The sequence below is a fragment of the Idiotropiscis lumnitzeri genome, chromosome 2 (assembly GCF_059441095.1).
Source record: "Idiotropiscis lumnitzeri isolate Australia: NSW breed Sydney's pygmy pipehorse chromosome 2, RoL_Ilum_1.0, whole genome shotgun sequence".
Classification (NCBI taxonomy): Eukaryota; Metazoa; Chordata; class Actinopteri; order Syngnathiformes; family Syngnathidae; genus Idiotropiscis; species Idiotropiscis lumnitzeri.
The window spans coordinates 31,327,638-31,471,816 of NC_142392.1; the positions used below are offsets into that span (position 1 = coordinate 31,327,638).

Sequence of the window (144,179 nt, forward strand, 5' to 3'; positions counted from 1 at the left end):
GGCAGGAATGTGTCGTGAGGGGCAGTGTGGATCTAGGCGCAGCCACCTTCGGGAACCTGATGCTCAGTCCCACGAAAGGATTTGTCGAAAAGCATAAGGTGCTCGTTGCTAGAGTGCTGATTGATGCCCAGTCTTCCAAAGCGGTCCCCCTTCGACTTTTCAACCCGTGCAACAAAGCTGTGACTGTTAAAAAAGAATCCATTGCTGGGCTCCTCCAGCCAGCCGAAGCCATGCAGCCGTCCAGCGTACCCTCGGTGAAGGACACACTTGCTGGCCCGCCAGTGGTTCCTCTGCACCTGCAAGAGCTCTATGCCCAGAGTTCCCAAGACCTTAATGACCATGAGCAGCTCCAACTTAAGCGTTTGCTGTGCACTTATGGCCACACATTTTCCACAGGGGCTACAGACCTGGGCCGAACCAGCCTTGTCCAGCACGACATTATGACCCGTCCTGGCGCTCCAGTCAAACAACCGCCAAGGAGAATGGCAGGAGAAAAGCAGCAGCATGCAGACCAGCAGATCCACGACAGCCTGCAAAGCGGTGTTGCTCAGCGTAGTCACAGTAGCTGGGCCTCACCCTTTGTTATGGTGCGTAAAAAGGATGGGACGTACCGTCTATGCATCGACGACAGAGCCCTCAACGACCGTACCATCACCGATGCATATCCCCTACCGCGTATCCAGGATACGCTGGACACGCTCTCCACTGCTAAATGGTTCAGCACGTTTGATCTTGCTTCGGGCTACTGGCAAGTGGAGTTGACCCCAAGAGCACGCAAAGCCGCCGCTTTTTGTACCAGAAAGGGCCTCTTCGAATGGAATGTCATGCCATTCGACCTTTGCAACGCTCCAGCGACGTTCCAACGGCTGATGGACCGCGTCTTGGCTGGCCTGCAGTGGGCGACCTGCTTGGTCTATTTGGACGACATCATTGTGCTGGCCAGGGACGTGACGGAGATGCTGCAACGTTTGGGCAAGGTGTTTGACCGACTTCAGCACGCGAACCTGAAGCTGAAACCTTCTAAATGCTGCCTCTTTCGACGCAAGGTTGCATACCTTGGCCACATAGTATCTGAGCACGGTGTGGCCACCGACCCGAGCAAGGTCCAGAAGGTCCAGACGTGGCCCACTCCCACATCAATCCAGGAGGTGAGACGATTCATCGGTCTAGCCTCGTACTATCGTTGGTTTGTAAAAGACTTTGCATCAATAGCCGAGCCCTTGCACAACCTGACTAAGAAGAACACTCACTTCCAGTGGCATGCAGAGCACCAAGCGGCTTTTGACGAGCTTAAGTGCCGCCTCACTTCAGCCCCAGTCCTTGGATATCCACTTGACTGCGGTGAAATGATACTGGACACCGATGCGAGTGACACGGGCGTCGGTGCTGTACTGTCGCAGATTCAACAAGGTGTGGAGCGAGTGCTGGCTTATGGCAGTCACAAACTGACGAGAACCGAACAGAACTACTGCACGACGAGACGTGAACTCCTAGCCATTGTGGACTTCACTTCACATTTTCGCCAGTACCTCCTTGGACGACGCTTCAAGGTGCGCACCGACCACAGCAGCCTGCGCTGGCTGACCAGAATGAAAGAGCCGGAAGGGCAGTTGGCTCGGTGCCTCGAAAAACTTGCTGAATACGACTTTGAGATTGTTCACCGCCCAGGGCGTGTGCACGCCAATGCTGATGGCCTCTCCAGAAGGCCCTGTCGCCAGTCCTGTGTCTGCAAAGTGCCAAGTCCTTCCTCGCATCCGACGGGCGTCACACATCAGGCGGTCCAGTGCGAATTGGACTCTGTCCCCGGTTCCCTGTCGCTGAGTCCAGTGGGGGTAGAGGGACGACCGTCCACCATGGTGTCGGGTCTAGTGGGGGTAAGTCAAAGCGCCCCTGCACCCGACACACATACTGTAGACCAAGACAGTCAGACCAATGTACACATTGTCAATATGACCGAGAAGGTACATGTGACGAGAACCCTTGATACTGCTTTGTTGTTTCATGGCTGGACAATGGGGGAGCTGAGCCAAGCCCAGGACGCAGATGCTGACATTGCACCAATACGCGCCTGGATGTCAGCCAGCAGTGAGCGCCCCACTTGGACTACAGTTTCATCATGCAGTCCAGCCGCGAAGACGTACTGGTCCCAATGGAAACGACTCTACTTCAGAGATGATGTTTTGGTCCGTCGTTTCTACTGCCTTGACGACACCCAATTCTACCCGCAAATTCTGCTGCCTCGCAACTTACGGCCGGAAGTGATGAAACAGATGCATGACGGTGCCGTGGGTGGACATTTTGGTGTTGAACGGACCGTGGCCAGATTACAAACCCGATACTACTGGTACCACATGAGAGAGGATGTCACCCTCTGGAGCCGGACCTGTACCAGCTGTGCGTCCAGGGTTCGCCCCGTCAAGAGACCACAAGCCCCAATGGGAACTGTCCGGGTTGGGGCCCCGATGGAGCGCATTGCCTTGGACATTATGGGACCACTCAATGAGACTGAGCGCAGAAACCGGTATGTGCTTGTCATACAAGATTACTTCACGAAATGGACAGAGGCGTTTCCCATTCCTGATGAGCGAGCTGTGACCGTTGCCGAAGTTGTTGCTTCTGAGTGGGTGTGCCGCTACGGCATACCTCATGCACTGCACAGCGATCAGGGACGCAATTTTGAATCTGAAGTATTCCAAAGCATGTGCCGCTTGTTTGGCATTGACAAGACTCACACTACACCATTGAGACCCCAGTCAGATGGCCAGGTTGAACGCTTCAACGCTACTCTCCAGAAGGTTCTGGCCTCTACCGCGGAACGTTGCCCTTGGGACTGGGACCTTATGGTTCCTTATACTGTCATGGCCTACAGGGCAACTAAACACAGTTCCACTGGGTTCACACCAAACTTCATGATGTTCGGCAGAGAAGTGAGCGAACCAGTGGACCTCGTTGCTGGGTTGCCACCCGACCCGGACATTCAACCGTTAGTTCCAGAGTACGTCAAACAGCTGCGTGAACGCCTGGAGCTGGCCCATCTGATCACCAGAGAAGCTCTGGGTGAGTCTGTTACGCGTGCAAAAAGACAGTACAACAAAAACTGTTGCCATTCGCAGTACAAGATTGGAGATCCTGTGTGGTACCTTGTAAAAGGTACGCACCACGTCAAGAACAAAGTGAGGAAGTTCCTTCCGTCATATGAAGGGCCATTCTTTGTCCTTGGACAATTGGACGACCTGGTCTACCGTATTCAGAAGAACCCGAGATCCAAGGTGAAAGTTGTCCACCACGATCAACTTAAGCATTATCGCAGCCGTGAGCCCCTGGACAACACCTGGGCTTTGGACCGAGCTCAGAGGTGGGCACCTACCGAGGTTCCTCCGCCAGCTGTGGAGGATGGCCCAGCACACCATGATCTAGGCCTGCGTGATTTGTTCTCAAGCGTGACTGACGATCCTGGCACCATTTCACCATCTGCATCTGACCCCACACCGGTTGTGCTCATTCCATCCTCCCCTTCCCATGGAGACCATGAAAATGGTGGGGGCGCGGTCGGTGAGTCACTCCAGCTGGGCCTGCCAGTCCAACGACCAGGACGTCCCCGCAGGGCAGCTGACCGTTATGGTGCCTGGGTGACTTAAATGGTGTGAGGAGCACTTGAATGTTCAAGGCAGTTCTCAGGGCCTTACCTAAATTTTATACAGTTTTTCTACTTCGTCCATGTTTGAATGGAAGTTGTTTACATATGCGATTTTTCAATGTGTTTCGCTGTTTAAAAAAAAAAAAAAAACCCTGCCAGTGCTACGCTTCTGACCTGTCACTGTAAATTGCTTTATCTCAGGAATTCCGCCGGTCGCCTTAAACTGATTACTTAGGAGTGGATTTTCAGCTCCTTCCTCGTGGCGCTTATTTTCACCGTGGTTAATATGCATTTCCTTATATGAACCTATTATTGTTACCAAGCTGTCATTTACCATACCTCGCTTGTATAAGAGAATGATAATCACAACTGTCTTTTGGGCTCCAAGCCTCTTATAGATGTTGTAGGTCAGCTCGTGTTTCTGTGCTGGAGTGGAATTGTATAAATACCATCCAGAGTGGGGGTAGTGTTGTAAGTATGGTGACAAGCTTGCGTGACGTGTGGGGTGCGCATGCGTGGAGGAGGGAGGGGGCGGATGTGGTTGGAGTGTTGAATGAATGAAAGGAGGAAGTGAAAAATGGAAGAGGGAAGAGCATGAAAACAATAAAGCGAGGCTACAGGTACACCACTGTCTCGCTGCTGGCGTGTTATTATTGATTGGGAGGACTCCGCATTTCAACGACGTGCGCCGATCACGATCCCCGGGCAACTCCGGCCGCGAAGACGGACTCCGCATTCCGACGACGTGCGCCGATCACGATCCCCGGGCAACTCCGGCCTTGGAGACGAATCTCCCCTGCGCCCCCCCCGACCACGGTCAGGAGGAAACCGAGCAGGAACAGATAACACTGGTCTACCTAACAGTGGCTGGACTTTACCTGAAACTAGGTAGACGTCTTGAGATGTGCAGCGACCTTTTGCTGCCAACTGTGCCCTAAAGCAGCCCTTCGCTTCAAGTGGGTAACGAGCTGGCCCAAGAAGTTTCTTTTTAGATGGGAGTAGTTTACCATCCCTTTCACGTTTGTACAGTCTCACTGGCATGGTAGTAACATCTGCCCCTGTGTCAAGTTTAAACTGAATATTTTCCCCATTTAAATTGACCTTTTCAACCCAGGGCTTTGACTTCACTGCATCAATCTCGCCCAAGAACACACATTCCTCGCTGTCTGCATAATCTTGGTTTTCTGTGACTTCCCTGAGCCCTACAGCTTCACTACTGCGACAAACTACAGCAAAATGTCCTTTTTTCTGACATTTTCTGCACTGTACTTCTCGGGCTGGACAATCTTTCCAAGAGTGTTTGTTCTTGCGACCACACCTGCTGCACTCCTTTGGAACTTGCTTCGTTTGAATTTTTCCTTTCTTTGTGTTTATCTTTATAGCGTCCACGTTCAGTCTATTGTCCTCTGCAGAGCTGCTGTGTAAAATCGTTTGCTGCATCTTCACAGTTTCACTCTGCCTGACTTTTTGTTTAGCTTTGGACAGTGTTAACTCTGAGTCCATTTGTAGCTGTTCTGACAGTCTTTTGTCCTTAATTCCAACTACAATCCGGTCCCGTATAAATTCCTCTTTAAGCACTCCAAATCCACAATTCTCTGCTAGTTTATGTACTGCTGTGATAAATGACTCAGCCTGCTCGCCATCTTGTTGACGTCTGGAGTTGAATTGTGCTCGTTCAAAAATGACGTTGTGTTTTCCCACGTAGTGGTTTTCAAATGCTGCTTTAACAGCTTCATAGTGCTTCTTATCTTCAGTATTTAACGGCAAAACCGCTAAAACGTCATCAGCTGCGTCTCCTATCGCATACAGGAGTGAGTTTACTTGATATTCATCAGTTTTTCCATCCAACGCAGTTGCAATACGAAACCTTTCAAATCTTCTGATCCACTTTGGCCAACTTGACGGACAGGAAAAGTCAAATGGCTCCGGGGGGGATAACTGCACTGTTGTCGCCATCCCAGCTGATGAATCCCTGGTTTCTTAACGTCCAGGACATCCGCTTGAAGTTCCTCTCTTTACTTTTTCTTTTCGCGCCGTGCCGAGCCGTATCCTAGCAACGCGGCAAAAATAGCAGCTAACGCCGAAGCTACCTGCCGTCGTCTTCCACGCCGGTCATTTACGTTGCAACTGCCCGAAAAACGTCTTCCGGCAGCCAACTACACTTTACTGACCCGACAATAATTGTGAAGACTTGCAGTTCGCCACTTCTGACACCATGTATAATAATCACACGAGACACGGCGAGTACTTGTTAACACACTGTTTAGTCATTCCCCCGGAAGTCCCTTCCACCCCACACTTCAATACAAAGCATTATGGGACATGTAGTCCTAAATACCTATTACTACAATCTCAACAAATCCGCACTTGGTCTTTGCTTGGCGATAACTCGTGAGCTTCTCTTTGTTCGACGAGACGAATGAAAGTTGGCGTCGTTTTTCAAAGTCTCACTGAAAGGATTTCCTTCGAGAAAACCGCTCTCTGTTCGGCACTAAAGCGGAAGAACAGGACACACCCCGCTGTGATTTGATTGGCTGCTGGCTGTGTAGCACTGTCACCAACTCACCGACAGATGTCACCATTTGCGATGCAAATCATTGTCATCTTCTTCTAAACATAGAGAAAAACCTAAGATGCACATAAACAAACATTTTAGTTCCCAAATATGAACTTGAGAGATGTATTGAATTTTACTTTTGTTGCTGGTTTTGTTAAAACATCTGCCCCCATGTCGTCGGTTGGACAGTATTCAAAATGTATTTCCCTATTAATAATAATAATAATAATAATATTCCCTTTATTAGTCCCACAATGGGGAAATTCGAGATTCGAACCCAGGCCTCCTGGGGAGACTGGGTCCTGAACGCGGCGCCTTAGACCACTCGGCCATCCTGGCATGATTAAGTGATACTGTATGTCAACATGTTTGCACTTTGCCTTTTTACAGGGTTACAGCGTCGTTGCGAATTTTAAATTAAAATACGTCACTGTTTTATTATCTAAATGTTAGAGTGTTAAAAATGATTTCAGTGCTGATATAAGTCCTGAAATATTTCATAATTCGTTTCAGTATTCAATAAACTACGTTGATTCATTAATTATTTCAAGATTCATTGAACTGTTTTAGTAATAATTTAGTATTCAATGTTTAATTGTTACTGCAGTTATTTTTTAAATATTTGTGTCACTATTTTGTTCAATCTTAATGTGATGGAAAATTATTTAGCAAGTAAGGTTTTTGTTATTTATTGTGGCCACCTGCTTTTGAAGAAAGTGCCTTTCGCTTCTTGTACTAGAGAATTCTTTGTGAAGCCAAAACAACACGGCCTTGACTGATAAGTAAGCTCAACGCAGAAAAAGTATCTTTTTGTTTTAAGATTACACAGTTCCTGCCAAATAAATCTTCATCTTCCTGTGTGCATCAGTATCTTCCCACACACCCATTGAGATCACTCAGCAGACTGACCCAAAAGACAATTTATTTTCCAGACTATCTCATTGATCTTCCCTTACTGCTAAAAATTCCACAACAATCTGGGGCCAGACGTGGGATAGCTGAAGATCCGCCGGTGAAATTCAGGGACACTGGCGTGTGGCCACCCGGGTCCAATTCAGACAGCAGCAGAATCATCATCTCCGTGGTGACAAATGCTGACTCCAGTCGCCATCAGATTGCTGAGTCCTGACTTACCAAAACCTTTGAGAGAAACGGAGACTACTTGCGTTTCTCTTTCTGGTTCTTTTTATAGTTCAACTTCTAGTTCAGTTTTTCACCTTTTCACGCAGCGTAATGAAGGCCAGTTGAGCAAGTGGAACAAGTGATTTTATTGATGATTGTGGAAGGCACCGATTTCATGAGCACCATTTCTTCTCACACCTGTACCATTAAGTACGATTAAAAAGACAACTGAAAAGCATAATGTTAAAAAATGTTGTTCTAGGCAAAGGGAATTCATTTTATTGACATGTTTGATGTAAACAAAAAAAATCATCATGACTCAGACACGTTGGTTCTTCTGGCAATGATCACATTGGCTTAGTGTCAATAAAAGAACTTTGCAAAATTCAATTAATCATATTTCATTCAAAATCAAAATTTACATCTTACCACAAAGAGTCGGTTCCTTCAGTTTTTTTAAGCTTCAAGCATCGCTGCTTTTATCACCAACACAATTGTGTCTCTCAGCAATATGTTTAGTGGAGAATTTTTTTGCACAAACGCTGCAACTGAATGGCTTGTCTCGACTGTGTGTTCTTGTATGGCGTCGTAAATACGACTTTTGAGAGAACCTCTTGCCACAAACTGAGCATGAAAAAGGTTTTTCTCCACTGTGTGTTCTTGTGTGTTCTGTTAAATGTGCCTTTTGAGAGAAGCATTTTCCACAAACTGAGCAAGAAAAAGGTTTTTCTCCACTGTGTGTTCTTGTGTGTTCTGTTAAACTGGACTTTTGAGAGAAGCATTTTCCACAAACTGAGCAAGAAAAACGTTTTTCTCCACTGTGTGTTCTTGTGTGTTCTCTTAAATGTCCCTTTTCAGAGAATCCTTTGCCACAAACTGAGCATGAAAAAGGCTTCTCTCCACTATGTGTTCTTCTATGTTTTGTTAAAGTTGATTTTAGAGAGAAGCATTTTCCACAAACTGAGCAGGAAAAAGGTTTTCCTCCACTGTGCATTCTTGTGTGGATTGTTAAATCAAACTTTTGATAGAAGCTTTTGCCACAAACTGAGCAAGAAAAAGATTTTTCTCCACTGTGCGTTCCTGTGTGCCTGACTAAATGAGACTTTCGCGAGAAGCTTTTGCCACAAACTGAGCATGAAAAAGGCTTCTCTCCACTGTGTGTTCTTGCGTGCCTTGTTAATTGTGCCTTTTGACAGAAGCTTTTGCCACAAACTGAGCAAGAAAAAGGTTTATCTCCACTGTGCATTCTTGTGTGCCTTACTAAATGAGACTTTCGAGAGAAGCTTTTGCCACAAACCGAGCAGGAAAAAGGTTTTTCACCACTGTGTGTTTTTCTGTGCCCTTTTAAAGACAGCTTTGAAGTGAATGAGTCAGTGTGACATGCCCTTTCACCTTTGGCTTGCCCATCATCATCATCATCATCATCATCATCATCATCATCATCATCGTCATGAGCGTCTGATAATGTGTCCTCATTATGTACTTGTGATGGTCCCCAGTGGTCTTCATCACCTTCTGTTGTCACGTGATGACTTGATCTGCTGCTTGTAGGCTCCGCCCATCTGTTGTCCTCACTCTCATCCTTGTTTTCATCTTCAGTCTTTATAGGGAGAACGTTCACTGGTGACTTGTTGATCTCCTCCTCCTCCTCCTCCTCCTTTTTGATGTGAGTCAAGTCTGGCTCCTCTTTCACAGAACGGAGATCGTTTTCACAGACATCTGCAGGACAGAAAAAGACAAATTTGGTTTGGTCAAGTCAAAGGTCAGGCGGTGACTTTGTCTTATATTGTTTCTACCGTGCTACCTTGACTTGTGCCTGCTGCACACGGAGCAATGCGTGCGACCCCAACTTGGACCGGACCATGGGGGCATTTCACAAAATTACGTCCTACGATGTAAACCTACTTTTAGCAGCACAACAGTGATAAACGAGCATTTAAAAAGGAAACACGTTGCGGCTGATGCCCGATTTCATTCCTGACATCGTCACAGACGTTTCTGGAATATGAATTCAAATTCAACTAAGATACACCATAATATTTTTTTAGAGTTCACTGAATTATTTTGGAACTGCAATGATGCTTAACAGCCATAGGGTGTCAGTAATGAGTAACAAAGTAACACAAGACCTCCCACTGATACATCATCATTGTCATTTGGATAAATTACCAGGAACTATGAGTTGTGGGGGTGATGCAAACCACCTGAGCCACAGGAACTTTATTACCAGGAACTAAATGTTCCTGGACTTGTAGGTAGAAAAGGGGGTTGTGAGTTTCAGCCTTTTTGAGACCATAGTAAGACAAAGATGCAGCTGCATTACTTGCAGCATGCGCTTGTTCACTGATGAGAACCGTGCAACCCTGGATGGATGCATTCAATGTATTTTAAATGTTTGGACGGGGTGAAACTATGCACAAAACAGTGCAGGGCCACCCGAGGTTCATTGACTCACCCGACCAAGCCAGTAAAAAGTTCATAAATAAATAAGACCAATCCGTACTTGATTTAAAAAAAAAAAACTTAATATTTTGTGTTTTATTCACTAAAATTGATCAACCGCCATGGACGTTTTCGCGGCAATGTGCACATTTTTAGAGTCAGGCGGAATTCCTTCCGTAAGGAATTGCTTGAACAAAATATAAAAACCAGAAAATTTTATTTTGTTATTTTAAATGTAAATTTTATACTGGGAAAAACATGGAGTTCACCCCCCACTATTGGTTATTCTTTGCCATATATTTTCTGCACTGATTACATTTGACATAAACAATTGCTCAGCAGACCTGCAAGTAAAAGGCAATATTTAAAAATAAAACGGCAATAACCTTGAACGATTTCCCCAAACAACTTAATGTTGTGATGCATATTTCTAACGATAGAAAGTCGTTCTATACAAAGCAAATGAGAGTTAGACGTGTACAAACCTGCTTTGAGTGGCACAACACGAGGCTGGTTGCAAACTTCGTCCAGCAGTTGATGATGTTGCTCGTTCTCTTCTTTTATTCCACAAAGTTCCTCTTTGTACTTGGGTGTCGTTATTTCACACATTTTCAAATGATAATTCCAAAAAATCCGCACTCGATCTCTGCTTGGCGATGAGTCATGTGCCTCTTTTCGTTAGCGGCTAGCTAGCTAACAAGCTAAGCTAACTACGCCGAAAAGCATCAACGCGCGAAGATGAGGTTATCGGGACACAAAGACTTAATGAATTATGTAGTGGTACTTTAGAGTAGCACTGGACATTCTGTGAGAAAATTACAGTCAGTTCCACACTAAATCAGAAGAATTTAGCGGTGGGTGTTTTTGTTCCGGTGTGGACGGGTCGGTGGATGTGGTCGAGGTCCTTCGGAAGCTGCGCGCTTGCTAATGACGTCATGCTTTAAGCACGTATTTTTCAAATATATTTCTTTGCCTCTGTGTTTGTTTTTACACCTGGCTGTTCTCTTTTAATATATATTCTATGTAATATTTTAATTCGGTTGATAAAAAAAATGTAACAAAATAATTAAAATAATGCCACAAAAGCGAGTCAGCTCCGACGTCACTTCCCCCCTATGCCCGGAGAAGCCGCTGCTGGAACAGCAGTGGGAAGGTTACGTTTCTCCTACCGAACTTGCAACAATGCTGCTGTTCAATCGGGCTGCAAGATTGTATGGATATAATGTCTGCATATACTCGCAGTGCCTCTCAATTATTTCACGCCCGCCCCTACCAAGAAGAAAAAGATTCGCCCCCCCCCACCGCCAATTTTTTTTCTGTCTTTGTATATTGAGATTAGATTGTCAATAAAATATCACTTAACTAACCTACATTGATAAGAAATATAATTTCGAGAACTATTATAGAGAGGATCTCGAAGCTCAGTACTCTGTTGTGCAAATATTGATGAGATGACAAATATTTGTCATGTCATGTCATTATCCACACCACTTATCCTGAACAGGGTCGCGGGAGAGTGCTGGAGCCGATCCCAGCTGACTACGGGCGAAAGGCGCACTACACCCTGAACTGGTCGCCAGCCAGTCACAGGGCAGACATAGACACCGTCACTGAGAGGGAACTGAACCCACGTTGCCTGCACACAACTCAGGTGAGTGTACCACTACACCATCAGTGACATGATAAGTATTTACTAGTACGTTTTTTGGAAAAAAAACTTTATAAACATGAACAAACCAAACACAGTTATTAATACGTACATAATATAGAAAAGACAAAAAGAAGAGCCAGGGGGATTTTAAACAAAAAATCTATATGAATAACATAAAACAACAGCTTTAGTATTGTTGGAGTTGAGTCACCGTGGAAATGAGAAGTATTTAGTAAATCAACTTTTAAAAGCCAAACTTACGCCAATGCGTGTTCGGTTTTTGTACTCAAGAAGAAAAGGGTCAAATAAAGACTCAACAACTGATTAGAGTTCCGATATTTAGTTTCTTCCATTTCTGGAGTTCAGGAAATAGTACAAAGACAGATATCTGGGTGGCTTTTTCTTAATCTCACGAGAAACTGCACTCGGGCGAGCACAGTCAAAAAATGCGCGCCATCTTTCAGCCCAGCTTCAGTTTTTATAGGAGTTTTTTATGTCAAGAGTAATGTAGGTTGAATCGGTCGTTCTCGCTCCCTCCCACGGCACGGGTCCACGTCCAAGGGAAGGTCCTCCCCAGGTTAGTCATCGTCTGGATAGTTGATTCCCGTCTGGTCCCCAAGACTGGCACGCCAAGGCTGGCCTTCTCCGGCGGGCAGTCTCTCCGTCTCTCCAGCTGTCATTGCTCTGTAATCTTGTCGGTGTGCACGTGTGCGTGTGTATGTAAGTGTCTGTGTGTGTCTGTGTCTGTGCGTGTGCTCCGATCTCCAATTGTTCTGTCTTTCGGAATGTGTTTTTTGCGATAGCGTCTATGTGACACCTCCAGTGCCCAATTTGGTATGTTTGCATCTCTACAGCCAATGTGGAGAATGTGCTTCGTCGTCTTTGTCCATGAAGTGCTGTGAATGTGAATGCAAGTCATGGAAATGCTATGTGTGCAAATTTGTTCTCACTACTGAGAATTTCAATAAAGTTCACACATTTAAACTGAGTACTATAAATTTAGCATGAGAATGATCTAATAAATCAGAAAACAGGACTACAATCCCAGTCATTCTTGTGACCCGTGCTTCTAGTTCCATTTGATAAATGCTTCTTGTTTCATCAATGTTTAAAATATTCAGTGAATATGAACCTGCTAACTTTAATAATCGACATTCTGTCCCGTATGTGTTTAAAATAATGCCAGTAATCGTAATACAATCCTTCAATCCCCGCCGAAAAAATATCTTACCATGAAAATGAAAACGCAACCTGTGGCCACAAAAAATGCATGCGGCAAGAAATATACTATGACCCCACCCCCTAGTGGGGTCGATCCCAATCAAAGTTATACTAGACAACAAAAAGTAACAAATTAACTAGTGCCGTCCCGCAATTAAATTTCTTAATTTAATAATCGCAACACTACCGTCATTAATTGCACTCAATCACCTTTTTAAACTTGTTTGTGAAGCTTGTATCTGTCACTTGAATAAGATATTGTAATTAACGTAGACCCACCAAATTTTATATCTATATCTATTTCAATTCCCAGACTGTTGTAAAAGCTTTTTTTGAATATAATTTAGACAGTGGCATCCTCACAGGAATTGCCCCCAGAAACAATTTTCCAACGTATACATTTAGTTTTGCCGATAATCACCACAATCCAGCAGTGTTGGTTCGCATTAATGTCCGAATGATATCCAGCTAATATGGCACAATGTTAGAATTTGGCTTTGCAAGATGGGCAAATTATTCCTGAATTAAAGAAAATGTAGTTCACTGAGTTCAAATATCTAACTGTCTAGAGATTATAAATAAAGCCATGAGCTAATGCTCCAATTTTGACCGTTTTTTGGCAAATCTTCAAAGCAAACCAAATGAAATAGTAACCATTTATGATAAAAAATAAATAAATAAAAATCCCAAACTAGAATTACGCAGATACCAAATTAAACCATTTTTTACGGGAAGAATAGGTGCTCTCCAAGACGTAGACAGCTCCAAGAACCGCTGCAGTCTTCACCTCCTATTGTCTCCCGAATGCCTCCCTCCACCTCCAGGCTGTGCCAACTCTGATTCTGTCAACTGGGGGAGGGTGTAGAGACAGTAAAACAATTGGGGGAGCTGTGGAGCAGAGCCCAAAATCAGTCGGGCCCCGTGTCCACAACCCCTCCGGCAGAGACGCACACAAAGCTACCTCTCCCGAGTGACCCGTCTCGTGAAATTTTGAAATTTAGTCACGTTCCCAAAACCGAAGAATTTGTAGTGGGTGCTGAAGTATGATACCCTGTTTGTGACGCGGAGTATTCAACATGTAATAGACGTCTGAACCCAGCCAACCGCCTCTACACACCGCTTTACCATGGGGCCTAGATCTTTAGTATGAAGACGCGCATCAATAGTCAATGTGATTTGTGGCTTGGCGAAAGTAAACAATTCATACCATTTCTGCTGCTCAGGGACAAGGCACGCATGCGAGGCAACGCCGGTAGACATAACACATATATAATCCTAATGCAAGATGAACTCCTGACTAAATTTGGATGAATGCATTTTGATAAACCAAATCATGTGTGCGATCATATGTACAGTGTACAATGTACTGGGTCAATTGGTGAATGGGTGGAGGTTGGATCAGGAACAGGGCATACCCACCGCGGGAGGATGGAGAACCAGGTTTCAGAGCTGCCATCAGATGTTTCAGTTCAGCCACTGGAATGGAGGAGAGCACCACATATGCTCCCCCCAACGGATGTGCACAGTCAAGTTCAGTCCCATCCGGAAATGCCACTCGAATTCCAGTGTTCGTTCAGCCAATGGCAGTGACTCAGGCAATCTCGAGAGTCCACGAGGAGGATCGTGTTGTTACTCACTGGGAGATGCGGAAAGAGCTCACAGCGCGTGGAATATTTCACCCCAGTATCAAGCACCATCGAAAACTTGTCCATCCACCGTCCCCTGAATGCAGGGACCTGCCAGTCCTCGAACGCTAAAGCTCCGCGGCCCCCTGTCATAGAATGGGGTACCAGCGGGTTGGTGTCAAGAGTGCGTAACGGTGGCGCCCCCTGCGCTGGTTGAGCTCTGGGCGACAGGAATGGCACCGGACCAGAGGATGGCACATTCCAGAAAGTGGCTCGGTATGGACTGCTCATCACCCAGTGACCCCACACTCCGGTGCAAGAGCACACCCCACTCACAACCCCCGTCTATAACCACCCCTACCTCTGTTACTGCAATCCCGACCTCGTTGACCGGCCGGGTACGGACAGCCAATCTGCTGTGGTGCCGCGTCACCCGAACCTTGCCTAGGAGCAGCAGAAGCGGAAGGCGCAGGTGCAATGGGAGCTGCATGCATTAGCTGCCCCACCCCTTTTTTTTCTTTTATAATTTTTAGCCCTCTTGGCCACCAGAACTTGCAAGTACAACAATTTTTAGTAACGCTCCTTAATCCAATCACACATTTTCCTTTTCTGATGTCGTGCAAAATGATGTAAAAAAAATGTGTTCTCCTGAGACTGATTAGCATTTTTTCATTGATGGACTGTTTCACATGATGTCCGTAACCGGAAGGACACGCCCTAAGGACGGCCAACTGGAACAGCTGCGGAATGACAACATTATTGGATGGGATGCCGGAAGTCTCACTCCATTCACATCTCGCCCTGGCCACATAGACCAGGCCTGTCTCCTCCGCTCCCCACCTGAAAGACACAGAAATATCTGATGCACGGCACGGCCAATCTCACCTGAGGTGTCCCCATTCAGCCGGTGACCGTCATGCTGGTCTGTAGGTCTGGCCTCGGCCTCAAGTAAGGACAGTTCCTGACAAGTAAATTTTGTCCCGCATGTAACTCTGTAATCCCCTCTACGAAGAACCTACCCTTGCGTTAAGTGAGTAATTTTCATAAAAACAGCGCCACCGCCAACTTAACTGAAATTAACCTCAAGTATCACCGCTGTAATGCCGTATATTCTGGAAAAGTCTTAACAATACAACAAAATTCTGCTCTATCCTGGACTGGGTGTGTGTTATCTAGTCGCGCACCCAATGTGAATATTAATAAAACCTGCGGAGCACATGAGCAGGCTAAAGCAACAACTATATCTTAATCTGTTTTCATGGAACCTAACTTAGAATATCTTATATCTCCCTCCTTGTTGAGGAGAAACTCCGGGATGGGCGTGATGCGGCGCTATTTGAAGCGTTCTCCGACCTTCTGGTCACACACGTCATATGTCACCTCAAACCTGTGGAGAGAACTGGAGGAGTGGCACTTGCCAGTGAGAAGGGGTAAATTACCTCCATTCTGAAACTTTCAGTTTTGCATAAATTTTGTGTAATAACGTCAATCAATCATTCCCTTGATGCTTGAATTTGATTAGTCCAATCTGTCTCCAATAACAATTTGAAAATCAGTACTTGGGAGTGCAATAGGGATTCAGGTTGATCAGACCTGTCCGCCCATTGCATCCTACGTGCTGTTCGGGCTTACCGGTGCCCTCAATCAGGTTTCTTTCCTGAGGCCCGTCCCTTAAACATTCACTCAAACCACTTAGACATACAAACACTTTTTCTGTCAGACTTTCATTTACCAAAAAGATACTTTCCAATTCCACACAGAGACCCCTCCCTCGGCGCTAATTTAGCCTCAATTTAGCCAGCATATGCCAAAGTTTACCACTGTGCGTTTGTGGATTTTCCCATTCAGTCTCCGTGAAATCGTTTCTCCTGTTCCTCCTGGACTCAGCTGACGATCCTGCACCTGTGACGTCAAACAGCTCATAGATGCGGATGTTCGTCTGGTATTTCTGGAATGCTGTCTTGTCCCTTAAAAGTTGTCATGTCAGGGCTGGTGTCGCATAGTCATAAAACATCTGTCGTCCACCTTTGTTACATTTGATACACATCAGTTAATAAATCAGCTGCCGAACTATTTAATCACACTTTATACTTGGCAAACCTCTCATCAATTGCTAGACATCTCCTGTTCTAAAGATTTTCTTTAAACATGATCATAAAATGTTTCAATTCAAACCTATCCCAAAAACCTAATCCTTTTGTGTCATGGTCCGTCTTATCCTGTCATGTTTTTGTTTTGTGTTTGCCCAGCTGGAGTGGGGGCGTTTCCTTCCAGCGCTTGTTCCTGTTCATGTCGTCATGGCTGGAGAGACGCGCCCACCAGCCACACACCTGTCACTCGTCAAGTCATTGATTACTGCACTATTTAAACACTCCACGCTGACTACTCAGCGTCGGAATATTCATCTTGCTCATGCTCATGTCCCAAGTTGTGAATTCTAGACACCTTGTTATTGTATTCCGTGTACCTTGTTCCCGTTCATTGTTTGTGTTTCCGTTTTCATTTATTGATCTTCTCGGTTGAGCTCAATTGGTTTTCCTTGCCCTTCTGCGGTAAGCGATTTTTGTTCATTTTGTTCCTTCCCTTTTGCAAGCGTTTTTCGTTCCCGTCGTTATTCCCCTGGTGTCAGTTTTTCCACCAGCGTCTTTCGTTGCACTTTGTCGGTATTGGGTATGATTATATATCTGATATATCTTGTCCGCACCCCAGCCACGCCTCCCCATCTCCAACCCTCACAAACAGCTACCGTCCATCGGCCACTCGACCCCCATCTTTCCAACCTCATATCTGCAACTCCCCCTGCTCATCCAACTGCTCCCACCACTTTCCCCACGTATCTCTCCCCACACTCTTCACCCTGCTCGCTTTGACTTTTTTCTTTCAATTTCCTCATCAACTCAGAGTTCCCAATAGTCACATTTCGTACATCCGCGAGACACATGCTCAATGAAGCCTTTGTGTTTCGGTTTCATATACTTTTTATCTCAAGTAATTTCATCGCCAATCCTCTCCTTAATTGCTAATCATCCCCTGAAATTTTTATACCAATCATAATTTTACACTCCCACCATTTCCCCATTTTTAATCAACTACGACTCAAGCAGTGTGGAACTCTCACCGGAGCAAGGTCCATCCTATCACAGATTTTTCCGTGTTTTGGATTCTCCTCTCTGTACTACCAAAATATCCACAACTTCATTATTTATTCACTCAAACCAATCAGGCAGTTTTATTTTATCGCCGTTAGGTTTCCCCCTGTTCTGCTTCAGGGTTGCATTCACTCACACTTGAACTTTCACACGATATATTGTAAGCACCACACGTTACTTTAAGCATGTTTTGTTGTGGGTGTGGGACGCAAACCCCACTCTCTCCTTTTTATCATCACTCACCAGACATTAACACTCTACTTTCTCACACACCCCCTAACATTAAACCAATTGAGCATCATAAGACATAGACCCGGGAGTCATAAACATGAGACACAACAACCCAGTAGAACACAGCACAGCAAGGGCCACAAATTGCCACGGGACACACACGACGTATAGGCAGTTAGACAATTACACAACAACGTCACAATTAACACACAGACAACAGCACAAACACAAAACAGAGCAAGTGAACCACATTGGAACACCGCGAAAGCAAGAAACTGTCAACAATATCAGAACACCTTAAAATCTATTCTATATTCCAGCAACCGGAACGCTCCACGCCTCGGTCAACCACGTATACCGTGACTGCGCGCTCTTTTACCGTGACTGCACACTCTTTATTGAGGTTGCAGTGCGACCATCAGATCGTCAGCTGTGCACTTCCCTCCACCGTATGCCTCTGCAGCGACAGATAATGGCGGTCCGAAAGTTTAAATCTTTCCCAGCCTCAGGCCACTTATATACTATACTATACTAACTATACTGAGCGTCACTTTATTGGGATCGCCGTGCACACGTTCTGCTAGTCAGCTGTGCATCCCCTTCTTCGACTGCCAGAGCAGGAGTCCCCCTTTTTGACTCCGGGTGCTAATTTCTGTTGCCGGCCGACAACAGTAGCCCCCTACTTATTTCACCTGCGTACGCTTCCAATATTACTAGTAATCCATGCGCAATCTACATTCTATACAAAGCATTCCTGAAGTCCAGAAACAATATATCCAGAAACACTGACAAAATTTAACGGTCTAATAATCGGCCACGTCTTTCCACTCTACAATATAACAAATCAGGAGACTTTGAATAAACAGGCTCTCCCCTACCTTTGTTCTGATTGTCCAGGCCTGGAATATTGTAGAGTGTGAAGTACAAGCCACAAGGACTCCCTTTTTGAGAAAATCACGTCGGGGTCACCAAAAATGTTGGAGTTGAGCCACAGAGAAAACGAGAAATATTTCGAAAATGAACCTGAAAATCCAAACTTACTCCAATGCGTGTTCGTTTTTTTTGTACTCAAGAAGAAAAGGGTCAAATAAAGACTCAACAACAACTGATTAGAGTTCCGATATTTAAGTTTCTTCGATTTCTGGAGTTCAGGAAATAGTACAAATACAGATATCTGGGCGGCTTTTTCTTAATCTGACGAGAAACTGTACTCAGACGAGCACAATCGAAAAATGTCGCGCTGATCTCAGCCCAGCCTGACATTTTATAGGAGGTTTCCTATGTCAAGGGTCATGTAGGTTGAATCGGTCGTCCTTGCTCCTTCCCCCGGTCCACGTCCAAGGCTGACCTTCTCAGGCAGGCGGCAGTCTCTCGGTCTCTCCTTCCCCTGTAATCTCGTCAGTGTACAGATTGTGTGGTGTAAGTTTTCACAGTTCAAATTATGTATTTTTGGTGTTCTTGATAGCGTCCCTGTGACGTCCTCCCCGGCCCAACTTTATATGTTTGTATCTTCTATGGTCTATGTGGAGAATGTGTTTTGTCGTATTTGTCCATGAAGTGCGATCTGGTTTGTCATCAGTTTGACCTGAGCAGACTGAATCTGTTTGTTCTGAATGAGAGTGTGGGTCATGAAAATACTGTGTGTGCAAGTTTGAGGTCTTACATTTAAACGAAGTCATATAAATTTAGCATATGAATACATCAGTAAACACCATGACTACAATCCCAGTCAATCTTATCTATGCACTGCACTTCTACTTTCATTTGAAAAATGCTTTTTGTTTATCAACGTTGAATATATTCAGTAAATCTGAACCTGCTAAATTAAATAATTGAACTTTTGTCCCGTAAGTGTTTAAAATAATGCCAGCAATCGTAATATAATCCTTCACTATTAATTACATAACGCCTACAATAAAGCATAACTTTAACTCTATTGATGAAAGTAAAGTTTAATTTAGGCTAGGAAGTAACTCAGTGTTGGGTCCTCTGCTGGCCAAACATAATCAACAAAAAAAAAAAATCATAATCGTCGCATTGGTGTCATATTATAGCTGAGCGTTGTATTTTTAGGTGAGGGTTTTGAATCCAATCGGAATTCCGCTAGCTCGTGTTGCTGGGCAGGTTTCACAAAACCAGGAGCGCGCATTATGCGTTCCGAGGCCTTAAGATGCAATTGTGCGAGCATCTCTTCTGTCAAAGTCAATGAGCTTTCATATTTGTTAGACGGTTGCGATAGCCAATCAGATCACGAGTTGGTTACAGTGAGCCTTTTCGCTGGCCTTATGCTGAGGGTGATGAACGCGTTTTGTGATTGGATACTCACTCGTGAGGGGGCGGCGCTATGCTGAATCAACACACTCGAAAGTAGTAATTGGCGGCCGTTCGAAAATCTAAAATATATTCTTGCTTTTTTTTAAACCACAATGGCCGAAGGAGGGAAAAGTGTGGATTTAATTTCAGATCCACTTGCAAGGACATTTTCAAGTCGGACCTTTCAAGAGAACCTATATCGTCCAACACTCACTCAGTGGTGCGGGAGTGTGTTTCTGGATATTATTTGTCCAGCCGTGGTGTCATAAATTATGGTATTTTGATGTGGATTCATTCAAGTAGGACGAAGCAGGACTTCTTTGAAGGCACAGGTGTGAAATGCACTGAAGTAACTTCAAAAGTAAAAGTAAAAAAAATTAAAAAATACGATTAAGAATGTGCAAGAAAGAAAAATTTTGACAAATGTTGAAAATAATGATATTTTCCAGGAGGTATTTATTTCTTTGTTGTTTATTCATTCAATTCTACTTATTTCAATATTTGAGTATTATTTTTCTTTCAATATGTCGTATATTTTGTCTTTGAAGTGTGGGTCCTTGCTGCCTTCCGGAGAGGCAGCCGAGCCAGGCTGGATTGGTGATGGAAAAGAACTGGTTCGAAAAAGATTTTATTCTCGTCACATGCTGATGTCAAAAGAAGTCTCCCCAAAAACGTGCGAGCCCCCTCTCAGACATTCCCTTCTTATAGGGAATGCCCAAATCGGACATGAATATCTAATTTTCCCTTGTTGCATATGCATTCCCATCCCGCTAGTCTTCGGGATTTCCCTCCAAAAGTCCCCCAGAGGGAGAGCAGATGCGTCTCCCCGTTGATCCGACCAGTCTACTCGTGACCACCTTAAATTACTCTCATACCCTGGAAGGTCACTGACCTGGCGAGAGAATTGCCCCCACCATAAACAATGCTCAGGCCTATTTTCTCTCAGGGCAGTATCTGGTTACATCGGAACTTCAGAACCAAGACTTGTCACTTCTGTGAGCTCCAGTCCCTTCATAGTTTCATAAAGAGAATTATTTCCTATATCTATATTAGGCCATTTAAAAATACACTACTTTTTAAAAAATATATATTTCAATGTATATTTAAGCTTGCTTATGTAATACTACAATATTTATTCAATTATTTTAGTATGTAAAATTCTCAACAATTTAAACCTTTTTATTTCACACTTGAATATTTCTTAACATATTTGTTCTTTTGAATATGTGTGCAATTTAAATTATTCCATCCATCCAGCCATTTTCTGCCGCTCATCCCGGGTCGGGTTATTGAATTAATTTTTTAAGTATTTTTTATAATTCAATATTTATTTCAAGATCAGGACTCTTCTCAATTAGTTCAATATTTATGAAATGTTTCTATATTTATTATTAATTGAATTAAGTCTGTATGTGGTTTCCAATTTAAAATTTTAATATTTTCCTATTTCAATATATAAATAATCCAATGTATAAAAAATATAATACAGCATGAAAAAAAAAAATTGGTATATTTGACAAAATGATAGTTTTTTTCCGAAGTGAGATTCTGCTTCGCAACAAACCCCAAACGATTGATAGAGCTCAACCTAGAAAGTGTATTTTGCCAGTCAAAAATTTATTCAGAAAGCGAAATATTGAATGTATGTGAGGGGATATTTGAAGAGTTTGAGTTTTGTTCAATGGACCATACATATACGAGCCAGCCAAACACAGCGAGAAAACCAGCGCTGACTCCAGTCGCCATCAAGTTGCCAACTCCTGACATTCCAAAACCTTTGAGAGAAACTGAGACTGCTTGCGTTTCTCTTACTGGTTCTTTTTATAGTTCAACTTCAAGTTCAGTTTTTCACCTTTTCACACAGCGTAATGAAGGCCAGTTGAGCAAGTGGAACAAGTGATTTTATTTATGATTGTGGAAGGCACCGATATCATCAGCACCGTTTCTTCTCACACCTTTTCCATTAGGTACGATTAAAAAGACAACTGAAAAACATAATGTTAAAAAATGTTGTTCCAGGCAATGGCAATTTATTTTATTTACATGTTTGATGTAAACACCAAAACAAATCATCGTCACTCAGACACAATGGTTCTTCTGGCAATGATCACATTGGCTTAGTGTCAATAAAAGGGCTTTGCAAAATTTAATTTATCATATTTCATTCAAAATCACATTTACATCTTACCACAAAGAGTCAGTTCCTTCAGTTTTTTGTTGTATTTTTTTTAAGCTTCAAGGATCGCTGCTTTTCTCACCAGCACAATTGTGACTCTCCGCACCATGTTTAGTGAAGAATTCTTTAGCACAAACGCTGCAACTGAATGGCTTGTCTCCACTGTGTGTTCTTGTGTGGCTTCGTAAATGAGACCTTCGAGAGAAACTCTTGCCACAAACTGAGCAGGAAAAAGGTTTTTCACCACTGTGTGTTCTTGTGTGGATTTGTAAATTTGACTTTGTTGAGAAGTATCTTCCACAAACTGAGCAGGAAAAAGGTTTTTCTCCAGTGTGTGTTCTTCCATGTTTTGTTAAATTTGACTTTTGAGAGAAACTCTTGCCACAAACTGAGCAGGAAAAAGGTTTTTCACCACTGTGTGCTGTTGTGTGTTTTGTGAAACTTGCCTTATGAAAGAAACTTTTGCCACAAACTGAGCAGGAAAAAGGTTTTTCTCCACTGTGCGTTCTTGTGTGTTCTGTTAAACTCTTCTTATGAGAGAAGCATTTTCCACAAATTGAGCAGGAAAAAGTTTTTTCTCCACTGTGTGTTCTTGTGTGTTCTGTTAAATGTGACTTTTGAGAGAAGCATTTTCCACAAATTGAGCAGGAAAATGGTTTTTCTCCACTGTGTGTTCTTGTGTGGCTGGTTAAATGCGACTTTTGAGAGAAACGCTTGCCACAAACTGAGCATGAAAAAGGCTCCTCTCCACTGTGTGTTCTTGTGTGAATTGTGAACGTTGACTTATGCAGGAAGCTTTTGCCACAAACCGAGCAAGAAAATGTTTTTTCTCCACTGTGTGTTCTTGTGTGGATTTGTAAATTTGACTTTGTTGAGAAGTATCTTCCACAAACTGAGCAGGAAAAAGGGTTTTCTCCAGTGTGTGTTCTTCTATGTTTTGTTAAATTTGACTTTTGAGAGAAACTCTTGCCACAAACTGAGCAGGAAAAAGGTTTTTCACCACTGTGTGCTGTTGTGTGTTTTGTGAAACTTGCCTTATGAAAGAAACTTTTGCCACAAACTGAGCAGGAAAAAGGTTTTTCTCCACTGTGCGTTCTTGTGTGTTCTGTTAAACTCTTCTTATGAGAGAAGCATTTTCCACAAATTGAGCAGGAAAAAGGTTTTTCTCCACTGTGTGTTCTTGTGTGTTCTGTTAAATGTGACTTTTGAGAGAAGCATTTTCCACAAATTGAGCAGGAAAATGGTTTTTCTCCACTGTGTGTTCTTGTGTGGCTGGTTAAATGCGACTTTTGAGAGAAACGCTTGCCACAAACTGAGCATGAAAAAGGCTCCTCTCCACTGTGTGTTCTTGTGTGAATTGTGAACGTTGACTTATGCAGGAAGCTTTTGCCACAAACCGAGCAAGAAAATGTTTTTTCTCCACTGTGTGTTTTTGTGTGCGGTTTTAAAGACAACTTTGAAGTTAATGAGTCAGTGTGACATGCCCTTTCACCTTTGGCTTGCCCATCATCATCATCATCAGGAGAGCGTGATAATGTGTCCTCATTATGTGCTTGTGATGGTCCCCAGTGGTCTTCATCACCTTCTGTTGTCACGTGATGACTTGAGCTGCTGCTTGGAGGCTCCGCCCCTCTGTTGTCCTCACTGTCATCCTTGTTTTCATCTTCAGTCTTTATCGGGACAAAGTTCAGTGGTGACTTGTTAATCTCCTCCTCCTCCTCCTTTTTGATGTGAGTCCAGTCTGGCTCCTCTTTCACAGAACAGAGATAGTTTTCACAGACGTCTGCAGGACACAAAAAGACAAATTTGGTTTGGTCAAGTCAAAGCTCATGCGGCGACTTTGTCTTATATTGTTTCTACCATGCTACCTTGACTTGTACCCGCTGCACACGGAGCAATGCGTGCGACCCCAACTTGGACCGGACCATGGAGGCATTTCACAAAATTACGTCCGACGATGTAAACCTCCTTTTAGCAGCACAACAGTGATAAACGAGCATTTAAAAAGGAAGCACGTTGCGGCTAATGCCGATTACATTCCTGACATAGTCACAGACGTTTCTGGAAGCGAGCTGAAGTTAGCACACACAGGCTATTGTGTGCGTCTGATGGAACACCTGTTGTGGGACCCTAACATATTGATGCAGACCACTGGGGGCCATCGCAACATCATGTCATTGATAAGAGGAATCCTTCAAGCGAAATATGTTTTCAAGTATTTCATTTTGCATTTATAGATAGTTTCATCGTGGGTACTTTTTGCTTCCATTATAATCTGGATCCCTAAAAGAATTAAAGGGGCCCTGGAATCAGAGTCCCTATTTATTGTATGATTTACGTTTGGGGGGTTTTTTACCCAAAATGACATTTATCCTGCGAGTAAGTTCCGACATTACCCTTTTATTTTTATAAAATTTCTGTTTCTAAATAAATTTTAAAACAAAATTACGTTTGAAGAGTAAAAGTTCTTACACATAAATTAAGCAACAACGCTTTCACTCTGACTTTCATGTTGACATATTTGAATAATGACTGTATATTTTAAAGTTATCCAATATGTATTAAAATTAGACACACCATAATATTTTAAGAGTTCACTGAATTATTTTGTACCTGCAATGATGCATAACAGCCAAAGGGTGTCAGTAATGAGTAACAAAGTAACACAAGACCTCCCTCTGATACATCATAATTGCCATTTGCATAAATTATCAAGAACTTTGAGTTGCGGGGGAGATGCAAACCACCTGGGCCACAGGAACTTTATTACCAGGAACTAAATGTTCCTCGGCTTGTAGTTGGAAAAGGGGGTTGTGACGTTCTCCCTTTTTAAGCCCATAGTAAGCCAAAGAGCAGGTCAGTGACTTCCAGCTTGAAACAGGGATCCATATTGCGACAAGACCACAAGTCGGATGTGGATGCAAAATGCTTGTCTCCGCTCCCGTCCCGATGTTGTCCATATCGGAAGTGCTGTTTGCGGCAAATATTTTCGTACCTCTTGTCGGCTACTTTCATGAGGCGTTTAAATCCTGTCCGCTCCACTGTAACTAGAGGAGCTCTATCTTTAGCTATGTGCTCGGCTATCGCGTCCACCTCTGAGACGTTCTCTCGTATGGTGTCGCCTCCGTTATGGGCTGTTGTTACTTGTCCAACCTTGCTCCTCACTTTGAACTTTTAGCACAAGCTCCAAGTCAACAGCATGGTTGTGTTGTGGGTGGTGAAAAAGAAAAGGTTGGACGCGCTGTTTCAGGTGCTTACGATGCACTTTGTAGTTCATGTTTTTTTGCTTAAACATCGTCTTCATGGAACCCAAAACATTTCCAAATGACAGATGTCCACTTTATTTTCGGGACAACCGCGACAGGAACAATTTCAACTAACGTTACTTCGTCCGCAGCCGTTGTCAGCCGCTTCAGGATTTGAATCGCCAGCTACGAACGCGTCTTGTTTACATTCTTGTTCAGAAGGGAGGAGTCACGTGACTACACGCGCTGGAGCCGTCTTAAAGGGGTATGAGCATCGCCGCAGACAGAAAAGACTTCTTTTTCTTTTTTTTTTTAGACACCGAATTTACCGACATGGGCAAAATGATGCCGGTCATTCTAATAAATTTCGGTAACGGTAAATTTTCGGTTTATCGCACAGCCCTAACACAGTATTTTCATGACCCACACTCTCATTCAGAACAAACAGATTCAGTCTGCTCAGGTCAAACTGATGACACCCCAGATAGCACTTCATGGACAAATACAATAAAACACATTCTCCACATAGGCCATAGAAGATACAAACATATCAAGTTGGGGGAGGACGTCACAGGGATGCTATCTCTAATCTCGTTGCACACTTGAGTACAATGACAATAAAGGGATTTCTAATTTCTAATTTCTAATCAAGAAGACCCAAAAATATAATCTGATCTGGGAAAACATACACCACACAATCTGTACACTGACGAGATTACAGGGGAATGTGAGCAGGAGAGACGGAGAGACTGCCTTCTGCCTGAGAAGGTCAGCCTTGGACCTGGAACGTGGGCCGGGCCGGGGGAAGGAGCAAGGACGACCGATTCAACCTACATGACCCTTGACATAAAAAGCCTCCTATAAAATGTGAGGCTGGGCTGAGATCAGCGCGCCATTTTTCGATAGTACTCGTCTTGAGTACAGTTTCTCGTCAGATTAAGACAAAGCCGCCCAGATACTATTTCCTGAACGCCAGAAATTGAAGAAACTCTATTCAGTTGTTGTTGAGTCTTTATTTGACCCTTTTCTTCTTGAGTACAAAAAACGATCACGCATTGGAGTAACTTTGGCATTTAAGATTCATTTACAAAATGTTTCTCATTTTCTCGGTGGCTCAACTCCAACAGTGGATATAAAAGTACACTACATCTGTCAGCATAGTTTTGAAACATGATGACGTGACAAACTTAATTTCTTTAACAACATTTAAAAACCTGAATAAGTAAAATGTTAAATAATCAGTTCAAATTTTAAACTGGGAAAAAAAACACGGAGTTGACCCCCCACTAATGGTTATTCTTTGGCATTTATTTTCTGCACTGATTTCATTTGGCATAAACAATTGTTCAGCAAACCGGCAAGTAAAAGGCAATATTTAAAAATAAAACGGCAATAACCGTGAACGATTTCCCCCAAAAACTTAATGTTGTTATGTATATTTTTAACGATAGAAAGTCGTTCTTTCCAAAGCAAATGAGAGTAAGACGGGTACAAACCTGCTTTGTGTAGCACAACAGGAGGCTGCTTGTTAACTTCGCCCAGCAGTTGAAAATGTTGCTCGTTCTCTTCTTTTATTCCACAAAGTTCCTCTTTGTACTTGGGTGTCGTTCTAGCACACATTTTCAAATGATAATTCCAAAAAATCCGCACTTGATCTCTGCTTGGCGATGAGTCATGTGCCTCTTTTCGTTAGCGGCTAGCAAGCTAACAAGCTAAGGTAACTACGCCGAAAAGCATCAACGCGCGAAGATGAGTTATCGGGACACAAAGACTTAATTAATTATGTCGTAGTCCTTTAGAGTAGCACTGGACATTCTGTGAGAAATTTACAGTCAGTTCCACACTAAATCAGAAGAATTTAGCGGTGGACGGTTTTTGTTCCGGTGTGGACGGGTCGGTGGATGTGGTCGAGGTCCTTCGGAAGCTGCGCGCTTGCTTATGACGTCATGCTTTCAGCACGTATTTTTCAAATATATTTCTTTGCCTCTGTGTATGTTTTTACCCCTGGCTGTTATATTTCAATATATATTCTATATAATATTTTATTTCGGTTGATAAAAAAAAAAAAAAACTAAAATAACGCCACATTGACGCGTAAGATCTGACGTCACTTCCGCCTTTGCCTCGAGAAGCCGCTGCTGCTCCAGCAGTGAGACGTTTAAGTTTCTCCTCCCGAACTTGCAACAATGCTGTGTTTCACTCGTACGGAGCCCCTCTGGTGCCACAGTATGAGAAAAAAATATTTTTTGCTAATCTGTACCCACAGTTTACTAAACTGTACCCACAGTTTACTAATCTGTACCCACAGTTTACTAATCTGTACCCACAGTTTACTAAACTGTACCCACAGTTTAGCTAATCTGTACCCACAGTTTACTAAACTGTACCCACAGTTTAGCTAATCTGTACCCACAGTTTAGCTAATGAGCTAGCGTTCACGCCCATGCCATGACGTCAAACGTTTGTGGGTGTTGCTTGATAGAGCAGTACCCACAATTCAGCAAATGAGCTCACGGTCCGTCGTATACACGTCGAGGTAAATTCAATTTGTTTTTTTATTGATAGTATTAGAGTGTAGTGTAGTGTTCTGTCGAATCGGCATGGTGTGATTTACTTTCACTTTCGTTCCCTCATATTATATGATGGTAATATTGCTCTAGTTCCTAGTTCATATAGCAGTTTTAGCAGCGAACGGCTACAATTAGCCAGCGCGTTTCTTTTCATTTTTCGTGCGTCATGTTTTGAACATTCGCTGCGTTTTTAAGCAATCGCCCGGCGCAAGCAATCATCCAGTCCTCGCTGGAGAAGGAGACACTCACTCGGTCGCATTACAAGAGGATACAATTACGTCTTTGGGGTTTCAAACACTGTAAGTACCTTTTCTGCGGTTATTTTTGTGTAATGATAATAGTTTGTGGTTACTGCCGTTTTCTCCCGTGTTTTTCCTAGCTAAAAGTATTGCTTTAATAGCTGCCACGCCATGAGGTTTATGTTAATATGATATTACAACTATTGTTTTTAACGTATGTAAACATATTTAAATGTAATTAATATTTTAATTAATAATTTGATCACATATTCTATCTATTCCACGATGTAATCAGAAATCAAAACATAATTCTATTTTGCTCCACCTACAGAATGCACGCATGAGATCATGGACCAACTTCAGCTCATAGAGTTCTATTTTCATTTGGGCCTGAGCTACAAACACATACTATGTGTGCTGGGCTCCAAACACAGGATTGTTCTGAGTTTGAGGTCCCTCAAACGAATTCTTAAGAAGCATGGATTGTTCCGCCGAATCCATTATGACCACCCAGAGACAGTTGTGGAATTCATCAGAGAGGAGCTACAGGGCTCTGGAGCGTTGCATGGCTACCGGTGGATGTACACCAAATGTAAAGACAGAGGACTGCATGTACGAAAGGAAGATGTACGGCTGCTCCTTTCCGCAATGGACCCGGAGGGCACGACATTTAGAAGGAGAAGAAGACTGCACAGGCGAGCATACTTTGCCAAGGGTCCAAATTTTGTATGGCATGTCGACTCATACGACAAATTAAAGCCATTTGGCATTTGCATCAATGGAGCCATCGATGGATTTTCAAGGCGAATTCTGTGGCTGAATGCTTACCACACAAGCAGTAATCCAAAAGTCATCAGTGGCTACTTTCTTGAAACTATTAATGAATTAGGTGGATGTGCGCGCATCGTGAGAACAGACATGGGGACAGAAAACAGTTCCATCCGTGATATGCAGCGATTACTTCGTCGGACCCACACTGATGTGCATGCTGGTGGCAAAAGCTTTGTTGTTGGAAGAAGCACATCAAATCAAAGAATAGAGAGTTGGTGGGGCTTTCTCCGTCGAGAGTGTGTGGAATTCTGGCTGGACCTCTTCCACAGACTTAAAGATGAAGGACATTTTGATGGTGACTTCTTGGACAAGAACCTCATGTTATTTTGCTTTCTTGGTTTAATACAGGCAAGTAGTAACACTTCACAAGCACTTTATTGAATAATTTTTGCCATATCATGGTCAAGTTATAAATGCATTTTTATATTTTCTTCTCATGAATACAACTTTGCTTTTAAAGTTTTCAGAACCTTACAAAAAAAAAAAAATCCAGACATTTTCCGTGACATTGTAGATGATTTATGTCCACCTTGCTTTCACACTGCAGTGCATTCGTTTTGCCTACCTTGGTAAAAAGTTGAGGACCCAATGGTCAGTGGTAACTGCAAACATACCAAACCTTACTGTAACATGCATTTTTTCAGTTATGGTTACCATACTTTGTTTTAATTCTACCTCCATATAGACACAGACACAGAAGTACGCTACAGATAAATTTGACCTCAGTGAATGGATGGATGATCAGATAATATTTGAACTACTTAATGCCAGTATTTTCCTTCACTTTCACCATGCCACTTTCATATTTTGGTGACTTCCACGTGAATGCATCTGTGTTTGCACAATGAGCTGAGATTAGTCTTCGAAAAAGTTTATATTTCCAGTTAATATGTTTCTTAAAACATTTATGTAAATTGTTTTTGTATCACCTGCAGGATGAGTTGGATGCAGTCAAGGAGGTGTGGAACAGCCATCTGATTCGTCCATCCAAGAATGAGCGTGTCCCTCATGGTCGGCCTGATGTCATGTTCTTGGTCCCGGAGCTGTATGGCACAGAGGACTTTTTGTGCCAAGTGACTGAGGAGGATTTTTTGAGGTGTGAAGGTGACTGCATCCACCGCAATGATGTTGCTTGTGATGCTGATGTGTTCACTCTGTGTACACACATAATGTCACAGAACAACCTCCAAGTCCCAGTGGATGGATATATCGCTACGGACAACTACGTCAACTTGAGAGAGGAGCTAATAACACTCTTAGGTCTTTAATGGATGCAGTCCAGGTGTAAAAGGCTTCAAAGTTCTTTTACAATCCATAACGTATCACACCATTAATCAATGTGCCCTGTCTTACCCCCTAATGGTGTGTGTGCCCCCTCGCCACACCTCAACTGCTGTTTATATGGAGCCCTCACATAACTAAATGACAAATTGTTTTAAGTTTGAAGCATTCTGCTCATTATGGATTTTATCAAGTGTTTTACAACATGTGTAATTTTACTTAGAATTTTTTTTTGTACACTTATTGTGACTGTGTGTGCACCCATTCTTGTACATACATGGGAAATGTACAGAGAATTGTTGAAATTCATTTGATATATACTGTACATATATTTTGTAATTTGCTTGATGGTTCTACCCAAATTAACTGTTGCTGATTTATGGTTTTGTAAAATAAATAAATTGCTGCAAACTCCTCCGCATATTGACATGCATTGAGCCAACATGTAAAGATCTTTGATTGGTATTTAAAAAGCCACATTGAAGCTCGCTAAAATACATGTGTGTGATTCAAATAAATTCTAAAAGTAAAATTGATTGTCTTCTACATTTTCAGGTCGCCAAAGTATCTTGAGTTGAAACTGCTATTCAATCCTTAAATGTATTTGTGGAAACTATTTATGTGAAGCGAAGTGGTCAAATTCACACAAATGCACACTGTCAAATCAGACAGCAACAAGGTGACAACTTGATAACTGTAGACTTGAGATTTGGGTACTCAATTCAGCAAATAATGTTTCCTACATACAGTCTGTCTGAGAGCTGAGTGAATGTCACTGTCTTAACTGAGAAAAAAATTCAGATAGGAGCAGTTCCACATTTAATTTTTATAAAATTTCTGTAAAACAAGACATCGTAGTCGACCCCAGCGACACAACTATCTGCTTGCAATACAAGCAGTGGAGCAATTTTATAAAAACCAAAAAAAAAAACACACGTCTTAAAGCTGTTGCATAACAACCATAGTCAACAAAATTGTGTCTTACCACAACAAAATTGCTTCCTAATTTAGCAAAGAATCAACTATGCAAACAATGACTCACTCAATAGTCAGTAAATATAAACAACTCGACTTGCAGTCCAAGAGTATGAAATACCGGCATAAAACAGTAAATCTGGCCCCCATGAATCAGACCATGCAACTACATTATAAAATACCATTCTGAACAAATTCCAGACAAAACAGCCGCCAAACCCTCTAAGAGTATATGGGAATAGATTTTGCAGAACAGACACTAAATTATGTCCATCACCCACATGTTGGCATCAAGTACATTCCCAAATTCCTCAGACAACTCAGGGTACGACCCATAGTTGTTGGCCACCTCCAGAACACAGCCACATGTATGGGACATTGGTCTTCGTGTAAATAGGTTCTCAGCCTCAAAGAATCGCACATGGATCTTCTCAGCCACTAAAAGATCTGCACCTTTGGAAAACAAAAATAAAATATTAGTTTAGAACCACATACCACCACCAACTCTATACTAGAACACTCGTGTCTGTCACCTCAAATGAAGGCTCTCTAATCATTGCCTTCAATAGCTGTGTATTTATTAAACGTTTACATCAGGCCCGCCGAAGTTGAAAAAATTAAATAAATAAACCTTGTTCATGTTTTATTTTCCCCGTAATTCTGATAAGTGTCCCCACTAGGAGACACACCCTAAGACAGATATTTTGTTGCAATGTTTTCGTTCATTTTCATTTAAAATTAGAGCATATATTTTCTCTATATACGATATGTATTTTCTTTCTTAGATAAAGTGAGGTTACCAAAACACTCCATCCAAGTGTTGCTGGTCCGGCCCCTCTGTCAAGAGAACCCATTGTGGCCCACAAATCAAAAATTTTGCCCCCCCGTGTTTCAAAGTCAGCTGAGGGCACATTTCTTTTGGCATATATACACACACACACACACACATACATATATATATCCATATACATACATACATATATACATATATATATCCATATACATACATGCATATATATATCCATATACATACATACATATATATATCCATATACATACATACATATATACATATATATATCCATATACATACATATATATATCCATATATATATATATACATACATACATACATACATATATATATCCATATATATATTTATACATACACACATACATACACACATACATGTATATACATGTATATACATGTATATACATGGGAAATGTACAGAGAATTGTTGAAATTCATTTGATATATACTGTACATATATTTTGTAATTTGCTTGATGGTTCTACCCAAATTAACTGTTGCTGATTTATGGTTTTGTAAAATAAATAAATTGCTGCAAACTCCTCCGCATATTGACATGCATTGAGCCAACATGTAAAGATCTTTGATTGGTATTTAAAAAGCCACATTCAAGCTCGCTAAAATACATGTGTGTGATTCAAATAAATTCTAAAAGTAAAATTGATTGTCTTCTACATTTTCAGGTAGCCAAAGTATCTTGAGTTGAAACTGCTATTCAATCCTTAAATGTATTTGTGTATATACATGTATACACATGTATATACATGTATACACATGTATATACATGTATATACATATGTATATACGTATATACATATGTATATACATATGTATATACATATGTATATACGTATATACACACACACACACGCCCCCACACCCACACACACACACACACCCACCCCCACACACCTACACACACACACACCTACACCCCCCCACCCTACACACACACACACACCCCTACCTTGCAGAACAGCATTGTGATGTGTTTTTATATACCCTATTCAGTACTAAATTCCATTGCACTCTCTTATTTATTTATCTAATTTATATATTTGTCTGTGTTATTGTTGTATTGCACTGGAGAGGGGAACCCTCTAATCTCGTTGCACACTTGAGTACAATGACAATAAAGGGATTTCTAATTTCTAATCTAATTCTAATTAAGGGAGCCCACAAACCCATTGTGAACACTTTCAGGACCAGTATCCTGGAGAATGGTCGAGCCAGCTTCTTTACACCCTGCGTAAACAGCATCTGTGCCAAAGAGAGGTTCGCAGCTGAACATCCCAAACAGCTTCACAGAAGCTCAGCCCAAGACAAGCTCGGCAAGCAGATTTTTTGCCATTCGGTAGATGACAATAAACTGGCACTATCAGTTGAGGATGAAATCTTCCTTCGCATCATGAGTGAACATTTCTCTAAGGATGAATCAAACAGTTGGGTGGCACCACTTCCGTTCCGGGTTCCAAGACAGCGCTTACCAAACAACAGGGAACAAGCACTCAAACGTCTTCTGTCACTTCGGTGTACCTTGAAGAAGAAACCAGAAATGAAGGGCCACTATGTGGACTTCATGAAACAGATGTTCTGTAATGGACATGCAGAAGTAGCCCCTCCTCTGAAATATGATGAAGAATGCTGGTATCTGCCAAGCTTTGGTATCTACCATCCCCAGAAGCCAGGCCAAATCAGAGTAGTCTTCGACTCGAGTGCTCAGCACAACAACACATCCCTTAATGATGTGCTGCTTAGGGGCCCAGATCTGAACAACAGTTTGGTTGGTGTGCTTGTACGCTTCAGATCGGAACCTATAGCGATAATGGCTGATATACAACAAATGTTCCACAGCTTTTTAGTTCAAGATACGCATCGTAATTACTTGCGCTTCCTGTGGTTTCACAACCATCAAATCGACGGGGACATTGTGGAGTACCGCATGAAAGTCCACGTGTTTGGAAATTGCCCGTCACCAGCCGTTGCCATATATGGGCTGAAGAAGACAGCCGTGGAAGGAGAAGAGGAGTATGGAGCCGATGTGAGACTCTTCGTTGAACGCCACTTTTATGTCGATGATGGACTCAAGTCATTCTCCAGTGTGATGGAAGCAGTTGACGTGTTGGAGAGAGCGCAACACATGCTAGCTCAATCCAATCTACGATTGCACAAAATCACATCTAACAGCCCTGATGTCATGAGAGCGTTTCCAAATAAAGACCTTGCCAAGGAGCTGCAAGGGATTGAACTTGGGCAGGATTTCACACCCATGCAACGCAGCCTGGGCCTTGGCTGGGACCTGTCCACGGACACATTCCAGTTTCGAGTGGACACCTGTGAGAGACCATTCCCAAAACGTGGCGTACTGTCTACTGTGAACAGTTTATACGACCCTCTGGAATTTGCTGCACCCGTCAGCATTCAGGGTCGATCTATACTCAGAGACATTACTCGCAATGGTAGTGACTGGGATGCACCACTCCCAAAAGAGAGTCAAGAAGAGTGGCAAAAATGGAAAGATGCATTGAAGGACTTACAAGAGCTGAAAATTCCAAGAATGTACACGTCACTCCCTCTGTCTGCAGCTCAGAGAAAAGTAATGTGTGTTTTTTGTGACGCTTCCACAAAAGCTATAGGTGCAGTCGCTTATCTGAAAGTGACAGATGTCAAGTGTCACAGCGAAGTAGGGTTCATCTTCGGGAAAGCAAAGCTTTCCCCCAATCCTGAGATCACAGTTCCACGACTCGAGCTCTGTGCCACTGTATTGGCTGTGGAGATAGCAGATCTGCTCCAAGAGGAGTTGGACGTGGCTTTGGATGATGTCAAGTTCTTCACCGATAGCAAGGTGGTGCTTGGCTACATCTACAATGAGGCAAGTCGCTTCTACGTTTATGTCCACAATCGTGTGCAGCGCATCAGACGTTCCACTAAGGCAAATCAGTGGTGCTATGTGCACACCACCGACAACCCAGCTGATCATGCCATTCTTTCATTGCCGGCAGAGAAGCTGGCCTTTTCTACATGGCTAACGGGACCTGCTTTCCTCACGACCAGAACAAAGAATCGATCCCCAGAAAAGACTTTTAGTCTTGTTAATCCTGGGTCAGATGTAGATTTATGGACAGAAGCCACCATGGTCCATTGGCCTTATCGGGGGAGGGGGGGGGCAATGGGCGAGCGCTACGGGGATCAGTTCGTTCAGTGAATGTCGAGTTAAAGTGAACGTCAATAAATCCCGCAGTATTGGAACTTGCTGTAGTTGCATCCTCATTTGAAGTTTGAAAAACACAAAAACCTACGATATTTCGGCCGAAAATTGACAGCCGGAAGTTTTCTTACCTTCTGCGCATGTTTACAAGTGGAGACGAGTTTGTTCAAATCGGAACATTTCAGCTCGAATATTTTGAAGTAGACAATTCAGTTGTGAGTAAGGAAGGGAGTACAGTGAACCCCCGGTTATCGCGGTTAATGGGGACCGAGACCACCCGCGAAAACTGAAAATCCGCGAAGTAGCGTCACACCTTCAAAAAAAAAAAAAACCACTGTGTATATATATATATACTTCGCACCTATATATATATATATATATATATATATAGGTGCAAAGTAGCGGCACACCTTCAAAAATGCTTAAAAAAAATCATATATATATATATATATATATATATTCTGGTAGAGAGAGAGAGAGTGAAATTCATGTTATAACAAAAAAACAAATATTATTAAAACTTATTATTTTTTTATTCCCCAGCCATTATTTTTGTATTTATTCAATTACTTCTTTTTGTATTTATTTAATTACTTCGACTTTTACCTGCTGGTATGCCGTCCGGTGTGCCCTGTGAATGTTATGATCCTCCAGCAGAACTGGAGGATTGAACAGGACTCTCCAAACGCAGACATGGGAAAAAAAGGTGGTGATACAAAGATAGTGTAGCGACTATGTAAATAGTTCAAGGGTTCTGTGTTTTCCTCTTTTCTGTGGAGGCTGTGAAGGCAGCTTTATGTTGTTGTCGTTGTGTTGCTCTCTCTCTGATCGGCATGGTTGCGGCCAACAGCAGCCGTTTTTGGCTTAATAATAAAGGCGTTCGCTGATGGACAAATTGGCCTGATTTATTATACAACGTTACAATATTTATTATAATCACAATATAGTCAGTGTAATCAGCGCATCTCGCAGCAGCTGATGGCATGGCGCGAGACGATCGCTGGAGGAACGCCCACACAGCTGAAAAAACAAAAACACACGCAGCATGACAGACACGGATCATGACAGTGAAATGAAAGGTGGCATTCTTCATTTATTTATTTATTCATTCATAACTGACAGCCTCGCTCTCCGCCGTTGCCCGGGCGGAAGGTGCTCCTATTCGGCTTACCACACACGCCGGCCGGTCTCCTTCGGAGCTCACGTACGGTCCCGAACGAAGCCAAATGTCGCCGCGCGAGTGCCCGGGCGGAAGTTGTTTATCTTCGGCTTGACAGCCACACACGCCGGCCGGTCTCCTTCGGAGCTCACGCACGGTGTCCGATCGTGTCCGTCGCCACCAATCGTGTCCGGGGGAACCTGCTCTTCTTCGGCCACTCTCCTCTTCGGCGCACGCCGGCCGTCTAACCGCTTCAGCGCCCCCTTGTGCCGCTCGGCGAAACTACAATGTTCCCGAATATTTTTTAGACCCGCGAAGCACTGAACCCGCAAAAGGTGAACCGCGAAGTAGCGGGGGTTCACTGTATTAAATTTATGTGAGGGAATATTTGAAGAGTTTGAGTTTTGTTCAATGGACCATACATATACGAGCCAGCCAAACACAGCAAGAAAACCAGCGCTGACTCCAGTCGCCATCAAGTTGCCAACTCCTGACATACCAAAACCTTGAAGAGAAACTGAGACGATTTGCGTTTCTCTTTCTTGTTCTTTTTATAGTTCTACTTCTAGATCTGTTTTTCACCTTTTCACAACGTAATGAAGGCCAGTTGAGCAAGTGGAACAAGTGATTTTATTGATGATTGTGGAAGGCACCGATTTCATAAGCACAGTTTCTTCTCACACCTTTTCCATTAGGTACGATTAAAAAGACAGCTGAAAAGTATAATATTAACAAATGTTGTTACAGGCAAAGTTTCCTTTACATGTTTGATGTAAACACACAAAACAAATCATGATCACTCAGACACATTGCTTCTTCTGGCACAGATCACATTGGCTTAATGTCAATAAAAAAGCTTTGCAAAATTCAATATATCATATTTTATTCAAAATCAAAATTTACATCTTACCACAAAGAGTCAGTTCCTTCAGTTATTTGTTTTCTTTTTTTTAATATTCAAGGATTGCTGCTTTTCTCACCAGCACAATTGTGACTCTCCGCATATTGTTTAGTGGAGAATTTTTTAGCACAAACGCTGCAACTGAATGGCTTGTCTCCAGTGTGTGTTCTTGTGTGGTTTCGTAAATACGACTTTTGAGAGAACCTCTTGGCACAAACTGAGCAGGAAAAATGTTTTTCTCCACTATGTGTTCTTGTGTGTTTTGTGAAATTTGACTTATCAGAGAAACTTTTGCCACAAACTAAGCAGGAAAAAGGTTTTTCTCCACTGTGTGTTCTTGTGTGGATTGTTAAATCAAACTTTTGAGAGAAGCTTTTACCACAAACCAAGCAGGAAAATGTTTTTTCTCCAGTGTGTGTTCTTGTGTGGATTGTTAAATTTGCCTTATGAGAGAAGCATTTTCCACAAACTGAGCAGGAAAGAGGTTTTTCTCCAGTGTGCGTTCTTGTGTGGATTGTTAAACTTGAATTTTGAGAGAAGCTTTTACCACAAACTGAGCAGGAAAAAGGTTTTTCTCCAGTGTGCGTTCTTGTGTGGATTGTTAAACTTGAATTTTGAGAGAAGCATTTTCCACAAACTGAGCAGGAAAAAGGTTTTTCTCCACTGTGCATTCTTGTGTGGATTGTTAAACATGAATTTTGAGAGAATCTTTTACCACAAACCAAGCAGGAAAATGTTTTTTCTCCAGTGTGTGTTCTTGTGTGAATTATTAAATATGACTTTCGAGAGTAACTTTTGCCACAAACTGAGCAGGAAAAAGGTTTTTCTCCAGTGTGCGTTCTTGTGTGGATTGTTAAACTTGAATTTTGAGAGAAGCATTTTCCACAAACTGAGCAGGAAAAAGGTTTTTCTCCAGTGTGCGTTCTTGTGTGGATTGTTAAACTTGAATTTTGAGGGAAGCTTTTACCACAAACTGAGCAGGAAAAAGGTTTTTCTCCACAGTGCGTTCTTACGTGCCCTTTTAAAGACAGCTTTGAAGTGAATGAGTCAGTGTGACATGCCCTTTCACCTTTGGCTTGCCCATCATCATCATCATCATCATCATCGTCATGATCGTCTGATAATGTGTCCTCATTATGTACTTGTGATGGCCCCCAGTGGTCTTCATCACCTTCTGTTGTCACATGATGACTTGAGCTGATGCTTGTAGGCTCCGCCCCTCTCTTGTCCTCACTCTCATCCTTGTTTTCATCTTCAGTCTTTATAGAGACAATGTTCACTGGTGACTTGTTGATCTCCTCCTCCTCCTTCTCCTTTTTAATGTGAGTCAAGTCTGGCTCCTCTTTCACAGAATGGAGATCGTTTTCACTGACGTCTGTAGGACACAAAAAGACAAATTTGGTTTGGTCAAATCAAAGGTCAGGCGGCGACTTTGTTTTATATTGTTTCTACCGTGCTACCTTGACTTGTGCCTGCCGCACACGGAGCAATGCGTGCAACCCCAACTTGGACCGGACCATGGGGGCATTTCACAAAATTACGTCCTACGATGTAAACCTCCCTTTAGCAGCACAACAGTGATAAACGAGCATTTAAAAAGGAAGCACGTTGCGGCTGATGCCCGATTTCATTCCGGACAAAGTCACAGACGTTTCTGGAAGCGAGCTGAAGTTAGCACACACAGGCTATTGTGTGCGTCTGATGGAACACCTGTTGTGGGACCCTAACTTATTGATGGGGACCACTGGGGGCGAAATATGTTTACAAGTATTTCTTTTTGCATTAAGAGATAGAACTAAATATTCCTGGGTTTGTTGGTAGAAAAGGAGGTTGTGACATTCTCCCTTTTTAAGCCCATCGTAAGCCAAAGAGATATATATTCAGTGGAACCTCGGTTCTCGACCATAATCTGTTCGAGAACCCTGTTCGAGAACCGATTTGTTCGAACACCGAATCAAATGCAATAGTTGTACGCACTACTTTTCTTTTTTCGCTAGTAGCAGCTTTGTTGCTTGCACTGACCTTCTTAGGAGGCATGATGAGGGGCTAAAACACTTCCCAGCACGTAGCACGTCCGCACGCGACAACAATTGGTCAATTGGCTGCTCAGCATCCCACCCTCGCGTGCGCACTCATGCGTCATACCGGCGTTCGAACTCCGATGTTTGTTCGAACTGCGAAGCAACAATTTCTCTATTTTTTTTGTTCGAACTCCAATTAGTTCGACCTCAGAGTCGTTCGAGAACCGAGGTTCCACTGTATATATATACACAGTGGAACCTCGGTTCTCGACCATAATCCGTTCCTGAACCCTGTTCGAAAAGCAAATTGTTCGAACACCGAAACATTCCTTTGCTGCTTGCACTGACTTTCTTTGGAGGCATGATTAGGGGCTAAAACACTTCGTACACCTCTATAAAACGCGAGAGCAAAACGCAGCACGTCCGCACGCGACAACAGTTGGTCATAAAGAGAGCAAGAGAGTGATCTACACCCGTACGCCGCTCAGTCCCACCCTCGCGTACGCACTCACGCGTCATACGGGCGTTCGAACTCCGATGTTTGTTCGAACTCCGATTAGTTCGACCTCAGAGTCGTTCGAGAACCGAGGTTCCACTGTATATATATATTTTTTTAAGCATTTTTGAAGGTGTGCCGCTACTTCGCGGATTTTCAGTTTTCACGGGTGTCAGGTTTAAAAAGGTCCTGACGCCTTCTTAGACTGAATTAAAATACAGAGAACCAGAGGAATAACCAGGGAAGGTTTTGTCTTTTCTCCATCGCGGATGGGAGGAGAAGCCAGGAGGTGAAGTATACGTCTTGCCAGTTCAATCTCCCGCACTCTCACTGACTTCTTCGCCCAACCCTTTGGACTTTTATTCAGAGGAAAACGAAACTTATGGAAAGTAAAACTCAGGAAAACGAAACTTAACTTAGGCAAGTGTGTGTGTGCCAAAACAATGAGTGGCTGAGTGTGCGTGTGCTGAAGCAATAATGTGAGTGTCTGTGTGTGTGTGCAATTATTACTGATACAAATAGTGCATAAAAACATGATTATGAATACACAAAATTGGTGACATATCCTAACAGCGGGTGGTCTCGGTCCCCATTAACCGCGATAACCGGGTTTTTACTGTCCTTCCAACTGACTCCTTCCGCGACTCGCACACTCCCCTTCTCTTCTGGTCAAGTGCGCAATCTCCCTTCTTCAAGTGCACACTCTCTCACGTCATCAATCGGGATTGCGCGAGACATCCCGCGACCGACAAAATAAGCACATTGTCCATTACATGCGCCACACCAATCAAAGGTAAGCAGTATTAACAATACAGCAGAATGTCAAACGATGCACAATTATTAACCATATAACTGTGTATATCATAAAGCCATCACAATTAACATTAGTTCGGAAAATATCCCCTTCTTAATCACAACTCAAAGGGATGATTCTATAAACATGCGAACCTTCAGAACAACCATGAACACGTCAACTATAATTTAGCTCTTCTTTTTTAACTAACTAATACAGTGATTCTCAAATAGTGGGGCGCGGTGCGATGCTAAGGGGGGCGCATGAATTGATGACAGTGCTCCACACAGCCAGCAGCTAATCATATCACAGCGGGGCGTGTCCTATTTTTCCACTTTTGTGCTGAACAGACTGCAGTTTTCACCCAGGAAATCCATTCAGCACGACATTAAAAAACGACAACGCCATTCATTCTTCTCGTCTAACAAAAAGAAGCACACGAGTTATCGCTAAGCAGAGATCAAGTGCGGATTTGTTGAGATTGGCGTTTGAAAATGTGTGAAAGAACGACACCCAAGTACAAAGATAAGATAAGATGTCCTTTATTAGTCCCACAATGGGGAAATTGGAGGTGTTACAGCAGCAAAGATATAGATCACACAGAGTCGGCGGCGTAATGTAGCTGTTAATGTATAACATTCGCAGCAGACATTCATAATAAGCATGCAAATATACACAGTATAAACGTATCTAGTGTAAGGAAACACTCCTAATGCCTGTTCATTATACAGAGGGGGAAACACTGTAATGATTAAAACTATTGAATGATTGGAAATACTGCAATGATAAAAATATTGCAATGATAAAAGTAGTGTAATGGTAAAAGTACTGCAATGATAGGAATACTGCAATTATAAAAGTACTGCAATAGTGAACATCCTGCAATGGTAGAAATACTGCAGAGATAGAAGTACAGTAATAAGAATACTGTAATATAAACAAAATACATCATTGGTCAATATTAAAGTACCCTTTGGGTGAAAGTGCAGTAGCGGTTTATATTGCATCCTAGGACTGCACAATTGCACTAATGCCCTCCCGTTTGTAGGCCTGACCCAATGTTCTTGTTAAAAAGTCTGACAGCAGTCGGCAGGAAGGAGCGGCGAAATCTCTCTTTGGTACAGCGAGGGTGTAAAAGTCTATCACTGAAGGAGCTGTGGAGTGTTCTCAGAGTGTCATTGAGTGGGTGGGCTGGGTTGTCCAGCATTGATGACAGTTTTGCCGTCATCCTCCTGCCCGCCACTGAGTCCACAGAGTCCAGGGAGCAGCCCAGGACAGAGCTGGCCCTCCTCACTAGTTTGTCCAGTCTCTTTTTGTCCCGGCCCGAGATGCCTCCTGCCCAGGAGACCACTCCATAGAAGATGACTGAGGAAACCACCGAGTCATAGAAGTTCCTGAGGAGTGTTCCCCGAACGCCAAAGGACCTCAACCTCCTGAGTAGGAAGAGTCTGCTCTGACCCTTCCTCCAGCTTGTCTCCCAATAAGGCGGGCTGTATGGTGTTGAAAGCACTTGAGAAATCAAAGAACATGATCCTCACCGTGCCCCCCGCCTTCTCCAGGTGGGAGAATGAAGTGTGGAGCAGGTAGATGATGGCATCATCCACACTGATGCCAGGCTGGTATGCGAACTGGAGTGGGTCCATTAAGGAGCTGACCAGGGGGCGCAGGAACTTTATTACCGGGAACAAAATGTTCCTGGCCTTGTTGGTAGAAAAGGGGGTTGTGGCGTACTCCCTTTTAAGCCCATAGTAAGCCAAAGATGCAGATGCATTCCTTGCAGCATGCGCTTGTTCACTGATGAGATCCGTGCAACCCTGGATGGATGCATTAAATGTATTTTAAATGTTTGGATGAAGTGAAACTATGCACACGTGCACAAAACAGTGCAGAGCCACCCGAGGTTCATTGACTCTCATACGACCAAGCCAGTACAAAGTTCATAAATGAAAAAGACCGAAACGTACTTAACTTTAAAAAAAAAAAAACTTAATATTTTGTGTTTTATTCACCAAAATTGATCGACCGTCATTGATGTTTTCGCCACAGTGTGCACATTTTGTAGAGTCAGGCAGAATTCCTTCCGGAAGGAATTGCTTGAACAAGATATAAAAACCAGAAAATGTAAAATGTTAAATAATCAGTTCAAATTTTATACTGGGAAAAAACACGGAGTTTACCCCCCACTGATGGTTATTCTTTGGCATACATTTTCTGCACTGATTTTATTTGGCATAAACAAATGTTTAGCAAACCGACAAGTAAAAGGCAATAATTAAAAATAAAACGGCAATAACCTTGAACGCATTTCCCCAAACAACTTAATGTTGTGATGCATATTTTTAACGATAGAAAGTCGTTCTTTACAAAGCAAATGAGAGTAAAACGTGTACAAACCTGCTTTGAGTGGCACAACACGAGGCTGGTTGCTAACTTCGCCCAGCAGTTGAAGATGTTGCTCGTTCTCTTCTTTTATTCCACAAAGTTCCTCTTTGTACTTGGGTGTCGTTCTTTCACACATTTTCAAATGATAATTCCAAAAAATCCGCCCTTGATCTCTGCTTGGCGATGAGTCATGTGCCTCTTTTCGTTAGCGGCTAGCTAGCTTACAAGCTAAGCTAACAAGCTAAGCTAACTGCACCGAAAAGTATCAACACGCGAAGATGAGTTTATCGACAAAGACTTAATGAATTATGTCGACGTCCTTTAGAGGAGCACTAAGGATCGAGAGACCTCATTGTTGGGACAGAAAAGCGACTGTCCTCAGCGAAGCCGGACCGAGATCTTACATTGTGGAAACAAAGCATGGACAAAGAGTGAGGAGGAACAGGAGGAGTCTTCTGAAGGTTCCCGAGGACTGTAAGAAATCTTCTGATACGGCTGAGGCTGCAAAGCAGGTGGATACATCGAAGGAGCACAGACCAAAACCACCAGCAATTTCTGGGATTACTGAACCTCTTCGAAGATCAACAAGAGTTAGACGACAACCGATTTCTGGGATTACTGAACCTCTTCGAAGATCAACAAGAGTTAGACGACAACCGGACAGGCTGATTGAAAATGTTTAATGTTATGTGATTGTTGCTAAAATTGTTGTAGAGCTGCTTGTTGTCATAAAAAATGGATAGATATTGTTAAGAAGTGAAAATAATTGATAACAAAACAAAATTATTATAATAATAATAAAAAATAATAAGAATGAAAAAAAAAGCTTAGTGTTATCCGTTCCTGCTCGGTTTCCTCCTGACCGTGGTCGGGGGGGCGCAGGGGAGATTCGTCTCCAAGGCCGGAGTTGCCCGGGGATCGTGATCGGCGCAAGTCGTCGAAATGCGGAGTCCTCCCAATCAATAATAACACGCCAGCAGGGAGACAGTGGTGTACCTGTAGCCTCGCTTTATTGTTTTCATGCTCTTTTCTCTTCCCTTTTTCACTTCCTCCTTTCATTCATTCAACACCCCAACAACATCCGCCCCCTCCCTCCTCCACGCATGCGCACCCCACACGTCACGCAAGCTTGTCACCATACTTGCAACATTAGGCATTGTTTAACGTTTGAAAGGGAGATGTAATGATAGCAGTTATATCATTGGCCACTAGTTGGCAGTATTGCCCGATGTGTGTTTTGGTTACCAGACGAACAAGTGTGTCTGCACATAGACGAGAATGCAAGTCAGTAAATTAAGAGACACAAGCTTGCAGCATCACGTTGCCTGCGTGACTTCTTAAGATAGAAGACGGAACATTACAGTAACCATTAAAAAAAACGTATAGTAACCATAAAATTATTTTTAAAAAACGTATCGTAAACATACTAAAGCTGTTGCTTTTTGTTATTTACAAAGAATTTTTGTTTAAAATTCCCCTGGCTCTTCTTTTTGTGTTTTCTATATTATGTACGTATTAGTAGCTGACCTTCCCACAACTCCCTGGCAGAAGGTAGGCACTGATTTTTTTCATATAAGAGAACATTATCAGATTCCCAAGCGTGAAAAAATCCTGAGTGACATGGCAGGTGCTAAGTACTTCAAATTAGATGCATCGCATGGATTTCGGTATTCATAAATGTGTTTGGTTTGCTTCTGTGAATAAAGATTTTTTTAAAAAACGTATTAGTAAATATTTATCATCTCATCAATATTTGCACAACAGAGTACTGAGTTTCGAGATCCTCACAAAAAATAATTCTCAAAATTATATTTCTTAGCAATTTAGCTTAGTTAAGGGATATTTTATTGACAATCTAACATCAATCTACAAAGACAGAAAAAAAATTGGTGGTGGGGGGGGGGCGCGAATCTTTTTCTTCTTGGGAGGGGCGGGCGTGAAATAATTGAGAAGCACTGCTAGTATTTGCAGACATTATATTCATACAATCTTCCAGCCCGAGTGAAACACAGCATTGTTGCAAGTTCGGGAGGAGAAACTTAAACGTCTCACTGCTGGAGCAGCAGCGACTTCTCGAGGCAAAGGCGGAAGTGACGTCAGATCTTACGCGCCAATGTGGCGTTATTTTAGTTTTTTTTTTTTTTTTATCAACCGAAATAAATTATATAGAATATGTATTGAAATATAACAGCCAGGGGTAAAAACATACACAGAGGCAAAGAAATATATTTGAAAAACACGTGCTGAAAGCATGACGTCATAAGCAAGCGCGCAGCTTCCGAAGGACCTCGACCACATCCACCGACCCGTCCACACCGGAACAAAAACCGTCCACCGCTAAATTCTTCTGATTTAGTGTGGAACTGACTGTAAATTTCTCACAGAATGTCCAGTGCTACTCTAAAGGACTACGACATAATTAATTAAGTCTTTGTGTCCCGATAACTCATCTTCGCGCGTTGATGCTTTTCGGCGTAGTTAGCTTAGCTTGTTAGCTTGCTAGCCGCTAACGAAAAGAGGCACATGACTCATCGCCAAGCAGAGATCAAGTGCGGATTTTTTGGAATTATCATTTGAAAATGTGTGAAAGAACGACACCCAAGTACAAAGAGGAACTTTTTGGAATAAAAGAAGAGAACGAGCAACATTTTCAACTGCTGGGCGAAGTTAACAAGCAGCCTCCTGTTGTGCTACACAAAGCAGGTTTGTACCCGTCTTACTCTCATTTGCTTTGGAAAGAACGACTTTCTATCGTTAAAAATATACATAACAACATTAAGTTTTTGGGGGAAATCGTTCACGGTTATTGCCGTTTTATTTTTAAATATTGCCTTTTACTTGCCGGTTTGCTGAACAATTGTTTATGCCAAATGAAATCAGTGCAGAAAATAAATGCCAAAGAATAACCATTAGTGGGGGGTCAACTCCGTGTTTTTTTCCCAGTTTAAAATTTGAACTGATTATTTAACATTTTACTTATTCAGGTTTTTAAATGTTGTTAAAGAAATTAAGTTTGTCACGTCATCATGTTTCAAAACTATGCTGACAGATGTAGTGTACTTTTATATCCACTGTTGGAGTTGAGCCACCGAGAAAATGAGAAACATTTAGTAAATGAATCTTAAAAGCCAAACTTCCTCCAATGCGTGTTCGTTTTTTGTACTCAAGAAGAATAGGGCCAAATAAAGACTCAACAACAACTGAAAAGAGTTCCAATATTTAGTTTCTTCAATTTCTGGAGTTCAGGAAATAGTACAAAGACAGATATCTGGGTGGCTTTTTCTTAATCTGACGAGAAACTGTACTCAGACGAGTACTATCGAAAAATGGCGCGCTGATCTCAGCCCAGCCTCACATTTTATAGGAGGTTTTTTTATGTCAAGGGTCATGTAGGTTGAATCGGTCGTCCTTGCTCCTTCCCCCGGCCCGGCCCACGTTCCAGGTCCAAGGCTGACCTTCTCAGGCAGTCTCTCCGTCTCTCCTGCTCACATTCCCCTGTAATCTCGTCAGTGTACAGATTGTGTGGTGTATGTTTTCCCAGATCAGATTATATTTTTGGGTCTTCTTGATTAGAAATTAGAAATCCCTTTATTGTCATTGTACTCAAGTGTGCAACGAGATTAGAGATAGCATCCCTGTGACGTCCTCCCCCAACTTGATATGTTTGTATCTTCTATGGCCTATGTGGAGAATGTGTTTTATTGTATTTGTCCATGAAGTGCTATCTGGGGTGTCATCAGTTTGACCTGAGCAGACTGAATCTGTTCTGAATGAGAGTGTGGGTCATGAAAATACTATGTGTTAGGGCTGGGAGATAAACCGAAAATTTACCGTTACCGAAATTTATTAGAATGACCGGCATCATTTTGCCCATGTCGGTAAATTCGGTGTCTAAAAAGAAAAAGAAGTCTTTTCTGTCTGCGGCGATGCTCATGCCCCTTTAAGACGGCTACAGCGCGTGTAGTCACGTGACTCCTCCCTTCTGAACAAGAATGTAAACAAGACGCGTTCGTAGCTGGCGATTCAAATCCTGAAGCGGCTGACACGGCTGCGGACGAAGTAACGTTAGTTGAAATTGTTCCTGTCGCGGTTGTCCCGAAAATAAAGTGGACATCTGTCGTTTGGAAATGTTTTGGGTTCCATGAAGACGATGTTTAAGCAAAAAAACTTAAACTACAAAGTGCATCGTAAGCACCTGAAACAGCGCGTCCAACCTTTTCTTTTTCACCACCCACAACACAACCATGCTGTTGACTTGGAGCTTGTGCTAAAAGTTCAAAGTGAGGAGCAAGGTTGGACAAGTAACAACAGCCCATAACGGAGGCGACACCATACGAGAGAACGTCTCAGAGGTGGACGCGATAGCCGAGCATATAGCTAAAGATAGAGCTCCTCTAGTTACAGTGGAGCGGACAGGATTTAAACGCCTCATGAAAGCAGCCGACAAGAGGTACGAAAATATTTGTCACAAACTGTACTTCCCAATATGGACAACATCGGGACGGGAGCGGAGACATGTCAAGCATTTTGCATCCACATCCGACTTGTGGTCGAGTCGCAACATGGATCCCGGTCAAGCTGGAAGTCACTGACCTGCTCTTTGGCTTACTATGGGCTTAAAAAGGGAGAGCGTCACAACCCCCTTTTCCAACTACAAGCCGAGGAACATTTAGTTCCTGGTAATAAAGTTCCTGTGGCCCAGGTGGTTTGCATCTCGACAGCATCTCATAGTTCCTGGTGATTTTTGCAAATGACAATGATGACGGAATCATGAGAGGTGTTGTGTTACTTTGTTACTCATTACTGACACGCTATGGCTGTTATGCATCATTGCAGGTACAAAATAATTCAGTGAACTCTTAAAATATTATGGTGTGTCTAATTTTAATACATATTGGATAACTTTAAAATATACAGTCATTATTCAAATATGTCAACATGAAAGTCAGAGTGAAAGCGTTGTTGCTTAATTTATGTGTAAGAACTTTTACTCTTCAAACGTAATTTTGTTTTAAAATTTATTTAGAAACAGAAATTTTATAAAAATAAAAGGGTAATGTCGGAACTTACTCGCAGGATAAATGTCATTTTGGGTAAATCATACAATAAATAGGGACTCTGATTCCAGGGCCCCTTTAATTCTTTTAGGGATGCAGGTTATCATGAAAGCAAAAAGTACCCACGATGAAACTATCTATAAATGCAAAATGAAATACTTGTAAACATATTTCACTTGAACGATTCCTATTTTATCAATGACATTATGTTGCAATGTCCCCCAGTGGTCTGCATCAATATGTTAGGGTCCCACGACAGGTGTTCCATCAGACACACACAATAGCCGGTGTGTGCTGACTTCAGCTCGCTTCCAGAAACGTCTGTGACTATGTCAGAAATGAAATTGGGCATCAGCCGCAACGTGCTTCCGTTTTAAATGCTCGTTTATCACAGTTGTGCTGCTAAAGGGAGGTTTACATTGTAGGACGTAATTTTGTGAAATGCCCCCATGGTCCGGTCCAAGTTGGGGTCGCACGCATTGCTCCGTGTGCGGCAGGCACAAGTCAAGGTAGCACGGTAGAAACAATATAAGACAAAGTCGCCGCATGAGCTTTGACTTGACCAAACCAAATGTGTTTGTCTTTTTGTGTCCTGCAGACGTCTGTGAAAACGATCTCTGTTCTGTGAAAGAGGAGCCAGACTTGACTCACATCAAAAAGGAGGAGGAGGAGGAGATCAACAAGTCACCAGTGAACGTTGTCCCTATAAAGACTGACGATGAAAACAAGGATGAGCGTGAGGACAACAGAGGGGCGGAGCCTACAAGCAGCAACTCAAGTCATCACGTGACAACAGAAGGTGATGAAGACCACTGTGGGCCATCACAAGCACATAATGAGGACACATTATCACACTCTCCTGATGATGATGATGATGATGATGATGGGCAAGGCAAATGTGAAAAGGCATGTCACACTGACTCATTAACTTCAAAGCTGTCTTTAAAACCGCACACAAGAACACACAGTGGAGAAAAAACATTTTCATGCTCTTTTTGTCGCAAAAGCTTCTCTCGAAAGTCACATTTAACAATTCACACAAGAACACACAGTGGAGAAAAACCTTTTTTCTGCTTAGTTTGTGGCAAGAGATTTTCTGGTAAGTCACATTTAATAAAACACACAACAATACTTAGTGGAGAAAAACCTTTTTCTTGCTCAGTTTGTGGAAAATGCTTCTCTCAAAAGGAAGGTTTAACAAGCCACACAAGAACACACACTGGAGAAAAACCATTTTCCTGCTTGGTTTGTGGGAAAAGCTTTTCTCTAAAGTCACGATTAACAGAACATACAAGAACACACACTGCAGAAAAACCTTTTTCTTGCTCAGTTTGTGGTAAAAGCTTCTCCCATAATTCTCATTTCACAAGGCACGCAAGAACACACAGTGGAGAAAAACCTTTTTCCTGCTCAGTTTGTGGCAAAGGATTCTCTGAAAAGGGAGCTTTAACACAACACACAAGAACACACAGTGGAGAAAAACCTTTTTCATGCTCAGTTTGTGGCAAGAGTTTCTCTGCCAAGTCTAATTTAACAATCCACACAAGTACACACACTGGAGAAAAACCTTTTTCTTGCTCGGTTTGTGGCAAAAGCTTCTCCCATGATTCTCATTTCACAAGGCACGCAAGAACACACAGTGGAGAAAAACCTTTTTCCTGTTCTGTTTGTGGAAAATGCTTCTCGAAAAAGACATATTTAACAGAACACACAAGAACACACAGTGGAGAAAAACCTTTTTTCCTGCTCTGTTTGTGGAAAATGCTTCTCGAAAAAGACATATTTAACAGAACACACAAGAACACACACTGGAGAAAAACCTTTTTCATGCTCAGTTTGTGGCAAGGGTTTCTCTGACAAGTCAAATTTACGACGCCACACAAGAACACACAGTGGAGAAAAACCTTTTTCCTGCTCGGTTTGCGGCAAGAGTTTCTCTCTAAAGGCAAATTTAACAAGCCACACAATAACACACAGTGCTGAAAAGCCATTCAGTTGCAGTGTTTGTGCTAAAAAATTCTTCACTAAACGTAGTGCTGAGAGACACGATTGTGCTGGCGAGAATTGCAGCGATCCTTGAAGATTAAAAAAAGAAAAAAAAATGAAAGAACCGACTCTTTGTGGTAAGATGTAAATGTGATTTTGAATAAAATATGATGAAATTGAATTTTGCAAAGCTCTTTTATTGACACAAAGTCAATGTGATTAGTGTCAGAATAAGCATCATGTCTGAGTGATGATTTGTTTTGGTGTTTACATCAAACATGTAAATAAAATTAATTGCCTTTGCCTGAATAACATTTGTTAACATTATGCCTTTCAGTTGTCTTTTTAATCGTACTTAATGGAAAAGGTGTGAGAAGAAACCGTGCTTATGTAATCCTTCCACAATCATCAATGAAATCACTTGTTCCACTTGCTCAACTGGCTTTCATTACGCTGTGAAAAGGTGAAAAACTGAACTAGAAGTTGAACTCTAAAAAGAACCAGAAAGAGAAACGCAAATAGTCTCGGTTTCTCTTTCTAGGTTGAGCTCTATCAAGCGTTTGGGGTTTGTTGCGAAGCAGAATCTCACTTCGGAAAAACTATAATTTTGTCAAATATACAAAATACTTATATTTTTTATACTTTACGATTGCTTATATAATGAAATCTGGAAATATTGAAATGTAAAATTAGCAACGACATTCAGACTTAATGCAATTAATAAGAAATATAGAAACATTTTATAAATATTGAACACATTGAGAAGAGTTAATCTTGAAATAAATATTGAAATATAAAAAATACTTAAGTATTAAATTAATTCAATAACCCGACCCTGGATGAGCGGCAGAAAATGGCTGGAGGGATGGAATGATTTAAATTGCACACATATTCAAATGAACAAATAAGTTAAGAAATATTCAAGTGTGAAATAAAAAGGTTTAAATTAATATTGATATAATTTAACATTAAAATAATTGAATAAATATTGTAGTATTACATAAGCAAGCTTAAATATTAATTGAAATAAATGAAAAAAAAAGTTGTGTATTTTTAAATGGCCTAATTTAGATATAGGAAGTAATTCTCTTTATGAAACTATGAAGGGACTGGAGCTCACAGAAGTGACCAGTCTTAGTTCTGAAGTTCCAATGTAACCAGATACTGCCCTGAAAGAAAATAGGCCTGAGTATTGTTTATGGTGGGGGGAATTCTCTCGCCAGGTCAGTGACCTTCCAGGGTATGGAAGTAATTTAAGGTGGTCACGAGTAGACTGGTCGTATCAACGGGGAGACGCATCTGTTCTCCCTCTGGGGGACTTTTGGAGGGAAATCCCAAAGACTAGCGGGATGGGAATGCATATGCAACAAGGGAAAATTAGATATTCATGTCCTTTTTGGGCATTCCCTATAAGAAGGGAATGTCTGAGAGGGGGCTCGCACACGCGCGGAGTGCACACACGCACATGTTTTTGGGGAGACTTCTTTTGACATCAGCATATGACGAGAAAAAATCTTTTTTGAACCAGTTCTTTTCCATCACCAATCCAGCCTTGCTCGGCTGCCTCTCCGGAAGGCAGCAAGGACCCACACTTCAAAGACAAAATATACTACATATTGAAAGAAAAATAATACTCAAATATTGAAATAAGTATAGAATTGAATGTATAAACAACAAAGAAATAAATACCTCCTGGAAAATATCATTATTTTCAACATTTGTCAACATTTTTCTTTCTTGCACATTCTTAAGCAATCTTAAGTTTTTTACTTTTAATTTTTAAGTTACTTCAGTGCATTTCACACCTGTGCCTTCAGGGAATTCCTACTTTGTCCTACTTGAATGAATCCACATCAAAATACCATCATTTATGACACCACGGCTGGACAAATAATATCCAGAAACACACTTACGCACCACTGAGTGAGTGTTGGACGATATAGCTTCTCTTGAAAGGTCCGACTTGAAAATGTCCTTGCAAGTGGATCTGAAATTAAATCCACACTTTTCCCTCCTTCGGCCATTGTGGTTTAAAAAAAGAAAGAATATGGCCGTGTCCAAATTAACAGGCTGCGACCTCCGAAGGCTGCTTTTTCGGCCGCATGACGTCACTTTCGGCGCGACACGACCGCGCGTGGTGTCCAAATTCACGGCTGTCACGTGCGACCTTCGAATCCAGCCTTGGAATTGGTCTTCGTTTCCATGGAGCCAAGGCCGCTTGGCGCAACATTTACGTTACGCCCCCATGTACTTTGCTCCTCTGTTCGACACAGGTGATACGTATTTGTGGTGGATTTATGAACGGCTTGGATAATCAATGGATAATCAGCGACGAGCGCCAGACCGAAGGCATCGGCTTAGCAAAACATTTGTATTATTTCATTTTAAACGATGGAACCCGAACTTTTCTTCATTTTATTTCACTTTTTGGTTTATTTCCATTTTGTTCTTGAGGAGAGGAGGATCACGCTTTCCCATCGCAGAGTTGTCCTTTATCGAAGGAATGAAGTAAATTCCAAAAACGTCTATCAGCATTTTCACACTATTACCAACATTGACAGGTCAATAGGGTTATAACGTGATGGTTACAGATGAGCTAAAAACATCAGTAGTACAACTTCAGTAGTACATGTGTTAGCTTCATAATGGAACGAATATTGAATGGAAATGATATAATTATATACATTCTGAAACAGTTTTTATGAATTCAGATACTTGTGACGGCTTTATTGTCCCCATGATTAGTTTGTAACCAAACACATACTTTTACATATGGCAAAACACCAGAATACCACTAGAGAGTTTAGGGCCAGAGTTATTAAAATTAAGTTGGTGATACTGTAGGAATGATGCAAGCAAACGAAACAAGTACAATAATTAATGCGTTCATGTTTTTTTTTTTTTTATTCAAAACATTAACAGCCAAGAAGTCCATACTGCAGGATAAACCTGGGTGTGCCAGTGTTGGATCGTTTTTTCAATGGAGAGGATCTCCAAACAGACTTTCGCCTGAGCAGGGACTCTTTCAGAGTGTTGCTGAACCTCCTGGACCAAGACCGACGACATGGATGGGGTGTCGAGATAGAGGTCCTTGTCTTTCTCTTCTGGCTGGCGAGTGGGGCATCATATCGGGTGGTGGCACGAGCATTTGGGATGCCGCGGTTCACTGCCCACTACATCATCCGCCGGGTCACTGGGGAAGTGGTGGCTCTTCGCCACAGAGTCATCCACTTCCCCAACACTGCAGGAGACCTTCAGGCAGTGACCCAGGGATTTGCAGGACTGGCGAGGCACCATGCATTTGCAAGAGCTGCTGGAGCAATAGATGGTTGTCATGTCCGAATCAAGCCTCCAAGTGGCCCTGATGGTCATGACTACAAGAACCGCAAGCTTTTCAGCAGCATAATCATGCAAGCTGTGTGTGACCATCAGGGTCGCTTTCTGGACATATTCTTGGGTTGGCCTGGATCAGTCCACGACTCCAGGGTCCTCCGGCACAGCCCTCTTTACCAAAGAGGGCTGTATCCTCCTCCAGGGCACTTCATCTTGGCAGATGGAGGGTATCCGTGCCTCCAGCGACCACTCCCCCTCATCACTCCTTACAAGCGGCCGGTGCAGGGCGTGGGGGCCCGGCGCTTCAACGTTCATCATTCCAAGGCACGCTCAATAATTGACAGCACAATTATTGAGCACAGCCACACAAACATGGCAAAATATCAGAAGATGGAAAAATAGATTCAAATACAATGTAATGAATGGTTAATAAATCTATCCCATCTTTTGTAGTGACATTCACTTTGGAATGATGAAGGTGAGATTCCGGGCCATCTTTTTCCACGCCCTGGAGGTGCACCACACCTTTGCACCACATGTAAGTAAATAAAAAAAAAAAGTATAATTGATACTTATACTTTCAATATGTTGCTCTTTTTTCAGGATCAAATCATGTCCTGTTCAGTGCAATAACTATCAAATATAGCTAATATAGAGCATTTCCTTTTTATTTCTTTTAGGTCATCGCTGCCTGTGCCGTCCTCCACAACATCTGCCTTGGGGTGGGAGACCTCATGGCCTCGGAGGACGAAGGGGAAGAGGAGGCTGCTGTGGAAGAGGTGGCTGACACAGTCGCTGGAGTGCAGTGGAGGGACCACCTGTCTGCTCAGGTGTCTGCCCTGGAGGAGGTACCAGAGGACCACGAGTATATTTAGGTATTTAAATACTTTTAACTGCACAATGGTATTTGAGCAATCATCCCATCAAATATGCCACAAAATAATCTTTAACTGAATCATCAAACAGCACAGCCACACAAACATGGCAAAATATCAGAAGATGGAAAAATAGATTCAAATACAATGTAATGAATGGTTAATAAATCTCCCATCTTTTGTAGTGACATGGCAGCCATCTATTGCCCCAACCATCCCTGCAAACCCCCACGTAATGGATGATGTAGTGGACACTGCAACCGGTATGATGCCCCACTTCAAGTCACGAGAGGAAAATCAGGACTCTTGCTCGTGCCCCATCCATGTCATGGGTCTTGGAACAAAGGTTCCATCCATGCTCCAAATGAGTCCCTGCTCAGGCGAAAATTGGCAAAACAGCACTGACACACTCAGGTTTATCCTGCAACAGTTATGAACTGGGGAATGCTTTTTATTTACTGTGAATAGTTACTGTGAGTTATGATGTACTTAATTTATGCCTTGTTTGTCCACCAGTTTTTCAATGAATTAATAGTTTGTAAGCAAAACAGACATGGTGGAGTCTTCATATTATTGTAAAGGTTTTGGTCTTTCACAAACCTGGGCTTTTTCACTTTTGTCTGAAGAAGCTGATCTCAAGATGTGACTGGGATACGAACTAGTTCATCTGTTTTGAAAGTACCCCGGTTTTTGTTTAATTTTAAATGAATGTTATCTAAATTTTAGTCTTGAACACCAAGCATTGATTTTTATTTTGATCAATCATTTTTTCCATTAAACTGAAAAACCTTCGTCTCCCTCCTCTCAGTTGCCCTTCCCTCCTCTGCCAACCTCTGTCTCTCCAATTCCTGTCTCCGCATTGCTAAATCGAGTCTGTATAGTTCAATCAATTCATCCTCTCTCCTTCGCTTTCTCCCTCTCTGTCGTTGCTCCGGCTGTTGGCCTCGCTCTTCTTCTTCTTCTTCTACTTCTTCTTCTTCTTCCTCCTCCTCCTCCTCTTGCATCACCCTGGCCCGACTTGGCCCTGGTATTTCTTCAGGGATGGCCTGACTTGGCCCTGGTCTTTCCTCAGGGATGGAGGCAATTAGGACAGGGGGGGTGATGGACGGTCTCTGTCCGAGCACTCCATCCATAAGTTCGAACCAGGGCCAAGTATCAGCAGTAGCTCTCGCTGCCACCCCTTCGCCGGTCCCTGGGTTTTTGCAATCCTTTATATGAAAAGAAGCAAAAAGATAAAACATTTATATCTTCATTTTCACACACAAGAAAAAAAAATGTGGACTTCCATACTTTATACTTCATTTTTAAATTATCCCATTTTTTTTTGCCTGCAGGGGCGTCACTTTGCCCTGCAGCTCAAGTTTTTTCACGATGGTCCTGTATTAAATAAATAAAAATGCATGCAAAAATAAAGGATGAAAAAAAGGGTAAAAAGATGCAAACATTAGTCAGAAATCCTGGTGTTATGGGTAACATGCAGATTTATGTACTTCAGTACATTAGTTCATGACCGTTTCAGTGCGTTTTATCATGTTAATGTGGAGGGTGATTCGCATATTATTCATTAATATCAGTAATTGGGGAGCACATTGCAGGAGGTACATGGAATTTATACAGGGCACATTCTGTGCTAGGATAAATAAACAGCTGCGTGTTAGCGCAATTCAAACACAAATGGCTGATGAATGGAAACTAAAATTGCTATAGTGGGTCTCGCCATTCTTATGCGTTTTCCTTTTGATATTTTGAGTTTAAATGGATGTTAATAAGACAATAACCCGTCAAATATTTTTCCCGATAGTAATTGTATTTTTACCTCCATGCTGTGGCTGCGGAGAACTTGGCCCCCGTAAAGAGGCTGTCGTACTCCCCGCGCAGCTTGATCAGCCGCGCGGTCATCTCCTTGCTCCCTAAAACATAAGGAAAAGATTAAATAAAATAATGCTAACATGCAGAAATAAGACAATTCAAATGTTTCAGCCGTACCTCCTATGCAATAGTTCTTAGAGCTACCTTAGTTATATTTGGCCGATTTCGCAACTAACAAAATTATCTTAAGCTGGAGCTAAATATCCAAACATTGCTGCCCAATATTTCTCATGAGTGATGTTTTAATATTGCATATAAAGAACTTATACTTACATCTGAAAGTGCACTCGGGTGAGGCGGAAGACGTGGCTTCGGTAGTTTGCATCTTGCGAGTGTAGAACGGCGTAGAAGAAGAGCGAGGCTTTTAAGGCTGCGAAGGTTGCATGCTCGTAGCCTTCACTCAGGGCCCGTTTCCATGGAGTTTCCACGGAAACGAGGACAGATTATAAGGCCAGTACTCGGAGGCCGCGTGAATTTGGACACCGGCGTAAGCGTCCTTGTCGCACCGGAAATGACGTCTTCTGTCCGCCATATTAGACATCGAAGGACGCAGCCTAGTTATTTGTACGTAGCTATCGAGCCTGTCCAAATTCACCACGGGTTATGCGGTCCATATAAGGCTACATGAGGAGGAGCCTTCTTAGGCTTCGAGGACCCAGCCTGGGAACTGGCCTTCGGAGGTCGCAGCCTGTTAATTTGGACACGGCCATTGTGTCACTGTGTCGAAACGATACAGGATGCCTCATCTACCCATCACTAGGCAATAGCGAGGGCAAAGGCAATAGCGAGGGCAAAGGCAATAGCGAGGGCAAAGGCAATAGCGAGGGCTGTTTCACTCTGTCCTGTTTCTCATACAGAGTGGACGATTAAAGCATTGACTTGCTTACTTCACTTTTATTAACTTCTTAACTTTTGCAGTACAGTACGTTACTTCAGTCTGTTGACATAGGGAAAACGTCACTTCCTCTTTCTCTCGTCCGTCACTGTAATCGGCCCCTAAGCAACATAACATAACTAACAATAATATTGTTACATCTTTTCTTTTTTCAATTTGAAGCACTTCCTTGCGATGTAAACGTTGCACACACATTTTCATGCAGATTATGTATTCATACTAGAAAATTATGCCTAACATAACTTTGTCAACATAAAGCGTCACTTTCAGTGCATTATTTGTAAATTAACCCAAAATATATTAACAAATTCCAATCCTTCAAATAAATATAACATCTTCTTTCTATTATGTTGGCTCCAAAACATTATGTAAAACATCTTGTCAGTATTATCCAACCCCCCAACCAGCAAACAAATTATACCTTGACATTTACAGTTTTTTTTTTTTTTCCTAAAATAAATATCGAAAACCTCTTTTCCTTTTTTTTTTTTTCCAACATAAATATCCCAAATCTTCTGTCTTCACTGCGTGTAGTCCTCCAAATATCTAGGCTTAAACACCTGACGACCTGATCTGGTGACAACTTTGGTTTGGTCCCTGGTGCCACACTGCTGGGTTGCATCCACACAGTCTGAAGTCCCCTGAGTCCCACTCCTCGTTGACGTGACAGATCCTGTATCATGGTCTCGTCTAAGATGTCGTCGATTCCTCCTCACAACTCCTCCAGAGTCCAGCTTCACCTCATAAGATCTGTGATCCACCGGTCCTACTACTCGTGCAGGTCTCCAGACGCCACGAAGATCGAAAGGCTGGACCCTCACCTTGTCTCCATTTTTCAGGGCATCCAAATTTTTAGCGGTGCGGTTGTAATATTTTCCTTGACGGTGTTGGTTGTGTCTAATTCCTTGCACATTGTTATGCAGCTCCGGTTCTAGCAGAGTATCTCTTGTAGGGAGCAGTGTCCTCGTCCTCCTGTTTAGCAGTCTCTGCGCAGGGCTCGTTGCAAGACCTTGGCTCGGTGTGTTGCGATGGTCCAATATTGCCAGATAAGGGTCCCGTCTAGCCATTGCAGCTTTCTTCATGAGACATTTGGCAGTTTTTACTGCAGACTCTGCCTTTCCATTGCTCTGGGCGTAACCAGGTGATGATGTTCTGTGTGTGAATTCCCATGCCTGGCTAAATCGTCTAAACTCTTGGGAGGTATATTGTGGGCCATTATCTGATACCACAATATCCGGAATCCCTTGTCGTGCGAAATGTGCTTTGAGTTTTCGTATAACGGTGGCGCTTGTAGTGTCTGGAAGATAATCTACTTCCCAGAAGTTGGAATAATAATCCACAGTTATTAAGTAGTCCTTGCCATGGAATGAGAACAAGTCCGTTCCTACTTTTGCCCAGGGCCTGTATTCCATCTCATGCGAGTGTAGCATCTCCTTCTGCTGTCTGGAGTCCACTGACCGGCATTCATCACATTTTAATATAAAGTTCTTTATTTGTTGATTCATTCCCGGCCAGTATACACAGTCTCTCGCACGTCTGAGACATCCTTCAATCCCGAGATGAGAAGAGTGGATGCGACAAGTCATATCCCTCCAGAGTGCATCAGGAATCACTGCTCTCTCTCCTTTGAAAACAATTCCATCCTGATGACTTAACTCATCCTGAGATGAGTAGAAATGTTGGAGATCCGCTGGGATGTCTTTTTTGTTCTTTGGCCACCCTTTTTGGATCAGATTTATCAGCTGTTGTAATTTTTTATCTTCTTTTGTCGCTAATCGAATTGAGGTGAGTCTTTTAGTCGAGATGGGCAGGTGCTCAATCATATTAACAGTTTCCACCCCAGACTCCATGTCCACTTCCTGACAGTCCGGTAAATATGCTCTGCTCAAAATATCGGCTACCAACATGTCCCGGCCTGGTTTATAAGTCACATGTATATTGTACTTCTGTAGCCTGAGCAACATTCGTTGAAGCCTCTTTGGTGCACTGAGCAAAGGTTTTTTGTGGATGTTTTCCAAGGGCTTGTGATCACTTTGGACGGCCACCTCTCTTCCATAGGTGTACTGGTGAAATTTCTCCATTCCAAATACAATTGCGAGGCATTCTTTCTCTATTTGAGCGTAGCCCCTCTCAGTTGGTGTCATGGCTCTGCTACCATATGCCACTGGCTTTCCATCCTGCATGAGGGCAGCTCCCAGTCCTGTCTCGGAAGCATCACACTGCAGCGTCAGAGCTTCTCGCTGGTCGTAGTCTTTCAGGACTGGAGCGTTGGCTATCTTTTCTTTCAGTCGCTCAAATGCCCCTTCCTGGACTTCTGTCCATTCCCACATGTTTTCTTTATGTGTCAGTTGTCTCAAAACTTCACAGTCATCTGACAAGTGTTCATAGAATTTTGATAGGTAATTTACCATACCCACTAGTCGCTGTACTCCTTTCACATCAAAAGGTCTCGGCATCTCCCTGATGGCTCGCACTTTCTCTGGGTCTACACACAGTCCCTCAGCTGTCAGTAGGTGTCCTATATAAGGTACTTTTGTTTGTCGCAGCTTGAATTTGTCCTTGTTTAGTTTTATGTTTTTCTCTGTGCACCTCTGTAAGAAGCGTCTCAGTTTCACATCATGGTCTCGGATAGCTTCCTCCTGGGTTGTTCCTTCTCCTGTGATTAATATATCATCAGCAATGATGTATGTTCCAGGTAGGTTTTCCAGTGCATGTGTGAGTTTCCTTTGAAAGATCTCTGGCGCTGGGCTTATGCCCATTGGCATCCTGAGCCACCTAAAGCGTCCAACTGGGGTTGAGAAGGTTGTGAGATAACTTGACTCCTCCTCAAGTTTAATTTGCCAAAATCCATGTTTTACATCACAAACGGTGAATACTTTTGCATTTGCAAGTTCGGGTAAGATGTCATCTATTGTTGGGAGTGGAAAATGGCTCCGTTTAAGTGCTCGATTCAACGGTTTGGGGTCAATGCAGATCCTCAACTTCCCACTCGGTTTTCTCAATGACACCATGCTACTAATCCAGTCTGTACTTCGTTCCACGGGTGCAATGATTTCTCTTTTTACCAGTTCCTTTAGTTCCTCCTTGAGGGGTACCATCATTGAAACTGGCACTCTGCGCTTTGGCAATTTTACTGGTGGTATACTATTATCTATTTCAATTTTGTATACAGCCATCACCAGTAAAAACAGTACAAAATTCTGTCTCTATCATTTCCATCGTCAATATTTTGTTGCAAAGTTCATCTTTTGCGACAGACATCACTTCTTTTGTTACTATGCTGTCCACTGTCATGATGTTCTCATATTGAACCTTTATCAGCTTCATGTCTTCACTTGCCTTTCTGCCCAAAATTGGAACACCTCCTTCCATGTCCACAACTTGAAACAGCACTCGGTAGAGTTTGTTATTCCTCGGGTCCCTTATTTTGACTCGACACTGGCCCAATGGACTCATTTTTGTTTTATTGTACATTACCAGTACCTTGTCAGAATGTTCCAGCTTAACATCTGGTTTAGGTGATGCACAGGAATGACATTACAGCTCGCTCCACAGTCTATTTGAAATTTAACTTGTGTAGTGTCAATTAGCATACCAGCAAAGAGTTGTTTTTCTGGAGTATGTCTGTCTCCAATTTGGTTCACGTTCTCTTTTGTCTCAACGATGTGGGTTATCATCATAATATCTTCATATTCTTTTTTATCTTGCTCTTGAATTGCATTCACAGCTCTATCATTTTTACCATGTGCATTTTTTGTCTTACACATAGCAGCAAAATGATTAGCCTTCCCACATTTTTTACACTTTTTTCCAAAAGCAGGGCACTTCTTTTTATTCCACTCATGCTTCTTGCCACAAAACTTACAGCAAACATCACCTCTGCTTGCTTTTTCTTGTTTGAGTAGATGCACTTCCTCCTCTGACTGCCCTTGCAGTGTTTTGCAGTTTTCTCGTGACAACTCTGTTGCTCGACAAATCTTCATGCGTTTTTCTAATGTCAGATTGTCTTCTCTCAGCAGTCTTTCCCTCAGCGCATTGTCGTTTGTGCCACACACGATTCTATCTTTTATCAATGAGTCTCTCAGCTGCTCAAAATTGCAGGTGCTGGCCAAAACTCTCAATTCAGTAACGTACTTGTCCACATTTTCGCCCGGTGTCTGATCTCTCATGAAGAATCTGTATCTCCCCACAGTCTCCTTTAACTTAGGGTTACAATGTTCGTCGAATTTTCTCATCATCTCCCTCACGGTAGTTCTTGCCGACACAACATCCATCAACAACGTGTTCAACAGTTCTCTACCTTCTTCGCCTATGAGGTAATAAAACAGCTTGCATTTCGTGGATTCCTCCGAGTCCGGTATTGTCAGGTCCACATACAATATGAATTCCTCTTTCCACGCTTTCCACGTCTTCGTCAAATTGTTTGAATCCAAAGCCAGAATCGGCGGCGGTCGCAGTCCTTCCATCGTAGCGACTGTCCGTAGTTAGCTTCCGTGCTAACAAGCTAGCGATCCTTTCAACACTCTCTTCCCGTCGCCAGTTATGACTCACGCGCTGCCACCATGTTTCACTCTGTCCTTTTTCTCATACAGAGTGGACGGTTAAAGCATTGACTTGCTTACTTCACTTTTATTAACTTCTTAACTTTTGCAGTACAGTACGTTACTTCAGTCTGTTGACATAGAGAAAACGTCACTTCCTCCTTCTCTCGTCCGTCACTGTAATCGGCCCCTAAGCAACATAACATAACTAACAATAATATTGTTACAGTAACCATTAAAAAAACGTATAGTCACCATAAAATTATTTTTTTAAAAAACGTATCGTAAACATACTAAAGCTGTTGCTTTATGTTATTTACAAATATTTTTTGTTTAAAATCCCCCTGGCTCTTCTTTTTGTCTTTTCTATATTATGTACGTATTAATAACTGTGTTTGGTTTGCTGATGTTCATAAGGTTTTTTACAAAAACCGTATGAGTAAATATTTATCATCTCATCAATATTTGCAGAACAGAGTACTGAGTTTCGAGATCCTCACAATAATAGTTCTCAAAATCATATTTCTTAGGAATTTAGCTTCGTTAAGGGATATTTTATTGACAAGCTAACATCACTATACAAAGACAAAAAAAATTTGGTGGTGGGGGGGAGCGAATCTTTTTCCTCTTGGTAGGGGTGGGCGTGAAATAATTGAGAAGCACTGCTAGTATATGCAGAAATTATATTCATACAATCTTGCAGCCCGAGTGAACCACAGCATTGTTGCAAGTTCGGTCGGAGAAATGGAAACGTCCCACTGCTGTAGCAGCAGCGGCTTCTCGGGGCATAGGCAGAAGTGACGTATGAGCTGACTGGCCAATGTGGCGTTAATTTAGTTATTTTGCAAAAAAAAATATCGACCCAATTAAAATATTATATAAAATATATATTAAAATAGAACAGCCAGGGGTAAAACAAACACAGAGTCAAAGAAATATATTTGAAAAATACGTGCTTAAGGCATGACGTCATTACCTAGCGCGCAGCTTCCGAAGGACCTCGACCAGATCCACCGACTCCTCCACACCGGAACAAAAACAGCCACCGCTAAATTCTTCTGATTTAGTGTGGAACTGACTGTAATTTTCTCATAGGATGTCCAGTGCTACTCTAAAGGACTACGACATAATTAATTAAGTCTTTGTGTCCCGATAACCTCATCTTCGCGCGTTGATGCTTTTCGGCGTAGTTAGCTTAGCTTGTTAGCTAGCTAGCCGCTAACAAAAGAGGCACATGACTCTACGTCAAGCAGAGATCGGAATTATTGGAATTATCATTTGAAAATGTGTCAAAGAACGACACCAAAGTACAAAGAGGAACTTTGTGGAATAAAAGAAGAGAACGAGCAACATCTTCAACTGCTGGGCGAAGTTAGGAAGCAGCTTCGTGTTGTGCCACTCGAAGCAGGTTTGTACACGTCTTACTCTCATTTGCTTTGTATAGAACGACTTTCTATCGTTAGAAATATGCACCACAACATTAAGTTGTTTGGGGAAGTCGTTCACGGTTATTGCCATTTTATTTTTAAATGTAGCCTTTTACTTGTCGGTTTGCTGAACATTTGTTTATGCCAAATGAAATCAGTGCAGAAAATAAATGTCAAAGAATAACCAATAGTGGGGGGTGAACCCCATGTTTTTCCCAGTATAAAATTTGAGCTCGTTAAAACATTTTACATTTTCTGGGTTTTATATCTTGTTCAAGCAAGTCCTTACGGAAGGAATTCTGCCTGACTCTAAAAAATGTGCACACTGCGGCGAAAACATCAATGGCGGATGATCAATTTTAGTGGATAAAACACAAAATATTAAGTTATTTTAAAAAATCAAGTACGTATTGGTCTTATTTATTTATTATCTTTGTACTGCCTCGGTCAATAAACCTCGGGTGGCCCAGCACTGTTTTATGCACGTGTGCGTAGTTTCACCCCATCCAAACATTTAAAATACATTTAATGCATCCATCCAGGGTTGCACGGATCTCATCAGTGAACAAGCGCATGCTGCAAGGAATGCATCTGCATCTTTGGCTTACTATGGTGTTAGAATAATATTAAGAGGTTCTTATACATTTGCCGTGACGCAGCTTATTTTAATATGTAGTGCATAAAACATGTTGCAGTTTAATAGAGTGAACTATGCTTGAGTGTTTACAGTTTGAGTGTGGCAGGGCGGTGGCACTTCTTCAGAAGTGCCGATGAAGTAAACAACACCGTGATGAGCCCTGATAAGAAGAAGTTGGCCCCAAAGTCTGACGCAAACAGCATCGTGCTGGGTCCTGATAGAAGATGTTGACGACAAAGTCCGCTGCGACCCATGGCGGCACGCCAATGATAAACCGGACTAAACCAGCTTTTGAGAAGACGAACTGTACCACCCTTGAGTGTAATCTGATTTCTTAAAGTGTAATCTGATTACCCGATGTTATAAAAGGGAATGTGTGAAAAGCATCGGGGAACAGAGGGGAGATAAAGTTGTCAAATAAACTTTGTTAACCTTTCTGTAGCCACTTGGGCTGCATCTCTCTCTCCTTCCAGCTATGAACCCTATATGTCAAATTGGCGAACCTGACATATGGGCTTAAAAAGGGAGACCGCCACAACCCCCTTTTCGACCAACAAGCCCAGGAACATTTAAAGATAAAGATGAAGATGTCCTTTATTAGTCCCACAATGGGGAAATTTGAAGTGTTACAGCAGCAAAGCTATAGATCACACAGAGTCGGCGGCGTAATGTAGCCGTTAATGTATAACATTAGCAGCAGACATTCATAAAAAGCATGCAAATATACACAGTATAAACGTATCTAGTGTAAGGAAACACTCCTAATGCCTGTCCATTATACAGAGGGGGAAACGCTGTAATAATAAAAACTACTGAATGATTGAAAATACTGCAATGATAAAAATATTACAATGATAAAAGTACCTTAATGGTGAGAGTACTGAAATGATAGAAAAGTACTGCATGATAGAAAATACTGCAATGATAAAAGTACTGTAATGTTAAAAAGTACTGCAATGATAAAATGTACTGCAATGGTAAAAGTACTGTAATAGTAAAAGTACTGCAACGATAGAAAAATACTGCAATGATAAAAGTACTGCAATGATAAAAGTACTGTGATAGTGAACGTCCTGCAATGGTAGAAATGCTGCAGTGATAGAAGTACTGTTATAAGAATACTGTAATGGTAAACAAAATACATCATTGGTCAATATTTAAGTACACCATTGGCTGAAAGTACAGTCGTAGTTAATATTGCATCCTAGGACTGCACAATTGCACAAATGCCCTCCCGTTTGTAGGCCTGACCCAATGTTCTTGTTAAAAAGTCTGACAGCAGTCGGCAGGAAGGAGCGGCGAAATCTCTCTTTGGTACAGCGAGGGTGTAAAAGTCTGTCACTGAAGGAGCTGTAAAGTGTTCTCAGAGTGTCATTGAATGGGTGGGCTGGTTTGTCCAGCATTGATGACAGTTTTGCCATCATCCTCCTGCCCCCCACAGAGTCCAGGGAGCAGCCCAGGACAGAGCTGGCCCTCCTCACCAGTTTGTCCAGTCTCTTTTTGTCTCGGCCCGAGATGCCTCCTGCCCAGGAGACCACTCCATAGAAGATGACTGATGAAACCACCGAGTCATAGAAGTTCCTGAGGAGTGTTCCCCGAACGCCAAAGGACCTCAGCCTCCTGAGTAGGAAGAGTCTGCTCTGACCCTTCCTATGGAGAGCGTCTGTGTTGTCGCTCCAGTCCAGTTTATTGTTCAGATGAACACCCAGGTACTTGTAAGTTGAGACCCTCTCAACGTCTGTTCCCTGGATATTCACTGGTCCAGGTGGAGAGTGCCAACGCTTGCAGAAATCCACCACCAGCTCTTTGGATTTCCCAGCGTTGATTTGGAGGCGGTTCTGCTGACACCAGTCCACGAACCCCTGCGTAACCCCTCTGTACTCCCGATCGTCATCGTCAGTGATGAGGCCGACAATCGCAGAGTCATCAGAGAACTTCTGCAGGTGACAGGTTGTGGAATTGTATTTGTAGTCCGAGGTGTAGAGGGTGAACAGGAAGGGAGCCAGCACAGTTCCCTGCGGCGCTCCCGTGCTGCAGAGGAGCACGTCAGACACACAGTCCTGTGTCCTCACGTACTGTGGCCGGTTTGTGAGGTAGTTGTGAATCCATGTGACGAGGTGGTGGGCCACTCCCGCCTGCTCCAGCTTGTCTCCCAATAAGGCGGGCTGGATGGTGTTGAAAGCACTTGAGAAATCAAAGAACATGATCCTCACTGTGCCCTCCGCCTTCTCCAGGTGGAAGAGTGACGTGTGGAGCAGGTAGATGATGGCATCATCCACACTGATGCCAGGCTGGTATGCGAACTGGAGTGGGTCCATTGAGGAGCTGACCAGGGGGCGCAGATGGACGAGGACCAGTCTCTCCAGGGTCTTCATCAGATGAGACGTCAGCGCCACTGGTCTGAAGTTGTTGAGCTCCTTCAGATGGGGTGTCTTTGGAACCGGAACCAGGCAGGATGTTTTCCACAGCTGGGGGACTCTGCCCAGCTTCAAGCTCAGGTTGAACATGTGCTGGACGATTCCACACAGCTGGTCTGCGCAGGATTTGAGGAGCTGGGAGCTGATCCCATCTGGGCCTGCCGCCTTCCTCGCCTTCATCTTCCTCAGCTGGTTCTTCACCTGAGATGTTGTGAGGAACAAGGCTGAGCAGGAGGAAGTGGTGGTTGTCTGATGCCAAATGAAATCAGTGCAGAACATGGATGCCAAAGAATAACCAATAGTGGGGGGTAAACTCCGTGTTTTTTCCCAGTTTAAAATTTGAACTGATTATTTAACATTTCACATTTTCCAGTTTTTATATGTTGTTAAAGAAATTAAGTTTGTCATGTCATCATGTTTCAAAACTATGCTTACGGGTTAATAGAAGGTCACAAAAACATGGACCTCTTAAACAGGAAAACGTGAGTTCAGTGGTAACAGAGTTGTGTCTATGCTGGCAGTTGAGCAGGAAGCCACAAAAACATGCACGTCTTGAACCGTGTTTGACAGGAAACCGTTTAGCTCGCATTTAGCAGATGTGTGACCCAAACATGTCTTGTAAGCTGGAACCGTTCGAACAACAGGAAGAGTGTGGACGGGTGTGATGAAGTCAAAGTGTTCATGTTTTTCCATTATTTATGAGTTTTCATATTCAAATTGCTTTGCTGTGCTTCAATAAAAGGCCGCACAGGAGCGGGAACGCTTTTCTCTTTGCCGGACTGCTCCTCGCAAGTGACAAAGATAATCTTGGCTGGGTGATTCATTTATGAAGGCTTGTCTCGTTTTTGACAAAAACTTTGACATATCTTGTTCAAGCAATTCCTTATGGAATGATTCGACCTGACTCTAAAAACTGTGCACACTGCGGCAATAATATCAATGGAGGTTGCTCAATGTTTGTGAATAAAACACAAATTATTACGTTTTTTAAAAAATCAAGTACGTATTGGTCTTATTTATTTATGAACTTTTTACTGTCTTGGTCGGGTGAGAGTCAAAGAACCTCGGGTAGCCCTGCTCTGTTTTGTGCACGTGCGTAGTTTCACCTCATCCAAACATTTAAAATACGTTTAATGCATCCATCCAAGTTTGCACGGATCTCATCAGTGAACAAGCGCATGCTGCAAGGAATGCATCTGCATCTTTGGCTTACTATGGGCTTAAAAAGGGAGAACGTCACAACCCCCTTTTCCACCAACAAGCCCAGGAACATTTAGTTCTATCTCTAAATGCAAAAAGAAATACTTGTAAACATATTTCACTTGAAGGATTCCTATTCTATCAATGACATTATGATGCGATGGCCCCCAGTGGTCTGCATCAATAGGTTAGGGTACCACAACAGGTGTTCCATCAGACGCACACAATAGCCTGTGTGTGCTAACTTCAGCTCGCTTCCAGAAACGTCTGTGACCATGTCAGGAATTAAATCGGGCATCAGCCGCAACGTGCTTCCTTTTTAAATGCTCGTTTATCACTGTTGTGCTGCGATAGGGAGGTTTACATCTTAGGACGTAATTTTGTGAAATGCCCCCATGGTCCGGTCCAAATCGAGGTCGCACCACGAATTGCTCCGTGTTCGGCAGGCACAAGTCAATTTAGCACGGTAGAAAATAAGACAAAGTTGCCGCATGAGCTTTGACTTGACTGAACCAAATTTGTCTTTTTGTGTCCTGCAGACGTCAGTGAAAACGATCTCTGTTCTGTGAAAGAGGAGCCAGACTTGACTCACATAAAAAAGGAGGAGGAGGAGGAGGAGGAGATCAACAAGTCACCACTGAACGTTGTCCCTATAAAGACTGAAGATGAAAAAAAGGATGTGAGTGAGGACAACAGAGGGGCAGAGCCTCCAAGCAGCAGCTCAAGTCATCACGTGACAACAGAAGGTGATGAAGACCACTGGGGGCCATCACAAGCACATCATGAGGACACATTATCAGATGCTCATGATGATGATGATAATGAGCAAACTAAAGGTGAAAGGGCATGTCACACTGACTCATTATCTTCAAAGTTGTCTTTAAAAGGGCACAGAAAAACACACAGTGGTGAAAAACCTTTTTCCTGCTCAGTTTGTGGCAAGAGTTTCTCTCAAAAGTTTCAATTAAAAATCCACACAAGAACACACAGTGGAGAAAAACATTTTTCCTGCTCGGTTTGTGGAAAATGCTTCTCTCGAAAGACTCATTTAGTAAGGCACACAAGAGCACACAGTGGAGATAAACCTTTTTCCTGCTCAGTTTGTGGCAAGCGTTTCTCTCGAAAGTCGCATTTAACATGCCACACAAGAACACACAGTGGAGAAAAACCTTTTTCCTGCTCGGTTTGTGGAAAATGCTTCTCTCAAAAGGCAGGTTTAACAATCCACACAAGAAAGCACAGTGGAGAAAAACCTTTTTCCTGCTCAGTTTGTGCCAAGAGCTTCTCTCAAAAGTCACATTTAACAACTCACACAAGAACACACACTGGAGAAAAACCTTTTTCCTGCTCGGTTTGTGGCAAAAGCTTTTCTCTAAAATCAAATTTTACAAGTCACACAAGAAAGCACAGTGGAGAAAACCCTTTTTCATGCTCAGTTTGTGGAAAATGCTTCTCTCAAAAGGGAGGTTTAACAAGCCACACAAGAAAGCACAGTGGAGAAAAACCTTTTTCCTGCTCAGTTTGTGCCAAGAGCTTCTCTCGAAAGTCACATTTAACAACTCACACAAGAACACACACTGGAGAAAAACCTTTTTCATGCTCAGTTTGTGGCAAGAGTTTTTCTCAAAAGGCAAATTTAACAAGTCACACAAGAAAGCACAGTGGAGAAAACCCTTTTTCATGCTCAGTTTGTGGAAAATGCTTCTCTCAAAAGGGAGGTTTAACAAGCCACACAAGAAAGCACAGTGGAGAAAAACCTTTTTCCTGCTCAGTTTGTGCCAAGAGCTTCTCTCAAAAGTCACATTTAACAACTCACACAAGAACACACACTGGAGAAAAACCTTTTTCCTGCTCGGTTTGTGGCAAAAGCTTTTCTCTAAAATCAAATTTTACAAGTCACACAAGAAAGCACAGTGGAGAAAACCCTTTTTCATGCTCAGTTTGTGGAAAATGCTTCTCTCAAAAGGGAGGTTTAACAAGCCACACAAGAAAGCACAGTGGAGAAAAACCTTTTTCCTGCTCAGTTTGTGCCAAGAGCTTCTCTCGAAAGTCACATTTAACAACTCACACAAGAACACACACTGGAGAAAAACCTTTTTCATGCTCAGTTTGTGGCAAGAGTTTTTCTCAAAAGGCAAATTTAACAAGTCACACAAGAAAGCACAGTGGAGAAAACCCTTTTTCATGCTCAGTTTGTGGAAAATGCTTCTCTCAAAAGGGAGGTTTAACAAGCCACACAAGAAAGCACAGTGGAGAAAAACCTTTTTCCTGCTCAGTTTGTGCCAAGAGCTTCTCTCAAAAGTCACATTTAACAACTCACACAAGAACACACACTGGAGAAAAACCTTTTTCCTGCTCGGTTTGTGGCAAAAGCTTTTCTCTAAAATCAAATTTTACAAGTCACACAAGAAAGCACAGTGGAGAAAACCCTTTTTCATGCTCAGTTTGTGGAAAATGCTTCTCTCAAAAGGGAGGTTTAACAAGCCACACAAGAAAGCACAGTGGAGAAAAACCTTTTTCCTGCTCAGTTTGTGCCAAGAGCTTCTCTCGAAAGTCACATTTAACAACTCACACAAGAACACACACTGGAGAAAAACCTTTTTCATGCTCAGTTTGTGGCAAGAGTTTTTCTCAAAAGGCAAATTTAACAAGTCACACAAGAAAGCACAGTGGAGAAAACCCTTTTTCATGCTCAGTTTGTGGAAAATGCTTCTCTCAAAAGGGAGGTTTAACAAGCCACACAAGAAAGCACAGTGGAGAAAAACCTTTTTCCTGCTCAGTTTGTGCCAAGAGCTTCTCTCGAAAGTCACATTTAACAACTCACACAAGAACACACACTGGAGAAAAACCTTTTTCCTGCTCGGTTTGTGGCAAAAGCTTTTCTCTAAAATCAAATTTTACAAGTCACACAAGAAAGCACAGTGGAGAAAAACCTTTTTCCTGCTCAGTTTGTGCCAAGAGCTTCTCTCGAAAGTCACATTTAACAACTCACACAAGAACACACACTGGAGAAAAACCTTTTTCCTGCTCAGTTTGTGCCAAGAGCTTCTCTCAAAAGTCGCATTTAACAAACCACACAAGAAAGCACAGTGGAGATAAACCTTTTTCATGCTCAGTTTGTGGCAAGAGTTTTTCTCAAAAGGCAAATTTAACAAGTCACACAAGAAAGCACAGTGGAGAAAACCCTTTTTCATGCTCAGTTTGTGGAAAATGCTTCTCTCAAAAGGGAGGTTTAACAAGCCACACAAGAAAGCACAGTGGAGAAAAACCTTTTTCCTGCTCAGTTTGTGCCAAGAGCTTCTCTCGAAAGTCACATTTAACAACTCACACAAGAACACACACTGGAGAAAAACCTTTTTCCTGCTCGGTTTGTGGCAAAAGCTTTTCTCTAAAATCAAATTTTACAAGTCACACAAGAAAGCACAGTGGAGAAAACCCTTTTTCATGCTCAGTTTGTGGAAAATGCTTCTCTCAAAAGGGAGGTTTAACAAGCCACACAAGAAAGCACAGTGGAGAAAAACCTTTTTCCTGCTCAGTTTGTGCCAAGAGCTTCTCTCGAAAGTCACATTTAACAACTCACACAAGAACACACACTGGAGAAAAACCTTTTTCCTGCTCAGTTTGTGCCAAGAGCTTCTCTCAAAAGTCGCATTTAACAAACCACACAAGAAAGCACAGTGGAGATAAACCTTTTTCATGCTCAGTTTGTGGCAAGAGTTTTTCTCAAAAGGCAAATTTAACAAGTCACACAAGAATACATAGTGGAGAAAAGCCTTTTTCCTGCTCAATTTGTGGCAAAAGCTTCTCTGGAAAGTCACATTTACGAATCCACACAAGAACGCACAGTGGAGACAAGCCATTCAGTTGCAGCGTTTGTGCTAAAAGATTCCCCACTAAACAGCATGCGGAGAGTCACAATTGTGCTGGTGAGAATCCTTGAAGATTAAAAAAAGAAAAAAAAATGAAAGACCCGTCTCTTTGTGGTAAGATGTAAATGTGATTTTCTATAAAATATGATATATTGAATTTTGCAAAGCTTTTTTATTGACACAAAGCCAATGTGATCAGTGCCAGAAGAACCATTGTGTCTGAGTGATGATGATTTGTTTTGGTGTTTACATCAAACATGTAAATAAAAATAATTGCCTTTGCCTGGAACATTTGTTAACATTATGCTTTTCAATTGTCTTTTTAAACGTACTTAATGGAAAAGGTGTGAGAAGAAACGGTGCTTATGAAATCGTTGCCTTCCACAATCATCAATAAAATCACTTGTTCCACTTGCTCAACTGGCCTTCATTACGCTGTGTGAAAAGGTGAAAAACCGAACTAGAAGTTGAACTATAAAAAGAACAAGAAAGAGAAACGCAAATCGTCTCAGTTTCTCTCAAAGCTTTTGGTATGTCAGGAGTTGGCAACTTGATGGCGACTGGAGTCAGCGCTGGTTTTCTCGCTGTGTTAGGCTGGCTCGTATATGAATGGTCCATTGAACAAAACTCAAACTCTTCAAATATCCCCTCAGATACATTTGATATTTCGCTTTCTGAATAAATTTCTGACTGGCTAAATACACTTTCTAGGTTGAGCTCTATCAAGTGTTTGGGGTCTGTTGCGAAGCAGAATCTCACTTCGGAAAAACTATAATATTGTCAAATCTACCAAATATTTTTGTTCATGCTATATTATATTTTTTATACTTTGGATTGCTTATATGATGAAATCGGGAAATATTAAAATGTAAAATTAACAACGACATACAGACATTTCTCTCGTTTTAGTTTTAGTCCATTCATTTTAACTCTTTGTAGCAGTTCAAGTCTTTCATTGTGTTCTTGTTCCGTGTTTCCCCAAACAACCAAATCATCAATGAACACACGGGTTCCTTCCAGACCTTCTATGATTGACTCCATAGCTCTGTGAAAGATCTCAGGCGCAGACTTTAAGCCAAATGGCAGTCTCAGAAAACAGAAACGCCCAAATGGTGTGTTGAAGGTGGTGTACCTGCTGCTTTCGGTGTCCAGCTTCAGCTGCCAAAATCCATGCGATGCATCTAATTTGCTAAAGTGCTTCGCACCTGCCATGTCACTCAGGATTTCTTCCCGCTTGGGAATCTGATAATGTTCGTTTTTAATGTTCTCATTCAGATCTTTGGGGTCGAGGCAAACTCGTAACTCTGGGAAGTTCCTCTTTTTAACACAGGTGATGGAATTTACCCAGTCGGTGGGTTCTTCCACTTTCTCTATGACTCCGATCGGTGTCATTCTGCTCAGTTCCTTTTTTAATCTCTCTTTGAGAGGGGCTGGAACTCTTCTGGGGGCATGTACTACAGGTTTAGCATCTTCCTTGAGCTGTATTTTATAAGTGTAAGGTAGCGTCCCTTGTCCTTTGAAGACAGAAAAGTATTTGTTCACTATACTCTTACTACCTTCACTCTGCAACACTTTGTTGTTCTTATTGACATCCTTTTTGTTAATTTGGTAAATTATTTTTATCAATCCAAGATCTTCAGCTGCCTTGTCTCCAAGGATATACTACAGTCGACTTGGCACAATTTTGAACGTTAACTTGTGTTGTCTTCCCTTTGCTGTCACTTTTAGCCTACAACATCCCTTTGTTTTTTTTGGCTGATTGTTGTAAGTTTTCAATTTCACGGCCTTGTCTGTGACTCTTTCCGGTTTCTCTTCAAGTGATTTCAAGTCTTTTTCATTAATTATGTTTGCTTTTGCTCCTGTGTCAATTTTAAAAGTAACGAGTGAACCATTGACAAGCAGTGGTGCAATCCATTTATCTTCTTTTACTGCATTAACAGCTTGCTCTGGGTCTCCTCTAGTTTGTTGTTGCACATCGCTTTCGTCATATGACACGATTTTGATGAAAAAAGTGTCACTTAGGTCATCACTACCATCTGTGTCTTCCTGCACGGTGTGCACTTTCTTCCTGGTGTTGCACATCTTAGCATAGTGATTTTGCTTTTTACACTTAGCACATGTTCTCCCAAATGCAGGACACCGTTTTGGCTCGTGCATTTCTCCACACTTTTTACAGCTGTAATGAGCTTGATCATTTTCATTGTTTTTGGTCTTTTTCTTGAATCGCAGTTTACCTTTCCTCGTCACTGCCTTCACGGACTCTGTTATTTCATAAGATGCCGCTGCTTGGAAAGTTAGCACGTGCTGCTTTGCTAGCTTGTTAGCTTGGCAAGTCTTTATTGCACTTTCCAATGTTGGGTCGGCTTCCCTCAACAGCGTCTCTCTTCGTTTCTTTTCGTTCGTCCCGAACACAATCTGATCCCTTATCATTGAGTTCTTCAGATCACCAAAGTTACAAGACTTGGCTTGAATTTTGAGATCGGTGAGGAAATTGTCAAAGGACCAACCGGGCTGTTTGAGTCTTGAACGAAACACGTATCTCTCATAAGTTCCGTTTTTCTTAGCTAGACAAGTGTTCATCAAATTTTTGTAGGACCTTTTCAAACTTGTCTTTATCTTCGGGTTCATTGAATACCTCGATGGTCGGCTCCGGCATTGGTTCGCAAAAGGGCTAGTTTTCTTTCGTCCGTTCTGTTTCCGACTCCCACGGCAGCAAGGGAGAGCTGCAATTGTTGCTTGAAAGCCGTACATAATTTCAACAGGAGGTTCTACTGTCAGACCCAAAGTGTATCCTCAACCTGAGCTTCATTCTGTCTTAACTGGGGCCGGTCTGTCATCACTACCAGCAGGTGTACAACGTGAAACTATTCCAACAATACAGAGTGACCAAGCTTCACCAACAACCTGATCGTTTGCTTACAGCACTGGAGAAGCAAAATGAAATTACATCTTCACTTTTCAAACAACAATCACTTTTGCTGTTACCCAAACGAGATTTGCAAATATTTGATGGAGATCCATTACAATACCTAAGTTTCATAAGAGCCTTTGAACACAACATCGAAGAAAACTCCTAATCACAAGGACTGTTTGTACTACCTCGAGCAATATATCAGAGGCCAGTCCCTGGATCTGGTCCGAAGCTGTCAGCATCTGCCACCTTCTCGTGGATTCATTAAAGCGAAGGCTTTGCTACAAGAACATTTTGGAGATCCGTTTAAAGTAGCTTCTGCATACATGGACAAGGTACTTTCATGGCCTTTGATAAAGGGAGAAAATCTCAAGGCGATGCAGGCCTACAGTTTATTGCTTCGTGAATGCTGTAATTCAACGGGAGATTCTGTAGGTGACCTAAACGTGCCCACCAATATGCAAATTATGGTTAAAAAACTGCCTTACAAGCTTAGAGATAAGTGGAGAAGTGTGGTCTGCCATCTGCAAGAAACGTACCATCGCAGAGCCACATTTCATGACATTGTGGAGTTTGTGGAGAAGCAAGTTAAGATTGCATGTGACCCTCTCTTTGGAGATATACAAGATTTGCCTGCAACAGTAAAAAGAGAGTTTAATCCTGTGACTTTTCGGACTGGTACGAAAGCTAAAGGGAGTAGCTTTGCCACTACAATAGCACCTGTGGAAAAGAAAATGGAGCCTGTAAATAAAATGGAGAAGAACTTACCTGTAAAGGCATGCTTGTTTTGTGGAGCTGGACATTCTTTGGATGTTTGCCTTCTATTGGATAAAAAGACGCAAGTCGAAAAGATGTCTTTTTTGAAGGAAAAAGGAATGTGCTTTGGTTGTTTGTGCTTTGGGCACAGAAGCAGAGAATGCAAAGGACGTTTGGTGTGTAGAGTATGCAATAAGAAGCACCCTACCTTGTTGCATATTTATTCCCAAACGAAGCAAATAAGTTCAACACTGGCCGATGTTGATTTAGAAAGTGTCAGAGACGGTGCTGTGGTGTCAATTCAATCCACAGTGGCTTGACTGGGATCGGTAAACAGGACTATGTGTTATCAATACTACCTGTCCAGGTGAAATCCAAAAGAGGTAACAAAACTTTGTCTTCTGTTGGGTACAGAGGCGCGCAGAACTGTGTTGAGAGGGCTTTTGTACTAGATCTCCTGTGAGGAATAAATCGGCTCCTGTGTGAAGTTGCCGGCTTCCTGCTCATCTTTCTCTCAAAACGAGTGCGCATAATTGTTGGATGAATGTCGGTCATGTTTGGTTAATCATTAATGGAATCAGATAATTAATTCGAATAATTTGGTAAAAGTTATTCTACAGTCTTAGAGTTAAATTCCAACGGCACCAAGAGAACAAAAATAATATACTTGCTTAGGAGGAAAGGTGAACAAATTCAAAATCTTTGACTTAAACAAACTTGTGAAACATTAATGTCTATTCAAGACATGAGAGAGGCAATTAACCTTGAACGCTTTCCCCAAACAACTTAATGTTGTGATGCATATTTTTAACGATAGAAAGTCGTTCTTTACAAAGCAAATGAGAGTAAAACGTGTACAAACCTGCTTCGTGTAGCACAACACGAGGCTGCTTGTAAACCTTTGCCCAGCAGTTGAAGATGTTGCTCGTTCTCTTCTTTTATTCCACAAAGTTCCTCTTTGTACTTGGGTGTCGTTCTTGCACACATTTTCAAACGCCAATCCCAACAAATCCGCACTTGATCTCTGCTTGGCGATAACTCGTGAGCTTCTCTTTGTTCGACGAGACGAATTAAAGATGGCGTCGATTTTTAAAGTAGCGCTGAATGGATTTCCTGCGTGAAAACTGCAGTCTGTTCCGCACGAAATCCGAAGAACAGGACACACCCCGCTGTGATATGATTGGCTGCTGGCCATATGGAGCACTGTCACCGCTCACCGACAGATGTCGCCATTTGCGATGCAAATCATTGTTATCTTTTTCCAAACATTGGAAAAACGTACGATTTGAAAAAAGAAAAAACGAAAGATTTAAACCGTATGCATTTGACCAAACATTTTAGTTCCCAAATATGAACTTTACAGATGTATTGAATTTTACTTTTGTTGCTGGCTTTGTTAAAACATCTGACACCATGTCGTCGGTTGAAGAGTATTCCAAATGTATTTCCCTATTATTAAGAGTTGACATGATAAAGTGATACTTTATGTCAACATGTTTGCACCTTTGCCTCTTTACAGGGTTTTTTGCCAGCGACGTTGTTGCGAATTTTAAATTAAAATACGTCACTGTTTCATTATCTAAATATTAGAGTGTTAAAAATGATTTCAGTGTTGATATAAGCACTGAAATATTTCATTATTCGTCTCAGTATTCATTAAACTACGCCTATTCACTATTATTTCAAAATTCATTCAACTGTTTTAGTAATAATTTAGTATTCAACGTTTAATCGTTTCTTTTTAAATATTCATGTCAATATTTTGTTCAATCTTAATGTTATGGAAAACTATTTAGCAAGTAAGGTTTTTGTTATTTATTGTGGCCACCTGCTTTTGAGAAAGTGCCTTTCGCTTCTTGTACAACACGACTTTGACTGAAAAGTATGCTCAATGCAGAAAAAATATCTCTGTTTTAAGATTCCACTGTCAAATAAATCTTCATCTTCCTGTGTGCATCAGTATCTTCCCACGCACTTCTCCCACTGAGATCACTCTACAGACTGACCCAAAAGACAATTTATTTTCCAGACTATCTCATTGATCTTCCCTTACTGCTGAAAATTCCACAACAATTTGGGGTCAGACGTGGGATAGCTGAAGATCTGCCGGTGAAATTCAGGACGCAAATTCAGACAGCAGCAGCAACGAACTGCGTGATGCGGATCATCTCCTCCGTGGTGACAAATAAACGTTGACTCCAGTCACCATCAAGTTGCCAACTCCTGACATTCCAAATCCTTTGAGAGAAACTGAGACTACTTGCGTTTCTCTTTCTGGTTCTTTTTATAGTTCAACTTCTTGTTCAGGTTTTCACCTTTTCACACAGCGTAATGAAGGCCAGTTGAGCAAGTGGAACAAGTGATTTTATTGATGATTGTGGAAGATACCGATTTCATAAGCACCGTTTCATCTCACACCTTTTCCATTAGGATTAAAAAGACAATTGAAAAGCATAACGTTAACAAATGTTGTTCCAGGCAAAGGCAATTAATTTCATTGATAATGTTTGATATAAAAACAAAACAACTCATCATCACTCAGAGACAATGGTTATTCTGGCACTGATCACATTGGCTTAATGTCAATAAAAAAAGCTTTTCAAAATTAAATTTATCATATTTTATTCAAAATCACATTTACATCGTTTTTTTTTTAAGCTTCAAGGATTGCTGCAATTCTCACCAGCACAATTGTGACTCTCAGCACCCTGTTTAGTGAAGAATTTTTTAGCACAAACACTGCAACTGAATGGCTTTTCGCCACCGTGTGTTCTTCTATGATTTGTTAAAGTTGATTTTTGAGTGAAACCTTTCCTACAAACTGAGCAGGAAAAAGGTTTTTCACCACTGTGTATTCTTTTATGTTTTGTTAAAGTTGACTTTCCAGAGAAGCTTTTGCCACAAACTGAGCATGAAAAGGGTTTTTCTCCACTGTGTGTTGTTGTGTGTTCTATTAAATTAAACTTTCCAGAGAAGCTTTTGCCACAAACTGAGCAGGAAAAAGGCTTTTCTCCACTGTGTCTTCTTAAGTGGCTTGTTAAATTATACTTTTGAGAGAAGCATTTTCCACAAACTGAGCAGGAAAAAGGTTTTTCTCCACTATGTATTGTTGTGTGTTTTATTAAATGCGACTTACGATAGAAATTATTTCCACAAATTGAGCAGGAATAAGGTTTTTCACCACTGTGTGTTCTTGTATGTTCTGTTAATCGTGACTTTTGAGAGAAACTTTTCCTACAAACTGAGCAGGAAAAAGGTTTTTCTCCACTGTGTATTGTTGTGTGTTTTCTTAAATATGACTTTAAAGAAAAGCTTTTGCCACAAACTGAGCAGGAAAAAGGCTTCTCTCCACTGTGTGTTCTTGTGTGTTCTGTTAAATGTGACTTTTGAGAGAAACTTTTTCCGCAAACTGAGCAGGAAAAATGTTTTTCTCCACTGTGTATTGTTGTGTGTTTTATTAAATATGACTTTAAAGAAAAGCTTTTGCCACAAACTGAGCAGGAAAAAGGCTTCTCTCCACTGTGTATTCTTGTGTGTTCTGTTAAATATGCCTTTTGAGAGAATCCTTTGCCACAAACCGAGCATGAAAAAGGCTTCTCTCCACTGTGTGTTCTTGTGTGCCTTGTAAATTGTGCCTTTTGTGAGAAGCTTTTGCGACAAAATGAGCATGAAAATGTTTTTTCTCCACTGTGTGTTCTTGTGTGTGGTTTTAAAGACAACTTTGAAGTTAATGAATCAGTGTGACGTGCCCTTTCACCTTTGGCTTGCCCATCATCGTCATCATCATCATCATCATCGTCATGAGCGTCTGATAATGTGTCCTCATTATGTGCTTGTGATGGCCCCCAGTGGTCTTCATCACCTTCTGTTGTCACGTGATGTCTTGAACTGCTGCTTGTAGGCTCCGCCCCTCTGTTGTCCTCACTCACATCCTTGTTTTCATCTTCAGTCTTTATAGGGAGAACGTTCACTGGTGACTTGTTGATCTCCTCCTCCTCCTCCTCTTTGATGCGAGTCAAGTCTGGCTCCTCTTTCACAGAACACAGATCGTTTTCACTGACGTCTGCAGGACACAAAAAGACTAATTTGGTTTGGCCAAGTCAAAGGTCAGGCGGCGACTTTGTCTTATATTGTTTCTACCATGCTACCTTGACTTGTGCCCGCCGCACACGGAGCAATGCGTGCGACCCCAACTTGGACCGGACCATGGGGGCATTTCACAAAATTCCGTCCTACGATGTAAACCTCCTTTCGCAGCACAACGGTGATAAACGAGCATTTAAAAAGGAAGCATGTTGCGGCTGATGCCCGATTTCATTCCTGACATAGTCACAGACGTTACTGGAAGCGAGCTGAAGTTAGCACACACAGGCTTTTGTGTGCGTCTGATGGAACACCTGTTGTGGGACCCTAACTTATTGATGGGGACCACTGGGGGCCATCGCAACATAATGTCATTGATAGAATAGGAATCCTTCAAGTGAAATATCTTGACAAGTTTTTCATTTTGCATTTAGAGATAGTTTCATCGTGGGTACTTTTTGCTTCCATTCTAATCTGTATGCCTAAAAGAATTAAAGGGGCCCTGGCATCATAGTCGCTATTTATTGCATGATTTATGTTTGTTTTTTTGTTTTTTCCCAAAATGACATTTAGCCTGCTAGTACGTTCCAACATTCCCCTTTTGATTTTTTGTTAAATTTCTGTTTCTAAATACATTTTTAAACAAAATTACGTGTGAAGAATCAAAATCCCTACACATAAATTAAGCAACAACACTTTCCCTCTGACTTTCATGTTGACATATTTGAATAATGTATATTTAAAAGTTATCCAATATGAATTAAAATTAGACTAAGATACACCATAATATTATTAGAGTTCACTGAATTATTTTGTAACTGCAATGATGCTGAACAGCCATAGAATGTCAATAATGAGTAACAAAGTAACACAAGACCTCGCACTGATACATCATCATTGTCATTTGCATAAATTATCAAGAACTATGAGTTGTGGGGGAGATGCAAACCACCTGGGCCACAGGAACTTTATTACCAGGAACTAAATGTTCCTGGACTTGTTGGTGGAAAAGGGGTTTGTGACGTTCTCCCTTTTAAGCCCATAGTAAGCCAAAGATGCAGATGCATTCCTTGCAGCATGCGTTTGTTCATTGATGAGATCCTTGCAACCCTGGATGGATGCATTCAATGTATTTTAAATGTTTGGATGGGGTGAAACTACACACCCGAGGTCCATTGACTGTCACCCGACCAATCCAGTAAAAAGTTAATAAATAAATAAGACCAATACGTACTAGTTTTTTTTTTAACGTAATATTTTGCGTTTTATCCACTAAAATTGATCAACCGCCATTGATGTTTTCGCCGCAGTGTGCACATTTTTTAGAGTCAGGCAGAATTCCTTCCCTAAGTCATTGCTTGAACAAGATATAAAAACCAGAAAATGTAAAATCTTCCGGTTCCGGCGCCGCGCGAGTGGCTGCCTGTTTACAGCAGCGTGGCTCACTATTGAGCCTTTTTCGTGTGTTTTTTCCCTTTACCCTTTTTTATTTTATTTTTACCTCACCTCAGCAATGGACATCCAACTTGCGGTGGTTTTACTACTGTTGGGGGCTGTTTTTTGCGCGATCGTGTCCGGAGACGAAACTCGGAGCTACGGATCGATCGTGTACACAAGAGATCAGCTGTTAGCACTCCGTGCTAACCCCGCGTGGGCTCCCGGAGCGAGACCCGATATTCCCCGCGAGCTGAGGAGGAAGAGACGGGGATGTCGTGCGGGGGCTAAACGCCAGGCAAGGAGGAGACGATATCACCCCGTCCTCCCGTCCGTTATTATGGGGAATGTTCGATCCCTCTCCAACAAAATGGACGAGCTAACAGCGCTAACCCGGCACGAGAGGATTGTCCGGGAGGCTAGCTTGCTGGTGTTCACGGAGTCGTGGCTAACAGAGCTAACGCCGGACGCCGTCGTGGAATTGGACGGCTTTCAAATACTACGCGCGGACAGGACACTGGAGAGCGGTAAGAGAAAGGGGGGAGGGCTGGCTGTGTTTGTTAATGATAGATGGTGTAACCCTGGGCACATAACTGTTAAGGATCAACTTTGCAGTCGGGACATTGAGATGATAGCTGTTAGCATGCGTCCGGTCTATTTACCGCGAGAGTTCAGTCATGTGATCGCGGTGGCGGCGTACGTGCCTCCCTCTGCTAACGGTGAGACAGCCTGTGATGTACTGAATGCAGCTGTGAGCAGGCTACAAACACAGCACCCAAATGCCTTGTTCCTTATCTCTGGTGACTTCAATCATGCTTCTCCTTCCTCCTCTCTGCCTTCATTCACACAATATGTAACATGCCAAACCAGAGACAATAAAATATTGGACCTCTTCTATGCCAACACCAAGGAGGCGTACACGTCACTGCCCCTCCCCCCGCTGGGCAAAGCTGACCACAACTTGGTTGCTCTCCTGCCTGTGTACAAACCTCTCGTCCGCAGGCAGCCAGCTGTGACACGCACAGTTCAGCGATGGTCCAGAGAAGCCGAGGAGGCCTTGAACTGTGTGGGAGGTATTCAGCGAAGCTCACGGTGAGGACATTAATGGTCTAACAGACACAGTTACAGACTATATTAACTTCTGCATGGAGAACACCATTCCCACCAGGACTGTAAGATGAACAAACCCTGGATCACACCGGACATTAAAGCTCTCCTGAAGGAGAAAAAGAGGGCTTTTGTTTCAGGCGACAAGGACGAGCTGAAGAGAGTGCAGCGTCAGCTGAGAAGGAGGATCCGTGAGGGGAAAAAGTCCTACAGGATGCGGATGGAAGAACAACTGCAGCGGAACAATGCCAGGGATGTCTGGAGGGGCCTGAAGACCATCTCAGGCCACGGACAAGCAGGTAAGACCCAGAAGGGGGGGGGGCTTCAGTGGGCAAATGAGTTGAACCTATTTTTCAATAGGTTTGATCAAATGTCTGACCCCGCTCAGGCTTCCCTGATGCAGCCCCCACCCACCCCTCCTGCCACTGCGAACAAGACCCTCTCTCCCCCTCTCTCGCCCCTCTCTCTCTCCACAGGCTCCAGTTCCCAGCCTCATCAGACAACCACCACTTCCTCCTGCTCAGCCTTGTTCCTCACAACATCTCAGGTGAAGAACCAGCTGAGGAAGATGAAGGCGAGGAAGGCGGCAGGCCCAGATGGGATCAGCTCCCAGCTCCTCAAATCCTGCGCAGACCAGCTGTGTGGAATCGTCCAGCACATGTTCAACCTGAGCTTGAAGCTGGGCAGAGTCCCCCAGCTGTGGAAAACATCCTGCCTGGTTCCGGTTCCAAAGACACTCCATCCGAAGGAGCTCAACAACTTCAGACCAGTGGCGCTGACGTCTCATCTGATGAAGACCCTGGAGAGACTGGTCCTCGTCCATCTGCGCCCCCTGGTCAGCTCCTCAATGGACCCACTCCAGTTTGCATACCAGCCTGGCATCAGTGTGGATGATGCTATCATCTACCTGCTCCACACTTCATTCTCCCACCTGGAGAAGGCGGGGGGCACGGTGAGGATCATGTTCTTTGATTTCTCAAGTGCTTTCAACACCATCCAGCCCGCCTTATTGGGAGACAAGCTGGAGCAGGCGGGAGTGGCCCACCACCTCATCACATGGATCCACGACTACCTCACAAACCGGCCACAGTACGTGAGGACACAGGGCTGTGTGTCTGACGTGCTCCTCTGCAGCACGGGAGCGCCGCAGGGAACTGTTCTGGCTCCCTTCCTGTTCACCCTCTACACCTCGGACTACAAATACAATTCCACAACCTGTCACCTGCAGAAGTTCTCTGATGACTCTGCGATTGTCGGCCTCATCACTGACGATGACGATCGGGAGTACAGAGGGGTTACGCAGGGGTTCGTGGACTGGTGTCAGCAGAACCGCCTCCAAATCAACGCTGGGAAATCCAAAGAGCTGGTGGTGGATTTCCGCAAGCGTCGGCACTCTCCACCTGCACCAGTGAATATCCAGGGAACAGACGTTGAGAGGGTCTCAACTTACAAGTACCTGGGTGTTCATCTGAACAATAAACTGGACTGGAGCGACAACACAGACGCTCTCTATAGGAAGGGTCAGAGCAGACTCTTCCTACTCAGGCGGCTGAGGTCCTTTGGCGTTCGGGGAACACTCCTCAGGAACTTCTATGACTCGGTGGTTTCATCAGTCATCTTCTATGGAGTGGTCTCCTGGGCAGGAGGCATCTCGGGCCGAGACAAAAAGAGACTGGACAAACTGGTGAGGAGGGCCAGCTCTGTCCTGGGCTGCTCCCTGGACTCTGTGGACTCAGTGGGGGGCAGAAGGATGACGGCAAAACTGTCATCAATGCTGGACAAACCAGCCCACCCATTCAATGACACTCTGAGAACACTTTACAGCTCCTTCAGTGACAGACTTTTACACCCTCGCTGTACCAAAGAGAGATTTCGCCGCTCCTTCCTGCCAACTGCTGTCAGACTTTTTAACAAGAACATTGGGTCAGGCCTACAAACGGGAGGGCATTAGTGCAATTGTGCAGTCCTAGGATGCAATATTAACTACTACTGTACTTTCAGCCAAGGGTGTACTTAAATATTGACCAATGATGTATTTTGTTTACCATTACAGTATTCTTATTACAATACTTCTATCACTGTAGTATTTCTACCACTGCAGGATGTTCACTATTACAGTACTTTTATCATTGCAGTACTTTTATCATTGCAGTACTTTTATCATTGCAGTACTTTTATCATTGCAGTATTTTTCTATCATTGCGGTACTTTTACTATTACAGTACTTTTACCATTGCAGTACTTTTACCATTGCAGTACTTTCATCATTGCAGTATTTTTCTATCGTTGCAGTACTTTTACGATTACAGTACTTTTACCATTGCAGTATTTTCTATCATGCAGTACTTTTCTATCATTTCAGTACTCTTACCATTACAGTACTCTTATCATTGCAATATTTTTATGATTGCAGTATTTTCAATCATTCAGTAGTTTTTATCATTACAGCGTTTCCCCCTCCGTATAATGGACAAACATTAGGAGTGTTTCCTTACACTTAGATACGTTTATACTGTGTATATTTGCATGCTTTTTCTGAATGTCTGCTGCTAATGTTATACATTAACGGCTACATTACGCCGCCGACTCTGTGTGATCTATATCTTTGCTGCTGTAACACTTCAAATTTCCCCATTGTGGGACTAATAAAGGACATCTTCATCTTTATCTTTAAATGTTCCTGGGCTTGTTGGTCGAAAAGGGGGTTGTGGCGGTCTCCCTTTTTAAGCCCATATGTCAGGTTCGCCAATTTGACATATAGGGTTCATAGCTGGAAGGAGAGAGAGATGCAGCCCAAGTGGCTACAGAAAGGTTAACAAAGTTTATTTGACAACTTTATCTCCCCTCTGTTCCCCGATGCTTTTCACACATTCCCTTTTATAACATCGGGAAATAAGATTACACTTTAAGAAATCAGATTACACTCAAGGGTGGTACAGTTCGTCTTCTCAAAAGCTGGTTTAGTCCGGTTTATCATTGGCGTGCCGCCATGGGTCGCAGCGGACTTTGTCGTTAACATCTTCTATCAGGACCCAGCACGATGCTGTTTGCGTCAGACTTTGGGGCCAACTTCTTCTTATCAGGGCTCATCACGGTGTTGTTTACTTCATCGGCACTTCTGAAGAAGTGCCACCGCCCTGCCACACTCAAACTGTAAACACTCAAGCATAGTTCACTCTATTAAACTGCAACATGTTTTATGCACTACATATTAAAATAAGCTGCATCACGGCAAATGTATAATAACCTCTTAATATTATTCTAACACCATAGTAAGCCAAAGATGCAGATGCATTCCTTGCAGCATGCGCTTGTTCACTGATGAGATCCGTGCAACCCTGGATGGATGCATTAAATGTAATTTAAATGTTTGGATGGGGTGAAACAACGCACATGTGCATAAAACAGTGCTGGGCCACCCGAGGTTTATTGACCGAGGCAGTACAAAGATAATAAATAAATAAGACCAATACGTACTTGATTTTTTAAAATAACTTAATATTTTGTGTTTTATCCACTAAAATTGATCATCCGCCATTGATGTTTTTGCCGCAGTGTGCACATTTTTTAGAGTCAGGCAGAATTCCTTCCGTAAGGAATTGCTTTAACAAGATATAAAAACCAGAAAATGTAAAATGTTAAATAATCAGTTCAAATTTTATACTGGAAAAAACATGGAGTTCAGCCCCCACTATTGTTTTTTCTTTGGCATTTATTTCCTGCACTGATTTTATTTGGCATCAACAAATGTTCAGCAGACCTGCAAATAAAAGGCAAGATTAAAAAATAAAACGCCAATAACCTTGAACGATTTCCCCAAACAACTTAATGTTGTGATGCACATTTTTAACGATAGAAAGTCGTTCTTTACAAAGCAAATGAGAGTAAGACGTGTACAAACCTGCTTTGTGTAGCACAACACGAGGCTGCTTGCAAACTTCGTCCAGCAGTTGAAGATGTTGCTCGTTCTCTTCTTTTATTCCCCAAAGTTCCTCTTTGTACTTGGGTGTCGTTCTTGCACACATTTTCAAATGATAATTCCAAAAAATCCGCACTTGATCTTTGCTTGGCGATAACTCGTGTGCTTCTCTTTGTTTGACGAGACGAATGAAAGAGCGACGTTCTTCAAAGTCGCACAGAAAGGATTTCCTGTTCGTCACGAAAGCGGAAGAACAGGACACACCCCGCTGTGATATGATTGGCTGCTGGCTGTGTGGCGCACTGTCACCAATTCACCGACAGATGTCGCCATTTGCGATGCAAATCATTGTTATCTTCTTCTAAACATAGAGAAAAACCTAAGATGCACATGAACAAACATTTTTGTTCCCAAATATGAACTTGAGAGATGTATTGAATTTTACTTTTGTTGCTGGTTTTGTTTATATATCTGACACCATGTTGTTGGTTGGATAGTATTCCAAATGCATTTCCCTTTTATTAACAGTTGACATGATAAAGTGATACTTTATGTCAACATATTTGCCTTTTTACAGGGTTTTTCACCAGGTTGTGATTGCGAATTTTAAATTAAAATATGTCACTGTTCTATGACTTAACTGTTATTGTGTTCGAAAATGATTTCGGTATTTAAGTACTTTAATGTTTCATTATTCGTTTTAGTATTCATTAAACTACAATAATTCACTATTAATTATAAGATTTAGTGAACTGTTTTAGGAATAATTTAGTATTCAATGTTTAATTGTTACAAAATTTACTTTTTAAATTTTTGTTTCACCATTTTGTTCAATCTTACTCGTGTGGAAAATTATTTAAGAAGCACCAACACAAGGTTTTTAAAGATAAAGATGTCCTTTCATATTCCCACAATGGGGAAATTTGCAGTGTTACAGCAGCAAAGGTATAGATCACACAGAGGCGGCGGCGTAATGTAGCCGTTAATGTATAACAGCAGCAGACATTCAGAAAAAGCAAACCTATGCGAATATACACTGTATATACGTATAGGGATTCTGTGTGGTGGTCGAAGGCTTAACAACATACGTTACGCTGACGACACCGTCCTCATGGCAGATTCGGAAGAGGGGCTCCAGAAGCTCCTTGACGCACTACGTGAGGAAAGCCTACGTTTTGGACTCGAAACCAACGAGAAAAAGACCAAGTGCATGACCATCTCCAAGAGTGAACCAGAGCCCATTTGCAGACTCCAATGTCAGGCCTCAGAGATCGAACAGGTGCGAAGCTTCAACTACTTAGGCTCCGTCATCAACCATGATGGCCGTTGTGAAAAAGAAATTAGACGTAGAATTTCGCTGGCGAAGGACGGTTTCAACCGAATGAGAAGCTTGTTCACAGACCGCAAACTCACACTTGATCTTAAGAACCGACTTCTACGATGTTTCATCTGGTCAATCCTGCTCTACGGGTGCGAGTCTTGGACATTAAACGCCAAGACAACAAAGAATCTAGAAGCTGCTGAAATGTGGATGTACCGTCGGATGCTACGTGTGTCATACACCACTCATGAAACCAACGAGTCAGTCTTACAACGGGTCGGACGAAATCGTGAGCTCATCCGGGTAATCCAAAACAGACAGACAAAGTTCCTTGGCCATTCAATTAGGAAAGGTGAAGTCGAGAACCTAAGTCTGAGCGGACGGATTCAAGGGAAAAAAGCACCAGGGGGTCAGCGGATCATCTTTAAGCTACCCCACAACAGTGCTCGTGAAATCTGGGACGCAGCCCGTCAACGCGTATTTTGATTTCCTCTATTCGAAACCTCATGGATTCTAAGGCCGAATCGGCTACGGAACTACAAGAGAGAGAGAGAGCTGGCTTTGTGGAGCACTGTCACCAACTCACAGACAGATGTCACCATTTGCGATGCAAATCATCGTTATCTTCTTCTAAACATTGGAAAAACGTGCGATTTGAACCGTATGCACATGAACAAACATTTTAGTTCCCAAATATGAACTTGAGAGATGTATTGAATTTTACTTTTGTTGCTGGTTTTGTTTTCACATCTGACACCATGTTGTTGGTTGGACAGTATTCCAAATGTATTTCTCTATTATTAACAGTTGACATGATAAAGTGAAACTTTATGTCAACATATTTGCCTTTTTACAGGGTTTGTCGCCAGCGACGTGGTTGCGAATTTTAAATTAAAATACATCACTGTTTTATTCTCTAAATGTTAGAGTCTTAAAAAATGATTTCAGTGTTTATAACTTAACTAACTTAAATATTTCATTATTCGTTTCAGTATTCATTAAACTACGGTGATTCATTATTTATTTCAAGATTCATTGAACTGTTTTAGTAATAATTTAGTATTCAATGTTTAATCGTGACATTGTTTACTTTTTCAATATTTGTGTCACTATTTTGTTCAATCTTAATATTATGGACAATTATTTTGCAAGTAAGGTTTTTGTTATTTATTGTGGCCACTTGCTTTTGAAGAAAGTGCCTTTCGCTTCTTGTACGAGAGGATTCTTTGTGAAGCCAAAACAACACGACCTTGACTGATAAGTGGGCTCAACGCAGAAAAAATATATTTTTGTTTTAAGATTACACAGTTCCTGTCAAATAAATCTTCATCTTCCTGTGTGCATCAGTATCTTCCCACGCACCCATTGAGATCACTCAGCAGACTGACCCAAAAGACAATTTATTTTCCAGACTATCTCATTGATCTTCCCTAACTGCTGAAAATTCCACAACAATCTGGGGTCAGACGTGGGATAGCTGAAGATCCGCCGGTGAAATTCAGGGATGCTGGCAGGTAACCTCCGGGGTTCAATTAAGACAGCAGCAGCAATGAACTGCGTGATGCGGATCATCTCCTCCGTGGTGACAAATAAACGCTGACTCCAGTCGCCATCAAGTTGCCAACTCCTGACATTCCAAAACCTTTGAGAGAAACTGAGACGATTTGCGTTTCTCTTTCTGGTTCTTTTTAGAGTTCAACTTCTTGTTCAGTTTTTCACCTTTTCACACAGCGTAATGAAGGCCAGTTGAGCAAGTGGAACAAGTGATTTTATTGATGATTGTGGAAGGCAACGATTTCATAAGCACAGTTTCTTCTCACACCTTTTCCATTAAGTACGATTAAAAAGACAACTGAAAAGCATAACGTTAACAAATGTTGTTCCAGGAAAAGGTAATTAATTTCATTGATAATGTTTGATATAAAAACAAAACAACTCATCATCACTCAGAGACAATGGTTATTCTGGCACTGATCACATTGGCTTAATGTCAATAAAAAAAGCTTTTCAAAATTAAATTTATCATATTTTATTCAAAATCACATTTACATCTTACCACAAAGAGTCAATTCCTTCCGTTTTTTTTTTTTTTTTTTTTTTTAAGCTTCAAGGATTGCTGCAATTCTCACCAGCACAATTGTGACTCTCAGCACCCTGTTTAGTGAAGAATTTTTTAGCACAAACGCTGCAACTGAATGGCTTTTCTCCACTGTGTGTTCTTGTGTGGTTCGTTAAAAGCGACTTACGATAGAAACTCTTTCCACAAACTGAGCAGGAAAAAGGCTTTTCTCCACTGTGTGTTCTTAAGTGGATTGTTAAATTAGACTTTTGAGAGAAGCTTTTGCCACAAACTGAGCAAGAAAAAGGTTTTTCTCCACTGTGTTTTCTTGTGTGGATTGTTAAATTAGACTTTTGAGAGAAGATTTTGCCACAAACTGAGCAAGAAAAAGGTTTTTCTCCACTATGGATGGTTGTGTGTTTTATTAAATGCGACTTACGATAGAAATTCTTTCCACAAATTGAGCAGGAAAAAGGTTTTTCACCACTGTGTGTTCTTGTATGTTCTGTTAATCGTGACTTTTGAGAGAAACTTTTCCTACAAATTGAGCAGAAAAAAGGTTTTTCTCCACTGTGTGTTCTTGAGTGTTCTGTTAAACTTGAGTTTATGGAGAAGTGTTTTCCACAAACTGAGCAGGAAAAAGGGTTTTCTCCACTGTGTATTGTTGTGTGTTTTCTTAAATATGACTTAAAAGAAAAGCTTTTGCCACAAACTGAGCAGGAAAAAGGCTTCTCTCCACTGTGTGTTCTTGTGTGTTCTGTTAAATGTGACTTTTGAGAGAAACTTTTTCCGCAAACTGAGCAGGAAAAATGTTTTTCTCCACTGTGTATTGTTGTGTGTTTTATTAAATATGACTTTAAAGAAAAGCTTTTGCCACAAACCGAGCATGAAAAAGGCTTCTCTCCACTGTGTGTTCTTGTGTGCCTTATAAATTGTGCCTTTTGTGAGAAGCTTTTGCGACAAAATGAGCATGAAAATGTTTTTTCTCCACTGTGTGTTCTTGTGTGCGGTTTTAAAGACAACTTTGAAGTTAATGAGTCAGTGTGACGTGCCCTTTCACCTATGGCTTGCCCATCATCGTCATCATCATCATCATCGTCATGAGCGTCTGATAATGTGTCCTCATTATGGGCTTGTGATGGCCCCCAGTGGTCTTCATCACCTTCTGTTGTCACGTGATGACTTGAGCTGCTGCTTGTAGGCTCCGCCCCTCTGTTGTCCTCACTCACATCCTTGTTTTCATCTTCAGTCTTTATAGGGAGAACGTTCACTGGTGACTTGTTGATCTCCTCCTCCTCCTCCTCCTTTTTGATGTGAGTCAAGTCTGGCTCCTCTTTCACAGAACGGAGATCGTTTTCACTGACGTCTGTAGGACACAAATAGACAAATTTGGTTTGGTCAAGTCAAACCTCAAGCGGTGACTTTGTCTAATATTGTTTCTACCGTACTACCTTGCCTTGTGCCTGCCGCACACGGAGCAATGCATGCGACCCCAACTTGGACCAGACCATGGGGACACTTCACAAAATTCCGTCCTACGATGTAAACCTCCCTTTCGCAGCACAACGGTGATAAACGCGCATTTAAAAAGGAAGCACGTTGCGGCTGATGCCCAATTTCATTCCGGACATCGTCACAGACGTTTCTGGAAGCGAGCTGAAGTTAGCACACACAGGCTATTGTGTGCGTCTGATGGAACACCTGTTGTGGGACCCTAACTTATTGATGGGGGCCACTGGGGGCCATCGCAACATAATGTCATTGATAGAATAGGAATCCTTCAAGTTTTTCATTTTGCATTCAGAGATACAGTGGAACCTCGGTTCTCGAACGACTCTGAGGTCCAACAAAAAAAAGAGAAATTCTTGCTTCGCAGTTCGAACAAACCTCGGAGTTCGAACGCCGGTACGACGCGTGAGTGCGCACGCGAGGGTGGGATGCTGAACGGCGTACGGGTGTAGATCGCTCTCTCTCTCTCTTCGTGACCAACTGTTGTCGCGTGCGGACGTGCTGCGTTTTGCTCTCGCGTTTTATATAGGTGTACGAAGTGTTTTAGCCCCTAATCATGCCTCCAAAGAAAGTCAGTGCAAGCAGCAAAGGAATGGTTTCGGTGTTCGAACAATTCGCTTTTCGAACAGGGTTCTGGAACGGATTATGGTCGAGAACCGAGGTTCCACTGTAGTTTCATCGTGGGTACTTTTTGGTTCCATTATAATTTGGATACCTGAAAGAATTAAAGGGGCCCTGGTAGAACAGGGGGTTGTGACATTCTCCCTTTTTAAACCCATAGTAAGCCAAAGATGCAGATGCATTCCTTGCAGCATGCGCTTGTTCACTGATGAGATCCGTGCAACCCTGGATGGATGCATTAAATGTATTTTAAATGTTTGGATGAGGTGAAACTATGCACATGTGCACAAAACTGTGCAGGGCCACCCGAGGTTCATTGACCGAGCCAGTAAAATTTTCATAAATAAGACCAACACGTACTTGATTTTTTAAAAAACGTAATCCTTTGTGTTATATCCACGAAAATTCATCAACCGCCATTGATCATTTTGCCCCAGTGTGTACAGTTTTTAGAGTCAGATTGAATCATTCCAGAAGGAACAAGATTTGTCAAAGAAGTTTTCAAAAACGAGACACGCCTGCACAAATAAATCACCCAACCAAGATTGTCTTTGTCACTTGCGAGGAGCAGTCCGGCAAAGAGAAAAGCTTTCCCGCTCCTGTGCGGCGTTTTATTGAAGCACAGCAAAGCAAATTTGTATATGACAACCCATAAAGAATGGAAAAACATGAACACTGACTTTATCACACCCGTCCACACGCTTCCTGTTGTTCGAACGGTTTCAGCTTACAACACAATGTTTGGGTCACACTTCTGTTAAATGCGAGCTAAACGGTTTCCTGTCAAACACGGTTCAAGACGTGCATCTGTTTTCGTGACTTCCTGCTAAACTGCCAGCATAGACACAACCCTGTTACCACTGAACTCACGTTTTCCTGTTTAAGAAGTCCATGTTTTTGTGACCTTCTATTAACCTGTGTGGTTGATGTGTGGGTCTGGCTCAGCTTCCCTCCGCACAGGTCGCTGGGCATGACAGAATTGGTGATGGTAAGAACCTCTCTGACACAGCCATTTTGGTTTGAAAGAGATTTTATTCTCGTCACATGCTGATGTCAAAAGAAGTCTCCCCAAAAAAGAGAAAAGGGAAAGGGTGTCCCCTCACTTTCCTTCTTATCGGGAATGGCCAAACTGGACATGAATGTCTAACTTTACCTTGTTGCATATGCATTCTCATTGTACTAGTCTTTGATTTTTCCCCCAAAGCTCCCTACGGCGAGAGCAGATGTGGTTGCTCTTTGAAGTGGCCTTCCGGTGCCATCTTGACTGCTTCTATCACCTCGAGTGCTCCACACCTAGAGCTGGTCAAGCCTTTTGTCCTCCTGGACACTATCTCATTCACATTGGAATTTCAAAACCAAAACTGGTCACTTCTTTAGTCTCCAATCCCCTCATAGTTAAAGAGAATTACTAAAATGTTCATAAGAGTGAATAAAAAAATACACTACATATTTCCCCCCCCTCGAGGCAATCTTGTCCTGATAAAGCAAAAACGACACCAGCATGTCACCAAAAATCCCATTCCAACCTTTTATATGAATCCATTGCCTAAAATTTGGGAAACCTAATTGACTAAAACCTAAATCATGTTCAAGGCATGCTACATAAGGGTAGTTTAACTAGGAAAACTAAGTGTATGGCCAAATTGCTCCCTGGTGTCACTCACACCTCCTGCAGGACCACACATAAATCCAGCAATAATTCCAAAAAATCCCAAATCAACCACCTCGGTCACGAAGGAGTTCCCCCCGCAATGTTAGATCTTTAAGCAAACCGGCAGTAAGTCAAGTCAAGTCAATTTTATTTGTATAGCCCTTAATCACAGACAGTCTCAAAGGGCTTTACATAGCCACAATCGACATCCCCGATCTTAACCCCCAGGAGGGCAAGGAAAAACTCACAAAACCTCATTAGGGGAAAAGTGAGAAACCTTGAGAAGGGACCACAGATGGGGGAATCCCCCTTCCAGGATGACCAGGCTGCAATGGATGCCAACTGGGCAACATTTGGCACATACAATGATGCTATGCAATAATAGATGAGATAATATAAGAGTCAATTGAATGAAGTGCTGCAGGAAGATGACTTCAGTGGAGTGGGTCCTCATCCAGGGCCGTAATATCCATGGCAGCATATCCGAAGATGAGCCTTCGATCTTGTACCGGTCAGTTGGTGTAAATTCAGTACAGCCACTTCCAAGTGAATCGCCATCACCTAATTCGGGGAATTGGGAACAGAAAAGAAAGAACAGAAATAGCAAACAGGCCAACAAGTAGTTCAATGAAGTGCTGAAATATAAGGAAATCAGAAAAGGCGCTGCATGAAGACGACTTCGGCAGAGCAGGTCCCTTCCCGGTTCGTCAGTGCCGTAATCTTCAAAGCATGTCCCCATCACCTAATTCCCAAGCAGGGGAAGGAGGGGGCAGAAAAGAGAAGAAGCGGCAGTAAACAGGCCAACAAATAATTAAATTAGATGCTAAAGTATATAAATAAATTGATCAAATGTCGCGCTGCAGGAAGACGACATCACTGGAACAGGTGCATGCCCAGTTGGTCAATGCCTTAAACTTCCTAGTGGGTCACCGTCACCTAATCCCCCAGCCGGGGGAAAAGGGGGCAGAAAAGAAAACAAAAGAAAAAAAAAAGCGGCAGTAAACAGGCCAACAAATATTTCAGCTAAATGCACAAGAGTATAAATGCGTCTTTAATAGTGTTTTGAACATTTCTACTGAGGTGGCGCCTCTAATATCTGAGGGAAGTGCATTCCAAAGCATTGGTGCCCGAATAGAGAACGCTCTAGAACCTGCGGACTTCTTTTTGGCTCGCGGGATCACTAAAAGACCAGCATTTTGTGAGCGAAGGTTTCGGGACGGAACATATGGTACCACGAGGTCAACGAGATAAGAAGGTGCTAAGCCGTAACACTTTCCAGTTTAGTCCATATGGAGGAATCAAAGCTTCGCTGAACTTTTCTCGTGAACCTGCTTCCACAAGGCAAGTAGGATGATGGAACACCGTTACAGAACAGAATAAATCCACAGCGTGATAAAGGCATGATAGGACAAGAAACAAACACACAAAATACAAATACGAGTCAAATGATATGCAAAAACATAGTTGAGGCCACGCTCCAGCAAGAGAATCCGATGACATCGTGTCACTCGAGAGCTGCCAAGCCCTCGTCACCGACGAGCTCTTGCTAACAGTATTGTTTCAGATGATCACGTCCACATCTTATGACCCTCATAGGAGTCCTCCTCGTCGCTTGCTCCAAGTGAGATTCCAGTCTGCATCCAACTCCATCTACACTTCACCTGAAATACAACAAGCAGACACACTCCACACAAATATTGAGCACCAGAGAGGCCAATGAAATCCATTTTCCACAGGAAAGAGTCCATTCCAGGATGTGGAGGGCACCAAGACTGGTGCAGTCCTCATCCCAGCCATCATCGCCAGAATGCCCTCCTTCGCCCCCAAGCTGTGCCGGCATTAACTCTGTCAAATGGGGAAGGCGCAGATATAGCAAAAACAAATTGGAGACGCGGTGGAGCAGAGCACAACGTCAGTGAGACCCCGGGTCCACGACCCCTCTGGCAGAGACGGAAACAGAGCTTTCGCTTCAGAGTGGCCCATTCATTGTCTACCACAGTGCCGAGAAATTCTGAAAATGTTCCATAACAGAGGAATTCGTAATGGGTGCTGAAGCACCACCCTGGTCTCAGAGCTGCCCAGTCGACTGGAACGGAGGACAACATATGCTTCCCCCGGCGGATGTGCACAGTCAAATTCAGTCCAACTGGAAATTCAGTCCCACTCGAATTCCAGTGTTTGTTTCACAGGTGCGGGTTCGGTCCATGGCAGTGACTCAGCCAATCTCAAGAGTCCCACAAGCGTGACAGTGTTGTTGCTCACTGGGATATGCAGAAGAAGCTTGCAAAGTGTGGAATATCTTGTTCCACCATCAAAAACTGTTGTCCATCAGTCGTCAACGGAATGCCAAGACCTGCGAGTCCTTGAATGCGGAGGCTCCGCGGGCACCCCTATCGTGGAATGGGTTCCCAATCGGGTTGAGGCGTCAAGTGTGCATTTGGAAGCCATAGAAGCGTTGTCGGAGGAGGGGGTAGCGATGGCGCCCCGTGCTAGAGGAGCTCTTTGTGACAGGCATGGCGCTGGACCACAGAATGGCACATTTCAGGAAGTGGCTCGGTTTGGACCGCTCATCACCCAGTGACCCCACAGCAAGAGCACGTCCCACTCACAACCCATGTCTATAACCACCCCTACTTCTGTTACGTGACCTTGTTGACCGGCAGGTGCGGACAACAAGCCTGCTGTGGGCACTGCGTCACCAGAACCTGGCCTAGGAGCAGCGGAAATGGAAAGAGCAGACGCAATGGGAGCTGCATGCGTCGGCTGCTGGATTAACTGCTTCCCCCAGTTGTCGTGACCCGTGCCGGTCACGCCTGTTTTGTTGTTGTTTTCGTCACCTCCCTGCCATGTGCACTTTTGTTTATGTTTCTCAGCTGAGCAGAGGCATCTCCTCCGACAACCGACTCCGCCCGCGTCATCACGAGTGGGAGACCAGCCCACCGGCGCCGCACCTGACATCCATCCACTGACTAATTACACACACTATTTAAGCCACCTACACTGACTGCCCGGCGTCGGATAATTTTCCTGCACTGCTCACGTTCATGACCCTGGTATCGATTGTTCTCATGTTCATGCATTTTTGCTCTTGCGATCTCTGTGTTCCACGTTTTGCCAGCTATTGCTCGGTCTCTTTTTGTTCCTCGTTTTCTCCAATTGGTTTTCCCTCTTGCCCTTTTGGCAAGCTATTTATGTTGATCGTTTTTCCTTTTCCTTGCCGGTGCAAGCGCTTTTCGTTCCGTCGTTTATCTCCTTCCTGGTGTTAGCTTTTCTCCGCCAGCGCTTTGTGTTTTCTCCTGATTTATCGACGGATGTAATGCTAAGATAGATATATTTGCCTTAATTGATGATTGGACTTCCACTATTGTGAATCAATAAACACTCTTTGTTAAACTGATTTTCCTGTGTCCGCGTTTGGAGAGTCCTGCCACCTTCTTCCCAGCGTTTCGCTGGCAAGACCCTGACAGAATTATCCGACCAGAACACGAGTAATCATAGGGTACGTATCTGAACAGCGTATCTCTTGCTACGTACCAGCGAAACTGTCGGCTCAGCCCCAGGCCCTCCACACAACGGTACGCCTCGATCCTTACTGTGTTCCATGCCACAAAGTGCCCAGTACGATACGTGGAAGTGTGCTTCTCTTCATTATTTCTGTTATCAGCTCATAATTTTCCTGCTAAAATTTACACCATGGCCAGGGTCTGTGCTCAAACTGAGCTTATTCACGACTATGTTGTCTATAGCTATAGTTTTACACTTCTTATTTCTCATCTCTTTAACCACTAGACCTTTCTTTTCTTTATCCTCTGCACATTTCTCCCGCGCTAGTCCCCATTTACATAGTTCCTATCATTATTTTTTTTCATTTATTTATTTATTTTTTAATAAATTTTCGTATGTTCTTTCACAGTGCGGTTACTTTGACATCTTTTAATGTCTTAATCATTATAGAGGCCTCTTGTTTAAACAATAATTGAAACTAACACAGGGACATTTTCCATGACCAATCAGCCAGCAGACCCACACGCACAAGCTCTCTTTAACGACCCCAAAAGCCCCGACCGCTTGGACACAGGCGCACAACACCCATTGTGAGTAAAAGCATCTCACCTAAAGTTCAGCCGGCCGGCTGTTGAACGCCTGCGCCCCAGCACCCTTGAGACCATCAATGGAGCAAGAATCCTGTTTGTGACGCCAAAAATTTGGTATATTTTGTTGTTGATGTGTGGGTCTGGCTCAGCTTCCCTCCGGACAGGTCGCTGAGCATGGCAGAATTGGTGATGGAAAAAAATTCTCTGACACAGCCATTTTGGTTATTTTTGTCACATGCTGATGTCAAAAGAAGTCTCCCCAAAAAGGGAAAGGTGATACGTAGGAAATGTATATGTTAGTTTAATACCTGAAGTGAACTTGTGATACTGTTGTACTGTCTATTCAAAATGTTCAATAAAGTTTGTTCAAAAAAAAAAAAAGGGCCTCGACCACATCCACCGACCCGTCCACACCGAAACAAAAACACCCACCGCTAAACTCTTCTGATTTAGTGTATAACTGAATGTAAATTTATCACAGAATGTCCAGTGCTACTCTAAAGGACTACGATATAATTCATCAAGTCTTTGTGTCCCGATAACCTCATCTTCGCGCGTTGATGCTTTTCGGCGTAGTTAGCTTATCTTGTTAGCTAGCTAGCCGCTAACGAAATGAGGCACATGACTCATCGCCAAGCAGAGATCAAGTGCGGATTTTTTGGAATTATTATTTGAAAATGTGCGAAAGAACGACACCCAAGGACAAAGAGGAACTTTGTGGAATAAAAGAAGAAAACGAAGCAGGTTTGTACACGTTTTACTCTCATTTGCTTTGTAAAGAACGACTTTCTATCTTTAAAAATATGCATCACAACATTAAGTTGTTTGGGGAAATCGTTCAAGGTTATTGCCGTTTTTTTTTTTTAAATATTGCCTTTTACTTGCCGGGTTGCTGAACATTTGTTGATGCCAAATGAAATCAGTGCGGAAAACGTTTGCCAAAGAATAACCAATAGTGGGGGGTGAACTCCATGTTTTTCCCAGTATAAAATTTGAACTGATTATTTAACATTTTACATTTTATGGTTTTTATATTTTGTTCAAGCAATTTCTTACTAAAAATGTGCACACTGCCGCGAAAAGGTAAATGGCGGTTGATCAATTTTAGTGAATAAAACACAAAATATTAAGTTTTTTTTAAAAAAATCAAGTACGTATTGGTATTATTTATTTATTAACTTTTTACTGGCTCGGTCAATGAACCTCGGGTGGCCCTGCACTGTTCTGTGCACGTGTGCATAGTTTCACCTCATCCAAACAATTAAAATACATTGAATGCATCCACCCAAGGTTGCACGGATCTTATCAGTGAACAAGCGCATGCTGCAAGGAATCCATCTGCATCTTTGTCTTACTATGGGCTTAAAAAGGGAGTATGCCACAACCCCCTTTTCTACCAACAAGGCCAGGAACATTTATTTCCTGGTAATAAAGTTCCTGTGGCCCAGGTGGTTTGCATCTCCCCCACAAGTCAAAGTTCTTGATAATTTATGCAAATGTCAATGATGATGTATCAGTGGGAGGTCTTGTGTTCCTTTATTACTCATTACTGACACCCTATGGCTGTTAAGCATCATTGCAGTTCCAAAATAATTCAGTGAACTCTTAAAATATTATGGTGTATCTTAGTTGAATTATAATACATATTCCAGAAACGTCTGTGACTATGTCAGGAATGAAATCGGGCATCAGCTGCAACGTGCTTCCTTTTTAAATGCTCGTTGAGCACAGTTGTGCTGCGAAAGGGAGGTTTACATCGTAGGACGTAATTTTGTGAAATGCCCCCATGGTCCGGTCCAAGTTGGGGACCACGCATTGCTCCGTATGCGGCAGGCACAAGTCAAGGTAGCACGGTAGAAAATAAGACAAAGTTGTTGCCTGAGCTTTGACTTGACCAAACCAAATTTGTCTTATTGTGTCCTGCAGACGTCAGTGAAAACGATTTCCTTTCTGTGAAAGAGGAGCCAGACTTGACTCACATCAAAAAGAAGGAGGAGGAGGAGATCAACAAGTCACCAGTGAACGTTCTCCCTATCAAGACTGAAGATGAAAACAAGGATGAGAGTGACGACAACAAAGGGGCGGAGCCTACAAGCAGCAGCTCAAGTCATCACGTGATAACAGAAGGTGATGAAGACCACTGGGGGCCATCACAAGTACATAATAAGGACACATTATCAGACGCTCATGACGATGATGATGATGATGATGATGGGCAAGCCAAAGGTGAAAGGGCATGTCACACTGACTCATTCACTTCAAAGCTGTCTTTAAAAGGGCACGGAAAAACTCACAGTGGTGAAAAACCTTTTTCTTGCTCGGTTTGTGGCAAAAGCTTCTCTCGAAAGTTTCATTTAACAATCCACACAAGAACACACAGTGGAGAAACATCTTTTACCTGCTCAGTATGTGGCAAAAGCTTCTATCAAAAGTTTGATTTAACAATCCACACAAGAATGCACAGTGGAGAAAAACCTTTTTCTTGCTCAGTTTGCGGCAAAAGCTTCTCTCGGAAGTCTCATTTAGTAAGGCACACAGGAACGCACAGTGGAGAAAAACCTTTTTCTTGCTCAGTTTGTGGCAAAAGCTTCTCTCGGAAGTCTCATTTAGTAAGGCACACAAGAACGCACAGTGGAGAAAAACCTTTTTCTTGCTCAGTTTGTGGAAAATGCTTCTCTCAAAAGTCAAGTTTAACAGAACACACAAGAACACACAGTGGAGAAAAACCTTTTTCTTGCTCAGTTTGTGGAAAATGCTTCTCACAAAAGTCAAGTTTAACAAGCCACACAAGAAAGCACACTGGAGAAAACCCTTTTTCTTGCTCAGTATGTGGCAAAAGCTTCTCTCATAAGGCAAGTTTCACAAAACACACAAGAACACACACTGGTGAAAAACCTTTTTTCTGCTCAATTTGTGGCAAGAGTTTCTCTCAAAAGTCGCATTTACGACGCCACACAAGAGCACACAGTGGAGACAAGCCATTCAGTTGCAGCGTTTGTGCAAAAAAATTCTTTTCTAAAAAGGGTGCTGCGAGACACAATTGTGCTGGTGACAAAAGCAGCGATCCTTGAAGCTTAAAAAAAGACAACAAAAAAATGAAGGAACTGACTCTTTGTGGTAAGATGTAAATTTAGATTTTGAATAAAATCTGAAAAATTTTATTTTGCAAAGCTCTTTTATTGGCACTAAGCCAATGGGGTCAGAGCCAGAATTATCAATGTGTTTGTGTGATGATTTTTTTGTGTGTTTACATCAAACATGTAAATAAAATTAATTGCCTTTGCATGGAACAACATTTGTGAACATTATGCTTTTCAGTTTTCTTTTTAAACGTACTTAATGGGAAAGGTGTGAGAAGAAACGGTGCTTATGAAATCGGTGCCTTCCACAATCATCAATAAAATCACTTGTTCCACTTGCTCAACTGGCCTTCATTACGCTGTGTGAAAAGGTGAAAAACTGATCTAGAAGTTGAACGATAAAAAGAGCCAGAAGGAGAAACGCGAATAGTCTCAGTTTCTCTCAAAGGTTTTGGTATGTCAGGAGTTGGCAACTTGATGGCGACTGGAGTCAGCGCTGGTTTTCTCACTGTGTTTGGCTGGTTCGTATATGTATGGTCCATTGAACAAAATTCAAACTCTTCAAATATCCCCTCAGATATATTTAATATTTCGCTTTCTGAATAAATTTCTGACGAGCTAAAATCACTTTCTAGGTTGAGCTCTATTAAGTGTGTGGGGTTTGTTGCTAAACAGAATCTCACTTCGGAAAAACTATAATTTTGTCAAATATACTAAATACTTTTTTCATGCTATATTATATTTTTTATACTTTGGATTAGTTATATAATTAAATAGGGAAATATTAAAATTGGAAACCACATACAGACTTAATTCAATTAAGAAGAAATATCGAAACATTTTATAAATATTGAACTCATTGAGAAGAGTCCCAGTATTGAAATAAATATTGAAATATAAAAAATACTTATGTATTAAATTAATTCAATAACCCGACCCCGGATGAGCGGCAGAAAATGGCTGGATGGATGGAATAATTTAAATTGCATACATATTCAAATGAACAAATATGTTAAGAAATATTCAAGAGTGAAATGAAAAAGTTTAAATTAATATTGATATAATGTTGCATATTATAATAATTGAATAAATATTGTAGTATTACATCAGCAAGCTTAAATATACATTGAAATACATTTTTAAAAAATTCATGTTTTTTTTAAATGGCCTAATATAGATATGGGAAGTAACTCTCTTTATGAAACTATGAAGGGACTGGAGCTCACAGAAGTGACCAGTCTTGGTTCTGAAGTTCCGATGTAACCAGATACTGCCCTGAGAGAAAATAGGCCTGAGCATTGTTTATGGTGGGGGCAATTCTCTCGCCAGGTCAGTGACCTTCCAGGGTATGGAAGTAATTTAAGGTGCCTTCAGTGAAGTCCTACTTTGTTCTACTAGAATGAATCCCCATCAAAATACCATCATTTATGACACCACGGCTGGACAAATAATATCCAGAAACACACTTACGCACCACTGAGTGAGTGTTGGACGATATAGCTTCTCTTGAAAGGTCCGACTTGAAAATGTCCTTGCAAGTGTATCTGCAATTAAATCCACACTTTTCCCTCCTTCGGCCATTGTGGTTAAAAAAAAGCAAGAATATATTTTAGATTTTCGAACGGCCGCCAATTACGACTTTCGAGTGTGTTGATTCGGCATTGCGCTGCCCCCTCACGAGTGAGTATCCAATCACAAAACGCGTTCATCACCCTCAGCATAAGGCCAGCGAGAAGGCTCACTGTAACCAACTCGTGATCTGATTGGCTATCGCAACCGTCTAACAAGGCTGTGAAATTGAAAACCTACAACAATCAGCCAATCAAAACAAAGGGATGTTGTAGGCTAAAAGTGACAGCAAAGGGAAGACAACACAAATTAACGTTCAAAATTGTGCCAAGTGGACTGGAGTCAATCCTTGGAGACTAGGCGTCTGAAGAGCTTGGACTGGTAAAAAGAATTTACCAAATCAACAGCAAGGATGTCAATAAGAACAACAAAGTGTTGAAGAGTGAAGGTAGTAAGAGTATAGTGAACAAATACTTTTCTGTCTTCAAAGGACAAGGGACGCTACCTTACACTTATAAAATACATCTCAAGGAAGATGCTAAACCTGTAGTACATGCCCCGAGAAGAGTTCCAGCCCCTCTCAAAGAGAGATTAAAAAAGGAACTGAGCAGAATGACACCGATCGGAGTCATAGAGAAAGTGGAAGAACCCACCGACTGGGTAAATTCCGTCACGTGTGTTAAAAAGAGGAACTTCCCAGAGTTACGTGTTTGCCTCGACCCCAAAGATCTGAATAAAAACATTAAAAGAGAACATTATCAGATTCCCAAGCGTGAAGAAATCCTGAGTGACATGGCAGGTGCTAAATTCTTCAGCAAATTAGAAGCATCGCATGGATTTTGGCAGCTGAAGCTGGACACTGAAAGCAGCAGGTACACCACCTTCAACACACCATTTGGGCGTTTCTGTTTTCTGAGACTGCCATTTGGCATAAAGTCTGCGCCTGAGATCTTTCACAGAGCTATGGAGTCAATCATAGAAGGTCTGGAAGGAACCCGTGTGTACATTGATGATTTGGTTGTCTGGGGAAACACGGAACAAGAACACAATGAAAGACTTGAGGAACTGCTACAAAGAGTTAAAATGAATGGACTTAAACTAAAACGAGAGAAATCTCTCATCTCGTTGCACACTTGAGTACAATGTCAATAAAGGGATTTCTGATTTCTGAAATGTCTGTTTGGAGTTACAGAATTGACACAGCAGATGGAGTGGTGCCAGACAGAACCAAAGTGCAAGCAATACTGGACATGCCAGCTCCAACCGAAAAAAAAAGGACTTCTGCGAGCAATGGGGATGATAAATTTCCTGGGCAAGTTCATTCCAAACCTCTCTTCAAGAACAAAGTCCCTAAGTTTGCTGCTGCATCACAACGTAGTCTCTGAGTGGACAACAAAACATGACGAAGAATGGCAAGATCTAAAGAGAACTGTGACAGCTGAGCCAGTCCTTGCCTACTTTGATCCATCAAAACCAACCAAAATTTCCACGGATGCGTCGAAAGATGGGCTAGGTGCCGTACTGCTGCAAAAGGCGAGAAACACATGGCAACCTGTTGCCTATGCATCCAGGTCAATGTCAGAGACTGAAAAACGCTCTGCTCAGATCGAAAAGGAGTCACTGGGTTTAGTGTTTGGATGTGGCAAATTGCACACGTATGTTTATGGACTGCCCACGTTCATAGCAGAGACTGATCATAAGCCACTGATTTCAATTAGGAAGAAAAATCTCAATGACATGACGCCCAGAATTCAACGCATGATGATGACATTGCAGCGCTATGATTTTGAGCTAATATACACGCCTGGAAAATACATAGTGCTTGCTGATGCGTTATCCCGAGCGCCGCACCCTAACAGTGACATCAAGGACTGCGTTACGGCGGAGGAGGCTGAGGCTCACATCATCACTTCAAGCCCTTTATACCCACAGGCAAATGGCCAGGCTGAGAAGGGAGTGCAAATCATCAAGAGACTGCTAAGGAAGGCCAAGGATGATGCATCTGATCCTTACCTTGCCCTATTGAGTGACAGAGCTGCACCTCTGGAGTGGGGAGCTTCTTCGCCTGCTGACCTACTCATGTGCCGTAAGCTTCGCAGTTCGCACCACGCTTCCACAAATACCACAAGGACATGACCACAACATTTGGATTGAAAAGAAGAGAATGCTCAAACTCAAACAGAAAATTGCATATGACAGAGCTACAAAACATCTGGAACCTCTTTCTGAGAAAGACACTGTAAGGATTGAGGGACCTAATTGTTGGGACAGAAAAGCGACTGTCCTCAGCGAAGCCGAACCGAGATCTTACATTGTGGAAACAAAGGATGGACAAAGAGTGAGGAGGAACAGGAGGAGTTTGCTGAAGGTTCCCGAGGACTGTGAGAAATCTTCTGATTAGGCTGAGGCTGCAAAGCAGGCGGATACATCGAAGAAGCACAGACCTCAACCACCAGCAACTTCTGGGATGACTGAACCTCTTCGAAGATCAACAAGAGTTAGACGACAACCGGACAGGCTGATTGAAAATGTTTAATGTTGTGTTATTGTTGCTAAAATTGTTGTAGAGCTGCTTGTTGTCAGAAAAAAAAATGGGTAGATATTGAAAAGAAGTGAAAATAATTGCGAACAAAACAAAATTATTATAATAATAATTATAAAATAAAAAAGGTTTATTAAAAAAAAGGCATAGGCATTGATTAACGTTTGAAAGGGAGATGTAATAATAGCCGTTATATCATTGGCCACTAGTTGGCAGTATTGCCCGATGTGTGTTTTGGTTACCAGACGAACTCGTGTGTCTGCACATAGACGAGAATGCAAGTCAATAAATAAAGAGACACAAGCCTGCAGCATCACTGTACCAGCGTGACTTCTTAAGATAGAAGACGGAACATTACAGTAACCATTAAAAAAAAACGTATAGTAACCATAAAATTGTTTTTTTAAAAAACGTATCGTAAACATACTAAAGCTGTTGCTTTATGTTATTTACAAAGAATTTTTGTTTAAAATCCCCCTGGCTCTTCTTTTTGTCTTTTCTATATTATGTACGTATTAATAACTGTGTTTGGTTTGCAAATGTCAATAAAGTTGATACAAAAAACTATGAGTAAATATTTATCATCTCATCAATATTTGCAAAACAGAGTACCGAGTTTCGAGATCCTCACAATAATAGTTCTCAAAATTATATTTCTTATCAATTTAGCTTAGTTTATGGATATTTTATTGACAATCTAACATCAATATACAAAGACAGAAAAAAATTGGTGGTGGTGGGGCGCGAATCTTTTTCTTCTTGGAAGGGGTGGGCGTGAAATAATTGAGAGGCACTGCTAGTATATGCAGACATTATATTCATACAATCTTGCAGCCCGAGTGAACCACAGCATTGTTGCTTCGTTCGGTAGGAGAAACGTAAACGTCCCACTGCTGTTGCAGCAGCGGCTTCTCGAGGCATCGGCGGAAGTGACGTAGGAGCCGACTCGCCAATGTGGCGTTAATTTAGTTATTTTGTTGTTTTTTTTTTATCAACCGATTTAAAATATTATATAAAATATATATTGAAATAGAACAGCCAGGGGTAAAAACAAACACAGAGGCAAAGAAATATATTTGAAAAATACGTGCTTAAAGCATGACGTCATTAGCAAGCGCGCAGCTTCCGAAGGACCTCGACCACATCCACCGACCCGTCCACACCGGAACAAAAACACCCACTGCTAAATTCTTCTGATTTAGTGTGGAACTGACTGTAATTTTCTCACAGAATGTCCAGTGCTACTCTAAAGTACCACGATATAATTCATTAAGTCTTTGTGTGCCGATAACCTCATCTTCGCGCGTTGATGCTTTTCGGCGTAGTTAGCTTAGCTTGTTAGCTAGCTAGCCGCTAACGAAAAGATGCACATGACTCATCGCCAAGCAGAGATCAAGGGCGGATTTTTTGGAATTATCATTTGAAAATGTGTGAAAGAACAACACCCAAGAACAAAGAGGAACTTTGTGGAATAAAAGAAGAGAACGAGCAACATCTTTTCCTTCTGGGCGAAGGTTGCGAGCAGCCTCGTGTTGTGCTACACAAAGCAGGTTTGTACACGTTTTACTCTCATTTGCTTTGTAAAGAATGACTTTCTATCGTTAAAAATATGCATCACAACATTAAGTTGTTTGGGGAAAGTCAGAGGGAAAGTGTTGTTGCTTAATTTATGTGTAGGGATTTTGATTCTTCACACGTAATTTTGTTTTAAAATTTATTTAGAAACAAAAATTTTATAAAAAAAAAAAAGGGGGAATGTTGGAACGTACTAGCAGGCTAAATGTCAGTTTGGGAAAAAAAACAAACATAAATCATGCAATAAATAGCGACTATGATGCCAGGGCCTAGGGCTGGGCGATAAACCGAACATTTACCGTTACCGAAATTTATTACTATGACCGAAATCATTTTGCCCATGTCGGTAAATTCGGTGTTTAAAAAAAAGAAAAGCCTTTTCTGTCTGCGGCAATGTTCATGCCCCTTTAAAACCGCTACAGCGCCTCTAGTCACGTGACTCCACCCGCCTGATCCCGAAAGAAAACAGACGTCGCTGTCGTAGCTGGCGATTCACATCCAGAAGCTTTTTCACCACCCACAACACAACCATGCTGTGCTGAAAGTTCAAAGTGAGAAGCAAGGTTCGACAAGTGACAACAGCCCATAACGGAGGCAACACCATACGAGAGAACGTCTCAGAGGAGGACGCAATAGCCTAGCACATAGCTAAAGATAAAGCTCCTCTAGTTCCAGTGGCGCGCACAGGATTTAAACGCTCCATGGAAGCCATATTTCCCGATATGGACAACATCGGGCCGGAAGCTTAGACATGTCAAGCATTTTGCATCTACATCCGACTTGTGGTCGGGTCGCAACATGGATCCCTGATTGAGCCTAACTGTGCATTACATAGATGACAAGTGGCGACTGCGCACCAGAGTACTCGAGACGGCACATTTTCCCCGATGATGCACACTTGTTTATTTGTCTTGCATTGACATTTTCTTTCATTTTATTTACCATTTTTTTGTTTGGCATTATTTGCACCATGACAGCATCTTGGCGCAAGCTAATTGCAGAAAAAGATTTTGCAAGAGGTACCCTTTTTCTTTGTGACATTGTTCAAGTCATGCAAAGCAAGCTATTTCGAATGTTTATACAAAGGATTTTTGGACATTTATTTTTCATTGAAAGTAATGTGTACCAGTTGGTCAATAAAAAAAACAGTCAGTATGCATTTCCTGCATTTATTTTGATTTTAGTCCACGGGGAATTTATCGTGCATTTATCGTTATTGAGGTAAAATTGCTCAATTAATCGCGATATTGATTTTAGGTCATATCGTCCAGCCCTACCAGGGCCCCTTTAATTCTTTTAGGCATACAGATTAGAATGGAAGCAAAAAGTACCCACGATGAAACTATCTCTAAATGCAAAATGAAAAACTTATAAACATATTTCACTTGAAGGATTCCTATTCTATCAATGACATTATGTTGCGATGGCCCCCAGTGGTCTGCATCAATATGTTGGGGTCCCACAACAGGTGTTCCATCAGACGCACACAATAGCCTGTGTGTGCTTACTTCAGCTCGCTTCCAGAAACGTCTGTGAGTATGTCAGGAATTAAATCGGCATCAGCCGCAACGTGCTTCCTTTTTAATTGCTCGTTTATCACTGTTGTTGTGCTGCTAAAGGGAGGTTTACATCGTAGGACGTAACTTTGTGAAATGCCCCCATGGTCCGGTCCAAATCGGGGTCGCACGCATTGCTCCGTGTGCGGCAGGCACAAGTCAAGGTAGCACGGTAGAAACAATATAAGACAAAGTCGCCGCCTGAGCTTTGACTTGACCAAATTAAATGTGTGTTTGTCTTTTTGTGTCCTGCAGACGTCAGTGAAAACGATCTCCGTTCTGTGAAAGAGGAGCCAGACTTGACTCACATCAAAAAGGAGGAGGAGGAGGAGGAGATCAACAAGTCATCAGTGAACGTTCTCCCGATAAAGACTGAAGATGAAAACAAGGATGAGCGTGAGGACAACAGAGGGGCGGAGACTCCAAGCAGCAGTTCAAGTCATCACGTGAAAACAAAAGGTGATGAAGACCACTGGGGGCCATCACAAGCACACAGTGAGGACACATTATCAGACGCTCATGACAATGATGATGATAATGGGCAAGAAAACCCTTTTTCTTGCTCAGTTTGTGGTAAAAGCTTGTCTCAAAATTCAAGTTTTACAATCCACACAAGAATGCACATTGGAATGCATCTGCATCTTTGGCTTACTATGGGCTTAAAAAGGGAGACCGTCACAACCCCCTTTTCTACAAACAAGTCCAGGAACATTTAGTTCCTGGTAATAAAGTTCCTGTGGCCCAGGTGGTTTGCATCTCCCCGCAACTCAAAGTTCTTGATAATTTATGCAAATGACAATGATGATGTATCAGTGGGAGGTCTTGTGTTTCTTTGTTACTCATTACTGACACCCTATGGCTGTTAAGCATCATTGCAGTTCCAAAATAATTCAGTGAACTCTAAAAAAATATTTTTGTGTATCTTAGTTGAATTAGAATACATATTCCAGAAACGTCTGTGACTATGTCAGGAATGAAATCGGGCATCAGCCGCAGCGTGCTTCCTTTTTAAATGCTCGTTTATCACTGTTGTGCTGCTAAAAGGAGGTTTACATCGTAGGACGTAATTTTGTGAAATGCCCCCATGGTCGAGTCCAAATTGGGGTCGCACGCATTGCTCCGTGTGCGGCAGGCACAAGTCAAGGTAGCACGGTAAAAACAATATAAGACAAAGTCGCCGCATGAGCTTTGACTTGACCAAACCAAATTTGTCTTTCTCCAGACGTCAGTGAAAACGGTCTCCGTTCTGTGAAAGAGGAGCCAGACTTGACTCACATCAAAAAGGAGGAGGAGGGGGAGCAGATCAACAAGTCACCAGTGAACGTTCTCCCTATAAAGACTGACGATGAAAACAAGGATGAGAGTGAGGACAAGAGAGGGGCGGAGCCTACAAGCAGCAGATCAAGTCATCACGTGACAACAGAAGGTGATGAAGACCACTGGGGGCCATCACAAGCACATAATGAGGACACATTATCAGACGCTCATGACCATGATGATACTAATGATGATGATGATGATGATGGGCAAGCCAAAGGTGAAAGGGCATGTCACACTGACTCATTCACTTCAAAGCTGTCTTTAAAAGGGCACAGAAAAACACACAGTGGTGAAAAACCTTTTTCCTGCTCAGTTTGTGGCAAAAGCTTCTCTCGAAAGTTTTATTTAACAATCCACACAAGAACGCACAGTGGAGAAAAACCTTTTTCTTGCTCAGTTTGTGGCAAAAGCTTCTCTTTTAAGTCAAATTTAACAAGTCACACAAGAATACATAGTGGCGAAAACCCTTTTTCCTGCTCAGTTTGTGGAAAATGCTTCTCTCAAAAGGCAAATTTAATAGAGCACGCAAGAACACACACTGGAGAAAAACCTTTTACTTGCTCAGTTTGTGGTAAAAGCTTCTCTCAAAATTCAAGTTTAAAAATCCACACAAGAAAGCACAGTGGAGAAAAACCTTTTTCCTGCTCAGTTTGTGGTAGACGCTTCTCTGAAAAGTCAAATTTAACTTGTCACACAAGAACACACACTGGAGAAAACCCTTTTTCTTGCTCAGTTTGTGGTAAAAGCTTCTCTCAAAATTCAAGTTTAACAATCCACACAAGAATGCACAGTGGAGAAAAACCTTTTTCCTGCTCAGTTTGTGGAAGACGCTTCTCTGTAAAGTCAAATTTAACTTGTCACACAAGAACACACACTGGAGAAAAACCTTTTTCTTGCTCGGTTTGTGGCAAGAGTTTCTCACAAAATTCCCATTTAACAATCCACACAACAACACACACTGGAGAAAACCCTTTTTCCTGCTCAGTTTGTGGCAAAAGCTTCTCTGGAAAGTCTAATTTAAGAAAACACACAGCAACACATAGTGGAGAAAAACCTTTTTCTTGCTCAGTTTGTGGCAAAAGCTTCTCTTTTAAGTCAAATTTAACAAGTCACACAAGAATACATAGTGGAGAAAAACCTTTTTCTTGCTCAGTTTGTGGAAAATGCTTCTCTCAAAAGGCAAATTTAACAGAACACGCAAGAACACACACTGGAGAAAAACCTTTTACTTGCTCAGTTTGTGGTAAAAGCTTCTCTCAAAATTCAAGTTTAACAATCCACACAAGAACGCACAGTGGAGAAAAACCTTTTTCCTGCTCAGTTTGTGGTAGACGCTTCTCTGAAAAGTCAAATTTAACTTGTCACACAAGAACACACACTGGAGAAAACCCTTTTTCTTGCTCAGTTTGTGGTCAAAGCTTCTCTAAAAATTCAAGTTTAACAATCCACACAAGAACGCACAGTGGAGAAAAACCTTTTACCTGCTCAGTTTGTGGAAGACGCTTCTCTGTAAAGTCAAATTTAACTTGTCACACAAGAACACACACTGGAGAAAAACCTTTTTCTTGCTCAGTTTGTGGCAAGAGTTTCTCCCAAAATTATCATTTAACAATCCACACAACAACACACACTGGGGAAAAACCTTTTTCCTGCTCAGTTTGTGGCAAAAGCTTCTCTGGAAAGTCTAATTTAAGAAAACACACAGCAACACATAGTGGAGAAAAACCTTTTTCTTGCTCAGTTTGTGGCAAAATCTTCTCTTTTAAGTCAACTTTAACAAGTCACACAAGAATACATAGTGGAGAAAACCCTTTTTCTTGCTCAGTTTGTGGAAAATGCTTCTCTCAAAAGTCAAATTTAACAGAACATGCAAGAACACACACTGGAGAAAAACCTTTTACTTGCTCAGTTTGTGGTAAAAGCTTCTCTCAAAATTCAAGTTTAACAATCCACACAAGAACGCACAGTGGAGAAAAACCTTTTTCCTGCTCAGTTTGTGGTAGACGCTTCTCTGAAAAGTCAAATTTAACTTGTCACACAAGAACACACAGTGGAGAAAACCCTTTTTCTTGCTCAGTTTGTGGTAAAAGCTTCTCTAAAAATTCAAGTTTAACAATCCACACAAGAACGCACAGTGGAGAAAAACCTTTTTCCTGCTCAGTTTGTGGAAGACGCTTCTCTGTAAAGTCAAATTTAACTTGTCACACAAGAACACACACTGGAGAAAAACCTTTTTCTTGCTCAGTTTGTGGCAAAGGCTTCTCTGTAAGGTCAAGTTTACGAAGCCACACAAGAACACACAATGGAGACAAGCCATTCAGTTGCAGCGTTTGTTCTAAAAAATTTGCCACGAAACCGGAAGCTGAGAGACACGATTGTGCTGGCGAGAATTGATGCGATCCGTGAAGCTTAAAAAAAGACAAAAAAAACTGAAGGAACTGACTCTTTGTGGTAAGATGTAAATTTTGATTTTGAATAAAATATGAAAAATTTAATTTTTCAAAGCTCTTTTATTGACTTAAAGCCAATGTGATCAGTGCCAGAAGAACCATTGTGTCTGAGTGATGATGATCGTTTTTTTTGTTTTCATATCAAACATTATAAATGAAATTAATTTCCTTTGCCTAGAACAACATTTGTTAACATTATGCTTTTCAGTTGTCTTTTTAATCGTACTTAATGGAAAAGGTGTGAGAAGAAACTGTGCTTATGAAATCATTGCCTTCCACAATCATCAATAAAATCACGTGTTCCACTTGCTCAACTGGCCTTCATTACGTTGTGTGAAAAGGTGAAAAACAGATCTCGAAGTTGGAACTAAAAAAAGAACCAGAAAGAGAAACGCAAATAGTCTCAGTTTCTCTTCAAGGTTTTGGTATGTCAGGAGTTGGCAATCTGATGGCAACTGGAGTCAGCGCTGGTTTTCTCGTTGTGTTTGGGTGGCTCGTATATGTATGGTCCATTGAACAAAACTCAAACTCTTCAAATATCCCCTCACATAAATTTAATATTTCGCTTTCTGAATAAATATCTGACTTGCTAAAACCTCTTTCTAGGTTGAGCTCTATCAAGTGTTTGGGGTGAATTGCTAAGCAGAATCTCACTTCGGAAAAAATATAATTTTGTAAAATATACCAAATATTTTTGTTCATGCTCTATAATATTTTTTATACTTTGGATTGCTTATATAATGAAATCGGGAAATATTAAAATGTAAAATTGGCAACGGCATACAGACTTAATGCAATTAATAAATATAGAAACATTTTATAAATATTGAACTAATTGAGAAGAGTCCTTGAAATAAATATTGAATTATAAAAAATACTTACGTATTAAATTAATTCAACTACCCGACCCCAGATGAGCGGCAGAAAATGGCTGGATGGATGGAATAATTTAAATTGCATACATATTCAAATGAACAAATTTGTTCAGAAATATTCAAGAGTGAAATAAAAAGGTTTAAATTAATATTTATATAATTTCACATTAAAATAATTGAATAAATATTGTAGTATTGTATAAGCAAGCTTAAATCTACATTGAAATACATTTTTAAAAAGTTGTGTATTTTAAAATGGCCAAATCTACATATGGGAAGTAACTCTCTTTATGAAACTATGAAGGGACTGGAGCTCACAGAAGTGACCAGTCTTGGTTCTGAAGTTCCGATGTAACCAGATACTGCCCTGAGAGAAAATAGGCCTGAGCATTGTTTATGGTGGGGGCAATTCTCTCGCCAGGTCAGTGACCTTCCAGGGTATGGAAGTAATTTAAGGTGGTCACGAGTAGACTGGTCGTATCAACGGGGAGACGCATCTGCTCTCCCTCTGGGGGACTTTTGGAGGGAAATCCCGAAGACTAGCGTGATGGGAATGCATATGCAACAAGGGAAAATTAGATATTCATGTCCAATTTAGGCATTCCCTATAAGAAGGGAATGTCTGAGAGGGGGCTCGCACGTGCACGGAGCGCACACACGCACACGTTTTTGGGGAGACTTCTTTTGACATCAGCATGTGACGAGAATAAAATCTTTTTCGAACCAGTTCTTTTCCATCACCAATCCAGCCTTGCTCGGCTGCCTCTCCGGAAGGCAGCAAGAACCCACACTTCAAAGACAAAATATACTACATATTGAAAGAAAAATAATACTCAAATATTGAAATAAGTATAGAATTGAAAGAATAAACAACAAAGAAACAAATACCTCCTGGAAAATATCATTATTTTCAACATTTGTCAAAGCACAAAATTTCGATCAGATTGAGTTCTTTCTTGCACATTCTTAAACAATCATAATTTTTTTACTTTTACTTTTTAAGTTACTTCAGTGCATTTCACACCTGAGCCTTCAGGGAATTCCTACTTCGTCCTACTTGAATGAATCCACATCAAAATATCATCATTTATGACACCACGGCTGGACAAATAATATCCAGAAACACACTCCCGCACCACTGAGTGAGTGTTGGACGATATAGCTTCTCTTGAAAGGTCCGACTTGAAAATGTCCTTGCAAGTGGATCTGAAATTAAACCCACACTTTTCCCTCCTTCGGCCATTGTGGTTTAAAAAAAAATCAAGAATATAGTGTATTTGTCACGGTCAATTGTAAGCATGGACAACTCACTCTTTGCCCAGCAGGATGTGCTAACATGCACTCGCAACAGCCCGTTGATGACAAGAGCTGATGGTCGTGAGTGATACTTTGTCCATTTAATGAGCGTATCGCCTGACAAGGCGCTTTGTTTGTTTCGGAAAAAAATTGCGACTTTAAAGTGCGCCTTATGACTGCGAAAATACGGTCATTTTAGTTGTCCAACTTGTAAAATGGAAAAGAAAATTATGCACAAAAAGCATGAACGTGTTGAGCAGAAGGAAGAAAAAAAAGTGTCAGGTTTCGCCGTTCGGCGAAGAGGTGGGTGGACCCAAAGAGCGAGGAAGCAGGAGAAGGGTAAACTAAGGGAGTTTATTAAATAAATCTAACGAGGACAAACAACGGGGCGTGGACAAACAAACGTGGCAGGATGAAAAATAACAAGGACGCAACCAAAACGTGACTAACAGAAAAGGAAGACGAGGAACATAAGCCGGGGGCAAAACGCTGAGGGGCGTGACGGGAACGAGGACGTGAACAAGAGCATGAACTTGACAGGAACAACCGTGGTCGTGGAAGTCCGGAAAGTGCGGCAGCAATTGCATAGGGCAGGCGTAGCAGGGGCAATGTTCCGACACTGAGTTGTTGGGATGAGGTGTTTATATAGTCCAGTCATTAGGAGTGCGGATGGGCATCAGGTGTGTGAGCTGACGGGGAACAGGTGCGTGGCTGGTGAGGGCGAGGTGCTGAGGTGAAACGCCCCTACTCAGCAGATCAACACAATAACAAGTGCACATGGCCGGGAGGTGAAGAAAACAATAACAAAACCGCATGAACATGAAAACAATAACAAAACCCCGGTCATGTCCGACGCGGATCATGACAAAAAGGGAGAAAGCAGTAAGTCTTGTTACAAACATTACTTTTTCAGGACGAGTTGTGGTAGCAACGGAGGATCACGTGACGTAAAAAACAAACATAAAAAGTGTGTGTAGAAGGAGTTCTACATCAACATGCGTTTTACTTATTAGTCCGCGATACACTGACACAATTGGACTTTAATACAGAATCAAAAAGCAAGGGCGAATTTACACAAATGTCAAAACTTTAAAAGGGCGCATTGTCAGTGATAAGCAAAACATTGCCAGAGCCTTAAAGCCAATAACAGACGAGTAAATGTTTTTATAGAAGTGTGTAATTCTTTTTGTAGCATGAATTGCAAATTACTCAGAAATCACACAAGCATTGCTGGACATCATTTATGACCAGGCAATGACATTTGCGGAAGAGAAAAATTGTTTGAACACTTAAGGCTGACAAAGCTTTTGAACTTGTCAAGCATGAACTCATTGATTACGATGTGTTAGCACTACCAACTTGATATTTAACTGCTAAATTGAGTCATGGAAATTCCCATGTCTCAACGGGGGGGATTGATATCCATACTACAGCTAGGACAACAAACCTTTTTAAAATTTTTGTAGATCATGTTTAGTGTGTAGTGTTGGAATTTATCTTTATATCAATGTTAGAATTTAACTTTAACCCAATGTAAACTCAAATAAGTAATCTGACTCCAATTTGCGACCTTACCCAACTCCCACACATCCAACAATATGCGCGCTCGTTCTGCAATAGAAAGGTATCAGGAAGCCGGCATTTTCACACACGAGTGGATTTATTCCTAACACACAAATCTACAACTTGAGTTTGGGTCCCTCTCAATACAGCTCTACACCTCTCATACCACCAGCGAATGTGTTCTACCCCCGAGTTGCCCAGTACTGATTCATACTATACAACATGCAAAATGGCACAGACAAAGGCATCCTGGCATGATTCTATTGGCTATGTGTATTGCAGTTAACTTTAGCTCGCTCTCATTGGTCTTTCTCCTCCCGCCGAATCCCGTGGCTCCTCCTGCGTGCGATTCCCCGATGGCCGCTCCTTCCCGGAGTCATCTCGTCTCGCTCAGCACCTTGTTTCTAAAACATTCCATTCTTGCACAACCCCCGCAACCAGTTTCGCGCCACCAGTCACACTCTCAGCATTTTACAATATCACATTTTCATACATTGGATGCACCAACATCTAATGAACTATGTTAAGCTCAAACTCTTATATTCCTTTAATAGTCAAAAGTATGAAATCCTTTAAGTGTAACTGAAGTTTAGACCATGCTAATGACCAGACACTCAGAGGAATGCAGGAAGATTAGATCACAGCTGCACCACAGGAGGTGTGAACGAGACCCCTCTGAAACAATGGACTTCCATGCCAGGATCACAAAAGTGGCTCCGAGCAGTATAACCTTTGTTCAGTTTTAAATTGACTGCCATTTACATTATCCTTTAATCCCTCTCATGACCTCAGACATCTGAGGTCATCACTTGAACACCTTATTTCATTGCTGCACACGAGCTCGACATCACTTGCCATAAAACTAAAACACATCAAACAATTAGTAAAAGAATAAGAATCAGTAGAAAATTTCCTTCCCTCCTTATGGCCTCAGGTCCCCGAGGCCATCTTTCCATACTCACATCCTGGACTCCCGGAGTGCCACGGCTACCTCCGCCTCCTGGGGGTCCTTTTGAGGGATCATCATGTACTGACCACCCGGAGGGAGTGGCCCCAACGTGCGTTCTATTGTCTTAACAGTTAATGATCTGATACATGGAATACAGCAACATCCACATAACACCATAATAGCGGCAAACACAGCGATAGAAATCAGTACTGATGCAATCAAGCTTTTATATTTGCCAAAGATGTTTAACCAGTCAGAGTACCAACTGGTGTCCACACCTGAGTGCTCCTTCATTTTGTCACTTAACGTGCGCAGACCCTCCAATGCCTTGGTAAGGCGACCGTCAGGAGATGTTTTGTTGGGAATCAGAGTACAACACTGATCCCCAAAAATACCACACACTCCTCCTCTTTAGGCTAACACCATATCTAAGCTTATTCTGTTCTGGAATGCCATAAGAGACGTGGCAGCCAATTGCTCATGCACTGCCTGGAGTGCCGAGGTGGTGAAGTTCGCCAATCGTTGGACATTATCATCAACATAATTAATCCGGTCCACATTTTTGTTTACCGTAACAAACAGGAAAATACTCTCCCATCCTGCCGCAATTTGATCCACCAATTTATACTCGTCAGGGATCCCTCTTGGAACTCCAATTGCATCTATATACGTGGGATCTCCTGCATTCAACCATTCTTGCATGTCCCTTCTCTTCCTGTTAAGGAAGGGGATTCTTCCCCATTGTCCAACACCTTCCCACTCCATTTTGGCCAGATCTAAGGCTGTCACACTAACTGGCATGATCAGCGTTACCAGGGCGCACTTACCTGAGGCATTGGTGGGAAGCCTATCGTACAGCACTTTCTCTCCACACCACAGCCAAACATCATCACGAGCGAGAGGGATTCCTACTGGCAAAGCCACATTTTCATTACACCATGACTCCTGGAGATTTCCAATCCCAGGACCAGTCCCATTTAACTTTTAGGCAGGTGAACTTTTGTTTTGCAACTTGGGTGTCAAAAATAGGCTCTTTCTTTTTTATTCCCACATCATTCCATGGGTGTGTCCAATTAAAATTGTCACCCAAGTGTTCACCTGTGTCGGTTGTTTACATTTCAGATTTAGCAGTAGTTGTTGTGTTTGTGTCAGCGTCTTACCATCATCTCGCTCTGCTCCATACCATACCATTCCATTACATGCTCCTTTCGCTCCATCACTTCTGTCATCCCGCATCCTATGTTCAAACGCAAACATCGTCCACACAAAGCACACGCCAGCAGGTAAAATAGTCAATAAGTTAAACATTTGCATCGTCATCGTCTTTGTTCAGACTCGAAAGTGTCTGACTTTGATCCAATTCATGCCATCTACACATTCCCTCTCTTGACCTGCCCGTCCGGGCGGTCAACCTCTAAGCTCAACCATGGCGAGCACAAATACAGGGGCCGGGCGCAACTGTGAGTTATGGTACCACTTCTGTCCCGTAGTTCCCAATTGGATGGCGTGTCAGGTTCTAGCCAGAACTCTAAACTGTCCTTATCAGCGAGATCGAGTCCACCTCCGGGAAAGCACCCGGAGGTTGATGCACGGAGCGATGTCCGACTCCAGTGATGCTGAGTTCACTGAGTTCAAACATCTAACTGTGTTCCGAGATAACAAATTAAGCCTCGAGCTAACGCTCCAATTTTGACTGTTAATTGACAAATTTTAAAGCAACACAAATGAAATAGTAACCATTTATGCTTAAAATAAAAAATCCCAAAACTATAATAACGCAGATACCGAATTAAACCTCTATTTTTTATTTTTATTTATTTATTTTTTTTTTTATGGGAAGAAAAGGTGCTCTACAAGACATAGACAGCTCCAAGACCGCTGCAGTCTTCACCTCCTATTGTCTCATGATTGGCTCAATCCACCTACAGGCTGTGCCCACACTGATTCTGTCAACTGGGGGAGGGGGTAGAGACAGTAAAAACATCGCGGAGCTGTGGAGCCGAGCCCCAACTCAGTCGGGCCCTGGGTCCACAACACCTCTAGCAGAGACACACACAGAACTACCATTTCCGAGCGACCCCTCCCTGGAAATTTTGAAATTTAGTAATGTTCCCAAAACCAAAGAATTTGTAGTCGGTGCTGATATATGATCTCCCGATTGTGCAACAACTATGGGGTCCAGACCTCTAGTATGATGACGCTCATCAATATTCAATGCGATTTGTGGCTCGGCGAAAGTAAACAATTCATACCATTTCCGCTGCTCAGGGACAAGGCACGCGTGCGAGGCAACGCCAGTAGACATAACAAATATATAATTATAACGCAAGATGCACTCATGACTAAATTTGGATGAGTGCATTTTTGATAAACCAAATCATGTTTGTGATCACATGTACAATGTGATATGTCAATTGGTGAATTGAAAGGGTGGCGGTTGCTAAACCACTCAGACCAGAGCAAGAACAGGGCATACCCACCGCGGGAGGATGGGAACCAGGTTTCAGAGCTGCCCTCAAATGATTCAGTTCAGTTTAGCCACTGGGAAGGAAGAGAGCACGACATATGCTCCCTCCGACGGATGTGCAGAGTCAAGTTCAGTCCCATCCGGGAATGCCACTCGAATTCCAGTGTTCGTTCAGTCAATGGCAGTGACTCAGGCACTCTTGAGAGTCCACATGGCTCAGTGGGGGTTGCGGAAGGAGCTCATAGCTCGCCCCAATATCCAGCACCATCGAAAACTTGTCCATCCACCGTCCCCGGACTGCTAGGACCTGCTAGTCCTCGAATGCTGAAGCTCCGCTGCCCCCTGTCATGGAATGGGGTACGAGCGGGTTTGTGTCAAGTGCGTTGGGAGTGGGTAACGGTGGCGCCCCCTGCGCTGGTGGAGCTCTTTGTGACAGATATGGCACCGGAGGATGGCACATTCCAGAAAGTGGCTCGGCATGGACAGCTCATCACCCAGTGACCCCACACCCCGCAGCAAGTGCACACCCCACTCACAACCCCCGTCAGTAACCACCCGTACCTCTGTTACTGCAATCCCAACCTCGTTGACTGGCCTGCTATGGACAGCAGCCAGTCTGCTGTGGCGCTGCGTCACCCGAACCTTGCCCAGAAGCAGCAGAAGTGGAAGGAGCAGCTGCCTCCTTTTTTCTTATCTCTCTTGGCCTTCTAAACCTGCAAGTACAACAATTTTAGTCACGCTCCTTAATCCAATCCCATATATTCCTTTTCTGATGTCGTGCAAAATTAGGTACAAAATGTGTTCTACTTAGGCCGATTAGCATTATTTCATTCATGGACTATTTCGCCTGATGTCTGCCACTGGAAGGTGCACGCCCTTGTGGACGGCCAACTGGAACAGCTGTGTAATGTCGACATTATTGGATGGGTCACTGCCGGAAGTCTCACTCCATTCATGTCTCGCCCTGGCCACATAGACCAGGCCTGTCTCCCTTTTCCCCACCTGAAAGACACAGCAACATCGACCCCAACGGGCCAGAAATATCTGATGCACGGCACAGCCAATCTCACCTGAGGTGTCCCCATTTAGCTGGTGACCATCATGCTGGTCAGCAGATCTGGCCTCGGCCTCAAGTGAGGATAGTTCCTCTGAAATAAATTTTGTCCCGCCTGTAACTCTGTATAAACCTCTTAGTCTGGTGTCTCCTTTGTAGGAGATTTCAACCAACGTGACCTCTTTACAACGTGTGACCTCTTTACAACATGTCGAATAAACCAATGTTGACCTTTCTGCTATCTTTACAGCTGTGAGAGCTGTTACTAACCCCTCCTTCCCCCTTGGGTAATTACAAATGTCTTATCTTCAAACTTCTTACAAGCACCCAGTATCCTGGCTTTACTAGATTACTGCCCCTGCTGGGAGACGGAAAGAGCTTTGTCACTCTAAATCTGCGCCTGTCTTTTGTTTTCCTAACATTTTTCACATATGGTCAACTAAAGTTGCCTCAACATCTATTTCCCATTTGTTCTTAAATTTGAGGTATTCTATAAGTTCTTCCAAACAGTGTTTTACAATGTCTTAGTCCTAAATACAATGAAATACGTTACAATGGAAAATATCAGAATAAAATTTCATACATCCAACATGAGACACGTGCTTGTGACCACTTCAGGGTCATTTTTGTCTGAAATATCTCCTCTACAACAACTTACCCTTGCGTTAAGTGAGTAATTTTCCATAAAAACAGTGCCACTAATTCGACATTAACTTCAAGTATCACTGCTGTGGTGCTGTATTATATGGAAAAGTCTGAACAATCCAAGAAAATTTTGCCCTATCCTGGACTGGGTGTGTGTTATCTAGTCGCGCATCCAATGTGAATATGTCTTATATCTCCCTCCTTGTTGAGGAGAACCTCTGGGATGGTAGTGGTGAGGCGCTATTTGAAGCAGTCTCTGGCCTTCTGGTCACACTGGTCACATGTCACCTCAAACCTGTGGACAGAACTGGACGAGTGGCACTTGCCAGTGAGAATGAGAAGGGGTAAATTATCTTCCTTCCAAAACTTTCAGTTTTGCATAAATTTTGTGTAATAACGTCAATCAATCATTCACTTGATGCTTGAATTTAATTACTCCAATCTATCTCCAAAAACAATTTCAAAATCAATACTCGGGAGTGCAATAGGGATTCAGGTTGATCAGGCCTGTCCACCCATCGCATCCTAAGTACTGTAAGGGCTTGCCGGTGACCTCAAACAATTTTCTGTCCTGAGGCCCGTCCCTACAACATCCACTCAAACCACATATGCATACAAACACTTTTCTTTCACACTGTCATTCACCAAACGATACTTTCCAATTCCACACAGAGACCCCTCCCTTGGCGCGTCCGCCTTGATTTCACTGAGATTTGTGCTGGCAGATCCATAATTTTGCCTTAATTTAGCCAGCGTATGCCAAAATTTACAACTGTGGGTCTCTGGATTTTCCCATTCACTCCCCGTGAAGTTGTTTCTCCTCTCCTGGACGCAGCTGACGAAACTGCACCTGTGACATCAAACAGCTCATAGATGCGAATGTTAGCAGTCTGGTATTTATGGAATGATGTCATATCCTCTAAAATTGTCATGTCAGCGTTCGCGTCGTACAGTCAAACAAAAACATCTGTCTTCCACCTTTGTCACATTTAATACACATCAGTTAATAAATCATCTACAAAACTATTTAGTCCAACTTTAAATTTGGTAAACCAATCTCCAATGGCTAGATATTCCCCTTTCCAAAGATTTTCTTTCAACATGTTCATAGAATACTTCACTTAAAACTTATCCCAAAACCATAATCCCTTTGCTTAAAATTTAAATTTTAATAAGATTGTCGCCGCCCTGCTGTTCCTCAGGCATCCCCTGCATGTTTCAGTGTTTAACTTGTGTTCTAATTCCCTGCTAATTTGTATTTATTGTTAGGTTGAATACATATATTTTATCCCGTACCATACTACACTAGCACTGTAAAAAAAACTGCTCCACAGTGCGACCCATGCTCGACCACATTAGAACACCTCAAGTAGAGGCAGATGCCTGAAGATTAGATCGTCAGCAACATCGAGGGGGGGTGCCGAGACACACCTCTGAAACAAAAAGACTGTGACCTTCTTTCGAGAGCACCAAAAGGCATATCTTCCTTTTCAATCAGTTAACGACTGCCATTGATGCCTGTTTTTCCTCTTGTGTCTGAAATGTTTACATGTTCCTGCTGGTGCTTCCCCCCCCCGGGGCCAGCACGGGCGTCTCCACACTCCCCTGCTGTTCTCCTTGCACCCTCTCTCTCATTATTCACAGCCTGTTCGATCAATTGTATGGTCGCTGGTGTCATCTGTGAATCGTTATCTTCTGCATCTCAAACCATTCTGCTCCCCCCCCATTAATGGCGCCGTCGGATCGGGCGGCGGCTCAAACACATACTGTTGCGAGTCTGGCAACTGTGGATGAATGCCTCTCAGACATTCCGTCTTTTCTTCCGCTTTTTCAATCACTTCATCCTCTTTCTCTGACTTCCTCCCCCTACTTGGGAACGAGCATCTAACTTCAAAGAGCTGTTAACTCTTTGTTAGAGCACACTCATGATTTTACGATTACACCTATACTCATTGCCTTCTGTAAAATCTTTCTCACTCTTATTTTTTTTCCTTTAATTTTCCAAATTCACTGTAGCCTTACCAAAGCCACTCAAACAATCAAGGTATCAAATCACAAACTACAAAGTCAGGAACCACCTATGCTCTTGCAAAGTTTTCTCATGCTCTCAAAAGCTTCATTCAATTATGATTTCTTAACACCAATCTTTTTTTCTTTGTGTCATTTCCATCTGTGCATTTCATTCCAGTTACTAATTACAGTTACCTTAATAGAAAGACCATCAACTAAAGTATGAAACATAAAATATTTATTTCTTCAATTCCTCCTTACAGCAGACCCTAATTCTTATCCTTTTCATTTGTTCAAGTCACACCTTCTTCAATACTGCCTGTTTAATCATCCTCCTTTCAATGGAACATTAATTGTTCCTTTCTCTTTTCTACACATTCTGCATCTTTTTCACATTCCTTTTCTTTTCTTATTGAACTTCCAATCGCTACACTGACACAATTTCTTCTCTTTTCTCTAGCTTTCTTTCTTTCTCTTTTCTTATTTCATCCCTACTTCATGTTTTTCTTCTCTTTTTTATGTTTCATTTTTATGAATTTATCCTTAATCTCCTTGCCACACCCAGGACCCGAGACCACTATAACACTTCCTCTCCTTCAACATCCTGAAATCCACTCGTGTGTGTCCCAACCACTTCTTACGCAGAACAATTTTAGCCTTCACATTCACACAGCTTCCACACAGACACGTAAATCCCAGATTTTAAACCGTGTCCCGATACGTAAATCCCAGATTTTATACCGTATTTTAACCACGAATAGTTCCAAACTATTCTAGTAGGTAAATCCCAGATTTTACACTACTATCGTCCACACTTTTACACTTATTTATTTATACATTTTAACGCCGTTCCACTCCGCCTTCCTCTTATAATTTAGCGTTGCCAATATGCAGAATTTGAAAAGGATCTGCTTACCTTATGTCACTGTGGGCCCAAGAGGAAGGCCGGTCAGAAGTGTGGCTCCTTTATCCTTTAATCTTTATCAGGTCGCCACCTGGTGTGGACGTGGGCCCCAGGCCCGAGTCCCAGACTCTTGTGGTTTTTCCTGAAGCCCCAGGCTTCCTTTGAGCCCCAGGCTCTTGAAGCCCCAGGCTTCTTTTCTTTTCTTAGAGTCCCAGACTCTCTTTGAAGTCCCAGACTTCTATTACCTCTCATGCATCCCGTCGGCGTCACCATAAATTGTTGGAATTTATCTTTATATCAATGTTAGAATTTAACTTTAACCCAATGTAAACTCAAATAAGTAATCTGACTCCAATTTGCGACCTTACCCAACTCTCACACATCCAACAATATGCGCGCTCGTTCTGCAATAGAAAGGTATCAGGAAGCCGGCATTTTCACACACGAGTGGATTTATTCCTAACACACAAATCTACAACTTGAGTTTGGGTCCCTCTCAATACAGCTCTACACCTCTCATACCACCAGCGAATGTGTTCTACCCCCGAGTTGCCCAGTCCTGATTCATACTATACAACATGCAAAATGGCACAGACAAAGGCATCCTGGCATGATTCTATTGGCTATGTGTATTGCAGTTAACTTTAGCTCGCTCTCATTGGTCTTTCTCCTCCCGCCGAATCCCGTGGCTCCTCCTGCGTGCGATTCCCCGATGGCCGCTCCTTCCCGGAGTCATCTCGTCTCGCTCAGCACCTTGTTTCTAAAACATTCCATTCTTGCACAACCCCCGCAACCAGTTTCGCGCCACCAGTCACACTCTCAGCATTTTACAATATCACATTTTCATACATTGGATGCACCAACATCTAATGAACTATGTTAAGCTCAAACTCTTATATTCCTTTAATAGTCAAAAGTATGAAATCCTTTAAGTGTAACTGAAGTTTAGACCATGCTAATGACCAGACACTCAGAGGAATGCAGGAAGATTAGATCACAGCTGCACCACAGGAGGTGTGAACGAGACCCCTCTGAAACAATGGACTTCCATGCCAGGATCACAAAAGTGGCTCCGAGCAGTATAACCTTTGTTCAGTTTTAAATTGACTGCCATTTACATTATCCTTTAGTAGTAAACATAATTTTCAAGTGAATATGAGACCAAAAAGGAGATTGTATGGACAAAGCATCTTAACGCACTACCAAATTACTATGAGCATTGAGCAAACAGTGACTGCAAAAAAATGGCTTCATGGACATGTGTTGCTGCAGAAACACAGGAAAGTGAATCCATTTGCATATTAGTCACAATAATTTGATCCCGTGGTGAGAGCCACGTCAGAGTGTGTTCAAGCAGTCTTCACTGCTGCTTCAGGAATTAAAAAATGACATACTTGTCCACCACATTCACATTGCACGGCGACCTCATTGTCACAGGGACACATTACACTGATAAGGTGCGGTGCGTTTCAGCCCAGCGTCACTTTTCCCGCACCAGTAGAAGGCGCCACACGACTGTGGAAGCCGCCCCAAATTATCACCAAACCGCGACTTGACCTTATGGACACCTTTTTTTTTTTTTTAGGACATTTTTCTCCCGACTGGAGGAACATTTTTTGTTTTGGGGATTGCAAATGGAAATTTTGTTTCAAGGGATGCTAAATTCTGTATGTTCAAGACAAGCAGCATGATGTTTTGCACTGATTCAGGCGTGTAAGACACAAAAACCAGGTGCACATTCCAGACTGTTAAGAAAGAAATGAGGTGCACATTCCGGACTGGTGAGGAGTAGAAGCGTTTGAGAAGCAAGGTCACAAAACAGATCATTTGTAAGAGAGAAATTGTTAGGATAAGCAGGAAGAGCGTAGCAGGTGTGAGCTAATTAAAATTTAGGGTTTCCCATCTTGTATGGGTTGTATGGTTACAATGTGAACTGACAGTCAAGATAAATGTTCATGTGTTCTGTCGACATTGGGCAGACAAGGGCTTTTAAAACCACAACAGGAAAAGAAATGTTGTGCATAAAACATGCCTAAATGGTTATTTGAAAAGCAAAACTTACTTAATAAAATGACCCAATTACAATTGGAAACTGCCTCGCTGACAATGCAGCGAAGGCTGCAGCCCAAAGCATGACCTCAAAGTCGGCACTGCATTACTATAAAGGAAAATGAACACACACACACACACTCACAGCAAGTCAACTTGACAATTTGATATCACGCCAGGAAAAATACACCACTAATTGAATGCACACATTGGGAGAACAAAGGTGCAAACATTGCTGAGGACAGGATCAGCAAATTGGCAGATGGCAAATCCTGGCTGCCTAATTCATTGATTAGAGGAATAAGATGGTTGACACACGAGCAGATAGTCGTGTGTCAACAGAGGGGAAGTATGACATGAAATTGTTCCCACATACTTTTCAACAAAAAAAACTTTTTTTAGACAAAGTGTTATTTGTTTGAGATGCAATGTTGTTTGGTTGTAATTAATGTTTTCAAAATGGGTTAAGTTGTTTCCAACAAGATATGATGATGCTAAAACAGTTGGAAAAAGTGTTGTGTAATCAAATTATCCTGACATTTGGACTTTCAAGAAGTGATTTGAAGTGAAAATGATGCATTTTGTGAATGATGTTGTAACGAAATGGGACACTAATGGAACTATTAAGGCCAGACTTATCAAGAAGAAAAAAAAAGACAATGGCCAGACTATTTTTCAATCACAGCAATGAGGATAGTGCCAGCCAAAGGAAGGACACTATCCACTTTTGAAATCCTATATGGCTTCACACATGGACTCTCAGGTTCATCAGAACCACCAGCGACTGGCACATCGGTCTCAGTCCACATGAAAGACATGTTTGACTGACAAAGATGCAAAGACGCAATTACTGGTCAGTGTGTTCTGATCCACAGAGAAATCACGTCCGTGTGGGAGACCAAATCTTCTTCAAGGTGTAGAAACGACTTCGTTGGGACAAGTGAATGCTGAGATGGCCCTCGCCAGATGATGGCAGTGACCCCGGCGTCGCAAAGGTCGCGGGCCGTGGCAGCTGGATCCACCAGTTGCAGTACAAGCTTCACCGGTTTCCAGCTAAAGGCCTAGCAACGCGAATCCCTCGAACAGGAGCTCACCTGAGTCACAATCTCGGACCACACGCACATCAGAACCACACCACCAGCCACACATACGAATGTTGAAGCCACAGAACAAAAAGATTAGATATTGTTTGGACATTAATGACGTACATAAAGAAATTTCAGCCTTGATTGGAGAACATTACTGCATTTAAAATTTTAGTAAAATGAAACAATTATTGATGTTATGACCACTATGAAAAATTTGAAAGACACAATTTATCGGGATAATCATAGTTTTCATTTTGTTATGTGTAGTTTGTTCATGTTGCATTGTTCCTATGACAAAGACTATGGTTAATCGTATGTTTGTTGCCCAAATGTACCATTCCAACCTGATTGATGTTGAGAATGACGAACTCGAACTGGACAATGACGAACTCGAACTGGACACTGAAACCTAAAAAACACATGGACCCTTTTTGCCCCTGCCCAAACATGTGCACACATACACCACACACGAAGATCCGGGAAGTAAGGACGGCTGTCCCATCCTACCACGAGGCAAGGGCCTCCACCAAGTCACCCCAGGGACAAGCTCTGCGTGGAGACAGTTTTTTTTTTTTTTCACTAGGCATATTGAAATGTTTTTTTAATATATATATATATATATATATATATATATATATATATATGTTTTATTCCCTGATGGTCATCAAATTATGAGGATCTCGTTCCACGCCGGAAGGGAGGAGGGGAATTTTGTCCCTACTGAGGGTTTTCACCCCTCCACTGATAATCACACTGTTGTATGATTTCATTATGATGATCTGTCTTAAAGCCGTAAGGCCATGATTATAAACACCACAAATGGGAGAAATGTAAGATGCGCTGAGGATAGGTAATCAGTTTGTGTATTCTTATCATGTTTTTATACACTCATTAATGTTTAATACACACACATAGACACTTACTTGTTATTTTAACACACACACACATAGTATCCTGAAGATGTGTGTCAGGTTCGCCAATTTGACATATAGGGTTCACAGCTGAAAGAAGAGAGGCACTCAGCTCAAGTGGATACAGAGAGGTTAATAAAGTTTATTTGGCAACTTCATCTCCCTTCTGTTCCTCTATGTTTTTCACACATTCCCTTTTATAACATCGAGGAATCAGATTACACTCAAGGGTGGTACAGTTCGTCTTCTCAAAAGCTGGTTTAGTCCGGTTTATCATGAGCGTGCCGTCGTGGGTCACAGCTGACTTTGACGTCAACATCTTCTATCAGGACCCAGCACGATGCTGTTTGCGTCAGACTTTGGTGCCAACTTCTTCTATCAGGGCTCATCACGATGTTGTGTTACGGCCCTGGGCTCGGGCCCACCTACAAGGCCACGCCCTTGTTGTATTGCAGTAACTCTTCCACCCTTTTGTTTGTAAAGTCAATGGACTTGTGCCTCAGCGCTGGACTGCTTTCCCGCTCGTTCCCCGTTGGTGGACTGCTTTCCTGCTCGTTACTCATGGACGTCCCAACCAACGAGCTCCACCTGGGCAGCTGGGACCAATAAAAGGACCTCGGTTCTGCTGCTCAGGGCGGCTGGGACTTTAGAGTTCAGTTTGCCTCGCTTGCGCTTGTTGTGTCTCTTGTTTGGACTTTTGTGAAGTATGGAGACACTTGCTTTTGTTATTCATACACATTTGTCAACTTGGGTGAATACCTGTTGGTTGAGATCATTTGTTTAAACCCTACCTCTTTTCTTTACTAAAAATAAATTGTAAACTCTCTCCACACCATTTAACAGCTCGGTTTATGTTACTTCCCTCCTTCCCTAGCAGAGCCGGTCGTCACAGTTGTTTACTTCATCCTCACTTCTGAAGAAGTGCCGCCGCCCTGCCAATTGCAGACACCTCCCTGCAGTAAAGGTTTCCTCCTGTATCTCCACTCAAACTGTAAACATAGTCCACTCCACTAATTTGCAACATGTCATGCGCACCATAAATTGAAATAAAGCTGTGTCATGGCAAATGTATAACCTCTAAATATTATTCGAACAATGTGTTTAGTTAAAGTAACCTTTACACCGTGAGTTGTGATTTCCTGCCTGTTGGAGTCTTCTGGTGATTAGTTTAGACTAAACAGACTCTAATTGTATTTTAATTTCTTGTCTCCTGGTGATTCTTGAGTCAAGCTAATAAAATCAGAGCAGAGCAGGGAGGAAGAGAGAGGAAGGAGTCAGGCGGAGCTGCCTGCTCGCTTCTGCTTTGTCCCACTCTTTCCCCCACCGGCCGGTGAAAATGAACGCCATGTCTGGTTCCTCCTGGCCTCTCAGCCATCTTTTTATTTCGGCCGTTACCTTTAGTAAGTTATTTCAGTAAGCTCTCCCAAAAGGCGTCAGGGCATTTAAACCTGACAAAAAGACAACTGAAAAGCATAATGTTCACAAATGTTGTTCCAGGCAAAAGCAATTTTATTTATAATGTTTGATGTAAACACAAAAAAACTCATCATCACTCAGACACAATGGTTCTTCTGGCACTGATCACATTGGCTTAGTGTCATTAAAAGAGCTTTGCAAAATTTAATTTATATTTTATTCAAAATCACATTTACATCTTACCACAAACAGTCAGTTCCTTGAGTTTTTTGTTTTATTTTTTTTAAGCTTCAAGGATCGCTGCTATTCTCACCAGCACAATTGTGTCTCTCAGCACCATGTTTAGTGGAGAATTTTTTAGCACAAATGCTGCAACTGAATGGCTTGTCTCCACTGTGCGTTCTTGTGTGGCTTCGTAAATGCGACTTTTGAGAGAAACTCTTGGCACAAACTGAGCAGGAAAAAGGGTTTTCACCAGTGTGTGCTCTTGAGTGCGCTGTTAATTGTGACTTTCGAGAGAAACTTTTTCCGCAAATTGAGCAGGAAAAAGGGTTTTCACCACTGTGTGTTATTGTGTGGCTTGTTAAATTTGCCTTTAGAGAGAAACTCTTGCCACAAACTGAGCAGGAAAAAGGGTTTTCTCCAGTGTGTGTTCTTGCGTGACTTGTTAAATTTGACTTAAAAAAGAAGCTTTTGCCACAAACTGAGCAGGAAAAAGGTTTTTCACCACTGTGTGTTCTTCTATGTTTTGTTAAAGTTGACTTTTCAAAGAAGCTTCTGCCACAAACTGAGCAGGAAAAAGGTTTTTCACCACTGTGTGTTCTTGCGTGACTTGTTAAATTTGACTTAAAAAAGAAGCTTTTGCCACAAACCGAGCAAGCAAAAGGTTTTTCACCACTGTGTGTTCTGGAGTGCCTTACTAAAGTAGACTTTCGAGAGAAACTTTTTCCGCAAACTGAGCAGGAAAAGGGTTTTTCTCCAGTGTGTGTTCTGTTAAACGCGCCTTATGAGAGAGACTCATGCCACAAACTGAGCAGGAAAAAGGGTTTTCTCCAGTGTGTGTTCTTGTGTGCCTTGTTAAACTTGACTTTACAGAAAAGCTTTTGCCACAAACTGAGCAGGAAAAAAGTTTTTCACCACTGTTTGTTCTTGTGTGTCTTGTTAAACTTGGCTTTTGAGAGAAACACTTGCCACAAAATGAGCAAGTTAAAGGTTTTTCTCCAGTGTGTGTTCTTATGTGGCTTGTTAAATGCGACTTTTGAGAGCAACTCATGCCACAAACTGAGCAGGAAAAAGGTTTTTCTCCACTATGTGTTCTTATGTGCAGTTTTAAAGAGAATTTTGAAGTTAATGATTTCCCACAGTGAGAACATATCCATCTGTCAGTGTGACATGCCCTTTCACGTTTGGCTTGCCCATCATCATCATCATCATCGTCATGAGCGTGTGATAATGTGTCCTCATTATGTGCTTGTGATGGCGCCCAGTGGTCGCAGTCACCTTCTGTTGTCACGTGATGACTTGAACTGCTGCTTGTAGGCTCCGCCCCTCTGTTGTCCTCACTCTCATCCTTGTTTTCATCTTCAGTCTTTATAGGGACAACGTTCACTGGTGACTTGTTGATCTCCTCCTCCTCCTCCTCCTTTTTGATGTGAGTCAAGTCTGGCTCCTCTTTCACAGAACGGAGATCGTTTTCACTGACGTCTGCAGGACACAAAAAGACAAACACATTTGGTTTGGTCAAGTCAAACCTTGTGTGTCGACTTTGTCTTATATTCTTTCTACCGTGCTACCTTGGCTTGTGCCTGCCGCATACGGAGCAATGCGTGCGACCCCGATTTGGACCGGACCATGGGGGCATTTCACAAAATTACGTCCTACGATGTAAACCTCCTTTTAGCAGCACAACAGTGATAAACGAGCATTTAAAAAGGAAGCACGTTGCGGCTGATGCCCGATTTCATTCCGGACATAGTCACAGACGTTTCTGGAAGCGAGCTGAAGTTAGCACACACAGGCTATTGCGTAACATATTGATGCAGACCACTGGGGGCCATCGCAACATTATGTCATTGATAGAATAGAAATCCTTCAAGTGAAATATGTTTACAAGTATGTCTTTTTGCATTTAGAGATAGAACTAAATGTTCCTGGGCTTGTTGGTAGAGAAGGGGGTTGTGACGTTCTCCCTTTTTAAGCCCATAGTAAGCCAAAGATGCAGATGCATTCCTTGCAGCATGCGCTTGTTCACTGATGAGATCCGAGTAACCCTGGATGGATGCATTAAATGTATTTTAAATGTTTGGCTGGGGTGAAACTACGCACATGAAGACAAAACAGTGCAGATCCACCGGAGGTTCATTGACTCTCATCCGACCGACCAAGACAGAACAAAGTTCTTCAATAAATAAGACCAATACGTACTTGATTTTTTTTAAAACGTAATAATTTGTGTTTTATTCACAAACATTGATCAACCTCCATTGATCTTATTGCCGCAGTGTGCACAGTTTTTAGAGTCAGGTCGAATCATTCCATAAGGAATTGCTTGAACAAGATATGTCAGAGAAGTTATTGTCAAAAACGAGACAAGCCTTCATAAATGAATCACCCAGCCAAGATTATCTTTGTCACTTGCGAGGAGCAGTCCGGCAAAGAGAAAAGCGTTCCCGCTCCTGTGCGGCCTTTTCTTGAAGCACAGCAAAGAAATTTGTAGATGCCAACTCATAAAGAATGGAAAAACATGAACACTTTGACTTCATCACACCCGTCCACACTCTTCCTGTTGTTCGAACGGTTTCAGCTTACAAGACATGTTTGGGTCACAATTCTGTTAAATGCGAGCTAAACGGTTTCCTGTCAAACACGGCTCAAGACGTTTATCTGTTTTTTTGTGGCTTCTTGCTCAACTGCCAGCATAGACACAACTCTGTTACCACTGAACTCACGTTTTCCTGTTTAAGAGGTCCATGTTTTTGTGACCTTTTATTAACCTGTAAGCATATTTTTGAAACATGATGACATGACAAAGTTAATTTCTTTAACAACATATAAAAACTGGAAAATGTGAAATGTTAAATGATGTGTTCAAATTTTAAACGAGGAAAAAAACACGGAGTTTACCCCCCACGATTGGTTATTCTTTGGCATCCATTTTCTGCACTGATTTCATTTGGCAAAAACAAATGTTCAGCAAACTGGCAAGTAAAAGGCAATATTCCAAAATAAAACGGCAATAACCTTGAACGATTTCCCCCAAAAACTTAATGTTGTGATGCATATTTCTAATGAAAGAAAGTCGTTCTTTACAAAGCAAATGAGAGTAAGACGTGTACAAACCTGCTTTGTGTAGCACAACACGAGGCTGCTTGCTAACTTCGCCCAGCAGTTGAAGATGTTGCTCGTTCTCTTCTTTTATTCCACAAAGTTCCTCTTTGTACTTGGGTGTCGTTCTTTCACACATTTTCAAACGTCAATCTCAACAAATCCGCACTTGATCTCTGCTTGGCGATGAGTCATGTGCCTCTTTTCGTTAGCAGCTAGCTAGCTAACAAGCAGCTAAGCTAACAAGCTAAGCTAACTACGCCGAAAAGCATCAACGCGCGAAGATGAGGTTTTCGGGACATAAAGACTTAATGAATTATGTCGTAGTCCTTTAGAGTAGCACTGGACATTCTGTGTGAAAATTACAGTCAGTTCCACACTAAATCAGAAGAATTTAGCGGTGGGTGTTTTTGTTCCGGTGTGGACGGGTCGGTGGATGTGGTCGAGGTCCTTCGGAAGCTGCGCGCTTGCTTATGACGTTATGATCTAAACACGTATTTTTCAAATATATTTCTTTGCCTCTGTGTTTGTTTTTACCCCTGGCTGTTCTATTTTAGTATATATTCTATGTAATATTTTAATTCGGTTGATAAAAAAATCTAACAAAATAACTAAATTAACGCCACATTGGCGAGTCATCTTCTACGTCACTTCCGCCTTTGTCCCGAGAAGCCGCCGCTGCTCCAGCAGTGGGACGTTTACGTTACTCCTACCGAATTTACAACAATGCTGTGGTTCACTCGGGCTGCAAGATTGTATGGATATAATGTCTGCATACACGAGCAGTGCTTCTCAATTATTTCACACCCGCCCCTACCAAGAAGAAAGAAGATTCGCGCCCCCCACCACCAATTTTTCTGTCTGTGTATATTGATGTTAGATTGTCAATAAAATATCCCTAAACTAAGCTAAATTGATAAGAAATATAATTTTGAGAACTATTATAGTGAGGATCTCGAAACTCAGTACTCTGATGTGCAAATATTGATGAGATGACAAATATTTGTCACGTCATTTCATTATCCTCACCGCTTATTCTGAACAGGGTCGCGGGAGGGTGCTGGAGCCAATTCCAGCTGACTCCGGGCGAAAGGCGCACTACACCCTGAACTGGTCGCCAGCCAGTCACAGGGCAGACATAGACACCGTCACTGAGTGGGAACTGAACCCACGCTGCCTGCACACAACTCAGGCGAGTGTACCACGCCACCATCACTGACATGATAAATATTTACGAATACGTTTTTTGTAAAAAACTTTATTAACATTAACAAACAGTTATTAATACGTACATAATATAGAACAGACAAAAAGAAGAGCCAGGGGGATTTTAAACAAAAATTCTATATGAATAACATAAAGCAACAGCTTTAGTATTGTTGTTGTGTCAACGTGGAAATGAGAAGTAGTTAGTAAATCCACCTTTAAAAGCCAAACTTACGCCAATGCATGTTCGTTTTTTGTACTCAAGAAAAAAAGGGTCAAATGAAGACTCAACAACTGATTAGAGTTCCGATATTTAATTTCTTCAATTTCTGGAGTTCAGGAAATAGTACACAGATTACCTTGTTATTTTTGCACCCTGCCACGTTGTTTGTCATTGTTTTTATACCGTTAATAAATTCCCTTTAAGTCACACCTTTCCCTGCTTCCTCGCATTTTGGGTCCTCCCCCTCCTCGCCGACTGCGATCCTGACAAATATTAATTTCAAACTTTTTATTTCAGTCTTGAATATTTCTTAACATATTTGTTCATTTGAATTTGGATACAATTTAAATTATTCCATCCATCCAGCCATTTTCTGCCGCTCATCCGGGGGGTCGGGTAATTGAATTCATTTAATATATAAGTATTTTTTATTTTTCAATATTTATTTCAAGATTAGGACTCTTCTCAATGAGTTCAATATTTATTTATTTCTATATTTCTTATTAATTGCATTAAGTCTGTATGTCGTTGCTAATTTTACATTTTAATATTTCCCGATTTCATTATATAAGCAATCCAAAGTATAAAAAATATAATATGGAATGAACAAAAATATTTGGTATATTTGACAAAATTATACGTTTTTTCCGAAGTACGATTCTGCTTAGCAACAAACCCCAAACGCTTGATAGAGCTCAATCTAGAAAGTGTATTTAGCCAGTCAGAAATTTATTCAGAAAGCGAAATATTAAATGTATGTGAGGGGACATTTGAAGAGTTTGAGTTTTGTTCAATGGACCATACATATACGAGCCAGCCAAACACAGCGAGAAAACCAGCGCTGACTCCAGTCGCCATCAAGTTGCCAACTCCTGACATACCAAAACCTTTGAGAGAAACTGAGACGATTTGCGTTTCTCGGTCTGGTTCTTTTTATCGTTCAACTTCTAGATCTGTTTTTCACCTTTTCACGGCGTAATGAAGGCCAGTTGAGCAAGTTGAACAAGTGATTTTATTGATAGTGGAAGGCACCGATTTCATAAGCACCGTTTCTTCTCACACCTTTTCCATTAGGTACGATTAAAAAGACAACTGAAAAGCATAACGTTAAATGTTGTTCCAGGCAAAGGCAATTAATCTCATTGATAATGTTTGATATAAAAACAAAAACAAAATCATCATCACTCAGTGTAACGAACTCACAATGTTAATTTGTTTGTGAAGTTATGATTTGGATGCTATATGCTTTTGATTTGCTGCGCTTCCGCTACGTTCAGGAAGTATAGATTAACAAATCATCGCATTACGCTTTTTAAGGGGGCGTTTCCAGAGGAAACGGTGAAAGGAAAGGAAAGGAAAAGGAGAGGAAAAGCTTCACCGTTTTGGCATTGCTGATCAAGGATTTGACTCACGAAATCTTTTTAAGGCTGCAAGCACCTGGCTGGAATGGGGACAAGGTATGGCTGGGCGATATGACCTCAAATCCATATTGCAAGAAATTGAGCAATTTTACCTCGATAACGATAAATGCACGATAAATTCCCCCCGTGGACTAAAATCAAAATAAATGCAGGAAATGCATATTGACCGTTTTTTTTATTGACCAACTGGTACACATTACTTTCAATGAAAAATATCAGTACAAAAATCATTTGTATAAACATTCAACAATGTCACAAAGAAAAAAGGTACCTCTTGCAAAATCTTTTTCTGCAAATAGATTGCGCCAAGATGCTGTCATAATGTAAATAATGCCAAACAAAAAAAAAATGCGGTGTGCAGTCGTCACTTGTCATCTACGTAATGCACAGTCAGGCTCAATCAGGGATCCATGTTGCGACCCGACCACAAGTCGGATGAGGATGCAAAATGCTTGACATGTCTTAGCTCCCGGCCCGATATAGTCCATATTGGGAAATATGGCTTTCATGGAGCATTTAAATCCTGTGCGCTCCACTGTAACTAGAGGAGCTTTATCTTTAGCTATATGCTAGGCTATCGCGTCCACCTCTGAGACGTTCTCTCGTATGGTGTCGCCTCCGTTAATGGGCTGTTGTCACTTGTCGAACCTTGCTTCTCACTTAGAACTTTCAGCACAGCATGGTTGTGATGTGGGTGGTGAAAAAGCTTCTGGATGTGAATCGCCAGCTACGACAGCGACGTCTGTTTTCTTTCTCGATCAGGCGGGTGGAGTCACGTGACCAGAGGCGCTGTATATGTCTTAAAGGGGCATGAACATTGCCGCGGACAGAAAAGGCTTTTTTTTTTTTTTTTTTAAACACCGAATTTACCAACATGGGCAAAATGATTTTGGTAACGGTAAATTTTCGGTTTATTGCCATGCCCTAGGATAAGGTATTTAATTGTTTTGTTTATTTCGTTTGCCGTGATTTACCCATGTACAAGGGTTTCATGTCTTGGATTGCATGCTGTTAAGAGCTCTCATTTGTTTATTTTTTGTTTGTTTTACACGGTAGCTCTTACGGTGTTTCCGCAATGGAATCAAGGCCACAAAAGGAATAAAAATCTTTGTGGAACATCGGTACGCTTCACCGTTGTCTGGCTGGGTCCGCTGCATTCAGACACATTGCTTCTTCTGGCACAGATCACATTGGCTTAGTGTCAATAAAAAAGCTTTGCAAAATTCAATTTATCATATTTCATTCAAAATCACATTTACATCTTACCACAAAGAGTCAGTTCCTTCAGTTTTTGGTTTTCTTTTTTTTTTAAGCTTCAAGAATCGCTGCTATTCTCGCCATCACAATCGTGTCTCTCAGCACTCTGTTTAGTGAAGAATTTTTTAGCACAAACGCTGCAACTGAATGGCTTGTCTCCACTGTGTGTTCTTGTGTGGCTTCGTAAATGTGACTTTCGAGAGAAACTCTTGCCACAAACTGAGCAGGAAAAAGGTTTTTCTCCACTGTGTGTTCTTGTGTGCCTTTTTAAATTTGACTTTTCAACAAAACTCATGCCACAAACTGAGCAAGAAAATTTTTCTCCAGTGTGTGTTTCTGTGTGACATGTTAAAATTGACTTTACAGAAAATCTTTTGCCACAAACTGAGCAGGAAAAAGGGTTTTCACCACTGTGTGTTCTTGTATGTTCTGTTAACCGTGCCTTTTGAGAGAAGCATTTTCCACAAGCGGAGCAGGAAAAAGGTTTTTCTCCACTGTGTGTTCTTGCGTGGCTTGTTAAATGCGACTTTCGAGAGAAACTCTTGCCACAAACTGAGCAAGAAAAAGGTTTTTCACCACTGTGTGTTTTTGTGTGACATTTTAAAATCGACTTTACAGAATAGCTTTTGCCACAAACTGAGCAGGAAAAAGGTTTTTCTCTATTGTGCATTCTTGTGTGGTTTCGCAAATGGGACTTTTCAGATAATCTTTTACCACAAACTGAGCAAGAAAAAGGTTTTTCTCCACTGTGTGTTCTTGCGTGAATTATAAAATGAGATTTTTGAGAGAAACATTTACCACAAACTGAGCAAGAAAAAGGTTTTTCACCACTGTGTGTTCTTATGTGAATTATTAAATGAGACTTCCGAGAGAAACTCTTGCCACAAACTGAGCAGGAAATAGGGTCTTCTCCAATATGTGTTCTTGTGTGGCTTGTTAAATGCGACTTTCGAGAGAAACTCTTGCCACAAACTGAGCAAGAAAAAGGTTTTTCACCACTGTGTGTTTTTGTGTGACATGTTAAAATCGACTTTACAGAATAGCTTTTGCCACAAACTGAGCAGGAAAAAGGTTTTTCTCTATTGTGCATTCTTGTGTGGTTTCGCAAATGGGACTTTTCAGAGAATCTTTTACCACAAACTGAGCAAGAAAAAGGTTTTTCTCCACTGTGTGTTCTTGCGTGAATTATAAAATGAGATTTTTGAGAGAAACATTTACCACAAACTGAGCAAGAAAAAGGTTTTTCACCACTGTGTGTTCTTATGTGAATTATTAAATGAGACTTCCGAGAGAAACTCTTGCCACAAACTGAGCAGGAAATAGGGTCTTCTCCAATGTGTGTTCTTGTGTGGCTTGTTAAATGCGACTTTCGAGAGAAACTCTTGCCACAAACTGAGCAAGAAAAAGGTTTTTCACCACTGTGTGTTTTTGTGTGACATGTTAAAATCGACTTTACAGAATAGCTTTTGCCACAAACTGAGCAGGAAAAAGGTTTTTCTCTATTGTGCATTCTTGTGTGGTTTCGCAAATGGGACTTTTCAGAGAATCTTTTACCACAAACTGAGCAAGAAAAAGGTTTTTCTCCAGTGTGTCTTTGTGTGGTTTGTTAAATGTGACTTTTGAGAGAAACTCTTGCCACAAACTGAGCAGGAAAAAGGTTTTTCTCCACTGTGTGTTCTTGCGTGGCTTGTTAAATCAAACCTTCGAGAGAAGCATTTCCCACAAACTGAACAAGAAAAAGGTTTTTCACCACTGTGTGTTTTTCTGTGCCCTTTTAAAGACAGCTTTGAAGTGAATGAGTCAGTGTGACATGCCCTTTCACCATTGGCTTGCCCATCATCATCATCATCATCATTAGTATCATCATCATTGTCATGAGCGTCTGATAATGTGTCCTCATTATGTGCTTGTGATGGCCCCCAGTGGTCTTCATCACCTTCTGTTGTCACGTGATGTCTTGAGCTGCTGCTTGTAGGCTCCGCCCCTCTGTTGTCCTCACTCACATCCTTGTTTTCATCTTCAGTCTTTATTGGGACAACGTTCACTGGTGACTTGATGATCTCCTCCTCCACCTCCTTTTTGATGTGAGTCAAGTCTGGCTCCACTTTCACAGAACAGAGATCATTTTGTCTGACGTCTGCAGGACACAAAAAGACAAATTTGGTTTGGTCAAGTCAAAGCTCAGGCGGCGACTTTGTCTTATATTGTTTCTACCGTGCTACCTTGACTTGTGCCTGCCGCACACGGAGCAATGCGTGCGACCCCGATTTGGACCGGACCATGGGGGTATTTCACAAAATTACGTCCTACGATGTAAACCTCCCTTTCCTCGCAGCACAGCTGTGATAAACGAGCATTTAAAAAGGAAGCACGTTGCGGCTGATGCCCGATTTCATTCCTGACATAGTCACAGACGTTTCTGGAAGCGAGCTGAAGTTAGCACACACAGGCTATCGTGTGCGCCTGACGGAACACCTGTTGTGGGACCCAAAATTATTAATGGGGGCCACTGGGGGCCATTGCAACATAATGACATCGAAAAAAAGGAATCGTTCAAGTGAAATATGTTTTCAAGTATTTCATTTTGCATTTAGAGATAGTTTCATCGTGGGTACTTTTTGCTTTCATGATAACCTGGATATCTAAAAGAATTAAACGAGCCCTGGAATCAAAGTCGCTATTTATTGTATTATTTACGTTTGGGTTTTTTTTTACCCAAAATGACATTTATCCTGCTCGTACGTTCCGACATTACCCTTTTTATTTTGATAAAATTTCTGTTTCTAAATAAATTTTAAAACAAAATTACGTTTGAAGAGTAAAAGTTCTTACACATAAGCATTAAGCAACAACACTTTCACTCTGACTTTCATGTTAACATATTTGAATAATGACCGTATATTTTAAAGTTATCCAATATGTATTCAAATTCGACGAAGATACACAAAAATATTATGAGTTCACTGAATTATTTTGTAACCGCAATGATGTATAACAGCCATAGGGTGTCAGTAATGAGTAACAAAGGAACACAAGACCTCCCACTGTTACGTCATCATTGTCTTTTGCATAAATTATCAAGAACTATGAGTTGCAGTCGAGATGCAAACCACCTGGGCCACAGGAACTTTATTACCAGGAACTAAATGTTCCTGTGCTTGTTGGTAGAAAAGGGGGTTGTGACGTTCTCCCTTTTTAAGCCAATAGTAAGCCAAAGATGCAGATGCATTCCTTGCAGCAAGCGCTTGTTCACCGATGAGATCCGTGCAACCCTGGATGGATGCATTAAATGTATTTTAAATGTTTGGATGAGGTGAAACTATGCACACGTGCACAAAACAGTGCAGATCCACCGGAGGTTCATTGACTCTCACCCGACCAAGCCAGTACAAGGTTCATAAATAAAAAAGACAGATACGCACTTCATTTTTTAAAAGAAAAACTCAATATTTTGTGTTTTATCCACTAAAATTGATCAACCGCCATTGATGTTTTCACCGCAGTGTGCACAGTTTTTAGAGTCAGGCAGAATTCCTTCCCTAAGTCATTGCTTGAACAAGATATAAAAACCAGAAAATTGAAAATGTAAAATAATGAATTCAAATTTTATACTGGGAAAAACATGGAGTTCACCCCCCAATATTGGTTATTCTTTGGCATTTATTTTCTGCACTGATTTCATTTGGCATAAACAAATGTTCAGCAAACCAACAATTAAAAGGCAATATTAAAAAATAAAACGGCAATAACCTTGAACGCATTTCCCCAAACAACTTAATGTTGTGATGCATATTTTTAACGATAGAAAGTCGTTCTTTACAAAGCAAATGAGAGTAAGACGTGTACAAACCTGCTTTGTGTAGCACAACACGAGGCTGGTTGCAAACTTCGTCCAGCAGTGGAAGATGTTGATCGTTCTCTTCTTTTATTACACAAAGTTCCTCTTTGTACTTGGGTGTCGTTCTTTCACACATTTTCAAATGATAATTCCAAAAAATCCGTACTTGATCTCTGCTTGGCGATGAGTCGTGTGCCTCTTTTCGTTAGCGGCTAGCTAGCTAACAAGCTAAGCTGACTACACCGAAAAGCATCAACGCGCGAAGATGAGGTTGTCGGGACACAAAGACTGAATGAATTATGTCGTAGTCCTTTAGAGTAGCACTGGACATCCTGTGTGAAAATTACAGTCGGTTCCACACTAAATCAGAAAAAAATAGCGGTGGTTGTTTTTATTTCGGTGTGGACGGGTCGGTGGATGTGGACGAGGTCGAAGATGCGCGCTTCCTAATGACGTCATGATCTAAACACGTATTTTTCAAATATATTTATTTGCCTTTGTGTTTGTTTTACCCCTGGTTGTTCTGTTTTAATATATATTTTTTATAATATTTTAATTCGGTCGATGAAAAAATTAACAAAATAACTAAATTAACGCCTCATTGGCGAGTCAGCTCCTACGTCACTTCCGCCTTTGCCCCGAGAAGCCGCTGCTGCTCCAGCAGTGGGACGTTTACGTTTCTCCTACCGAACTTGCAACAATGCTGTGGTTCACTCGGGCTGCATGAATATAATGTCTGCATATACTAGCAATGCCTCTCAATTATTTCACGCCCGCCCCTACTAAGAAGAAAAAGATTCGTGCCCCCCCCCACCACCAATTTTTTCTGTCTTTGTATATTGATATTAGATTGTCAATAAAATATCCCTTAACGAAGCTAAATTGATAAGAAATACAATTTTGAGAACGATTATCGTAAGCATCTCTAAACTCAGTACTCTGTTGTCCAAATATTGATGAGATGATAAATATTTAAAAATATTTGTTTTTGTGAAAAAAAACTTTATTAACATTAACAAACCTAAGTGGCCCAGCAGGACAGATGTGGAGGAGACAGATAAGAAGGAAAAGGCTAAACAGACTCACTACTTCAACCGTCGCCATGGAGCCAGAACTTTGCCTTCTTTACATCCAGGTGACCAAGTGTTTTCCAAATTGGATCACGAGAAGTCATGGTGTTTGCCAGCTGCGGTTTCATGCGAGAGTACAACACCTAGGTCCTTCATCATCCGGACGCCACAAGGAGCAGAACTGAGGCGGAACCGCCGTCACCTCAAACCTGGGCCAGTTCCCCAGTCAGTCCCAGCAGCGTCCGAAGACTACAAGCTGACGGACGTCCACCCTGTCAACACCGGCATTGACGACAACGTTTCTGTATGCCGGAGCGAGTCGACATCCTCGACTTCCCCACCTACTCGGGTGTTGACCCGTTCTGGACGAGTGTGAAAACCAGTCGACAGGCTTGACCTGTGAGACTGAGACTCATGGTCTTTGGGGGGGGGGGGGGTAATAAAAATGGAAAAAATGAAAATGAAAAATTGCTCATGCTGTTGGGATTTGTTTGATTGTTGCATATTTCAGGTTAACTTGATTTCTGAGAGGCATCTTTATTTTTTTTTTGCATGTTGCAGCCCAGTTGGAGAAATTAATGCTTGCTTGATGTTATTGAAAATAACACAAAAGAGGGGAGATGTCATGTAATGGTACTAAATTTGTATTTGCGACGGTGTTGCACCTTTACGGTAACTGAGTGTCACAATTGTCTCGCAGGGGGTCTCGCGAGATTGTTCATGCAAGTGGGGAGTTGTGGTGAGTGGTAACGCCATTAAAACGCGTTATAAGACAAGAGCCTCGTTGCCATAATTTACAGTGCGGGCATCTCTTCTGTCAAAGTCAATGAGCTTTCATATTTGTTAGACAGTTGCGAAAACCAATCAGATCACGAGTTGGTTACAGTGAGCCTTCTCGCTGACCTTATGCTGAGGGTGATGAACGCGTTTTGTGATTGGATACTCACTCGTGAGGGGGCGGCGCTATGCCGAATGAACACACCCAAAAGTCGTAATTGGCGACCGTTCGAAAATCTAAAATATATTCTTGCTTTTTTTAAACCACATTAGCCGAAGGAGGGAAAAGTGTGGATTTAATTGCAGATACACTTGCAAGGACATTTTCAAGTCGGACCTTTCAAGATAAGCTATATCGTCCAACACTCACTCAGTGGTGCGTAAGTGTGTTTCTGGATATTATTTGTCCAGCCGATGTGTCATTGTCACGATCCATGTGTATTTGTTGCAGCTGAGTGGGCGTGCCCGACGGCGCGCTTCTTTGGGACTCGGCCGCGAGCGAGAAGCGTTCACGAGCCACACAGCTGCGACCAATGAAGTTAATGAGTCACGGACTATTTAAGCCATCGACGCGGACACACTCGCGTCGGATTATTGACCGAATTTGCTCGTGCCCATGTGCCTTCGCTACAGTCTTTGCCCAAGTTTCCCCGTGTATGGTCTTTGTAAGTTTTTGATGTGTTCTATGTTTCAGCTACGTTTCGGCTCGCTTTCTGTTCTCGCTTCGTGCATTGGATCTAACCTTACCCTTTTGTGGAAGGACTCCGTCGTTTTCGGTTTTCTTGGGTTGCAAGCTTTTTCTGTTCCTCGTTTTGATTTTCCTGGTGTGAGTTCTCTCCACCAGCGCTTTTCGTTCTCGTCTTCTGGCGACGATAATTATAGATACTAGTGATGGGTAGATGAGGCATCCTGTATCGTTTCGACACAGTGACACAATGTATTGACACTGTGTTGACACTGTGTTGCTGAATACTGACACCTGGTGGACTTGCAGGAAATATTTGACAGGGTCATCTGACACTGATCTGTCAAACTAATTTTATCCAATTCCATTGATTAGCGACGTGATGTGTTTTTATATATCCTATTTCTTATTACGTTCCATCGCACTAATTATTCTCTTATTTATCTAATTTATATATTTAACTGAATTATTGTTGTATTGCACTGGAGAGAGGAGCTCTCGAATCTCGTTGCACACTTGAGTACAATGACAAAGGGATTTTTGATTCTGATTAGGCATTTTCTTTCACATTATTTTTACATACACGCAATTTCATAAAAGAAATCTTTGATATTCGAGACGCAGTTGATAAATTAAGAGAACATCTGTCTGAATGCCCAAGTAAAAGTGTTGTGAATGACAATGGACTCATTGTAATTAAAGATTTTTATTCCAAAAAATTAGTTTCTCCAGCGTTTTGTTATTCAGTCTATTTCTTTTTTTGAGACAATTTCCCCCGCCTTTGAGAAGATCCTCTCACAAGGCACTGAAGAGGCCGGTGTGCACAACGCCTGTGTGGCTAATATAAATAGGTGAGGGAACGTTGCCTGCATGGACTTCCAAGTATAAGAGCGGGTCTTCCGTACGTGCAACGTGTCCTGCTGACATATAGCGCTGCACCTCTGAGTGCGCATCAACAGTGACGTCTTCCATCTTGCGGATATTTAACGCAAAGTAATGCGCCAATAACTCGATGCTTGTTTTGAGCGTCCATCCTGTTGACAGATGCGCTTCCTTATGAACACAGTTTGGCGCGCGACCGCGGTGTCGACACGATTCTGGTAGTGGTCACGTGACTTTCTCAAAGCAGTACGCGCACCGACACGGGGTTTGCCCTGGAAGCTCGGCGCGCGCATCGACGCCTCGGTGTCGCTGGACCCATCACTACCTTTTTCGTTCCCGTCGCTATTTCCCTGGTGTCAGTTTTTCCACTCGCGTCTTTAGTTGCACTTTGTCGGTATTGCGTATGATTTTATATATATATAGTGTTCCTGTTTTTGTAAAAATAAATATCTTTGTTAAAATTAATCTCTCTGTGTCTGCGCTTGAAGAGTCCTGATCCTATTTTCCAGCTGTGATGGAAAATACCATAACAAAATATTCCGACCATGGACTCTGCGGACACAGAGAAGATTTACAAGGCTCTGGCCAGCCAAGGACGATTGGTGGGACAGCAGGAGACTGAGCTTGCGGACCCCCGCAACGCAGTTGGCCAGCTGGCCCACCGTTTTGAGAATTTCGATGCCCGCATAGGTAGCCTGCTGTCACGCACTGTCTCGGGTTCTGACCCGATTGCCTTTGCGACCGGAGCTCTCCCGCCCGGCTACCACAGTCGCGAGCCAAATTTACCTCACCCCTCCCATTATGGGGGGGAACCTGGCCTTTGTGGGGAGTTTATTCATTAATGTAGGTTAAATTTCGATCAAGAGCCCCTCACGAATGTTCATGACAGCACCAAGGTAGCATTTATGATGAGTCTCTTGACTGGCCAAGCTAGTGCTTGGGCCATGGCTGTGAGCAATGCCCGACCAGACCTCCGGTCTTCTTTCCCTGCTTTCCTGGCTGAGTTTCAGCGGGCATTCCATCACACAGTTGAGGGAAAGGAGGCTGGAGGTGAACTGTTAGATTGCACTCAGGGCAGCTGATCGGTGGCCGACTATTCCATTTCTTTACGCATTTGCACGGCGGAAAGTGGTTTTGATGACTGTGCCTTACGAACTGTGTTCCGCCGAGGAATAAACTCGGCTTTAAAGGATGAGCTCGCCGTCCGCGAGGTTACGGCATCACTGGAGGAGCTCATCAGCCTGGCGATTCGTCTGGACAAACGCCTGAGAGAGAGAATCTGAGAGAGAGAACCCGAGAGAGAGGAGCAGAGCAGCTTCAGCGCACCCCCGGGTCCTAGTGCCTCTTCCCTCTGATGAACCTATGCAGCTGGTAGGAGGTCGCCTGGATGAGGTGGAACGACAGCGATGGCTCAGGTCGGGGTCTTGATTCTACTGCGGCTTACTGGGCCACCGGGTGTCTTCATGTCCGACACGACCCTCACGCCGGGCACCACCACAGAAGCAAGGATAATTCTGTAAGTCGGCTATCCGCCACCTCGAGCACCCCGACTCCGGGGAAGAGAACT

General features: G+C 42.2%; 4 protein-coding genes across 6 annotated transcripts; 1 reads left to right on the forward strand and 3 right to left on the reverse strand.

Annotated features, from left to right (window-relative positions):
- Positions 1 to 21,968: 21,968 nt before the first annotated feature.
- Positions 21,969 to 25,013, reverse strand: LOC148342304 (uncharacterized). The gene is made up of 2 exons (XM_088288129.1): positions 25,004 to 25,013; positions 21,969 to 23,706 (listed from the first exon to the last, which is right to left on the reverse strand). The coding sequence occupies exons 1-2, from the start codon at positions 25,011 to 25,013 to the stop codon at positions 22,184 to 22,186; spliced, it is 1,533 nt and encodes a 510-aa protein (XP_088144255.1). The 3' UTR covers positions 21,969 to 22,183.
- A 2,829-nt stretch (positions 25,014 to 27,842) lies between these two features.
- LOC148342305 (uncharacterized) lies at positions 27,843 to 30,723 on the forward strand. 3 transcript variants are annotated; one of them, XM_088288218.1, is made up of 3 exons: positions 27,843 to 27,905; positions 28,510 to 29,357; positions 29,945 to 30,723. In XM_088288218.1, the coding sequence occupies exons 2-3, from the start codon at positions 28,527 to 28,529 to the stop codon at positions 30,275 to 30,277; spliced, it is 1,164 nt and encodes a 387-aa protein (XP_088144344.1). In that variant the 5' UTR covers positions 27,843 to 27,905; positions 28,510 to 28,526; the 3' UTR covers positions 30,278 to 30,723. The 3 variants fall into 3 exon arrangements, with proteins under 3 accessions (XP_088144344.1, XP_088144342.1, XP_088144343.1); XM_088288216.1 differs by having other exon boundaries at positions 27,849 to 28,238; XM_088288217.1 differs by having other exon boundaries at positions 27,849 to 29,357.
- Positions 30,724 to 37,403: 6,680 nt separating this feature from the next.
- Positions 37,404 to 85,561, reverse strand: LOC148342306 (uncharacterized). The gene is made up of 3 exons (XM_088285895.1): positions 85,338 to 85,561; positions 77,622 to 78,875; positions 37,404 to 38,320 (listed from the first exon to the last, which is right to left on the reverse strand). The coding sequence occupies exons 1-3, from the start codon at positions 85,459 to 85,461 to the stop codon at positions 37,404 to 37,406; spliced, it is 2,295 nt and encodes a 764-aa protein (XP_088142021.1). The 5' UTR covers positions 85,462 to 85,561.
- Positions 85,562 to 133,781: 48,220 nt separating this feature from the next.
- LOC148342307 (uncharacterized) lies at positions 133,782 to 137,045 on the reverse strand. The gene is made up of 2 exons (XM_088288636.1): positions 135,725 to 137,045; positions 133,782 to 135,637 (listed from the first exon to the last, which is right to left on the reverse strand). Exons 1-2 carry the CDS (start codon positions 136,868 to 136,870, stop codon positions 135,419 to 135,421), a joined length of 1,365 nt encoding a protein of 454 aa, XP_088144762.1. The 5' UTR covers positions 136,871 to 137,045; the 3' UTR covers positions 133,782 to 135,418.
- Positions 137,046 to 144,179: the final 7,134 nt, after the last annotated feature.

Excerpts from the sequence above, each read along its gene's own strand:
- LOC148342306 (XM_088285895.1), bottom strand. The coding sequence starts at position 85,461 with ATGTGTGCAAGAACGACACCCAAGTACAAAGAGGAACTTTGGGGAATA. Across the intron at positions 78,876-85,337 it reads TGTTGTGCTACACAAAGCAG|ACGTCAGTGAAAACGATCTG; the intron begins GTTTGTACACGT and ends TGTGTCCTGCAG. Across the intron at positions 38,321-77,621 it reads CTGCTCAGTTTGTAGGAAAG|TTTGTGGTAAAAGCTTCCCT; the intron begins GTTTCACTCAAA and ends TTTCCTGCTCAG.
- LOC148342307 (XM_088288636.1), bottom strand. The coding sequence starts at position 136,870 with ATGCACAATAGAGAAAAACCTTTTTCCTGCTCAGTTTGTGGCAAAAGC. Across the intron at positions 135,638-135,724 it reads TTTGTGGCAAAAGATTTTCT|TCAAATTTAAAAAGGCACAC; the intron begins GTAAAGTCAATT and ends TTTGTTGAAAAG.
- LOC148342305 (XM_088288218.1), top strand. The coding sequence starts at position 28,527 with ATGGACCAACTTCAGCTCATAGAGTTCTATTTTCATTTGGGCCTGAGC. Across the intron at positions 29,358-29,944 it reads GCTTTCTTGGTTTAATACAG|GATGAGTTGGATGCAGTCAA; the intron begins GCAAGTAGTAAC and ends TATCACCTGCAG.